General features: G+C 57.8%; 1 protein-coding gene and 1 long non-coding RNA gene across 3 annotated transcripts; one reads left to right on the top strand and one right to left on the bottom strand.

The window, feature by feature from the left end:
* Positions 1 to 80,156: 80,156 nt before the first annotated feature.
* Positions 80,157 to 92,788, bottom strand: INSIG1 (insulin induced gene 1). The gene is made up of 6 exons (XM_060633473.3): positions 92,655 to 92,788; positions 91,838 to 92,266; positions 89,383 to 89,507; positions 87,778 to 87,944; positions 87,351 to 87,450; positions 80,157 to 81,977 (listed from the first exon to the last, which is right to left on the bottom strand). Exons 2-6 carry the CDS (start codon positions 92,238 to 92,240, stop codon positions 81,948 to 81,950), a joined length of 825 nt encoding a protein of 274 aa, XP_060489456.1. The 5' UTR covers positions 92,241 to 92,266; positions 92,655 to 92,788; the 3' UTR covers positions 80,157 to 81,947.
* Positions 92,789 to 98,828: 6,040 nt separating this feature from the next.
* LOC132679709 (uncharacterized) lies at positions 98,829 to 138,250 on the top strand. 2 transcript variants are annotated; one of them, XR_013551948.2, is made up of 3 exons: positions 98,829 to 99,349; positions 100,242 to 100,330; positions 134,712 to 138,250. It is a non-coding gene; the product is annotated as an uncharacterized LOC132679709 (long non-coding RNA). The 2 variants fall into 2 exon arrangements; XR_013551949.2 differs by having other exon boundaries at positions 98,829 to 100,330; positions 134,712 to 134,821; positions 135,002 to 138,250.
* The last annotated feature ends 1,932 nt before the right edge of the window (positions 138,251 to 140,182 follow it).

The following is a 140,182-nucleotide window of genomic DNA, read 5'->3' as shown; positions in this document are numbered from 1 at the left end:
TCCAGCCACTGTCTTCCTTTGGGTCTTTGGAAGGAGAACGAGATCTTCGAAAGGAACCTCCCCAAACACCTGCTTCACCTCGCAGAGCACGAGGTTTCTTTTCCTCTCTTTCTTTTCCCTCAAAGACACAGGTAACCGTGGAGAGGCTACCCACGTGTGCCGACTTTATGCTGTGTTTGGAAGTGTGTTTGAGGAGCTACAGGTCTTCAGAACTTTCGACAAGTTCAGGCTCAAGTCCTTGGACCCAGCCCAGCTCGTGAGACAAACCGCGCCTTCGTCTAGATTTCCTGCACCGTCACTCTCACACGTCCACGACTGAACAGCGCCTCACTGGGGGGGGGGGGGTGGCGCTCAGTAGAGTTATGCCCCTGGTTCAGCTGGGGGAGGGAGGATTTTTCAAAAACCTATGTTCAAGGTGATTTCTTTGTCCCTTTAGCAAATAGAACTGGATATTTGGATATAAAAGGGTGAAACTACCTTGTGGTTTAAATCCAAACATTCCCTGTACTTGGTCGAGTTATGGATCAATTTCAGGGACTTCAACAAAGTCGGTCACCTCTTCAGCATGACGATCTAACTGGAGAAGGTTCTCAAACCAACGGTGTATGGGAGCTGGGTACGTCCCAACCTGGCAAATTCCTGTGCTAAGTACCGAAGGGCACTCGTGGGAAGGGTGGTTGCCCTTGACGGGGACAGAGGCTCCACGCACCAGCCTGGTGAACCTGCAAGGGGGGCTGGGCACCAGGCGGGGGTGCCCAGTGGGTGCCTGCCTTAGCAACTCACTCGGGGAGTGCTCACCGGGGCCCGGCTGCCCTTCCCCGGGCTCTTCAGAAGGCTGTTAGGGCCGGGGACACCCTCAGAACCTCCCTCCACCCTCCTCCTCCCCTCCAGGAAAAAACCCGGGGCTCAATGTTTTAGAGCGAGGCCACACTGCAGAACATTCTTTCTCCTGCGAAACTCTTCCCTCCCCTCAGTTCCTCTAACAAAACTACCCCATCCCTCCGCAGGCAGCCTCTTTGTGTTGCGTTTTACGTTATGGACTTCCAGCGTTTTCTGCGTGTCTCATGTCAGTAATCCCTTAAGACACAACAGCCTCTGCGATGCCGGCAGAGTGCTGGGACTCTATGCCATTTGGAGTATTAGAGCAGGCTCCGAGAGAGAAATGGGATATGAGCGAGGATTTCCCACGTATGTAGCTAATGCCCTTAAATTCCTCGGGATTTACACCTCCCCATGTACCGGGAGCGGGAAACGCGAGCTGTTCTAATTAACCGCCGACGTTAGTTCTCAGTCGGCATCGCCAGGGATGCCTCGGCGGCGCCGCTGCTTCTGGGTTACAGACGTTGGGGGCCCCGGGCACCCGGGGGGGCGAGCGGTCCGAGGCGGCCGGCCGGCCGGGCCTAGAGTTGGTGCCAGCGCCAGGCACACGCGCTCGGAGGGCGAAGCGCGGGTTCCCCCCCCCCCCGCCCCCCAACAGACGACACACTCTGGGTGACAATTAGGTTTCCTGTCTTATTTGCAGACACGAGTTCAGCGGCTCCTCGTGCCAAGCGGCCGCGGAAAGCTCAGCCTTGAAAACAGAAGGCGAGACCAAGTGGGGATCTGCTGGGAACCTCGCTCGGGTGCATTCCCCGCAGTCGAAGCCCGGAATGGGTTTAGGATCGGGAAGGTCCGCAGAGGGAAGCGTCTCCCCGGGTTGGAGACCGGGCCGAACGCAGGCTCGCAAGCCCTCTGCCCCGGGGCGGGAACCTCCCTTCCGCCGTAAGAACAACTCCCGGAAAACAGAAAATCGAGCGAGCAGGAAAGCAGCGAGGCCGGGCTGGGCCGGGGCGCGAGGAGAGCTCCCTCTCCGGGAGCCAGGGCGCCTCGCCCTCGCAGGCCCCGGGGCGGGGTGGGGGCGGGGGGCCGTGCTCGGGGCGGGGTGCCCCCCCCCCCAACCCCGGCAGCCCACGGGCGCCCGCCGCGCTCCCGTCTGCTCCGCCGAGCGGGATCGGGAGTTGCCCGCGCACCCGCAGCGCCCCGGAAGGGCCCGGAGGTGTCTCGGGCGGGCACAGGCCTCTGCGCCCAGGGGCTGCGGTCTCGGCGGCGGCGGCGGCGGCGGGGGTGGGACGCCCCGCGCCGGGTCCTCCCGTCGTGCGCCCGACTGGCGGAGCGGGCACGCGGGGCAGGGGCCGGCCGTGCGCGCGCGGGGGTGGGCGGGGGCGCGGGCCTTTGCTCGCTCGTGTGTGACCCGGGCCCTTCCTTCCAGGGGTGGCTGCCTCGGTCGGGGGCGCGGCTCCTCTACCTCCGCCGGAACTGCCCTCCCCACCTCGCGGCTGCGCGGGGTTGGGTGAGGGGGTCCCTCGCTGAGCTCCGACTGCGAGACCCCCAGGAGGCCCCCGGGCAAGTTTCCTCCGCGGGTGCCCTCCCCCACCCCCACCCCCGAGCATCAGGGTGAGCTGCGAAGCCCGGGCAGGCGGGGTTTTCGGGGCGATTCCTCGTGACTTGCCAGGTGCCCCGCCACGCCCCGAGAGGGAAGGAGGGGGCGCTGTGGCTCCGGCGCCGGCCCTGCCCGGGTGGCAGAGAGGTCTACACTCGCGCCTGAGGCTCAGAGTAGGCCCTTAGGGATGCGCCCCAGCAGGGCTCCTGCCTCCGGGCGAGGAGGGGACCCGGGCCCAGTTGACAGGGTCTCGGCTCGACAGCGGGGGCCGGGGGGGTCGGGGGCCGGATCCCCGGGGCGGACTTCTCAGCCTCGGGCTTTCCCTTCGAGGTGAAGGCCGCCCCTCCCCCGCCCCTCCCCGGTAGGCGGGGAGGCGAGGGCGCGGCAGGAGCAGAGGCGCGGGGCCCCAGGCTCCGGCGCAGCGAGGGCGGCCCCGGGCGCGGATTTGTGAACCAGCCGCCGAGCTCTCCGCAGCTCACAGATCAGAGGGCTGCGATCGCCCCACCGACGTGGTCCAATGAGCCGCTGCAAAGAGCGCTTAGCGACAAAGCAGGCACGGCCCGGACTTGGCGGTTCCGCGCGGCGCGGGGCGGGACCGCGGGGGGCGGGGGGCGCGCGGAGGCCGCGACTTCAAAGCCGCTCGCCCGGCCTCAGTGAAAGGGTGGCGCTCGCAGCGGGGGCGCGGCCTGGAGCTGCGTGTCCCTCCCCCCCACCCCCGACCCTCCCGCTTCCTGCCCGCAGCGACCCTGAGATCGCGGCCGCCTCTGACCCACCCCGCGCGCGCGCCCTTCGCCGACCCCCCGGGGCCTCCGGGCGCGCTCACCTAAACCCTCACCCCGTCCGGTCCGCGCGCGAGCGCGCGGGGCTTCCCCAAGGAGCTGTGTTTTCAAACGCCTCCCCCACTGCTCCTCCCAGCTTGCAATCGAGGCCTGTGGTGGCCTCGCCGGTGTTCCCCGTTGTTGGGGGTGGGGGCGCAGGCACCCCGGGGGCCGGGCCCAGGAGAGCCCCCTCGGGAGGGAGACCCGTCCGCGCGCCCGCCGCCGGGCTCCCCTTCTCCGCAACGCGGGTCTCGCTGAGTCTCCGAGGCGGTCCCGGCCTCCGAAGCGGGCCCCCACCTGCGTTTAAGTGAGGGAGCGGCCGAGAAGCGGGAAGGGAGGCAGGGGGGCGGGGGGGGGGCACTTGCTTGGAGGGAAGGAGAGCGAGGTCAGAGGTTAGAAAGGATTACGGCTCGGCGACCCCTCTCATCCTCAGTGGCCCCGGGAGGGGATCACTGAAGCAGAGGGTCCGGACATGTTTTTAAAAAGCCCAGTTGCGGCGGGGGGGGGGGGGGGGGGTGGGCAGCGTTGGTCCAGGAAAGAGCAGGAGAAGTCTAGAAGTCTTCGTTACTTCCTCTTCTCCAGGAGCCCGGCAGAAGAGGCCAAGGCCGCCGCAAGCTCGCTGTGCCTGCAAACATACCCTGTGTCTCAATGCGGCCGCATCAACCATTTCTGGACACCGATGACGACGGTGCCCATTGCCATCTAAGCCTCTGATGATTCTCTGTCCCTCGGTGACCAGGGCACCCCCGGAGAGGCCCCCGTGGCAGCAGCAGCGGGTGGGAAGATGCATTTTCTCCTTGGCCGCCCTGCAGGAGCAGGGCCTCAGATTCCTGGGCCAGACTCCCAGACTCCCCAAGCCGGGCCTCGGCCTCCCCGCTCCCTCCCATCTGCTGGGAAAGCCCTTCTGGCTTTTTCCCTTCCCCAGATTCCCGAGGATAAATCCCACCCCCCCCCCCCAAGGGGGACCAGCCGCCCCCAGCCACAAGAGGGGCTCTGACATTTTCCGGGAGCTGTGGCTGTCAGGAGTACAAAGAAAACCTGAGTCAGGTACGTCCTCCACCTGGGTCCCCTCTAGCACCCGGCTGCCTGTGATTACCCCCACCCCCCTTTTCCCAGCAGCTCGGAAGAGATGTGCCTTACTCGGCACCTTCGCTGCGTGGTGAACAATCCAGATTTCTCTCCGCCTCTGAGCGCGAGACTCCTGCTTTGACTGCCTCCTGGCCGCCTCCACTCTGAAGTCTGCCTTCCTTGTTCCCCAGTCTGCTCCTTCTAGGTTTCCCCCAAACACCCAGTTTCTCTGTCGAAGCCCCCAGGCCACCCTCGCTAGGCCCTGATTACCCCTCTTCTCTGTCTCCCTCTCCCTCTGCTGCCGTCTCTTGCCCCACCGGGATGGCTGCGGTATCCCTCCGAATAGCTTCCTACCCCTGCAGGTCCCTGCAGTTTGAGTAAGCCTGAGTGAGTGCAGGTCAGACACCCTCAGGTCCTTGTCTACACAGGCGGTTTCCAAGAATGCAGAGAATGAGAGGCAACCCTGTAAGCGTCCTTCAGGACCCTGCATGACACGAGATGCCACTGGCCTCCCTCTGCAGGCCCAGGCACTCCCCCTCTCCATGCAAGCCACCCCCACCTCAGGGGGTTCTGTCCCCGATGTCTGGAACATCCTTCCTGCGGATCCTTGGATACAGACAGCCGGCACGAGGCCATGCTGTCTAAAACCGTGCCTGACCCAGGCGTGCGTTCTTCATGGCACTTTTGGCTTCCTGAGGTTGTGTCAGTGTGGGTGCAGTTGGGCTGTGCTGGGACACGCACGTGGGGCGGGCGGGGCCCTGTCCCTTGTGGCTTCAAGCCCTGTCCTACAAGAGGAGCTAGAACATGGCTACACCCAGCCAGCGCCCTCCAGCTTTGGTCTCCGAGCCCCTTAGTAGTCTTAAAAATTATTGAGGGTCCCAAAGACCTGTCTTCTATTTTATCTTTATTTCTTGTTTTTGAGAGTGGTGGGGCAGAGAGAGAGACAGAGAGAGAGAATCCCAAGCAGGCTCTGTACTCAGTGCAGACCTGGGCTGGGCTGGAATCAAGACTCTGATGTTTAACCAACTGAGCCACCCGGGTGCCCCCCCCCCCCCACCAAAGACCTTTCTTTATTTGGATTATACCTGCTGATATTTAGTTTAGTTTTAGTTTTTAATGTTTATTCATTTTGAGACACAGTGAGGGAGGGAGGGGCAGAGAGAGGGAGACACAGAATCCGAAACAGGCTCCAGGCTCCGAGCTGTCAGCACAGAGCCCGACGCGGGGCTCGAACTCACGAACTGCGAGATCATGACCTGAGCCGAAGCCGGACGCTCAACCGACTGAGCCACCCAGGCGCCCCTGAAGTCGGATGTTTAAAGGACTCAGCCACCAAAGCGCCCTGCTACTGATATTTATTATATTAGAAATTAAGACAAACATTGTAAACGTATTTGTTGATTCACTTACAATGACAATAAAAACCCTCCTCATGTTTTCTTAACTAATATGTTTCAATGAACGTTTACTGTATCCCCTCAAACAAAACAAAATTAGTCAGAAGAGTAGCGTTTTATACATTTACGCTTTATCGTCTGGCTTCAGAGAAGATTGCTGGCTCCGCATCTCTGCTGTGCAAGCCTTTACTTTGGTCCAGGTATATGAAGAAAACCCCACCTTCCACGGGGAGTTGGAAGAGGAAGGAGTGTTTTGTTAGGTTTTTTTTTTGGTCAGATAATTGTGGACCGTCTTCCCCATAATATTACACAAAATTCAACAAGTGGTAGTTACGGGGAAGTGGTAGTTACGGGAAGGTTAGTTGCACCATGGGACCGGAAACCACATCCACGAACATTTCCTACTCTCCCGAACCCCCTTGAATTTGAAAGGACCTTGGAGCCATGAAAGATTTTGCACCACCATTCACGGGTCAGCTCTTCCAGACACGGATGCTTTCGTCACCCAGGACCACACGGTCACATGCATTATTGTCACCGTCGAATTCATCAGAAACGGCTTGAAATACTGGGAGGTGGTCTGGCTCGGGGTATTGGATACAGGGTTTCTAAAATTTTGTTTTTCACTTGGAAACTCCAATTTGATTCTTGGCAACAGCTCTGGTTTTCCTGGACATGCCAGCCTCGGTTCTTTTATTCTTGCGAAAACGTCGGTCAGATACCCAAGTCCGGATAACCGTGGTTTGTCCAGCAGCCGTCGTTTTGTGCAGAATGGAGTCCCAGGAACAGAGGCCCGCTTGGCTCGCAGCTTGGCCGGCAAAAGCCTCCCTGCTGGACGTGGCCACTTCTCCACCTAGGACGGTAAAACGATATGTATGTGCCCAAGAGCCAAGGTTTAATAAAACCGCTTTTTTTTAATGTTTATTTATTTTTGAGAGAGAGAAACAGAACGCGAATGGGGGAGGGGCATAGAGAGGGAGGCACCGAATCCGAAACAGGCTCCAGACCCTGAGCTGTCAGCACAGAGCCCCACGCGGGGCTTGAACTCATGAACCGCGAGATCAAGACCTGAGCCGAAGTCAGACGCTTAACCAACGGACTGAGCCACCCGGGGGCCCCTGAACACATTTCTTAATTCACCCTTCACTCTGGAGTGAGCTGGGTGGACTGAGGGAGAGGATATAATGCCTCTTAAAGAGAAATGATTTCTATGACGATCTCCTTGTCCAGAAGTAAAAGTGACATAGGACAGAAATACTGCTTTGTAGGCATTCAAGTGCACAGGGACCCTTCCTGCTCTTAACTAATCAAGCTAACTTTGAACATGAATACCCCCCCGAGGGTCACACTCACATATATATGGCACCCAGGTGCCCCTATTTGACATTGTTTGGAGGAACTCTCGCACTGTTTTCTGCAGCGGCTGCACCTTGTGCGTCCCCACCCGCATGCGCAGGGTCCCAATGTCTCCACGTCCTCGCCAACGCGCACCATTTTCTGGCGAGAGGGAGAGAGGCGGACCCAGCCTCACGGTTCCTGGAGGCGAGGCCCCAGGAGAGCTGGGTGGCGGGTAGGCTGTGCCTCGGTGCCTCTGCCTCGGTCTAGCTGGCTTTGTTGGGGGAGGGGTGTGGGAGCACGGGGTGGGGACAGCTTGGGGGATGGGTCTAGAATTGCGCTCCACAGCGGCGGAGGCCGCGACCCGGGGCAGGGACGAGCGGACAGAGAGCAAGAGCTCACTGGGGACTTAGTGGAGCTGAGCCCATAGAAGGGCCAGTGGGCAGAAGGGAGGTGGCCCCGGTCCAGGGGAAGGGGGGGCGGCCTAGTGGTCGGACCCTGTCTCTGGGGAGAGAGTACGGGGCGTGTGAGGGAGAGGCCCCAAGGGCAGGGAGCGTGGTGTCCTGTCCCCGGCCCAGAGCAGCCACGGCAGGTCACGTCTATTGAATGATTGTTGTGTCCTGGGCACCCTTCTGGAACCTTCACGTGGAAGGATCCATCCAAAAGCACAGCATCCCCGTGGGCTCTTGCACCAGCCAGGGCTCGCCAGCGGCCAACAGGGGACCGGTTTTACAGAACTGGCTCCCGAGACGGTGGGCGAGCACACCTAAAATCCTCCGGGCAGGCTGGCGGGTGGGCGCTCGGGCAGGAGCTGATGCTCGTCTTGAGAAAGGATTCCTTCCTCCTGCTCTGAACACCTCCGTTTCTGCTCTGAAGGCCTGCAGCTGGTTGGACGAGGCCCACCTCATTGCGGAGGGTGATCTCCTTTCCTTCAAGCCAACTGATTGTAGGTAGTAATCACATCCACAAAATACCTCCAGAGCGGCCCCTGTGTATGTGTGTCCACACTGGGTATTGGGGAAGGGGCTGGAACAGGAGAGGCGGCCTTGACCCGTGGTCTCCAGCGGACGCTTTACGAGATCCGAGATTGCTTCCCAGGGCAGCTCCCCGTCTGGCTGTGGCCTCAGAGGGCTGGGCCGAGGGGACGGGTGGGCTCGGCCCTGGTGCTGGGGTTTCATCTCAGGCTCTTGTCCGCGGGAAAAGCCCTCCTCGTGACGGCCCTCACCGGGAAGCCTCCCGGGGACTGACGAGACGGACGCGTCGGAGCACACGCTTTGCTCAGTCAGTGTTTGTTTTGAGCAGGGTTTTGAGCTCGCGGGGCCTGGCTTCGGACGCAGGGTCACCTCAACTGGCACAGGTGTTTTTCTGTGCACCCGTGAGGGTTGGCTTTCCACGGGCCTACGGGCGGGAGGATGCTGTGGGCTCGTTTGTAACAACCAGAGCTGTTTGTAATCATAGGAGCTGATGAAGACTGACTTTCCGAGACTTCCCCGGGACCTGTCACACCCTGACCCCTAGGGGCTGGCTGCCAGGGACGTGGTGCGGTGTTCTCAGGGACTCCCTGGGTAAGGTGGCTGGCCAACGGGCGGCCTAACACCTCCCCGTCACCTAGGGGTCATTGAGAAACACCACAGTCCTTTTGGTTTCGTTCAATTTTGTTTTTCACAAACAAGCTAGTAACTCCTCCCGACAGACTTGGTGGGCGTATGAAGGAACACACGCACGGACACACACCCCACTGTGGCCTGGAAGGTTCCAGACTGGTTGACACAGTCTGTCTCCTCTCCTGTGGTGCTGGTCGTGAGACTGTGGCTGGCCGTGCCACCCAAGACAAAACGAGAAGGTGTCAACGCTCCTATTTAGGGCCGACAGCCTTGGTGCCTCCCCAGGGCAGTCCCCTGCACGCCCAGAGCCCCTGCCCCCTGGGCTCTGTCCCAGAGACCCCAGGCCCCCCTCTTCTGCCGCCTTCCTTCGTTTCTGGCTAGGAAGTGAATCCAAACTAAGATCAGGGAGCTTGACAAAGTCACCTCCCCACCTTCCCCCATGTTCAGTTTCACAAGGAAAAGTTAACAGCTTGGTGCAGAGGCTGGGCTGGGGTCATCAGGCTGCTTGGTAGGAAGAGGGGGCAGCTGAGGGCTTGTGACTCTGGGGACCTCGGGAGGGTCCTCTAGCTCTGCTCCCCAGCCCACCTCTCCTTGGCTCCCCAGTGCCTGTCATTCAGTCCTAGGAGGACAGAGAGCCCTTGAACTGGGAAAGGTCCCACCCTGGAGGTGGGGGTGGCCACCCATGCCTTCTTCTCCCGGCTTCTCTGCACCGGCCAGGCTTTCCCGAGTTTTCCTTGGGAGGGAGGGGTCTTGAGCGTCCTGAAGCTGCAGGGGCTGGAAGTGAGCCTGCAGTGACCCCTACGGGGAACCGGGGCCTGAGGGCATGGGCGGCTCTCCCGGGGTCCTCAGCTGTGGTTTCCACATGGTAACACGAGTCTTGGGCTCAGCGACCTGAGAATCAGATAAACCTGTGCCAGGGGGTAAATGATGTGCTGTATGCACCTGCCATGGGAATCCTGAGCCCGTGTGCACGTGGAGGTCCATCCCTGTCCGGTGCGGGCACACCTGCGTACGAAGAGCCGGGGACCGGTGTCAGTGACCCCCACACGCAGGCTCGGTCCTGGGGCCTCACCACGGCTTCTTCCTGGCCCCCTCTCTCGGCTTCCTTCCCAGGATCTCAGGGGGTCACCTCGCAGCCTGGAGGTGGGGACAGTGTCCAGCTGCTTGCCGAGGGCAGTGACCTAGCTCAGACACACAGCCAGCCCTCTGGGGAGCACAGGTGGGCGCAGGCACCCGGTGCCGACAGCCCTGCCCCCGAGCAGGCCTCCCGCTGCACCCCTAGCACGCGCCCCCAGCTCGTCCTCGTGGTCTGTTTCCACACTTGGCAAGGAGGTGGCCTTGACCCTGGAGCCGCTGTGTGTTCTGTCCCCAAGGATGGAGCCCACCACAAGATGCTCCAAACGTCCCCTGATTACATTCCGGAATGCGTTTCCACCTGTGATACTGGGGGGGAAGTTCGGTGCCCGCGTGTCGGGATTTACTCACTGGGAGGTGGATGCATTTCCTCCCTCTGCTGTTTAAAACAATCACCACAAGCGTGCGGGGGGCTTAAAACAACCCGCACTTATTACCCTGCCGCTCTGGAGGTCAGAGTTCTGAAGCGGGTCTCAGCGGGTTCAAACCAAGGCGGTGGCCTGGAGGCTGCAGGGGAGGGTGCGTTTCCCGGACAAAGTCCGGCTTCCAGCTACACCTGCAGCCCGGCTGGGGCCCCGCCTCCACGCCCGGACCCAGAACTGTAGCCTTGGCTTCTGACGGGTCCTCTTTCTGCCTCTGGCCGTCCTGCTTTCCTGTGATAAAGACCTTCGTGAGTCCGCTGGACCCACCCAGGGGATCCGGGATAATGTCTCCATCTGCAGATCGTAGTCACGTCTGCAGAGTCCCTTCCTTCTGCCGCGTAAGGTCCGGCCACCACAACAGGCCCCAGAGCGGGCCGCATAAATAACCCGGTGGCTCTGGAGGCTGAAAGTGCGAGAACGAGGTGCAGGCAGCTTTGGCGTCTGGTGGGGACCCGCTCCCCGGTCCGCTGATGGCAGCCTCTCTCTGTGCCCCCAGCGGCTGAAGGGGGGAGGGGGCCCTGTGGGGTCTCATACGGGCACCGAGCCCATCGTGGGGGCTCCACCCTCGTAAGCCAGACACTTCCCGAAGCCCCAGCTCCTGACACCGTCATATTGAAGATGAGCTTCCAACACGTGAATGTGGGGCTCGCAACGTCCCCACCAGGAACACACGCGCAGGCTCCGGGGCCTGGGACGGCGGCATCTCTGCGGGGCCATAATGCTGACGCGGCAGGTCTGCGGGATCAGGCCGGGATGTCCCGAGAGCTGCACACCTCACCCTCTGCTCCCCTGACGTCTGCACCCCGGAGTCCATCCAGGATTCCCCTGTGCGTCTCCGGACGGCGGGCCCAGTTCTCTCTAGCCTGGTGTTTCTCACCTTGCGAGCGAGGCTCACCCGCCAGAATCCTGGCCTCATCGACATCCCCTGAGTCAGAAGCTCCTCCTGGAGTCCAGGGTGTGGCTTGGGAATCCGCGTTTTCAACAAGCCCCTCGGGTCATTGGCACGCACGCTAAGATCTGACCATCTCTTAGACGCAATGAGCCGTTGGTTAACAAACTAGGAACCGGTGAAGCTGGGGCCTCCCCGTGGCCCCCGCGTCTGGCCCCCCCAGGCCTCAGTGAGCACAGCCCATTTTCTTGCCCCTCTGCCTGTGTGTTCTGTTTGTCTCCCCCACCGGACCGGGTTCCAGAACTGGAACCCTGAGGCAGCGCCTGGCGAGGGCTCCGTGAAGGAGCTCCTCGGCTCCCTGGCCGCACCCTGTAATTTTGGGTGGCCGTGGCACCCCCCTCCCCCCAGTGACCCGAAGGGATTCAGGAAACAGAAACTGGTTACGATTTGTATTCAGAGCCTTCCCAAGGTTGGGATTCGAAGTTAAAGACCTGCTCGGTTCTTTTTTTTTTTTTTTTTTCCAGCTGCACTTACAGATTTTAAATGTTCTGCACATAAGCCCTTCGAATCTGCCTCCTGGGGGACAGGGGGTGCAGCGAATCGGGCACTGGGCTGGGGACGGGAGGGGGTGCCGGTTCCGACCATCATTAAGTCGCTGAGCCGCTCGGGGCGAATCTCCACACCTCTGTGGGCTTCCAAGATGAAGGTTTGGGAAGAGTCCCCTCTGCCACTGCGATCTATGTGGGATTTCTCCTTCCACAGGTGGCCAGGCGAGGGGATAGTTTCTAGGCTAATTGAGCATTGCCCCCAATTCCACCCTAAAAAAAAAAAAAAAAAAAAAGAAAGAAAGAAAGAAAGAAAGAGGCTCTTGATTATTCACATACGAGAACACGGCTTTAAATAGCACCTCAATCTGCTTCCTTACCCACCGAGCCAGGGTCTCTGCGGGGAAGCAGTTGCCCACGGGAACCTTCTCCAGTCTCCATCCGAGAGGAGTGTGCCAGGTGGGAGCCGCCTCCCCCACCAGGGAGGGGACCTGCTTTCGTCTCCTCTCCGCGTGCCGGTGATTCTCATGCTACGACAATTAAAAAGATGGAGGAAAACCATTTGCATTTTTCCTGGGTGTTAATGACCTTCCAAGCCAGCGTTCAATTGTCGAGTTTAAAACAGTGGAGAGCAGACTGCATGAATAATTCAGCCGACCCTGAGCTCTCCACGCACAGGGTAAAACCTCATTTGTGACCTACTTCCTAAAGTTGAAGCCGCTCATGTAATCTCTACGCACACACTCGGCTTCCGTTTCTTGAGGTGTGCGTTATTTTACTCAGAGATAGCACATCCTAAGTAAACTTGCCGTCAAGGTGTGAGGACTTAAATCAATGACACAGAGACCTAATTTATTTTACATCACCTGGAGCCGTAAATTTAATTAATTCTCCGTCTTGGGCACGGATGAACCTAGTGGCTCCCCGGGATCTGGCTCCGGTCGGCTTTGTAAACACACAGACCAAAAAGGAGGCACAGAGGGGCGCGGGCGCTCATGGTGGCCTCAGGGAGTCGAGGGCCCTGGGGGTCGTGGGCCGGGGCCGGGGCCCCTGCCGGACTGTGGGCTGTCGGAGCCCAGAGGGTCCTAGGGTGACGGTGCCGAGCAGGTGAGCCCGTGGCTCCCGTCGGGCACTGCACGTTTTCCCCGGAGCCTCCGATCTGCAGACGGAGGCTAATCCTCACCCAGCACGTGGCGGGGACGCTTCTGGTCCATCACACGGGCTCTGCTGGGTCCAAGTCACAGACACGCAGCCCCAACCCCGAGGCCATTAAAGCCGGATTTCAGGGCCGGGGGTTGGGTGTGCTCACTGCAAAGTGCTCCCTGGGTGTCCGTGATCAATATTACTGTCCTACGGCTGCCTTGCAAACCACAAACTTGGGGGCTTCAAACCACGCAAATGCCTCCCAGTTCTGGATGCCAGGGGTCTGAAATCAAGGTCGCGGCAGCGCCCTGCTTCCTCCGAGACCTGTGAGGAAGGGAGAGGGGGGTCCTTCCTCCGTCTTCCGGCTTCTGGCGGATGCACACGGCCCCTGGTGCTCCTGGGCTGGCAGCTGGCTCCAGCCTTTGCCTTCATCCCCGCAGGGCCGCCTCCCTGCGCGTCTGGCTTCACGTGCTGGCTCTCCTTGGCGCCCCGGGCACGTTGGAGTAGTGCCCCCCGCACTCCGGTCTGACCTCATGTTACCTAACTGCATCCCCGGCGACCCTATTTCCCAATAAGGCCGCAGTCACAGATGCGGGGGTCAGCGCGTTCACACGTCTTCTCGAGGCTTCAGTTCAGCGGGTAGCAGAACTGGGAGGGTTAGAGACTGGGAGGGACTCGTCCACTTAGGTCCTAAGCGAGTATGAGCTTGGAGAGTTTTTCTTTCTTTTTTTTCTTTTAATTAATTCATTCATTTTTTAAATGTTTGTTTTTGAGAGAGAGAGAGAGCGCGGGAGGGAGAGAGCGAGCAGGGGAGGGGCAGAGAGAGAGAGGGAGACACAGAATCCGAAGCAGGCTCCAGGCTCCGAGCCATCAGCCCAGAGCCCGACGCGGGGCTCGAACTCACGGACCGCGAGATCGTGACCTGAGCCGAAGTCGGACGCCCAACTGACTGAGCCACCCAGGCGCCCCAGGGTCCTACATTTATTAGCACTGGGTTTCCCACCCTGAAAGACTGATTATCGAGTGCTCCCAGGCTGGAGTGAGCGAGGGACGGGGAGACTGTGATACGTGCCACTGTCATTCACCTGGGCTTTGGGGGGCACATTTGAAAAACGTCTGACCCACCATAGGGTGCTGGTGAGGGAGGGAGGTGTTTTCTTTATTTTTTTTTAAGTTTATTTATTTGTGGGGGGAGGGGCAGAGAGGGAGAGAGAGAGAGAGAGAGAGAGAGAGAGAGAGAGAATCCCAATCAGGTTCCGCACCGTCAGCACCGAACCTGACGTGGGGCTCCGTCCCACAAACCGTGAGATCAGGACCTGAGCCAAAATTGAGAGTCAGACACTCAACCGACTGAGCCCCCCAGGCGCCCACGGAGGTGTTTTCAACGAAGATTCATCTTCCTAAGAAAACCCCGTGTGTAACTTGTTCACGCCTCTACCGAAATACTCGTTAATACTATAAAGAGGCTACCCTGCTGGGGCCCGGACCTACTGAATCCCCAGATACGCGCCTTGTCGTTTCCCAGAAAGACCGGATCTTTCCGACAGCCCCCTGCCCGCTGAGAGCACGGCACCTTAAGCAGTCCCTTAACAACATCTCCAGCCTTTCCCGTTTGAACGGTTTGATCAGCTGGGAGTGCGTTTGCCTGCAAGTAACAGGAAACCTAACTCACGGGGACTGAAACCAGCCCTTTCTTCCCTGCAAAGAGGCAGGCAGATGTGGTATAGCTCTGTGTCCTGTGGCTCTCTCGGCCTTTCTGTCATTTTCTGTGCATGATCTCCCGGGCTGCTGTGACAGAGCACCACAAACATCCGCGGCTCACCCCCTGCCCCCCAGCGGGCCACAGGACGCCCGGAGTCAGCTGGGGCTGGCATGCCTGGCTGCCCTACCGCCATATTGGACATGAATGTCCACAGACCTCTGGAGCCCGGAAGCTTCCACCCAAGGCCACATGCCCCCGGGTCAGGCTCTACCTGGAGCTCGGGCCTCGCCCTCAAGCTCACTGCCCTCCCACACTCCCAGGTCCCAGAGAGGCCAGGTTCTCTCACTCTCCAGAAAGGATATCTCACTGGATCTCCCCACGCACGGCAAGACTCAAACTTTCGTTGGATGTTTCCTGCACCCGATGGAAAAAACACCACTCGAGTCCCGATGTGGCTTCAGGTAAGAGCATCATGAGGTGCTGAGGGTCAGACACAGCGGAGGGTGACGGTGACCATATGTTCCGCTGTCCCCAAGCGTCACTGCTGTCCTCGTAACAGGTTCTGAATGACCCCTGCCTGACATCGTCTGTCAGCCCCACCTCCCTTGACGCAGCTTAAATCCGGGCACAGCCCGAAATGACTCCCGTTTCAGAAAAGGGGAAACCCGCGTGCTGACAGCCCAAGTAACTTGTTCAGGCTCACGCAGTTAGTGAGTGATGCTGAGTTTATCCCAAGTGGCTTCTGATCCCGGGGCCACGAGGCCACACCGCTGATAACGCCACCAGGCGTGCGGTGACCCAGCGGAGAGAGCGCACGGTAGGGGCACTGACGGTCTGCCAGATGGGTAGACGGTTGTCTTCGTTTTGCGTGCAGGGCAGAGAGTTTCCGAAGCAAGTCGCATGTTGAAGAGACTCCCGCATCGTCTCTCCCCACGCGCACCCACGGGGGACGGTGTGGTCAGGTGCCATGGGCAGCTCCTCGCCTGGTGGGCTCAGTCCCTCATCTGGAGCCGGACAGGTGGGAAAGCCCACCATCGGGTCTCGTGACGGGTGGCAAGGCTGTCCAGGCAGCAGACTTGTGACTTCGTAGTTTTTGGCTTAACATCGTTGATGGGATGACATCGTCCCGGACCTGAATGGACCCTGAGGTGGCAGACGGAGCCACGGCCACCGAATGGGACCGTGAGGGTGCGGGAGGTGACTGGATCTGACCTGTGCACTTCACCAACGAGGATACGGGACACAGAGCTGTGACGCGTCTGCTTCTCTCGGACTGTCTCTCGTTCTTCATCTCGTGACCAGAAGATTCCAGGGAAGGTGGGACTAGACCCCAGGAGTTCAGGTCTCTGTCCAAAGGCCCTGCCTCCACCCGGGCTGCACACCCAGCGGGTCAGGCGTGGCCGTCCTGGCGTGGCCGCACACACTGTGGCACCTCCACAAGCTGAGCCACGGCTCGGAAACCCACTTCCCAGGGGGGAGTTTAATGGCGGCTGGCCTGTCCCGCTAGACCTCAACCAAGCCAATGGTCAGGAGGTATCTCAGGGCTTTTCCAGAAGCATGGGCTGAAGAGCGGAGGCCCAGGGCTGTCCCCCTCCTGGGCCACCCAACCCTCGGTCCAGGAGGGATTGACGGCTGTGGCTCCCAAGGGGGTGGGCCGGCATCAGCCTCCAGATGACCACCAGAACCTTGACCAAGGATTGACTGCGTCTCACGATCCACAGCCGCCATCACCACCAGGCAGACCGACGCATAGTTGGGCCACAAGAAAGCTCAGAGATTTACATCGTTTCACCCCACGTACCCCAGCCCGGCTTATCAGGCGCAAATAGACTGAAATGGAAGACGGTGTCCTGGAGGTGAGGGGAGCTTGGGGGTGGGGGGCAGCTGGGGCCGCCCTGCACTGGCTGCCCTGCACCGGCCCGTCCCTCACCAGCCCTCGCCTGTGAGCACGGTCCCCCCGGCAGCCAGCCATGGTGGCGCCCTCCCACCCGTCAGCTGCCTTCCAGCTGCTGAGGGCCCCACCCCCGCCCACGGCCTTCCCTTCCTGACACCCAGCACAGGTACAGCCACTGGCCCGCAGGCACTGGGAGCTGGTCCACCCGCCTGGTAACTGACTCCCCTTCTCTGTATGCAGGAGCCCTTGACCAGTGACGGTCCGGGGCGAATGGCGATCCCCTTTGCCGATCCCTGGGGGAGCTGGGCTGAGGCCCCTGGGAGCTCACCCTGCCTGGGTGCGTGGTGGGGGGGGGTCACCTGGGGGCTGGGGCCCGGGGTTCGAGCCCCGCGGAACAGCTCGGGCAAGGCTGTGGCGGCTCCATACCGAGTCCTGAGGCTCAAAGGGGCCAGGCTGATTCAGGGGCCGCCCCTCTGGGGACCTCAGTGTCCATGTGCCAAGTGGGGGTGAGGACTCGGGTCCCTCCCAGCCCTTAAATCCTAAGAAGCCATTCTGCAAATCTCTGAATCTCCAGGTACGTCCCTTGCCCCGGCGAGGGTCTCCGGGCGGACTCCAAACCAGACGGCAGGCAACGCAGGCCAGCGCTCCTGGGAGGGGCGGTGTCGCTGCACATTCGTTAACGGCTTCGGTCCCGCGTAGGCTCAGCGACGGGAACAACAGAAGGGCTGACGCCGGCCGTACCTGAGCTGGACGACAATGGCATTTATACAAAACATTTAGGCCTCGTAGCCACTACGAGGGTGAAGAAGTTTACGGGTGAAGAAATTGCAAAGCACTCGAACGTGGTTACACAACCAGGAGGTTTCAACGTGTGAATACTGAGGGGGGCACACAGCAGCTGGGGTGTGGGACTGGGGGGCAGTAGGGGCACCCGGGACGCGTGGGTTCCACCCAAGAGGACAGGTTGCCGGGGCCATTCACAGTAGGGCGAGTTCCTGGTGGGAAGAGAAGACGGCGGGGCCGCCGTGGACACCTCTGGTCGAGGCAGGGATGTCGGAGGCCGGGGGACACGTCGTCGCTCACCAGGCCCCCGCACACCTGGGTGTTTTCGCTGCGAAACGCCCTCAGCGATGGTTCGGAGAGGCGCACCCAGGAAAGTGAATGGAGACGTCACCGTGGTCAGTGGGCGTGAGGGGCGTCCGCGTGGCTGTGGGCGCCACTCTGCTCTGCCCACTCGGGCACAGGGCCCCTTGGCGGACCCTTTAGCGGGGGACCCTGGAGCTGGAACGCGCGCTGCCCGCCCCCGAAGCAGGTGTGAGGCCGTGGGCAGGGGGCGTCCACTTCCACATCCACGCGGCCCCTACTCGGTGCAGCCCGGCCCGTGGAAGCGGAGCGCCGGCTTTGCGCGGCTCCCCGTAACTAGACGTGCCTCCCGTTCCAAAGATTTCGGCTCTAAGCCCACGCGTGGCCCATTTCCGGGCGGGGCGGCTCCAGTCTCCACAGCTAATTCTCCCAAACCTCTCCCGTCTCTCCTCCCGGCTTCTCGGCGCTCCCCACGCGCCCGGGAGCCAACGAGAGCGGCTTTGATAAATCTATCAGCTATAACAGCCGGGATTCAGGCCACTTCTCAGATGAGTGGCAAATCTGTCATAAAGTCCTTAGCGCTGAGCCCCGGTGAATTTAAGGGTAAGCCCCGGATACTTATTAAACTGGAGGCCTTACGGAAAAAGGTATCCCTTTTTTTTTTTTTAATGCAGTAAAATTCCTTTAGAAATATCTCCTGCCCCGGTTTGCTGAGTTTCGCGAGACCCCGCTAAGACACCTGGAGACAGGAAGTCCCACGTCTGGCCTGCGGCTTCTCGCCGCTGTGGGGCTTAACTGATGCCAGCATCCCGGGCTCCCGGAAACGTGCCTCGCGCTTTTTGTTGAGTTACTCTGCTCATTTGGAGCTTGGAGGTTTGAGTGTGTGTGCGCGCGTGGTTGCATCGTGCACACACGTGGGCACACGCGTGTGAGCAGAGGGTTGTGCGCGCCGCCGCGGCAGGGGACACGGCTGCCCAGTCTGCGGGCACAGCTCTGCTCTTGCAGGCCCGATGAGCGCTGAAGGTACTGACAGGGGCGCGTCCACGAGGCCACATGGGGACAGAGACACCGCCCCGCTCCACCTGCACACACAGCCCGCTGGCCTCCGGTGGTGGGGGCGGGGCCGGGGCAATGATGCGGGAGGGCTTTACATCTTCGAGCTGGAGCCCTGTCTCAGCTTGGGGTCTGCCTGCGGGGCCCCAGAGCCGGCCGTGGGTGCTGGAGGGGCGGCCACTCATCAGACGGCCCGACGGCCTTGCACGCGACCCTCTTCAGTCCTCCCTCTCCTGCCTCCCCGGCCAGGCGTAAAACGAGAGCCGAGGTGATCCGATCGGTGGGTGACTCAGGGTTCTGGAGGGTGAGGGCTTCCTTCTCTTCCGTGGACAGGGGGGCATACGTGGCTCTCTGGGTGACTAAGTGACACCCCCTTCCCTGTCCACAGGGAAATCCAAACCAAGGTAAGTCAGAGGACTTGGCCGGGCATGCGACTCACCGGCAGAGTTCGGAGAGGAACAAGGGCCCCCCAGCCCCTAGCTGTTTGTCTTTAACACAGTTCACGTTCAACGTAAGGTTCAGAGCAGTTTGCAAACCATGCTGAGGACTAGGAGTCTAGTCCACTTCTGGGAGTGCTGTGGGAGGAGGGGGGTATACGGGCCCCAGGACAGTCCGTTCCGGTGGGCGGAGGGGCCCGGTCACTGTCCATGGTGCCCCAGGCCAGAGGGGACAGAGTCAGCTAAGAACAGAGGATTCACAAAATGGCCTGGTTCCAGCAGAAGACGACAACCCTGGGGACACATGCCCCATCAGTGAGCAGACGCCCGCGGACGAGACCAAGGTGTTGGCCCCGTTGACGGACGGCGTCCACACTGCATTTGCTGGAATGGGGGCGTGATAACAGGTGGTGGTCACGTTCCTAAAAAGCCTTTATCTATTAGAAATGCATACGGTCAGGGCACCTGAGGGGCTCAGTCGGCTAAGCATCCGACTTCAGCTCAGGTCATGATCTCACAGTTTGTGGGTTTGAGCCCACATCAGGCTCTGTGCTGACAGCTCGGAGCCTGGAGCCTGCTTCGGATTCTGTGTCTCCTCTCTCTCTGCCCCTCCCCCTGCTTGCGCTCTCCCTCTCTCTCTCAAAAATAAACATTAAAAAAAATGTTAAGAAAATTAAAAAAAAAACCTGCCTTCCAAAAAAAAAAAAAAAAAACAACCACTTAGTAAGTATAGGAAGTGGACATTTAGGGGAAAAGTCAAACATTCCACCTCTTTTGTTGACGTTTCTTTCAGACACAAAGTGGGTGGATGTGAGTTGTCTGGGACCACGACACTGTGTTATTTATAAGTAGATTTCCCCGCAGAATTACCGTGTTTTGTCTTCCCATAGAGAAGGACATTTTCTCGTAGCTTCACAGAGAATCTCAAGGTCACGGACCTGAGGGTTATGTAGGTCTAGCCCCAGACGCAGGGACAGACGTCCTTCCCCCAAAGCCGCATGTACCAACTGAGCCTACAAGTGTCTGGTTCCCTCTTCTGCTGCAATGAATCCTCACTCCATGTCCCGGCCTCGTCCAGACGCGACCCCAGGCAGAGGAGGGCTGAGGAGTGACTGGGCCCAGAGGCCGACCAGACCCTGCCCTGCCACGTGGTATCGACCGCCCGGCTTCCCTCTTTGTTCACGTGCTGTCGTCGGACACTGATTTTGGTTACAGAATCCCCCCATCCCCCCAGTGCATAGTTTTTTGAAATCATTTTATGAGAATAAAGACCCAGACACAACATAGAGCCACCCCGTGCTAAACAATGAAATCGACATTTTATCCTTCAAAACGTTTCAGTGTCTTTAGAAACACAGACACTCTAGGTGGGGTGTGGTGGGGGGGGGGGAGAGATGCTATATTTTCATTCATTTCTGAGCGTTTATATCGTTTTAGACTCACCTTCACCCATGGTAGGTTGGTGGGTTATTCTCCAAAAGTAATTAGGCAATTAACTCGGTCTCGGAGTTTCCATTTCGAAGTCAGGCATGGATTAATAACCACGGCTGCCACGAAAAAGAGACGCCGAGAGAATGCTGGTTATTCCTCATCGGAAGCAAGGGACTGGAGCTCTGAGGTGGATTTTTGTCCGTCTGGTTCTCGGCTGTGTTCATCGTGCCGAGGATAGAGGCCCCCAGGAACCGTTTGTTGTATGAATGAATGAACAGGCAAACGAGTGTGTGTCAACAAGATGGAGATCTTTAAAAGGTAGATAATGCCGCGTTTGTCCGATCACCCGTTCCGTCAGCGAGGGGAGAAGGTGCATCCCAGCCCCCAGCACGGTGCTGGCCCACAGGGGCCCCACTAGATATCTGCGGAGTGAGCAAACAGCATCACTCCAAGCTGTGATTCTTGGCCTCAACTGGCTCCTAGCCTGGGTGGGCGTCCCCACCATCCCGAACAAGACACCAGGGCCACAGCTGGGGAGCTTTTCTTTTTCTTAAATTGTTTTTGTTCTTCTTTTTTTAATCTTTATTTATTTTTGAGAGAGAGAGAGAGAGAGAGAGAGAGAGAGAGAGAGACGGAGGGTGAGCATGGGAGGAACAGAGAGAGAGGGAGACACAGAATCCGGAGCAGGCTCCAGGCTCTGAGCGGTCAGCACAGAGCCCGACGCGGGGCTCGAACTCACAGACCGCGAGATCATGACCTGAGCCGAAGTCGACGCCCAACTGACTGAGCCACCCAGGCGCCCCAAATTGTTTTTGTTCTTTGATGATTCATTCACTTATCTGTTTTTCATGGGAGCGTAGTTGACCCACGATGTGCCCTGAGTCTCCGGGGTACGACGCAGTGACCGGGCAAGTGTGGACACCGTGCTGTGCTCAACGCAGGTGCAGCCTTGTGCTGTCGCCACACAACGGTACCTCAGCACCGTTGGCGAGATTCCCTGCGCTGTCCCTTTCATCCCCGGGGCCCGTTCGGCCGCAACCGGAAGCCTGTCTCTCCCCCTGCCCCCACCCCCTCTGGCCACCACCAGTGTGCACTGGGGCATCTGTCTCTGCTTTGCCCTTGTTTCTGCATTTGTTGTCGTTGTTTTAGATTTCCCTATACAATTGAGATCACGTGGCATTTGCCTTTCTCTGTCTGACTTCCTTCACTTCGCACAACAACCGTGTGGTTGCAAATGGCGAGATCTCGTTCTTTTTTAGGGCTGAGTAATGTCCCACTGGGCACACACCACACTTTACCCATTCGCTCGGGACACTCGGGCTCCTGCAGGTGCTGGTGTGGTGATGGGGTGGGGGGGGCACCCGGGGCTTCTTTCCTACGATGCAGCCCAGAGCAGGTCAGCTCCCGGGCACCCATGTCCCTCTCTCCCTCTGGGCCCTTGTGTCGGGACCACCCTGTGCCCCAAACGCCCCGTCTCACTTTCTCCAAGTTGACTCAGATGTCCCTCCCCTGGTGGCTTTCTGCACGTGCGGGCCAGTGACGGGGGACAGTGAGGGAGCAGCAGGGGCCCCAGTCCTATGGCACGTTCATGCACAGGGTGGAGCCCACCTCCTCGGAGCCGGCCCTCTCTGCAGACCGGGGATATGTTCCTGGGACAAGGACAACGTAAGGGTGCCAGGAGGACCGAATCCGGCACAGGAGGCCTGGCCGTGTGTTGGCAGCTGCTGGCCCGGGGCACACACTCTGCCCCCCTGTGCCCCAGCCTCCCCCTGGGCCACGTGACGAGCCCTTTCAGGTGCCCACGGAGAGGACGTGCAGAGCGTTCTCAGGCTGTGAGGACCCCAGAGGTGGCAATGCCTCCACGTGCCCTTGTTTGACACCCTATCCTGTGCCAGGGAGCACTCACGTCCGTGCTCTGGCAATGCGGTCACTTGCAGCTTTCCAGAACCTTGTGGGCCCGCTTCTCAGCCGCTCCCGTGGCACGGGCTTGACGGGCGAGGAGGGTCCAGAAGGGACAAGTGACTCGGTCGAGCTCCAGAACTTGTTGCTGGCGGCACTGGGCTCGGACCCAAAGCTCGACCTTCCTCATGTGGGTTCCCTCATGGAACTCGTCTGCAGACGACGGTGACAGGGACGGTGATGATGATGGCGGCTAACCTGTAGGAGCACTTGTATTGCAGCCGTACCCAAGGCCCATCGGGTTTCATTTCTTTCTTTCTTTTTTGTTTTTTAAGTCGGCTCCACCCCCGATGTGGGGCTTGAACCCACAACCCTGAGGTCAAGCCTTGCATGCCGCAAAGACTGAGCCAGCCAGGCGCCCCGCACGGGACTTCGTTTCATCCTGACGGCAGCCTGATGAGGTTGACGCTCTTCGTATCACCCCCGTTTCACAGATAGGCAAACTGAGGCTTAGCGGGATTGAGCATCTCCCCGTCACACCGTCCACATGAGGGAGGGCCAGCCCTGGCTGCTCGGTGGCTGTGACAATGCGGCTTAGGAGGGTGGGGCGACGCTGCGGACCCACAGCTGGGTTTTAGGGCACGTGTTGAATGCCGTCCAATACAGGAAGGAGCCCCAAGTACCCCAGCATCTGCAGCCTGCGGTGGGGCAGCACCCAGGGCTCTCCGCGGCAGTGGGCGGGCCCTGACATCCCCCGAGTTTCTGAGAAAGGAGCTGTGGGGAGGCAGGGCCACTGCAGGGCCCGGATGGGGTCAAGACACAGCAGAGCAGTGGGGGGCCTGAGGCAGCACCGGCGGGGACAGGGTGCAGGTCAGGCCCCCGGACCGGCTTCAAGCTCAGGACTGGAGAGGCAGAGAGCTCCTGAGGGCTCCTGGCCCGAGACGTGTGGGGGGGGGGGGGTGACTGGGGGGCGGGGCCTCTGGGTTCTCTGGGATTGGAGGTGTGCCCCCCAAGATGCCCGCGGTCGGATCCCCAGAACCTGTGGATATGGGACCTTGGGTGTCGGAGGGGACTCTGCAGACGTGATCGGGACCTGGGATAGGGGACTGCCCGGGTCATCCGGGTGGGCCCCGTCTGGTCACGAGGGTCCTTTCCCCGCCACGGCCGGAGGGAGGTGTGAGCTCAGAGAAGGCGGGAGGCGCGCCGTGTCGCTGGCACCCCGGGGGGGAGGAAGGGCCAGTAGCGGAGTGTGGGCACCCCTGGGAGCTGGAAAGGTAAGGACTTGGATCCCCCCCTGCAGCCTCCACAAGGAACCAGCCCTGTGGACACCCGCCTGTAGCCCGCGGCGGCCTTCCGACCCGCAGAATTGTGAGCCAGTGCGTTTGTGTTGTTTCAACGTTTTTTTTTTTTTTGTTTTTTTTGTTTTTTTTTTTTTATTTATTTTTGGGACAGAGAGAGACAGAGCATGAACGGGGGAGGGGCAGAGAAAGAGGGAGACACAGAATCTGAAACAGGCTCCAGGCTCCGAGCCATCAGCCCAGAGCCTGACGCGGGGCTCGAACTCACAGACCGCGAGATCGTGACCTGGCTGAAGTCGGACGCTTAACCGACTGCACCACCCAGGCGCCCCCGTGTTGTTTCAAAGCCACCGCGTCTGGTCACCTGTCACGGCAGGAACGGGAAGCTACTACCGTCTAGAACGGGACCTAAAGCCCAGAACTGGTTCCTGCATCTTCCCCCAGGTTGCCGGAGGTCGGGGAAGGTCCGAGGTTACGGAGGCAGGGAGCCAGGTGAGAGGTAACGTAACTTGGAACGGCGACGAGCCGTCCTCGGGAACAGGGCCGCGCAGGGCGGACACGACCGCTCAGGTCCCCCCGGCCCGTAGTTCCAGGAGCCGGCTCGCCCACAGATGCTAAGGGAGCAACTTCCTCTGCACGCGCCTCTGGGACTCACTGCGGGGGTGGGGGTGGGGGCAGGGGAGCCTCCGTGCTCTGTGACTCCTGGCCAGCTGGGTATTCCGTGCGGACCTCCAGCGTGAGCCCTACCATCCCCGCCTCACGGGGAGGGGGGCCCGAGGGCAGGCCAACTGCAGCCACGGGGTTCCCCGGGGCGTCCGCAGGGCCGGTGAGCGGAGTTTGGATGTCAGAGCCCCGTCTCCGTGTCCAGACGCGGCTGATGAGACACAGGTGAGGGGGGGTCTGAAAGCGTGGCCCAAAGAAGCCCGACGAGCCTCAACCCGTTCCGAGATTCGGAGAGATTGGGGGCGCCGGGGACGGGCAGAGCAGGCCAAGCTCAGTGGCTGCGAGTATCCTTCCAACACCCATGTCGCCCCTGCTTTCTCCAAGAGACCAGCTCCCCGGAGCCCCGGCCTACCGGGCCCCGCTGGAGGTCGGGAAATCCTTGTTGGAGGAGGACTGTTCCAGAGACAGGAAACACCCCCACGCACACGCACACGTGCACACACACACACACACACGCACATGCTCCCCATCCAGGAACCGTCTCAAAACCCTGAGCCACCAGGACATTTGCCCAGGAGCCACGGCCACCTGCACTCTTAGGAGGCAGATTTCGCACTCGGCTCCTGGTGCCCCGGGTTAGGTGGGGACAGACCCCCAGCGTGGGGCCGGACAGACCTCTGCAGGGCGGCCTGTAACCGCCGCACACCAAGACGCGGGTGTTCCCAGCAGCCCGTAGGCTCTGCCCTTTGCGGTCAGCACCGACCCGGAATAACCCGGGCTCTGAGCACAGACCGTTCCTGGGGGCGCCGTCCTCAAACACAGCGGTCCGCCCAGCCCCAGCGGTTTGAGCCTAGGGACCGGGGGAAATCCTCCCACCATCCCAAATAACTTCCTATCGTTGTGCTTCCGGGCCTAGATTTTCACTATTAGATACTCATTCCTTTGGGTGAGGCTTCCTTTACTCCGAGGAGGTTCACCAGGTCGACAGCATCCACACAAGGTGTTAATAGCTATGGGATCCTGAGGGGAGATGGGTGTAGGCAGGGGGACGCTGGAGTCGGGCGGGAAGAGGCAGGAGGACCCCCGAGAGGAGAGGAGAGTGACCCTGTCCATGTCTAGCCTGACCCACCTCCCAGCCCCCCTGCTGGTGTGTCGGGTGCCCACACTGGGAGCTGAGCGGGATCTCTTCGGGAAAGCGGTACCCGGACAATGTGGCCACAGGTTACCATGGAGACAGTTACACTTAGAAAAATTAAAATCTTTTTTAGTGTTTATTTATTTCTTTTGGGAGAGAGAGAGAGCAGGGGAGGAGCAGAGAGAGGAAGACAGAGAGGGTCCCAAGCAAGCTCCATGTCGTCAGCACAGAGCCTGATGGGGGGCTCGATCCCATGAACTGTGAGACCACGACCTGAGCCGAGATAAAAAGTCAGACGAGGGGCGCCTGGGTGGCTCAGTCGGTTGAGCGTCCGACTTCGGCTCAGGTCATGATCTCGCGGTCCGTGAGTTCCAGCCCCGCGTCGGGCTCTGTGCTGATGGCTCAGAGCCTGAAGCCTGTTTCAGATTCTGTGTCTCCCTCTCTCTCTGACCCTCCCCCGTTCATGCTCTGTCTCTCTCTGTCTCAAAAATAAATAAATGTTAAAAAAAGTTTTTTTTAAAAAGTCAGATGCTTAACCGACTGAGCCACCCAGGCGCCCCAGCAAAATTGTTTTAAAAAAATGAAGAATTATCCCTGTAGTAAAGAGTGCTTAACATTATAGGCTCTGGGTCCAGACTGCTTGGATTTTAGTGCGTTTCTTCCACTTGTGAGCTATGTGACCTCGACTGTCTTCGCCTCTCTGTGCCTCACTCTCCTTGTCTTTCCAACGGGCATGATGAAAGATCCCCCCTCTGGTCTTTTCTTCCATTTGTACAGTTGGGAGCGGGGCAGGCATCCCCGCCTAGAGCTCAGGGCCCACTGAGGTCATGGAGACACCGGTGGTGTCTCAGGACCCGTGAACGAGACTTAAGGATGCAGGAAAGGGGGAGGGGACACACGGGGACACAGGGGAAGAGGCCCGCAGAAACGTACAAGCGACTCCTCGCAGGACGCAGCCTGTGAGGGCGCTGTGGGGGGCCGCACGCTCGCACGCTCACACCGACCCAGCTTCAACCAATTCCTGATCGACCGTGACCCCGGCCCCCCGCCCTTCCCCGCTATTCCTTGCTCCCTGCGCTTTAGGACTTGGAGGCCTTGGCTGTGGCTCATCCCCCCCCCCCCCCCCAGATAATTCTGAGCCTGTTTTCCCGGCTGCCCCGTGGAGGAAATCACACTGCCGTCTCAGAGCTTCTCTGGGGCGCCCTGGAGAAGTTGGGGGGTGCGGTGTCTCGGCCCCTCCACCAGGGCCCTCCCCCCCCCCCCCCACCCCGGGAAGGGTGCTCAGAGGAGATACCGCCCCACCTGCCCACGACCCTGCGGGGCCCCTCCCTGCCCCGCCCCTCTCCCTCCCTCCCTGCTGCCCGCAGCCTTGGAGCGGCCTGCCTCCAGCCACAGCCCTGCACCGGGGCTTCTGAAACTGTATGAAGTTATGTGCTTGGGAGGCTGACAGCAGCCTCCGGGCTCGACTTTTGATCCGCCTGAATGCTGACATCTTCAAAACAGAGCGGGTTTGCGATCTCCTGATCCCGCAGCTGTTGGTGGCAGCTCTCCTGCAGGGGTGTGGCGGGGGCGTTTACGCAGGCATGCACGCACAGGAGGAACCAGCACGGGCACTGTCTGTCGGGTCCAGGGCCGCTCTCGGCATGGAGGGGAGGCTTCGGGCGGCCGGCCTCCCCTCCGTCCTCAGCCTCTGCTTCCCTCCGTCTCCCCTGCTCCTGCACCCCACCCCTCCCTCTCTGGGTGCCCCCTCTCCAGGCTTGGGAGGGGGTCGCCTGCCGCAGGGGCTCCTTCAGGACCCGCGTGAACGAGCCTGCAGAGGCGGCCTCCGGGCCGGTGGCGGCTGGAGGGGGCTGTGTCCTTTGAGCCCCCGGCAGGCACTTCAGGGAGGCCGGGGCAGGACTGCTGGGGGAGGCTCTTAGCTGCGGGTGGTGGTGGGAACGAGGCAGAGAGAGGGACGGGGACTGACGGAGGTTGGCAGTCTCACACCAAGGTGTCACAGGGCTGGTTCCTCCTGGGGCCTCTCTCCCCAGCGCGTGGGCGGCCGTCTTCTCCCCAAGTCCTTACACCATCCTCCCCCCACGCGTCTATGCCCTGATCTCCTCTTCTTATAAGGACACCAGTCGAATTGGATCAAGGCCACCCTGGTGACCTCCTTTTACCTCAATCACCTCCTTAAACATCCTGTCTCCAAATGCCGTCACGTTCTGAGGTCCCGGGGTTAGGGTTCAACGTGCGAATCCCGGGAGATACAATTCAGCCCCTAACACATCCTTCTTCGGCACCTTTCCCAACCCGTAACGTCTGTTAGATTCTGTCCACGGCATCAGGCAAGAGGCAGAGAGGACCAACCCACAGCCTTTCTCTTTCAGGCACTTGTACGCGATTGTGCAGTAACGTGTGCGCCCCGAGCGCGGACAGGAAGCACAGGACAGCCGGAACGGTGCCGTCTCTGGTCGCGCCTGTAGACAAGGGGGCAGTTCATTGGACTTCGTGGCCGCGGGAGCAGGAAGTCTGCTCACAAGGAGGGGTGTCTGTCCTGGACCTCGAGGCGAGCAAGTTTTGTGCGGGGGGGGGGGGGGGGGGCGAGGGGGAGAGCGTGTGCGAGCCCGGGTGCGAGGCCTGAAGATCTTCTGGCGTCCAGGGAGCTGTGGGCAAGGGGGCGGGCAGGGCTCCGAAGGCTGTGGGTGCCAGAGCAGGACGGTATTCTCGAGGCCACAGGGCGCACGCAGAGGAATCCGTGACTGAGCTGGCCGCTGTGCCGGGACCCCAGGAGCAGATCTGGAGAGACGGAAGTAAGCCCAGACAGCAGCCCCACCCCCACCCCCCGCCCCAGGTCAGAGAACGTGGCCAGCGTGCAAGCGTCCTGCAGCGACCCCGGCCGGGCCCTGGGGTGCGGGCCGCCGCCCCCACCCAATGGACAGGCCCCGGGCTGAAGCTCCTTTGGCCGGATGGACGGGAGCCTGCGGGCTCGACAAACACAGCCCTCACCATCAGTTTAAAAACCGTTCTGTTTTTTGCAGGAGAGAAGGCAGAATCAAGCACGTGGACTTTATTCCGCAGGCGGTGGGAGTGGACGAAGGTCTGTGCACCGGAGCCACGTGAGCGGGGGTCCGATTCCCCCCGGGGTTTTGGGAGCCAGACCGGATGCACAAAGAGAATCGGGGGCTGAAAGGCCTGGTCGCCGATCTGTGTTGTTTCTCTTGAATTCAGCTGTTTGCGTCTCTTCAGAGAGCTCTCCCCTTTGGTCTGAACGCTGTGCTTGCGTCCCAGGTGGGTACCTCCCCTCGTCAGAGCTGTCCCCAGGCTGGGGCCCTCGGCTCGCGGACGGGGCCCGCTGGCCCGGCCGCTGCCCCTGGCTCGGGCCGCGCGGATCCGGCTCCCGAACGGTGCCGGCCGGGACGTCTCGCCTTCTCCAGCTGCGGGGAAAGCGGGGCCTGCTGGAGACTTCTGCAGTCGTGCAAAGGATTTCTGAACGCGGGAGGCTACTCCAGGCTGGATTAAAAACCCACTTTCATGCCAGCTGGGTTTCTGGCAGAAGCGCCACAAACTGGCCCCCGGCAGCGTTACTGAGCTGGCGAAGTCGGAGGACTTTCATTTTTTGCAGCTCACGCGGTGGAGCCTCTAGCATTTTACAGATGTTCCCATGTGACTTGCACGTTTGCAAGGGGACGGCGTGGGAAGTCACCTCCAGCGTGATTAGGACCGAACGGCGTTGCAGCGAGCCCCTCCAGCCCCTTCTAGAAGTTTCCACGCAAGTCCAACCGAGTCCTGCGCACCGCCGTACCTCGGCGGGCCGTGTCTGTGCTGGTTGTGACGCACGAGGGAGACTCGAGGGAGGCCGGGAGCCGTGGAGGACGCCCAGGGCACAGCAGGAAGGGCAGCAAGACAGGAGGGGGGACCCGCGTGAGGTCTGGGCTGCCGCCGAGGCCCCCGTGGACCGCGTGTCCCTCTGGGTTACAGGGCACACCCCAGACGGACACACTTCGTCGGGCAGACTTCTCTGCTCATGCGCTCACTGATCTCCTTAACGCATGAGGTTACGGTGCACTGGCCGCTGTCCCTCTCGCGGCGACCATTTGAGGCCAGCGCGATCATTAGCCCCCGAGATGAGCCTCTCCCGCCTCAGCCTCTACGGCGGGCCCCCCGGGCTGCTGCTCAGAGGGAAGTGTCAGACGTCCGACAGAAGTCGCAAAGACGACTTCTCCCTGGCGCAAAGACGACTGAACGTAGTCAAAGGGAAAGGAGGAAGGACGATGTTTTTCCCTTCTGGAAAACTCCAGGGTCCTCAGATGCCACGTGCGAGGAGCCAAAGTTCTCGAGGGGTGTGCGGGGGTCCGCGGGCAGGCGGGCGAGGCGGGGGCAGAGGCGGGGCCCGGCAGCAGTGGGGGACTCTTGCGGCCACACGGTGAGCTGTCCCGGGGGGACACCCAGGGCTGGGGACACAGCGACCTCGGGGCGGGCTGGGGAGCCGGGCCACACGCGGGGACTCCGCAGTCCTCCGCTCCGGTCCTGGCCCCTGCTCCGCGACGCTCCAGGCGCCCCCTCCTCCTCTAGCCTCAGTGTCTGCCTCCGGGAACCAAGGGGTCGGGCCATCTGCTCCTGAGGGTCCCTGGGGCATCACACTGTGGTCGTGTCCCCTCGGGCGCCTGTGAACCTGTGAACGCGGCCCCGTCCTGCCCTCTGCGAGCCTCCCGGCGTCTCTGGAGGCCAGAGGCCCAGCATCAAGGTCGGCAGGGTCGCTTCCTCCTGAGGCTGTGAGGGAACCTGTCTCCTGCTCCTCTCCCGGCTCTGCTGTTGCCAGTGACCTGTGGCTTGACCCGCCCCGTCTCCGCCTCGTCCCGTGTGTCTGCGTCCAGACTTCCCTCCTTTTCCCAGGGTGGGGGCCTGTGCGTGACCCACCAGGGTGACCTCGCCTGAGCTCAGTCCCTGTACGATGACCCCAGTTTTACTCACAGGGCACGTTCTGGGGTTCCGGCGGGTAGGACCGTAGCGTAGTTTTGCGGGACGCGGTTCAACTCCTCCCACTCAGCTTTCTCTGGTTTTAAAGTGTGGAAGCCATTATCCGCCTCGTTGGCTTTTGGAGAAAACGAAACGATTCATGCGCATGAGGTCCTTCGCACGGGGGCCTGGCACATGTCAGGTGCTAAATAAACACTACCTGTTAGTGCTGTTGTCTTGTGAGAAGTTTTACGACATCCAGCACCCAACTAACGTGAGGTCAGGGCCAGGCAAGCGGCCGGGATCGGGCCGTGGGGACCAGCACGGCCTGCTTACATCTGGACTCGGGCCGGGCCAGGTGGACCGGCCTTAAACACAGCGAACCCTCAAAGCCCGGGTTCGTTCTCATTTCCGAGGCGGCCGGCGACCCCTCTGGGACGTCCAGGCCCTGAGACCGTTCTCCGCGGGGATGTGTCCGCAGGCTTGCTCGGGGGTGGGGGCAGGGCGCCCGATTGGTACCATTCGCTGGATTTCATGGTAGAAATGCTCCCACCACGGCTGATCTCCAGGCTGGACACCGAAGGCTCTCAACGCGCAGCTTCAGAGAGAGGCTCGCAGGGGCTCTGGCTGCCCGCTGCATCCGTGGGGTGTATTCCCACCCATGTCTTTCCGGACCGTGACTTCAGGACCCCTGTGCCGTGCGCCAGGGGTCTGCCCTCAACGCCCTCCCGTGTCTTCAGCTTGTGTAAGTAGCTTGAGGGCGTCTGGGTAACCAAGCTGCCCAGGTGATCCTGATCCCCCCCCCCTTCGCCCCGTCCCCTCCCCCTCAGGTGAGACCGTTCTCGCGGGTACCGAGCTGCTGCGTGACGGTCCACGGGCACGGAGGATGACACCATCCGCGACGGGTAACACGAGGCCCGGGCGTCTGGAAGTGTGTTCACCAGCCAGACAAGCCAGCTTCCCACTCAGGCAGCACCCCAGCTCTGCTTGGCCGACCGCGGCTAAGCGCTCACACGCGCGTCTCAGGACGCCTGGGTGGCCCCATCGGTTAAGCCCCCGACCCTTGATGTCGGCTCAGGTCACGATCTCAAGGTTCGTGAGTTCCAGCGCCGCGTGGGGCTCCACGCTGAGCGTGGGGTCTGCCCGGGATTCTCTCTTCCCCTCTCTCTCTCTCTGCCCCTCCGTGGCTTGTGTGCGTGCCCTCTCTCCCAAAATAAATAAACAAACTTAAAAAATAAAAAAGCCCGCAGCTCTCAGGCAGCAAAGTGGGAAGAGCCCAGCTGGGCAGGGGAGCAGCCCCCACGGGGCTGGGCGGCTGGGGCAGGATTGCAGGAGGGAATGGAGAGTCAGGAGCAGCTTTTCTCCATTCTTACGATGCTAGACCTTTTTATTTTTTAATTTTTTTTATTAAAAAAATTTTTTTAACGTTTATTTATTTTTGAGACAGGGAGAGACAGAGCATGAGCAGGGGAGGGTCAAAGAGAGGGAGACACAGAATCGGAAGCAGGCTCCAGGCTCCGAGCTGTCAGCACAGAGCCCGACGCGGGGCTCGAACTCATGGGCCGCGAGATCGTGACCTGAGCCGAAGTCACAGGCCTAACCGACTGAGCCACCCAGGCGCCCCGACGCTAGACCTTTAAAACATATCCCCCAAGCCAGTTTCCACTGTGGAAACGGGCCAGCCACCAGGCCGCCTGCACTGTTTCCACAGACACTACTCCCCGTTTGTAGCGGGAAAACCACCGTTACCACACCGGGTTGACATCGCATCAGCCCCAAGTCTTGCGGCCTGCCGGCCAACTGGCCAGTCCTGGCCGAGATCTCGCTCAGCGCCCTTGGCACCCGGAGACAGGGGAAGGTGGTCCCAGAGGGGGTGCGTGGGGATGCATTCCCTGCGTCATCCCTGGGGTCCTGGGAGGCGCACGTCGAGTCTGGGAAGCAGTGCGGAAGCCTTGTGTGGTTTCAGCGGGCGCCAGCGACGTGGGTTGGACGGATGGCTACATTTGTCCCAGCCCCGGGCGCCACGCCTGTAAGGTAGGTAAGCAACAACTGGCCAGCCCCCCACGCCCCACCCCCCCGGGGCTGCTGTGAGGAGAGTCCCCGGGAAGCCCTGCATCACGGGATGTGCCCTCTTGGTCCAAGGCGCCGTCACCTCTGTCCTGCCTGGCCCGCACCTGCCTTCCGTTCTGCGGTCTCCCTGAGACCTCACCCCAGCTCTGCCCCACACTCCTCTGGCTCACCTCCGTAGCCGCTGTCCCCCAGGCTGTCCTCACCTCCTCCCAGGCAAACATTCCTGGCAGAATTGTCCTCCCAAAGCAAAATGCTGACCATGTCACTTCCCTCATCAGACACCCCTGTGGTGTCCTCCTGCTCGCAGGACAGGGTCCCAGCCCACGGCCACACGTCCAGGAGCCCGCCCTGAGCTCACGCCCCACGAGCCCTCCCGGCGGCTCCGGGAACATACCAGGGAGGCCGTGGTTCTGTGTCTCTGTGACCGCTGTGCCTTCTGGCCAAATGCCCTTCCTGGCGTCATCCACCCCTCCAAGCTCCAGCTCGCACCTTCCGACCCCGCCTCGGGCACCGCACCCTCTCCAGCCTCGCGACCTGCTCGTCTTTCCACCTGTGTGATCCGTGAGGCCCTGCGGGGCAGCGCCAGGCACGGTTTGTCTCCGCATTAGCACTGACGCATAATAGGTGCCCAGTAAACAGGCGGCACCGCGAGCCCAAAGCTGAACCTTGACACAACAGCGACCACATGGGGCAACTGGTCCCAGGACACTTGCCGGGCGAACCCGCTATTTCGTGAGTGCCTGAGCCCCGGTTTGCGGTCTGGCAGTCACAGCATCCCGTTACGTTCGCCCGTATTTTACGGAGACGGCGGTGGAGGCTCTGGGAGAGTGAGTTGCCTGACTCGTGGCTTGCAAGTGGCAGGACCGAAACTCACTTTGGTGGACTCCCAAACCCAGACGTGTTCATCTCTCCCGGGCTCATTCGCCTTGACCTCGGCTCTCCTAGAAAATCGTTGCTTCCCTTTATAGAGCAGATTCTCTGGTTCCAAGAAAATGTAAGAATAAAGAAAATAGGAACTCTCACCCGCAGCTCAACGTCCCTGTCCCCGAAGGGTTAGGGGTGGGGGTGCGGTAAGCTGTCGGAGGGTGAGGCCACCGGTCTGTTTCTCCCCCTCATTCCGCACCCGATAATGTCACTGACGCACGGGTGGTGGGAGAAGTGTCACTTATGATGACGTCTGAGGGCCTTTGGGCAGCCGGGTGACCCACAGTCACGGACGAGGCCGAGGAGGCCAGCGGCACCCGCCCCAGCACGCCCCCACGCGTTACGACGTGTATTAAAAGCGTAACGGTGTTAAGACGTATATTAAAAGCATGGCCGAGTGGGAGCGCCTCCCGGGAGGGTTTTCATCAATCACGCCGGGCCCCCGGGGCGGCAGGGACCCTCAGCGGCGGCCCCCAGCCTCTGGCTGGCCGGGGAATCACACGGCGCCCCTCGCCGTTTCGTCACCGCCGGCTCCTCAGTGTGCCGTCGTGAAAACATTCAGGAGCGGGGATCATTATTCTCGTGGAGCTACGATCAAATATTGTAAATTCGGAACGGCAGCCAGGAGAACAAAGGGGTTCACGCACGCGGGCTGCGCGGCGTTTGGGGAGAGAGGGGAGCTGGGGTAAGCGTCCGTGTCCTCGGGCGAGGCTGCGGCCCTGCCGCCCTCCTTGTCCACACCGCGGGGGAGCGCTCCTCCGAGCTGCCTTCCTGAGGCGTCAAGTGCTCACACGCCCCACTTACTGGAACCGAAACGTTGCGGGCAGGAAATAGCACTTGCGGGGGGTGCCGCTGGGACCCGCGGAACCTCCCCTGCAGGGATGCCCTTCCCAGAGTGTGGGTAGGGAGCCGGGCCATTGTCTCCGGAAAGACCACCGTGGGCGCCCCAACGAGGGTGGGTGCTAGGGCGTCCCCCGCGGCCTGCACCCAGGCCAACAGCCTCACCCGCCTTGGGGCTCCTCAGCCCCTCCATGGTCTCCCCGTTTCCTCCCCACGGTCCCTGTGGTCCTCGAGGGGCGGACAGTTGATAACAGAGCAGACTCGGTCTCGAGCGGCTGTGTGTGGTGGGCGGGAGGCCAGTGCACCCCCTGACCGCGGGCCGGCTTCCATCGAGGGACGGGAGAAGCGGGCAGCCCTCCCTCCCGGCGGCCAGGACCTCTGCCCCCTGGAAGAGACCACCAGGGGTCCCTTCAGGGCCGTGATCTCGACATCGCCTGGATGGTGTCCAAAGACCAAACGGTGCCTTTCCAGAAGCAAGTCTGGAAAACGCATTTCAAACCCAGTTTGTACAACAGTCGCATTTCCCTCATTGTTTCAGACACAGTCCCCAAGGTCAGGACCGCGGGAGGCGCCAGCTCTCAGGTCGCAGGTGAAACGGGGGAGGGGCGGCCCCTCGGTCCCTCCTGGGTGACTGCGGGGCTTCTCAGCAAAGCAATTAATTTGGTATCTAAGGAAAGTGTGGTCTGTGCTGCTAGGGCGATGGGCCCAGAATGGAGATTCTCAAGAAAGCGTCATTCGTTTAAAATTAAATTTTAAATGATTTTTTTTCCCCCGGCTTTCAAAGCCCGGGGCCGATTCCTAAAGCAACACAGAGCTGTTTTTTTCATACTTCCTATGGAAAACAAACACATTCATTTCACTCTTACTTCTGAGGGGTGGTGGATGGTTTTTTTTTTCTTTTTTACTTTCTACACTTGTTTATTTTTTGCACATGTTCGTATTGTTACACGTCTTCCCAATGTTGGGAATGGAAATTCTACAGACCGTACAGAATCGCAAAGGGCCCTGGTTCCTGATTTTGAGAGCCCCGTTCAAAGAAGACGAGCCTCTAAACCCAGTGGTCCACAAGCACCCTGACTCTGGGCTGTTCTGCCCCGTCGTCGGGGGATCTCCTGGCCGTCCGCCCCTTCCCTCCCTCCAGAGGAGCCCTGCCCTCCCTCCTGGCCGCAGGGGCCACGGGGGAAGGTCGCAGCCACCAGCCAGGGGAGCGTCTGGGCCGGGGTCCCCAGGGCTCCCTAGAGCTCAGCCTGTGAGCAGACGTGTCGGTCCTACCCCAAAACACCACGCGTCTCCCACCGCATCACTTTGCCGCCGGGCCCGGCGTGGAAATGAAGCCGCAGACAGACTCGGGGTTTGCACACGACTCTACACACCGCACCCCTCCCGCCCGGGGTTGGAAAGCGCGTGACTCCAGGCCGCAGCCTCGCGGGCTTCCCCGGCCTCAGCGGCTGCGTTTTGTCGGCACGACCCGCGACTGTGAAGGAGGATGCTTTATTAAGCCCGCGTCCCAGGCCGTGCATATTGAGAGTGGCTCTCCGACATTTTAAACATTTAAAACGCAGCCTTGGGCCCGGCACTCGGGCGGGGTTCTGAGCGCTGGGTGGGGACCGTGAACTCTCAGCCCAGCCGGCGGTGGTCGGCCCGCTACGCTCCCACGCGACGGGGCGGTGGGGGGGGGGGGGTGTCACACTCATATTTTAATGAAATGGGAAAATACAGGCTTTATACTTTTCATTTTGCAGTATTTTTCAAGAGACACCATACTGTGAGTTTTTATAGTTAACGACTTCCCACTCAAACATACATGACCTGCGATCATCCGCTCACTGTTCTCCAGACCGAAGGTGAATAATGTTAATTTGAATGTCACTGCCATTTAGTCACTTGCCTTGATTAAGACCGCCCCCCACCCCCCCCCCCCCCCGCCCTGCCTTCCCACCGTCCTGGGTGCACGGAGTTGGCGAGAAGTTTGTTGGTGTCCCTGTGTCCCTCGGACTCCGTACCTCGGCGTCTCTTACGAAGCCGGGTAGCGCTGAGGACCGTGTGCGCCCCACACCTGGGCCCTAAGCTTCCAGCCACGGAGTTTCTGGATTTCCCTTTACTTCGCAGCCAGGACGCAATGAAGGGACCCACCGGAGAGCCTGGGTCTCCCTCGCTTCGTTCAGAGAGCGTATCACTCAGCGGCTGACGTGGGAAGGGGGGGACCGCACAGGTGACGGTCCCGGGACACACGTGGTACCTCCTACTCCACGGCACCCACCCCGGCCGCTGACGAAAGCGCGTGGCCTGGGCCGTTTGGGATCTGGTGGGAGGCCCGGCGCGATTCTGGGTCACGCGCCTCCGCAGGCTGGCCCCACGGCACCCCGCACGATGTGCCTGTGACGGGGGCAATGAGGGCAGTGACGTGCCAAACGGGGAGCGTGAGCGGAGCCCTGTGGGTGGACAGAGGCCCCTCGACACGGGCCAGAGCTCCCGCTGGTTGGTTTTCTCTGAATAAATCACCGCAGGGCTGTTTGTGCCGGACCGGGGTGGGGGGTCCCTCCGGGACTCATCTCTATTCATGAACCGGGGACCAAGGAGTGGTAGGCGCGGGGGTTTCCCCGTCACAGAGCAAGGGCCACCTGGTCCTACGGCCTCTGGGCCGGGTCGTCCCCACCTACCTGCCCTTCTCCAGCGGCTCTGCGCCGGGAGGAGCTAACTGGGCACAACCCAGCAGCTGCCTTGGCCTTTGGCTCCAGTTGGGTTTGAGCGGTGGGAGGTCAGCAGGAAATCAGAGGTGCGCGTCCCCTGCTCCTTGTCTGTCCCCTCTCCTCTAGCATCAGGTGACCGCCCCTAAGCCACGGGGTGGGGGCTGCTGCCTGCCATCACCGGCCCAGGCGTCCACACCCGTGTCCCCTTCCACGGGCAACCTCTCTCCCCTTGGGGATGCGACTGACGCTCGTTGCAAGCTGACCGTGAACTTCAAGCCGTTCCCAGACAACCCGCTGTGTTCGAGGTGAGGGTCCAGATCCGTCACCGGCCCTCTTCTTGCTTTTCCAAGCGGCCTTCACTGCCCACCAGTCCCTTAGCCCCAAGCCGGAGGAGGCGTCCTCCAGGTGGCCCCACGGGCCAGCCCTGTCTTCTCCGGCCCGCCCCAGCGCTCTTCTGCTGGACTGCCCCCCGGGCCCCCACAGAGCTCCTTTAAGGGCCCGAGTCTCAGCTCACTGGCGTTCCGGCCAGACCCCCCCACCCCGCCCCCTCCCTGATCTCAGACCAGGCAGGTGCTCGTGGAGTCCGCCAGGCTCACACTGGCCTGAAGTCCACACCCTGGAAGCAAGCCCTTGCATGGTGCACACGGCAGCCGCAGTCTCTTGCTTCTGGAGACCCCTCTGCATCAGGGCTGGCTTGTCTACTAAGGAGAAGGGGTGTCTCAGCGGCGCCCACACCAGGCATTACACCTGCACCAGAAGCTGATGTGGCCTAGGGGTGGAGCGCTGGCAGGCTTTGGCCTCCAGAAGCCAGATTTAAATTCCGGCTCCGTGCCTTACTGGCTGGTGACCTCCAACCCATGATCTGCCCTCCTGGGCCTCAGTTTCCCTGCTGTGAAACGGGACAAGAGCTACCCTACAGTGCTGTGGGGGTACCGGCGGCTCCCACCCAGCCCCCTCAGCCCAGCCAGGAGGCAACGTGGCCTCGGGGTCCGGGATGCAGCTCACTGCCAGCCCCCCGCTCCCCCCGCCCGAGACCTGGCCAGCCCCTTGGTCTCCAGGTCAGCACCGCCCCTCCCACGGGAGCAGCTCTTGCAAAGTGGTAAAGTCAATCTATAGCCGGGAAATGTTGGGGGGCTCTGCATAACAGGGGTGATCTCTCCCACCCTGGCCGCTGACCGTGTTTGGCCTCCTCGAGTCCCCAAGATGAGAGCGGCCAAATGTCGGGTTCGGGGAAACCCCTGGGACACCCGTGCTGGGGACCGTGTGACAGAGGACAGCGCAGGCTGGGAAGGAGGGGCACAGAGAGCCCGCGTGCAGGCTTCCCAGGGACACCCAGCAGGTGCCCGACAGGGCAGGCCTGGCTGTGTGGAGCGGGGGGACCGGCACGCGCACATGGAGACGGTCAAGGCCTGGTGTCCTGCAAACCCTGAGAAGGCCCCGCCTCCCCGGAACTCCCGCTGCACTGGCACCGACCACGAGGACACGGCACAGCTACTCACTGGCCCCCAGCCTTCTGTCACTGTGTCCTGAGTGCTGGTGGCGCTCTCCTAACGAGACTGCCACATTGCGGGCAGGACTCGTTAGCCCAAACGCGTGCGTTGGTGAAATCAGTAAGAGTGGGACAGACAGACTGAGAGCGTAGTCTGGGGTCTCGGGTAACTCACCGGACCACTGAGAACCCCAGTTTCTTCTTTCCGACGCTACGGGGCGGGAGGCGAGCCTGCTTTTTCTCTCCGCGAACAGTGGGGGGCACACCCCCCCCGGTGCCGGGGCACCTGTTGCCCGCTTTGGTGGGAGTGTTGCCCCCCTAGGCCTGGCCGTCCCTTTCTATCTGGTCCTGCCTTACAGAGGCTCCACCCAGCACCTCCTCACCCAGCAGCCCCCCAGCCCCCGGGCCCCCAGCCCCAAGGCCTCTCCAAGACCACGGCCGCACCCCCCGAGGAGAACACACTGCTCTGCAGGTGCAGGGGCCGCGACCGTGAGCAGGGGACTCGGTGGAGAAAGCCGAGGACCCCCTCTCTGAGGGAGGAACAACCTCCTACTCAAATATGAAACATCAAAGGTTTTGAGCAAAGGGGACCTTAAAATAAGCTGAGTCTGTAACACACCCTTTGACGAAGCAGAACACTTAAAAGGCTTTGACAGGCTAAAACCCAAATGGTCTGACTCCTGGCCAGTTCTCTTTTCTCCGCGCTGGGATGAAAGGCTTTGTTCTGGTCTAAGCAGCCAGAACCTTCTGCCCCAGGTTTACTTGTGTTGTGAGGGTGTCCTCGAAGGGGGCTCACTTTCACGACAGCAGACGGCTGCCTTTGTGCACTGCCTGGCACTTTTCAAAGGAGCTTCCATTGTCCCCGTTTGGATGGTCCCTGTGGCCCCACAGAGTTGACTTGCAGTGGCTTCCTTGTACAGATGAGAAAGCAGCCTGTGTAGGAGCTGACATCCAGAGAGATGAGTTGCCCCAAGCCTCCCCTACCTAGATGAGGGGCCAGATGCCGCGGGCCTAGTCCCGGGCTCTTTCTGACACGGCGCCCCAAGTTCTGCACGATGCCCCTGTGCTGATGGGGCCGGATGTGCCTTGATCCGCGCAGGACGCCCTCCAGACGACCTACAGCTCACCATCTCGGGGAGCGGAGGACGCGTAGAGGTGTTCACAGAGGGGCGAGCTGGGTGGTCTGCCCAAGGACGGAGGCTTGGCCCCTCCTCCCCAGTGGCCGAGCAGACGCTGACCCCCCCATGTGTTCCGTCCTGCAGAGAGTGGGGGTGACGAAAGCACCACCCTTGCAGACTCAACGTGAGGACTGGCCGGGTGCGTCCCATGAACAACCGTGCCTGGCACACGGTACCTGCTGCCCGAGGGCCTGAACTCCCGTGGCGCCGACCATTTCTTCAGACACGCATCCACTCAGCATCACGCGGTGCGCAAACCAGCCTCACGATTCCTACAATTAAATTGACGCAAAGGTCAAGGAAACCGGGGGCCTTAAGGTGCTGGTGGGAAAGGCGGGAGCGCCAGCTCCCTGCCGAGGCTGAGGGGGCGGCCAACCCTCTGGGAGGTGCAGATGCCTGGTGTGACACGGGAACACGCCCGCGGCCTGGGGCTCCGGGCGGACCAGCAGGTGCACCGGCCCCAGTGCTGTCTGTTCCACCCACTTCCGGTCTGCAGCACCACCCCTCCCACGGCGGGATACGGGCCCCAGCGATCACACGCGGGAATCCCGAATTCTCTGCTTGGGGGTCTTGTCTGAGTTTTAATCCACACGGCCTCCTTCCCTTTCCCCCTGTAGATGAAGTTTGGGTAGAACGAGGGACGCGTGGATCGTTGCTACAAGTCCTGTCTTCTCGGAACACAACTTGCAGGAAAAGGGGCTTAAGTCAGGGGAGCGCTCCCTTTATCCCCATCCAGGGAGAGGTGGCCAGACACGCATTCACTTGCATTAATGAAGTACCTACTGCACACGGGCCCGTGAAAGTCCCTGTCAGCCAGGGACACAGAAACAAGGCATCGTGTCGGGATTTCACATGTGCAGGCATGGAGCGGGCACGATGGAACCGGTGTGGTGACAGACCTCGGGCCTGGTGTCACAGGATCCAGATGAGGGACACATTTCCTGGCCTGGAATTAGGAGGAGGTGGGGAAACAGCGCAGGGAAGGGCATCCTGGGGGAGGAGGCCAGCTTTAGCTTGTAACGGGTTCCAAGGTCTTAGAGCTGAAAGGGACCAACAAGTTTGCAAGCGCGGTGACTGCCCCTTCCCTGGCCTGAGGTCCCAGCCATGCGTGAGACCCACTCACAGCCCGAGGGCTCGGTGGAGCTGAAGTGTTCCAGGGGCCCCGGAACCCTTCACTCTGGAGGGCGCCACAGAGCCCCAAGTCTTCTGGGGATGCGCTGTTCTGTCACAACCCCTTCGGGGAACGGCCAACGTCAGCCACCACGCTCAGTCCCCGCTCCATCCGGACTCTAGCCCCGAAGGGAAGGGAGGAGGGGATGGGGTGAGGTCAAGAGGGGGAAGGACCCTGAGTGCATCCCGGGGCGACACGGCGATCTGCTGGGAGGAAAGAGCCAGCCAAGATGCCCACCATGCTCCAAGCCCTGGTTCCTCAAGAACAGAGAGGGGACGTGCAAGGCTCCCCGGGCGGTGTTGCTATTCTGTTCCCGCTGTCCCCTGGCGGCCTCTTGGGCTGCTGGGACCCATGGTCGTCTCTCAGGGCCCCCCCCAAGGCCATCTTCAGGCCTCGTAGGAGCAGAGGCCTCTGCGGGCACTGAGGGAAGATGAGGCCAGGAGGCTCGCAGGGAGAAGAGGGCCATGTGACGATGCGGTCTTGGAATGCTGCGTTGCGGAGCTAAGGAGAACCAAGAATTCTCCAGAAGCTGGGGAGGGGCAACGAAGGCCCTGCCCACACCTCGATTTCGGACTTCCAGCCTCCAGAATCGGGAGATAATACATTTGCTGTCTCAAGCCCCCAGCCTGCAGGACCCTGTTATGGCCCCAGGACACTGACAGAGATGGGAGAAGTCACCGTTGGGAGGGCAGGGCTCCAGAGGCGGGGGGACACTGTCCAGTCCACCTTCCCTCACCCCACGGCTAGTGAGGGGCTCCTCGGCCTATCTGGGATGGAAAACAGGCCTCCCAAGCCCCGACCCGGCCGCGCTCCGCCCGCCGCTCTCCTTCCCCAGACGCGCTCTCCTTCCCCAGACGCCGGGGAGGCTGCATTCGACTCCGTGGTTGGAAGACGTCCACCTGCCCACGTTCTGCTGCAGGTGTGTGTGTGGGAGGGCGTTCTGCGCTCACGGCCTCCTTCTCCTTCCAGCCCGCCCCCTGCCCGTGCTGAAACTCAACTCCACGGCGGAGGAGGGAGGAACAAAACCACGTCCCCGAGTGCACCGTCCTCCCTCCGAAGCCTGCCTCGAGGCCCCGCCCGTCGCCTGAGGTTCCTGCCCGCTCCCCGGGCTCTGCCTGCAGGGCTCCCTGGGCGCGCCGGCCCCCCACCTCCCCGCCCCACCCCGCACACGCACGCCGCTGGGCCGCCCTTGACCGTGAACCCGGGGAGCAGCTCTCAGCAGCCTCCAGCTCGCTTCCCCCTCGTCCCGCAGGTGGAGCGGGGCGCCCAGGGGCGGGAGGCCGCGCTCGCTCTGGCTGGGCCAGGGGGTCGGCCGGCAGCGGTCCCCCACCACCCCCGGAGCCGCCATCCCCCCACCCCCCAAGCCCAGGGCCACCGGAGAGAGATGCCCCCCGACACTCACCCGCACGAGTTGGGCGCGCCCGCGTTCTCATCGGTCTTTTCGGAACCGAGCAGGCCTCTTGTCCCTCCTGGAGCCTGGCGCCGGCTCGCCGCCCGCCCCCGGCACACTCACGCGCTCGTGCACACTCACACGCTCGCACAGACTCACACGCGCCCCTGCCGCAGGGCCCCGCGGCCCAAGCCTGGGGAGGTGCGGAGGGAGGGTCTGCAGGTCTGCGCCGGGGGCCTCGGAGAGCAGGGCCCGCCGGACCCGAAGGAAGCGGGGGCGTACCGGGGGGGGGCCCCCCAGCTGCTGCGCCGCGGGGAGGGGGCGAGCGCAGAGGGAGCCCCGGGGGCCTGGGGTGATCCCACCGCGGCGGGGGGCGGGGGGGGGGGGAGACTGCGCTTGGGCTGCGGGGCGGGGCTGGGGTGGCTGGGACCCCCCTCCCCCCAAGGGGGAGCGGGCGGCGCGGCGCTGGACACCCCGGCTGTGCCCAGATGCCCTCCGAGGCGGAGGGTGGAAGTTGGCTTTTGTCTGACCCGGTCAGACAGAGCCGTTTTGTGGGCGAAAAGGCTTAACGCTCGGTGCACACGCAGAAAAAACTCGGCGCTGGCCCTCTGACAATCCCATTGTCTGGGGCCTGAGCCCGCGGTTGGGTCTGAAAGCGCCAAGTTCATGACATTTCAAAGAGAAATGATACTGGGGGGGGGGGGAGGGGGGCGGGTAGGGAAGGGTGTGCAGGAGAAACAGAATCCTAAACCGCCGGGGCTCCTCAGCAACGCTCAGACCAGGCCCCTTTCTCAGGACAGATCCGGACGGGGGAGCCAGGCTGATGTCGGAGTCCCCAGAAGCTGCTGTTTGCAGGGCCAAGGTGCAGGAAGGAGCCCAAATCAGCAGTGTGGAAGCTTCCAGAACCATTAGCGGAGTGCAGCAGCCATTAGCACAAAGCTCCCATTGTCTGCTCCGCCCTGCCTGATAAGAATTTGCCAAAAGGACTGTAGGGGACAAATTGAGTTTATTTTTTAAAAGATAGGCTGCCATTGTTTTCTTTCATTTTTATTACTGTTATTACCATAGCCTTAAAGAAAAAACAACAACGATGTTCTGAGCCAGGGAGGTTCCATTTTTAGTGTTTAATTTGTTTAACGTGCCCCTGCAAAAGCAAATAATTCGGGAGAGAAAGCGGAGGAGTCAGGAAATTGAATGTGTTTTGTCTCCAGCCAAGTTTCCCTTGAGTGATTTCGTTTGCTTTCTGTCTCGCCGAGCAGACTCTGCACTGGGACGTCCAACCTGCTGGGCCAGGCGGGCAGCCCGCCATCTCCCCCTCCCCACCTTCGGTGGCCTGGGTGTGGGGAGGGGGGCGCTCTGCACCCCTTGGCCCACCGGCCAGGTAAACCATCCTCCCGAAGAACAAAACATGGCCTTGCAGAATCCTTCTCCCTCGAGGAGAAAATAGGATTAGGCCAAAGTATCAGCAAGGTAAGTCGGATTATCAGCAATGTTCAATACAGTCTGGCATTCTTGCGTGATTTTTAATTGTGCGAGGGTATACGTTTCCCTTCCCTGGTTTTATTTAAAGAGGATGTTTGTTTGTGCCCAAGAGGTAAATGATGAGCGATAAGGCTCTGTGTGGAATTGGAAACGTATAACCTTGCAAAATGACATTTCGCCCTGGAAAGTGACACGCACGGGCAGATAAAGGCAGCGTGTCTACGCCCGTTCTTTGTTAACGCCTCTTGCCCCCTGGCGTCCCTTTGATGGAAGGACACCCCACGCGCTGCAGACAGGCTCCTTCCCCACAGGCAGCGACAGCAATCGATTCATTTTTTAAATACCCAGACAGATTCGGTGTTTAAAAGCGGAGAAACGCAGACACGGCAGAACTCCATGGCAAAGCCTGTTGTTTCTACTATTGAGAAAAATACGGAGATCTTTATTGCATTTCGCCACATGCAGATTTAGTCTCGATTTGTTAATCGGGCTCCCGTGTGTCATACATTAACACGATTTCTTTGGGGCAAAGCAAGGGAACGTTTCTAATTGTTTCAGTGTGCACAGCACTGAGCCATGAACTTTGGGGGCCCCGGGGTGCGTTTCCCGAGGTAGCCACGGTCAGTTCATGAACCACTGGGAAGTCATTGAATCTGACTTGTCTGTGGCATTTCTGAGAGCGTTTTTCAGAATGAGCTGCAGACAGAAAGCCAGAGGGGACAGAATTAATCCAAAAGGCTTCTGAGGTTCTGGCTGAGAGTAAAGTGTGCATCCGTAGAAGCTAGCTCGGGGGGGGGGCCAAAGGAAAAGAAAAGTTCTGCTTGATCAAAGTTTCCCCCTTGAGGGGAGGGCGGGGAGAGAGGCCGGCCAGGGGGTTCTTTCGGCTTCCCTTGCAGACGGCATGCGGTAAGCCGGGGAGGGCACAGATCTGGAACGTCAGTTTCTATAGGGAGAGACAGGTGTCCCCAGAAGAACCGTGCAGGGCCAGAACGCTGGGTAGATGTCTGCCGCTGTCTGCTCACAGAGGCAGATTGTGTCCTGTCCGGGGGAATGGAAAGAGAAGTTTGCTTCGTCTGAGCCCTGGCCTCGCCTACCTTGTGTAACTGCTATCTGAGAGCTTCCCCGCGGGCAGGCTGGCGAAGTCCTGGATGGCACGTTTTCATAGTTTTCTATAGTTTTCTCGGGCGACGCGTTTAGGTGAATCCCTTTTGATCAATCTGGTGAAAGTGCAGTCACGGATTTGTTTATTTTTAAAATGTTTCCTGTTTCCCATACGTATCGTAGTGTGTGTGTCTGTGCGCGTGTGTGTGTGTGTGCGCGCGCGTGTTAGCAGTAACGAAGCCCTTTTGCAAGGCCGCATCTCACTGATTCCGTGTTTTAATGGCTTGCTTTGCGAATTCATGCACGGGTGCCCCTTTAAAAACTAATCAATAATCTCACTTATTGCTAAGGCTTCAGGACCCCAGGACCCGTTATTTTCTCATAGGTGGGGTAAGACCCACGACCTCGTTGGTCTGAACTCTGTTCTGGTTCCTCTAGTGAACACATTAAGCACATGAGACAGTTGACGGTTCTAAAGGCCCAAAGAATCTGGCCCTTTTTGCCTCTTCTCCCCATCTTTATCACATTTGGGGGTTTTCCTTTACTCAGGTCTGTATCTCTTAGTGAGGTTTTCATTCTCCCAGACGTCTGCCATAGTTACCCGACCCCCCTACCACCATCCCCCCCCACCGTAGGTGCTGCATGAGGGGAGGATGTGGGGCACACCCCTACCCTCCCCTTCTCTGGCTCATTCTGCTGAACCCCAAGCTTAATAAAGTGACACAGAGGCGTCCCCAGACCGGGCCAGGCTAAACAACTGTCAACATGGAGGACAGGGACAGCGGGGGGGGGGGGGGGGGGGTGGTGAGGGGGAGAGTTCCACAGCAGCTGCGTGTTGACCGAAGGTGTAGAAAACATCAGAATGTCCCTTCACTCACACACCTTTGTTTGGGCCTGGGATGTACACCCTCTGCTGATTTTCCCAAGCTTGCGCATAACCAGCAGGTGTATGTGTTTATCTTTACTGTCTTTATCTGGATTAATTATAACATTTGTTGTTTAGCCAGCAATTACAAGTAAGGGTGAACCCTCCTCTCAGGTGAAAGAGGAAAGAGCTCGAGCTCATAGGTGTGGGGGCGGCTCTCCTCTCCAGGGTATCCCTAGGAGGGGGCAGGGCGGCCTTTCCTTTTGCACCTGCAGGGGCCCTGGAGAAACCCAGAGGCCGGCCTCTTCCTTCAGGCCATTTAGTCTGCACCCCTGCCCTCCCCCCCCCCACCGCCTCCCCATCTCCGACCCACAGACACCGCGAATAATAACCACTACAGACATGAGTGGGCTCTCACTGTATTTGTGCCTTTGTCGGCCTTGGGACTGGCAGCCTCCAGCTCGAAGGATGGCGGTCTGCTCCGGTGAACGAACGGAGCTCAAATGATCTGGGGCCCAGGGGCGGGACATGAGCTGGGGTCGCACCGAGACGGGGGAAGGGCGAGCTGCTCCCTGGTTCCAGGAGCGAGGATTACCGGGCCGAGGCCCACGAGGGGCTGCCCCAGCCCCAGCAGAGCCCTGGTCAGGCCGGAGCCCAAGCTCCCGGCTCGAGGGCTCTCATGTTTTTGTGTTGGGAGAGGGGTTTGGAGTGCACTGGCAGAGCACAGAGGAAATATTAGGATGTCTCTGGCCAGAACTCAGCGCTAGAACCACGGAGGCCAGCTAAGCTACATTTTAGGGAGGCCTAGCCAGGTGTGTGCTGGGACCAGAAGGGACATCATGTTAGGGCTTCGGGGCGGCCTCCTTCCTCTGCACACTCGGAGGGGCTCGGAGCACACAAGAGGCCGTCCAGTGAGCCGCGAGGTTCCAGTCCTTGCTCCCCACTGGTGGCCTGTGTAGGGGAAATGAGATAAACCCACGCACAATCACAGCACACTCAGGGGGAGGGGGAGCGTGAGCCCCAAACAGAAAGGGAGCAATGGAGACCGGAGAAGGGCAAGTTCATCCCCAACAGACCGTAAAGTCGGCATGGAAGAGAACAAAGCGGGAACTGTTAATGTTTGTAAGTGTACGTATTTATTCAATATTTGTCTTCTCTAAATATAGCATCTAATAAAAGATGTCTTAAAACCCCTGAATTGGGCAGAGTCCAAAAGCTGTCTCTTGGCCAAGTTCGCACACATCAGCTCCCTCCCCGGGCATCCTCACACGTTTTATTTATCCTTCAGTTTATTCAAACTTATTTTTGAGCCACACGAAGGCCGTTTTATTTGGCTAGTAAAGATTGTGTTTAACTCATTGAGTATGCATTGTAAAAGTTTTGCAGTCAAATGCCAACCCGAATTCCAAATTGGGAAGTTAAATATTTGTTTTTAATTTTCTGGCTTAAAAATGTTAACTAACAGAAATGATTCTTTCTGCTCTGATGTGCTTGCATAAATGGGGTTGTTATTGGAATCTTCCCCTCAAACAACATTTGCTTCCTGTCCTGACACATCGTGTGCGGAAAGTCCACTCTTAGGAGCAATTTTAATATGTATAAATAAAAAGCAAGTGCTTGACCTTACAGTATTTTGGCTCAGAGGCTTAGAGGAGGCCGACGATGAGAGCACAGCATTCATATGATTATTCGAGAAGCTCGATTATAGACGTTTAAGTAAAAGAATGTATTCTGTGGGAATTTGTAAAAGAGCTTGCTTTCCAAAAAATATTGGCACCAAAGGTCCCTTTGTCCTTTTAATAGGATATATGTTTGTCCTTTTAATAGGATAACTGAAGATTGAATAAATAACTTAAGATCCGGAATTTGGTAAAAAAAAAAAAAAATGTCAGATTTAATTGGCCAAAGATTTTAGCCGTGTTGCCTTAGCTTGCGTTTACCTATTCGTACAGGTTACTTCCTTCAATTGAGCAAAGTGCTCTTGCCTTCCCTGGGCACAGGTACCTGATGGGGAGGACAAGGAGGTTTGGAAGTAGCCTCACAGGCAGCTGCACGTGGGGCACGGAGCTGGAGGAGGGAAGTGCGTTTCCAGGTAAATCAAAGTGCAAACAGTTTTAACCCCCCTGCTGCAAAGAGACCCGCAGACGATAGTGGAAACGAACCATCTGACCATAAGCCAAGACGGGATGCATTGTGGACAGTCAGCACTGCCACAGTGCTCACATCTGAGTTTCTTTAAAAGCATGCTTTTCGGGGAATAGATATGTCTGAAGCCTGGGGAGGTGAGAAACGCATTAGCAGCCACGACAAGCAGGTGGCGGCTGCATCTTAACTCGGAGCCATTCACCTCCACTCCGCTCTACCTCCTCACATCCGAAGGGAGCGGAGATGCCTTCTTGTCCCTGCCTTTGGGTCCCCGCCAGCCACCAGCCACAGGGGAGAGAGCAGCGGAAGCTCACTGGGTTTTCTGTGGATCGCTCACCAAGGACCCTCTCTTCCCCTGACCTTGGCCTTGACGCCCATAAGTAAGCACACACTGCACCTCCTACCGCGACTCGAACCCCGAACCCCTTCCATCTCCTTTCAGCCAAGCAGGGTTTGTGCAAAGTCTGCTTTCTATGGCATCCACACGGCTCCCGCGAGAGACACATGTCCTGGGGACGGCCATGTATACCCAGAGTGTCACAGGTTTCAGAGGGTCAGATACAACCATTCCATCTCCCCCCCCAAGTGTGAACCCCATGACCTTCCTCCTCCTCCTCCTCCTCCTCCTCCTCCTCCTCCTCCTCCTCGCCCGGAACCCCAGGAAGACAAAGAAAGAGAGGTGATGTTCTCTGGTTGCTGGGGTGGGCAGGGATGGAGGGGTTTCCAGGAGGCAAATTTTTACTTCCCTTCGCCAAACTCAGGGAATTCGTTCCACCCTGTAATCTGGAGCCAGCCCCGTCTGACATCTCCCCGGGACAAACTTTTGGGTGGCCTTCTGGGTGTCCTTCCCTCCTCTGAGCTCCAGGACCCCTTCCGGGAAGCCCTCAAGGCCACCCAGCTGAGGCAGGCTTTCCTCTCTGGGCATTGCCTCTCCTGGATCATTTTGAAATCTCCTCCCCTGGAAGGAGTGGGCTTTGCCTGCCCCAGCCCTCTCCTGTCCTGGCGGTCCCGCGGGAAGGGACAAGGAGATGGTCCCTTTTTCATTGTACTCAATGCTTCCTCTGAAAAACAGCGGGAGGAGAGACCGCGGTCCCGCCTGTTGGCTTGCCACCCTGTCGCCCTCCCCTTGGCCAGAAGAGCCCCTGTCCTTGCAAAAGAGACCTACAACCCTCTCCGCCCCCGGAAGACACCCGGTTCTCCACCGCCAGGGTGGAGGAGGTCGCGGGGGGAAAACCGGTCGGAGGGGGAGAGGAGAGACTTCTCGGGGGCCTGCCCTTTCCCACCTTCCCTAAGTGACCTTTAGGCCCGTGGCGGCGAGGAAGTGAACACTATTGATTGGGTTCCACGGCGCCGCGCTCCGCTGTGCAAAATGAACCATTAGTGGACGCTATTGACCCGGCGCGCCAGCGGCCTCTCCCCATTCACGTGTCCCCCGCGTAATGAATTCGTCCATTTAGAAACATTACAAGGAATATTGGAGATTGACTGCCAGAGGAAGTGACACTTGACCCTTGCATCCTGCGCCCCGGAGGGCACAGCCGCCGATTTCAAAATAGGAGTCCTGGAAGCAGCGCCGCCGCGCTCCCGGGCTTCTCCGGGGGCCCCTTCCCCGCCCGGGTCCCCTTCCCTCTCGGCGGCCTCGCCCCGCCCGCCCCGCGCGCCGCGCGCCGCGTTCCCTGCTCGACACCTTCTCGCAGCCGCGTTTCAATCAAACGCACTGGGACGGCACCGAGCAGGCGCCAGGGACAAGGAACACGGCGCGGGCGACAACGCGCGAACAAGCCGAGCCGCGCGCTCCAGCGCCCCCACTGACGCGCGCTCCGCCCCGGGGACCCCCATCCGGGCCGCGCCGGGGGCCGGAAGGAGCTGGGGCCCCCGCACGGTGGCTGCCCCTGGGAGGGGGGAGGGGGACGAAGGGACGGCGTTCCCCGACCGCCCCGCTCCCCGCTCCGCTCCCCGCGGGGCCCGGCGCCAAGAGCGGCCGGGGAGGCAGAGAGGAGGCGAGGAGGGCAGGAGGGCCCGGACGCCCGGCGGGGCGGGCGAGGCCGGGTCGGCTCGGGGGCCGCGGGGCGAGGCTCTGGGGTGGGGGGGGGGGAGCTCGCGGCCACAACCGGGGCCTCCAGATTTCGAGGTCGGGGCGGCGTGGCTGGGGCGCGCGGAGCCCGGGCCTCCGCTCGCTTGGCGCCGGCACCGACCCGCCGCGGCCGCTGGGCCTGCGGGTGCGGCTGCGCCCTTTGTTCCGGCCGCCGGTGTCATTTCACGTAAAATGCCCGTTAGAACCACCGCGGCGGCGACACGACTTTCCCCTTGTTTGGCCGCCAACTAACAGGATTAGCCAACAAGAGCGAGATTTCAAACTAACCATAAAAATTACAAATTGCAATTCATGTAGCTGCCCGTTGACGACATTAAAACACATAAATAAATGGAGCTGCGCTTTCGGAGGGTTGAAGCGCCCGCCAGAAGCTGCGCGGCGGGGCTCGGGCCCGGAGACCGGAGCGCCGGGCCTTGGCGCCGGGATTCGCACTGCGCTCCCGGGGACCGAGAGGCGCCGCGCCCCCTAGCAGCTCGCTCAGCGCACTCGGACGAGGACCGAGCCTGCCGGGCCCCGGCGCGTTTGGCGTCCGCGCTGTTCCCTAGGGCTGCGCGGGGGGAGCAGTGGGGCGAGGAGGCGAGAGGGCTGGCCGGAAACCAAGCCTCTCGGGAGGAAAGCCGCGGAAAACCAGCAAAAGTGATTTGAAAAGATCCGGGGTCGGAGCGGTTCTCGTTCGGTGCCTGGAGCCCAAGGAAGGAGACCGGGCGCGTTTGGGCTGCGGGCGGGAGCGGCCGCGGCCAAGTCATTCCCTCGGTCCCTTCCCACCCCGGGCCACTTTTAGGGAGCAGGCCTTCCTCTGGCCTTGCGGGTGCTCGTGGGGAGCCGAGGTGGCCTTTCAAAGCCAGTTGCTGCTTCCGCTGGTGACGTTTTTCATGTTACAGATGCCTAGGATCCTGGATTCTGTCTAAGCGGTAGACCCATTGGGAGACCTGATTTCTGGGGTCGCCCGCGGTCGAGGCGGGTCAGCAAAGGGGGAGGCGGCCCGGGCAGGGGCCTCTCTTCCCCACCTTGGCCATATACCAATCAGAGGGAACGCTGACCAATGCTTACGTCCCGCCAGGCTGGTTTTTCTTTCGTTCTGGAGATTTCGTTCGGAAACCAGATGTCTTTGGCCAGGGACACATGCCTTTCTCCTCTCCGCCTTCTGAAACGGGGCCTCCCCAGGGAGGTGGCATTGCCCCCGCCCCGCGCAATCAGCAGGGGGCGCGCTGAGACGCCCCGTGGCGCCAGCCTCCAGCTCTGGGGGCAGCCGCGGGTGGGGAGCCCCGAGCTTCTCCCCACAGGAAGAAGGGACCCCGCAGGTCTTGGGCTCTGCCGGCTGTTCCCCTACCTCAGGAGCACCTGCCCTCGAGCACTTCCCTGATTGGGGGAGGGCGCGCCAGGGCGGGCGGAGGCAGGGGCCGCCCGGAGGGAGCCACGGGCGGGACCCGGAGGCCGGGTCCGGAGCCGGCGTCTCGCGCGGGACGGGCTCGGCTCCAGGGCTCCGTCCCAGGATCAGAAGGAGTGCGGATTCCGTCTGCTCGCTGCCAAGGCGCGCACCCTTGTTCTTTCAGACCGTCTTCGCCACTCCTGCCCTAAACTCTTGGCCCAGTCCAGAGAAATGTGGTTTCTCCCTTGAACATTCTCGAATAAATGCAGAACATGTAGTCCGAGTCCACCAGTGCATAGGCCTCCACGATGAGGCTGGAGTCAGGTCAGGCGTGGAAGGATGCGAGTGGAGGCAGGGGCTCGGGTCTGCTTAGGAGACCTTTCCTGGTGCCGGCGCCGCTGTCCCACCCGGTATGATCTCTCTCCCCAACTGAACCTGCTCAAGGGGTGGGTGGGGCCCACAGAAAGGGCTCCTCCGGCTCAGAGAGGCCAGGATGCAGGGCCATGGACTTTTCCAGAAGCTCTTGGGAGCTGTGGGACCATGGGCATCACCTCCGACAAGGCTTTGGCGCTTTCGATGGCTCCCAGGATAGGGCGGGCCTGGCCTCCGGGCTGCGCCCCACACGGCAGAGCGGCAGAGCGACGCTCTCCAGGCCCCCAGATCCCGCCCCGCCCCCACCCGCTGCGCCGCGCCCTGGCGGCCTCCACGCCCCAGGGGAGAAGGGCGCACCCAGCCCACGCCCAGCGCTGCTCCAGCAGCTCGTCCTGGAAAAGGGAGCTAGGCGACAGAGCGAGTCAAGAAATTGTTTTCCTGTTCCCCTGGCTGGCTTTATCACTCTCCTGCACGGAGCCAGAAGACACAAAGGGGAGTTTGTTCTTGAACTCTCCGCCAACAACCGCAGCCAGATTATGTTTCCTTTTCCTCCGCTCACGGTGGTCTAGTTCCCGGGTGCAGGGAGCGGGGAGACGCGCCTTTGTTCGGCTGACAAAGACCGGAAATCTAGCCAGGGACTGTCACAGGTTGGATGGGGTCCCCACATTCTTCTGCACGTTTCAGGGCTGCCGGCGGAACCCTGGGGAGAGCTTAGGGGGCAGCTCCTCGGATCCTGACGCTTTTCTCTTGGGGCCCTAGACCCTTCCCTGGAGCCTGCCTGGACGCTTGCAGAATCTTAGCAAAAAATACCCAGCTGCGTGCAAAACAGGACCTTCGGCGAGAGTTGAGGGGCCCGGGAATAATTCCTGTGACCACGGGAGTCGGCCTCACGGGCCCCCAGGCGGAGGGGCGGGCCGTGGCCCGGCGGTGTAGCCAGGGCCTCCTTTGTAACAATAACCACGGGCCGGGCCAGGTGGCTTTCAGCGCTCTTCGTGGATTATTGTGGCTAATCTTTTCCAAGACTCAGTGAGGCAGGTCCATTTATCCCATCCAGTGAGGAAACTGAGGCACAAACAGGGCAACAACTTTTTCAAGGCCACACAGCTAGTAAGTTAGTCAGAATTTGACCAAGATCTGCCTTGAGAACCGACACATTCTGCCCACCCCTTCAGTGTGCCCGTGGGGAGCCCGCTCTGCGCCTGGTTTGGGGAGAGGGGGGTCTCAGATGACTGGCCTGTAAAATGATGATTAGCCGGCCTTACTCCCTTCACCCTGGAGCGAAGAAGCCTAGACTAAAAAGGGATGAGCAAATACTCATTTATACGTTTCTTCAGAAATGCGTAAATATCTGAACGCATGACGTTTGCTCTTAGTGGTGTGGGGCGGGACGTGTTTTGCTTCCTTGTGGCCCAAATGGCCAAGCACGTGTTGGATTCTGCCCCGTGCACTTGCTGTGGCCGTGCCCTTCGGAGCAGGGGGGCCGTTGTCAGATAAGAGGGCGCTTTGCGCTGGGATGATTTTTAACCCGCTGAAGTGATCAGGGACTGTGTTTCAAATTTCCGATGTGAGTGGATGAGTCACGGAGCTGACTAGGAGGAGCTGGGGTCGAGTCCTTTGGGAGAGACGATGCTGGAATCCAAGATCTCTGGACAGCAGTGCTCGGCAAATTTTATCAAGCACCTGCTATGAGCCAAACCAAACTCGGTTTTAAGTGCGCCGAGGGATATGCAGGTGCATGGGCCCTGTAGCCCCCCAGAGCTTGCCCCACTATGTGTGGTTGGCTTTAATGTTTTTATTTTATTTTGAGAGACAGAGACAGAGCACAAGTGGGGGAGGGGCAGAGAGAGAGAGAGAGAGAGGGAGACACAGAATCCAAAGCGGGCTCCAGGCTCTGAGCTCTCAGCACAGAACCTGACGTGGGGCTCGAAACCACGAACCGCAAGATCATGACCTGAGCCAAAGTTGGACGCTTAACCGAGTAAGCCACCCAGGCACCCCGTGTTCTTTTTTTTTTAAGACTATATATTTATTTAGAGAGAGAGAGAGAGAGAGAGAGAGAGAGAGAGAATGTGCATGAGTGGGGGGGGAGAGGCAGAGGAGAGGGAGAGAATCCCAAGTAGCCTCTGTGCTGTCAGTGCAGAGCCCAACTCGGGGCTCGAACCCACGAACCGTGAGATCACGACCTGAGCCGAAGTCGGACGCTCAACGGACTGAGCCACCCAGGCAGCCCACGATCTGTGTGCTTTAACTCAAGGAAGGCGGCCTCCAGCATAGTTTCCTAGTTACTGCTTGGATAAATGGGGCACCGATAGGCCTATCTAGAACCTTCCACAGTATGGCGAAAAAGCTGTTCAACTCCCTCCCCCATTTTTCCTGTCCACTTCCTGTGGACGGCTTCCCTCAGCTTGGATCCGGTGCCCAGCATGTGAAGATGCCTCCTCACCTGTGCTGAGCTGGGCCAGTGAGAGAACGACAGGTGAGGGAGATGTATCTAAACGCACATGCACAGGACAGTCGTGCTCTAGAACATCCCGTGGAAGGCCCTTTTTATACTTGCAAGGGTCTGAGCAGACCGTGCTGCCTCGCGCAAGCCTCTGCCGTCCTCACCACCTCTGCACCTGCTCTCCTGACCCCTTAGGACCACGTCCTCCGGGGGGCAGAGAGGGGCTCCGGCCGGGGAACGAGTCCCACCTCCCACCACTTCCGGTCCAAAGGTGCATCACCTTTGCAAGTAAGAAGCCCCGGGAGGGCAGGTGCGAGGTGGGGGCGGGGTTTCCCCAGGGCCTTGCCAGATGAAATGATCGACCGACCATCGACCATCGAGGTCAGCCACGGGCGGGGAAGAGGGGAGCCCCGGTAGCTGATATCAGGCGTACTTGGGGAGCACTCCCTGAGTAGCGATCACCGTGCCTGCCGCTTCAGGAATGCAGCCTCACAGCGAGCCTGGGGGATAGGCTCCAGCCTCATTCTTCCCATTTTACAGAGGAGAAAGCCGAGGCACCGTGAGGTTTGGTGACCTGCCCAAGTGACGCGCCCCCAGGTAAGCGATGCAGGCTTTGTCTCCAGACGGTCTGGCCCTGCACAGCGTCACCTTCACAAAGAGAGGCCCGTCCTGCCGAGGAGCCCGCCATCCACTGTCGCTAGAGGACAACGGACAGGGAAGGAGGAGGCAATGGAGGTCCGGCCACCCACCTGGCTGCTGGGACCCGGCCTTTCATCCTCGGAGCCTCCTGGTCCCCGCCCTGAGGGTGAGCTGGAGGAAGCCTCCAATGTTCCCAAATCAAAGAGCGCAGCTGGCCCCACATGCCATTTGTCCCATAACCCCTGCCGGGAGAGATTCCCGATGCTGACCCTGGGCCCCCCCCCCCCCACCCCGTCCTTAGCTTTGATCTAATGAGTCTTAATCCCCGCTGGCGACCTGGCCTCCGTCCATCTGCTTCTGTCCACCATCCGGGCAGCAACGCCAGCCTCTTTGGGATTCTTCGGCCTAAACACCTGTTCCCACTGGCGACCCTTGTCCCCCGAACCTCCTGTCTTCCCACAGGGCGGCAGAAACACAGCTGGAGTGAAGCTGTCACCAGCCCCCTTAAGTGAATGTTCCCCAACCCGTCCAGAAACAGCCACGCCTGTTTAATACGCTGCAACGAAAGCTCGGGAAGTATGTTTAGTAACGGACCAGACGATTCCCTCCAAAGTAGGGAAAATAATATTAAAGTGGAGAGGCTTTCTTATTAAGGGTGCCTACCTCACCTGCCTGGCTTGAAACTGTGCCCCTGTTGTCTCTGGAACAAAACCACACTCACGTCGGGGTTCCCGGCTTCCACATTTCAGGGACCGGGGGCACGGACAGCCTGATGGAGTTTGGGGAAATTACTCGCTTCCTGCGAGTTTTCCTTTACCCCAGACCCCATAAACGGATGCTGCAGGTGTTTGTTTGTTTTAACCAGACCATCTGAGACCTGAAGACACACGGGCAGGTCTGGATTTCACTGTCATGAGCCTTTTTTGCAGACTCCTCTGAGGAGGGGCACAGCCGCTCCCGGGTGAAGCAGGGGCTGGGGGTCTCTGAACCCCAAGATGGCGTGGCCCCTGAGTAGCGGCTGTTACTCGCCTGCGGCCCCCCGTGTGGTCTGTGCTCTACAGGAAACGAACACTCGTGAGCGTCTCTCCCAGCCGTCCTGCTTCTGGGGTCACATTCACCCAGCCTCCAACGACCTTGCCTCAAAAACAGCCCTCCTGACATTGGCCTCATCCACAGCTGCTGCAAAATTGAAGTTTAAACGAAAGGGGAAGGACACCTGCAGGGCTGGGGGCCGGGGAGCCTTTGAAGTGTGGGTGCCGAGCGCTTTGCCACCTTTCGGGTGGCAAATGGATTTTCCTTCAGAGAAAATCAAATCCTTTGAGAGGGTGCCTGACCAGAGAAGATGGGGACCGAGGTGTGGGCCGCCGTTCCAGACGGGAACCAGCTCCCCGGGTAGTGACGCTGCCCGCCTCTGCTGACCCCCTCCCCCACGACCGTCCCCACACCGAGTGGGTGGCTTTGCCGCAGAGCTGGCTAAGTGCACCCTCCTTGCAGCGTCCAAATCGGAACGTGGCCTATAGATGCAGTGTTTGCCCAGGTCCCGGAGGCGCCCCACAGGGTCTCCGCGGCACCTGGGGGCTGCGTGTCCAGCAGGCTTTTCCCATACAGCCGGCCCAGTTCCGATGACCCCCGGGAGCGGGGCATCCTGAGGGCGGGGCCCTCCCTCGGTCACGTGTCACGAGTGGCCGGACGAGGGGTAGAGAAACACCCACGGCCGTGGGGTGAGAGCACCCGATCTGTGTTATCACCTGTGCCAGCCACGTGTGGGTCTCTTTTCCCCTGGTGGCCCCTCGGGCGGACCCAGGATGAGCCGGTGTCCCCGCTCCTCCCCGGGAGCACCTGCGGCCTCACCTGCAGACTCTCAGCACCCCCCCACCCCCCCCACCTTGGCGTCCGCACTTCCTGAAGGGCCTGAAGGGCCTGAAGGGCCGCGGGAAGGCTGTGTTCCGCAGTAACCCTGGAGCGTCTGACTTCATCTGACTTTCAGGACTCGTGATGAGCGGTCCCCACCCCTGGGTGGTCTGAGCGGTGTGCCGAGAACCTGGGGTCTGGAGGGGACGCACTCGCTTCAGCGTCTCGCGTCCCAGACCAGGCGCCGAGAAGAGAGCGGGACAGGCCTCCCCGGCTTGTGGTTTGGCTCCCGTGGCCTTGCCCCACGTCACACTTTGGGGTCTCTAACCTGCCCCTCCCTTAGAGGAGGGGAGAGGACTGTGGGGGGGGGGGCTGAACAGGCCACGGTTGAACTGGGGCGACAGTGTCCCGCCCCCTCTCGTCCTTCCCAGACCCTCAGGGGTCTTTGCACCTGTCGTTAGTCATCCTGGAGCAGGGTGGCCCTGTAGACGTTGACTGGAGGAGAGGAGGACATAGAGACATCTAGAGAGGAAGGCCACATAACGATGGAGGTGGAGGCCGGGCCGAGCATCCACAAGCGGGGACCAGGGAGGCCCGCAGGCTCCCCCAGAGGCCCGAAGAGGCAGGGGGCCTCCCCTGCAGGTGCCAGCTTAGCCTGGATCTAAGGCTGGGAGAGAGTCCACTTCTGCCGCTCAAGCCCCCGGCCTGTGGGACCCTGTTTCTAAAGACTCCGCAGGAGGAGGGGGGTGGGGCGTGGCAGGCCGGGCCGCAGCCAGGCGGGGGACACAGGAGCCCTCCTCCCGCTGCGATGCCACGGTGCTGTTCCCGAAGCCCGTGTGTCCTCGTCCGTCTGCCCTGACGAGGGGGCCGGCAGGACCCACGCGGGACCAGGGTGTGCTGGGCTGTGAGGGTGCGGGAAACTCCCTCCGCCCTTTCCTTCCGTCTGGTCCCAGCCCCCACCCAAGAACATCCGCCTGGGCTGCTGCGTGTTCCAGAAGCTTCCGTGTGGGCTGGGGTGTGGCGAAGGCCGAGGGAGGGGATGAGAGCCAGGCCTGGGAAGAAGCCGCTGCCTACACTTCCAGGACCCTGAGGGGTGGCCACGTGCCTCGCGGGGCCACGAGGGACGCAGGGGCGGGGCGGGGCAGGGCAGGTGGGCAGAGGGGAAGGAGGGAGGCAGGGCTTCGGGGTTCCCGAGGGAAAGGCCAGCAGGGCTGGTTCGAAGCATTCCAGTGGGTTCCAAGCTCTGGGGTGACGATGGCAGAAGAGGGTCGCCTCCGGGGGCTCGCAGGCCAGACAGGGGCTTGTGGCTCTGTGGCCGTGGAGTGGCTGGTTTGCGATGGCTGCCCCGGGGCAGAAAGAACACACACTGTATGGAAAACAGCACGGACCCGCTCCCGCAACGCTCGTCTGTCCTTCCTCTTGACAAGTCCCACATCGGAGCAGGGATGACGCGGGACTGCCCGCCAGCCACCTGGGTCACCCAGCCATGCAGGTGCGTCTGCCTCCCCGGGGAGGGAGGGGGTCCGAGGCCCGGAAGAGCTGGCTCCGGGGAGGGGGGGGACCCGAGGTCAGGTGGAGGGATCGCAGGGAAGAGGCCAGGCGTGTGAGCTCTGTCCGTGGCTTGTGCTTTATCTGCAAAGCTCCGCCTGCAGGGGAGCGTCAGAGCTCCATGGGGGCGCTCCGTGCCCACGGTTCAGAGACCACGGGGGTCCTTGCGTGTCACCAGGCGCCCGAGGACAGGACACTGCTACCCATCTGCCGTTGCCTGCTGCCCAGCCCTCCCCCCGCGGTCCGTAGGTGTTTGCTTAGAGCAGGAAGGAGCTGGGGCCCGTGACCTTGAAGGGGGGAACACAGCTTTGCAACGTGCCGGGCTCCCTTCCGGGGGGCCACACGGGGCCCGGCCGCACATCTGCCTGGAAACCCGTGGTGGAAAAGGGCTGCTGTCCGTGCAGTGACAGCACAGCCCTGAGGCCAGGAGGACAGGGCCGTGCACGCCGCGTCCAGCCCCGGTCCCTCCTGGTCCCTCCTGGTCCCTCCGTGGCCCGGCTGCCGCGGGAGGGGTGGGGGGAGGGGGTCCGCTGAGAGCTGCAGAGGGCGCAGAGGGGTGCCACTCCCTGCACCAGCCTCCCTGTCCCCTCCCCATCTTCCTTTTCCTCCCCCTAGACCACTTGTCTGTTCCCCTTTCTCTCTTCCTCTTGGAAGGCAGGAGCTGTGGGCAGAGGTAAGTGAGGCAGAGTGTGGACCTTCTTTAGCTTTTGTGGACCAGGGCCCGGAGCCTCTTTATAAAAACGATGGGGACCGTCACTCAGAGCCAGGCTACGCGTAGGTGTCCCTGTGCCTGATTACCTCCGGAAGTGACATGCCTCCTGGGAGCACCAGGCAGAACTTCCCGCATGGTCCAAACCTCGGGGTCCGTGTTTCCCAAATGGTGTTCCTGGGAATGTCACTCTCTCTAGGTGTCGATATCCTGTGCCATGCAGAACGGACGAGGGGGTTCCGTGAAGAAACAGTCGGGCATACCACCATCTGGAGCCTCCTCCCAGAGGTGAAGATACTCATGTAAGCATAATAAAGGCTCTGACAAGTCCTGAAATGATAAACCTGTGTGGTTTCACTTAACCAGGCATTTCCCCCGGAATCTCTCCCTACGTAGCTCCTACTGATTCCTCGGCGTCTGGTGTTCTGGAACAGTTTGGGAGAGTCCAGTTTTACAGCATCGGGGGGGAAATGGTCTGGGAGCAAGTCAACAGTGCACATGGTTTCCATTTTTGTGACCTAATAACCGAGCGGGCTTTGCCCACTGACAGGTTTGAGAGTGGTTGTCTGGGCCAACTCCTGGGGAAGATGGGACGGTTTGTCTTCAGTGTCCTTGGCCTCCCCTTCTCGTCCGCTTCTTCCCTGTCAGCGTCCCCTCTCCTTGACCTGCTCACATACCCAGTGTTCTGATTTCTGCCTTTCTTTTCTGTCCTTGAAATGTCCTTCCATGACTACAATAGAAAGCTTGTTTATACTAATGTGTAAATGGCTACCCAGCTGATATCACTTACATTCCTTCGGGCAGGAAGCTTTGTGTGCGCTGCCCACGTGCCTGGGGCGTTTGCCTTTTAGCCGAGGACCATCCCCGTATTTGCTTCAAGTTGAAGGTGTCCTCTCTAACTATAGAATTTCAAAGACGGCAGAGTTGCTTAGAGTATCTATTTACGGAAGCCTTCATCCGTTCAACAAGTATTAATAGCACTATTATGAGAAACCCCGTCCTGTTCTAGATGCAGAAACCACCCCGCAGGTTGGCAAGAGGGATAAGACCCCTGGGGCTTAGCTTCCGTCAGGAGAGACAGAGAAGACCAAGGTAAAGAGGTGAAGTGCTTTTAATTTTAAGCCAGTTGCTCTAGGCTAAGTGAGGAGGGATGGAGGCTGTCACTGGGAGCCAATCTACACCGTCAAGGAACCAGCGGCTGCCAGAGCGCGTTCCGCGGAGACAGGAAATTAGAGATGCTTAGATCCAAGTGGGCGAACGCGTTCTACAAAGGGCCTGATAATAAACAGGGTGAATTCGGCTTTGAGGCCACGCAGGGTCTCTGCTCGCGTGCTTTCTTTGTGTTTTGAAAACCCTTCAGAGACGGAGAACCGCAGTCACTCACCCCGGGGCCAACCTGGTCCGGATCCCCGGCTCAGAGATGGCGTTTTGCCCACCGGAGGGCCCTGTTTTTAGAGAAGCGTCCTGGGTTCCTTCAAAACAAAGCAGAGTAAAACTAACGAGCATTGGTGTAAGTCTGGGGGATAGAGGAGGAAGGTGCCTGAGGTTACGGTTGTCAGTGGTCTGTGTCCTCGGGGCCAGCCTCTGGTGCCCCGGCATTGAGTCAGACACCAGCCTGGATGCTGCTGTGACGGTATTTTGTAGCTGTGATTAACATTTAATTGGTAGACTTTGGGGAAGGAAATTACCCGCCAGAACATGGGTGGGCCTTATCCAATCAGTTGAAGGCCTTAAGCGCAAAGACGGCTTTCCTGGCGAAGAGAGAATTCTGCCTCGAGCCTAACATACTCGTCCTGTTTCCAAGCCTGCTGCCTTTCAGAACTTGGCCTCGAGATGGGGACACCAAATCTCACCTGAACTTACAGCCCCTACAGTCAAGTGAGCCCATTTCTTTTCTATTTTCTTTTAATGTTTATTTATTTTTGAGAGAGACAAGAGTGTGAGCGGGGGAGGGGCAGAGAGAGAGGGAGACACAGAATCCGAAGCAGGCTCCAGGGTCCGGGCTGTCAGCACAGAGCCCGACGTGGGGCTCAAACTCACCACCTGCGAGATCGTGACCTGAGCTGAAGTCAGACGTTTAACCGACTGAGCCACCCAGGCACCCCAAACGAGCCCATTTCTTAAGTAAAGGTCCCTCCCTCCGTCCCCCCTCTCCTCCCTCCTTACACACCTTCTTGGTCCTGATTCTCTGGAGAACCCAGATGCAGCAGCTTCGAAAATAGTTGTTAATCCGAGTCACCTCTTGGTAAATCACCCCGGGCCCTTGAACCTTCCCTGGACGGCTGCAAATGGCCTGTGGCATCTCTGGCCCCACCCTTCCCAGGAGGGAAGAAAGAAAAGACTTCTCTGGAAGGGCATGGGGCCAGGCAGCTGCAGCGTCCTGAGCGAGGGGTGCACGGACCTCTGTTGAAAATCAACAGCCGCCGTGAAGACATCCCCCCCGTTCCTCTCTTTCTTGCCCCCTGTCCCTCAGGGCCACCCAAGGTTGTCTGGCCCGGCCCAGGAGCACAGCCACCTGCCTCTCAGGGTCATGTGTCTCAGGTGTCGGGAGGAGGGGCTGGGGGCTGGGCCCCTGCGCCTCCACCTACAAGGTCCCTTCCCTTTCCTGGGCTGTCCTTGAGGTCTGACCCCAATGCTGACCCCATCATTTGGCGTATGGAGGTCCTGAAGGCTTTCCCTTTCCGAGTCCCGGGTTCAAGTGCAGATAGGCCCCAGCTTTTCTTTTCTCAACTGTGTCTCATGGCGTAGGATCAACCACGAAGAAGGGCTACAGAGGTTCTCGCTCGGCGTGGTAGAGACCCTTAACTGTCCCTCCGGACACAGGAAGAGTTCCCAATCTCTGGATTAGGTGAGGTCGGGGAGGGTGGGACGGGGGTAGTAAGTGGAAGGGGTCCTGCCCTCTTTCCATTCCCCTGTGGCTGGTGGTAGGCCACTCGCCCCGGAGGACAAAGTGACCGCTAGGACGCGCAGCGAGGCAGCACGCGGGAGGCGCCTGGGCACCGGGCAGCCTTGGGGAGCAGACCCGCCAGACCTCAGTCTCCACCAGCCCCGACTCCTCCTTGGGAGACGAGTGCATCTTCGCCGGAACCTTCCTCCGTTCTCGAGAACTCTCCTCGGGAACCCTGCCTGAATCAGCATCGGCTCACGTCCTAGGCACCTGTCCACACCTCGGTAGGGACCCTGTCGGCCAGCTGCCGGGGAGTGGCATCTAGAGCAGCGGACGTTTGCAGGGGGAGGGCGAGGGTGTGGGAAGAGCCCCGTCAGGTGACGGTGGGTCGATGGGGGGCCCATCCCGGGGGTCCCATACTCCTATAACCCATCTTCGCCTCTGTGGCCACGGGTGGTCGCTAACGGGGGCATCGGAGGCCCTGCCTACCCAGCAGGAGAGGCGGAGCCGGGGCTGTCCTGGGTCCCCGGACCAGGAGCGGGAGTCCCCAGACCTTGGATTCTTGCCTTTCTGCGCTATTGGTCTCCCCGGAGGCAGCACGGGCTCAGAGGAAGCGCCTGAACTGGGCCTTCCCAAGCCAAAGGGGAGGACCCGTTCAACGCGGCCAGAGGACGGGTCCGTGGAGTGCGCACAGAACAAGTCAGACCTTTCTGAAACCTGTGTTGCCTTGCTGGTGGGTCCAATGGTGTTACCTTCTGTAAACAGAGCTGCGATGGGCGATTGGGATGGGGGTCCTGGGGCCGGAGGGACGGGAGTAATTGGCCACGTGAGAGACACTCTCCTCACGGCAGAGCAGCAGCGAGAGCCCCTCGGAATTATTATATACCGGGAATGAATTTTAAAAATTCATGCTTCCCCGTCTTTTTCTCTTCATCACATGGTTCTTTAAGAATATCATCCTCAAAAGGCAATCTTAAATATTTAACAGGATCGTTCTTGATTAAAATCTAATAAAAGGGGGGGGGCTGCCTTCCACACAAAATGCACGCGCACAACCCAAGGCGGGGGGATGTACGTGCTCCAGGTGGGGTCCCCCTTCTGTTCCAGGTCTCCGAGCGGCTCTTAACGCGGGTCTTGCTTCCGTCCCGCGAATCCAGGACCCCTGCTACTTCCCTGCACTCAGCAGGTCTATACCCAGCTCCAAGGATGGGGATCTGATTCCTGGGTTCTTTTTTTTTTAATTTTTTTTTTTCAACGTTTTTTATTTATTTTTGGGACAGAGAGAGACAGAGCATGAACGGGGGAGGGGCAGAGAGAGAGGGAGACACAGAATCGGAAACAGGCTCCAGGCTCCGAGCCATCAGCCCAGAGCCTGACGCGGGGCTTGAACTCACGGACCGCGAGATCGTGGCCTGGCTGAAGTCGGACGCTTAACCGACTGCGCCACCCAGGCGCCCCTGATTCCTGGGTTCTTATCCCGACTCCCCTGTGAGCAGCTGAGGAGATCACATCTACCCAATGGCTCGCCTAGCACGAGCGATGCGGCCCGTCGTGCCCAGCCCTGGGCTGACCCCGTGCCCAGCCAGCCACGCAGAAACTCAGCAGGGTGTCCTGGGGGGTGGGGGGGGTGGGGAACGAACATGCCGCCGGCTCCTGGTCGTTTCCAAAAGTCGAGGACTCGTTTACGCCTGGGCATCGTCTGTGCGTCTCCGGGCAAGAGGGCTTTTGGTCTGGAGAAAGCCCCCACCGTAGACAGAATCTGCATTTGAGTGTCGAGAAAGCACTATTTAAGTGACACTCCGTGATGCCTTGTCCCGTGAGTGAAATGCGCTCATGCTTCGCTGGTGGCTTGTTTCTGCCCCCCTTCGTGGCTTTCAAATTGTTAAAAGCGTTGGAATGACTGGTAGCTCGGAGGCTTCAAACCCGTTCCCCCCAGGGCCCGGGAGAGTCCTTGCAGCCTAAAAAAGGGGATAGGGACAAATTAAATGATAATTGTGCACCTGCTCTGGTCTGTAATTCAGACTCCTGTCATGAAAAAACAATGGATAGCTTGGCCTTTCTTCTGTGTTGAAAGCTTTCATCACAGTTGTTCAGGTTACAAATCAAAAGCCATAGGCCCCCCACCAGCAGATCGCTTCTTTCTGCCCCCGGGGCTGCTGTGGGTAGACACAGAGTGCGTTTTCCGAGCCGGGAGCCCCTCTTCTCCTCCGGAGGTTGGACGGGCTCCCTGCTCCCCTTGAAAGGCTCCCTCCACGGTGCAGGGTGATGACACTTCATGCCGGTCGGGGTCTGGCCTGCACGGTGAGATCCACCCCCCTGCCCCCGCCCCCGTCACGTCTGTGTCCCTGTGTCCCTGCAGGATGATGTCCTGTAAACAACCTGGCCCAGAAGCTTCTCAAGTCACTGCGCTGGCCCACGTTTGCTCACATGGCTCCGCGTGGCTGCAAGGGAGGCTGGGAAGTGAGGTTTTCCGCAGGGAGTCCTGGTGCAGCCTGGGTGTTCTGGAAGGTTCTGAAAGGAAGAGAGGCTCCTGGGGACAAAGTGTGGTGTCTGCCATGGCCACGGGGAACGGAGCAGGCACAGAGAGGAGCCCCGTGTCCACCTGTGAGGGGACGCCTGTGTCCTATGGTCACTCCTTGGCACTGAGCTTCCCTCCGACCCCAGGGCTGGTGTCGGGATGGACGAGAGAGCTCGTCCCTTCCACTGGAGTGCGAGGGAAAGGCCCCTACCACAGGTTGTCCCCTGGGCCCCCTGGCCACCCCACCTGCATCTCAGGCACTGGGCCTCCCCGCCCGGGATCAAGACGGACTAGCGGATGCCCAGCTGGGGGGTGAGGCCGCCAGATCACAAACCAGGGGCTTAAGCAGCAGAAATGCATCGTCTCTCAGGCCTCCCCGCGGCCCGAGATCCGCTGCAGTTGCCAGAAAACACGTGCTCAAGCCACCGCCCCCCCCACCCGAGTGTGGTGGCCCCTGGTCCCCGGGCTTCTGGCAGAGAACGCCCCCGCCCCCACCCCCCATTCCTGTCGGTGTCCACACTCCCCTTCTTATGAGGACGCCAGTCACACGGGATTAGGGCCACCCTGCTCCCGTGTGACCTCGTCTTAACTTTCCAAGGAAGGTCACATTCGCAGGCACTGGGGGTTAGGAGTCCAACAGATCTTTTTTGGGGGGGGGGGGACACAGTTCAACCCACAGGAAGGGTTCTGTCCAAGTTGAGGGGAGCTGGGGAGAGGCGAGCAGGAGGGGGAATCCACGGGAGGTTAACTGTTGCAAGCTTTTATCTTTTAATAGGGTGGGGACAACAAGTGCCACTTTATCATTCTTTGTATTTTTCACTTGTGGTAGAAAGGAGTAAACCCACAACAATAGAGCAGGGGAGGAAATGACACCAGAGGGCCATGGAGGGGTGTACCAGGGGGGACGGGGTGGGGGAGGAGGAGGGCCGCCCAGGATGGGGGCGGGGTGCCCGGAGGAAAGACAACCAGTGCCGGCTGGGGGTGGGGGGGATTTTATACTCCCCACAGGTACCGCGGGGGCAAACAAGCCCTGTAGACGCTAACTTAGAGGGGAAAGACCGTCATCAACATCAGGGAAAGTAAAACTGTGCACCAGGGGCGCCTCGGAGGCTCAGTCGATTCAGCGTCTGACTCTTGCTTTCCGCTTCCGGTTCTCGAGTTCCAGCCCTGCATCGGGCTCTAGGCTGACAGTGCAGCACCTGCTTGGGATTCTCTCTCTCCGTCTCTCTGCCCCCTCCCCGGCTCGCTCTCTCTGTCTCTCAAAATAAATAAAAGTAAACTTAAAAAAAATTGCAGCAGCAAATAAACATCTTACCGCATAAGGGAGCGAGCTATGAACAATATTAACACAACCATATACTATCGTAAGCATCCGGGATCAGTGTGGGGGGGGGGGGTGTATGACAGGGTTAAACCACGGTTCCCCATAGGAACCAACGAGGTAGCTACTCACAGTATTCATCCACATGAGGAAGGCTCTAGAAACAACAGCCAGAAGAGATATGGATGGCTGTGTCAGCGCAGAAATTCCAAGTGGTGGGGGTGGGGTGGAGGGCTGCTATTGTGTTATAAGCTTCCCAACACGTTACTTTTTTTTTTTTTTTAAGGTTTATTCATTTTTGAGAGCGAGAGAGTGAGAGGACGAGCTGGGGAAGGGCAGAGAGAGAGGGAGACACAGAATCCCAAGCAGGCTTCAGGCTCCGAGCTGTCAGTACAGAGCCCAGCGTGGGGCTCGAACTCACAAACTGCGAGATATGACCTGAGCCAAAGTCGGACGCTCAACCGACTGAGCCACCCAGGCACCGCCCCCCGCCTTTGACATGTTTAAAAAGGTGTACGTTTGGGGCGCCTGGGTGGCGCAGTCGGTTAAGCGTCTGACTTCAGCCAGGTCACGATCTCGCGGTCCGTGAGTTCGAGCCCCGCGTCAGGCTCTGGGCTGATGGCTCGGAGCCTGGAGCCTGTTTCCGATTCTGTGTCTCCCTCTCTCTCTGCCCCTCCCCCGTTCATGCTCTGTCTCTCTCTGTCTGTCCCCAAAAAAAAAAAAAATAAAAAAATAAAAATAAAAAGGTGTACGTGTCAGAACATGGCACCAGTGGGTGAAACTCAGTGTGGGAGCCCCAGGGACACAGGCACGGAGGGCTGGACGGGCTCCTGGCCGCACATGAGGGCCAGTCGGGGGCGAGTCATCCCTTGTGCTGGGGACCGTCAGGCTTTATGGGAGGCTGCCCCTCCAGCTGCCAGCACCTGCGGGGTGGGCGACAGTCGAGAGCAGCTGTCCGGGGCACCTGAGGTCCCCGCAGGCCCTGTGCCCGCGCTCGAGACCCAGGCTGGATGCCTGGCTCAGCTGGCAGTGTGCTCCGGAGGGAGACAGCACCTGGGGAAGAAGGCAGGGCCGCCGGCCTGGTGGGGCCGGAAGGGGACATGTTCGGGCTGGGGAGATGCCCTAAGGCAGCCCCCGGACCACCTCCCCCTCTTCTGCGTCTCAGGTCCGGTCTCCATCCGGCCACAGACTGCTGGGGCTCTGGGCCTCGAGGGGCGGCCCACACAGCCGTGCCTCTGGCCAGAAGCCCACTCTGGACCTTTCGGGATGCACATCTGCAGAGACAGTCTCTCTGGTACCCGGTTATACCTGCAGCAAGGGACGCGGGGGACAGCAGGGCCTGCCTGGGGTGACACGGCTTGCAGGGGCCTCGGGCTGCCCTCTGCGGCCTGGGGGCCTGGGGGCAGCATCGCGGGACCCCCATTCCTTCTCTCAGAGAGCCTTTCCTGTTCTCAGCGGCGTCTGTGGCCCCCAAACGGCTAAGGCCCACCCCCTTCGAGTGGGGCTCGGCCGGGCTCTGTCAGCCTCTCCAGCCCACAGATCTGTCCTCGGCCACAAAGGGCAAAGCTGTGGGGTGACAAGCCAGGCTGGTGCCGGAGGGGCAGAGCGGTGTCATCACGTCCCTCAGGCATCGAAGGACGACAGCTCCTGGACATCGGAGCGTAGAAAGAATTCCCAACCTCTCCTCTGTGCCTTCCCCCCCGATCTGGCTTCCAGCCGTTTATGCCCATGAATGAGGGGGAAAAAGGTATTTTTCTTCAGTAATGTGCCTGCGACCAAAGCGCCTCATTTAAAAATTCATTTCGGCAGAGGCCGTGGCATCTGTTACCGTTTTGCCTGGGCCCCGGGGGTGAAGGCTCTCACCTTGCTGGCTTCAGACGGTCCTGCTCCCGCGTCCCGTTCCGTTGCCAGGTCTCAACAGCAGGCAGGAGCAGCCGGGGGTCACCGGAGGCCCCAGTTCCCCGCCGGGTCAGACAGACGGGTTTGGGAGCCAGAGAGGGGAAGGCAGGTGTGCGCACCCGGCCGGAGCCCTGCTGCCCCTTCCTCCCGTACCCGAGCCCTGACAATGCCCGCCGCACTGATCCGCCGGGGATCCAGACCCATTTTCCTCCCCGAGCACGGGGGGCGGGGGGCGGGGGAGACTGAGTCCCGGAAACCCCTGATGAGGCAGTTTGCAAAGGGGCCGTGAGCCGCCAGTTAAACCACCAGCCGACCGTAAGGTGACTGGGGAGGGGTCCGGGTGGACCCGGTCGGTGGCGGCGTCCACAGCATCAGGGATTCAACCTTCTGGTTGTCGACGTTTTGGCCACGGACGTGGCACCCTTCCCAAACTGTCATTTTCAGCAATCTGGAGAACTGGCCCCAAATCCCAGCCCCCCGTGACCCCAGCGAACAGATTGTCTAAAGCTCTGTCGTGTTTGTCTGTTTAACAAAGAGAACACGGTACCGACAGCAAAACTGCCACCGGATTCGCCTGGCGGGACACACCCCCGGCCCCCTTGGCCGCTGAGGGGGGCGCGCGCCCGGGAGGACGCAGGTGCCGCAGTGGCCACCAGGGGGCGCGGGCGCCACTTGGAGAACGCGACCAGGCGCCACCGGGAACCAAGGCGGGCACACAAAGGGCCTCCCCATCCCAGCCCCAGCGGGGACGGCGCCCCCAAGTGTAGGGAGCATGTGTCTGTGGAAGGTGTGGCCCGGGCCACAGCGGTTCATTCTAGAAGGGGGGGGTGGGGGGTGGGAGTGGCGTGGAACCTGGGGACAGAAGCAGCCCTCGCCACAAGCACAGCCACGTCTGTTCAGGAAAGGCCCCACGTGCAGGACACGCTGGCCACAAGCCCACATCAGGAGGAAACGTCTGGTGACCGTGGGAAGGTCTTTGAACCAAGGTGGGGTGCTTTCCTGACGGGGGTCCCCACGGTAGCGAGAAGTGGTTTCCAGAAGGCTGATCTTTGGTCAAGCAGGCTCCCCTCCGCTTCCCCCGGTGTCTGGGGGGGGCAGGCAGGTGAGGCCCAGGCTCAGGCTATTGTTGGGGTTCGGGCACTGGCTGTGGAGGGGGCTGTGCCAGGCAGGGACGGCGAGTGAGGCCGGCACCCCACGCTTCAGTCCCTGCGACTTTGATGTGGGGACGTGTTTGGAAAGGGGGGGAAGGCGTCACTGGCGTTTAGTGGGGAGGGGCCTCCGTGCCCCGTTTCCTCCTCCGGCTGTGGGAACAACCCCAGTTCATCGGCTGTGGGACAACAGTGGGCTGACACAGGAAGCCTCAATGGGTCAATGGATGACGGCCGTGCTGTGATGCTCACCACCCTTAGGAGGAGGGGACCGGGAGGGCCATCAGATGGTGCCATGCGCTGGTTGATTCCAGGCTCTCGGCTCAGATCGAATTTCTCCCGGGTCTGTTTCCACCATTTCACCTTCAACAAAATACCTAATCCAACAGGAACATCCGATTGCTTGGTTCCCCCACGCATTTGTTCACTGGCTCAGGAAACTTGATTGATTTCTGGGCTAAGTGACAGAATGATGTGTTGTGTTCACACAGCGGAAGGGTCCATCCTGGGGGTTGCTCTAAAAACTGAGAACAGCCTCTTCTGGAGGACATCGGACAGGGCCCGGCCGCTTCAGGCAACTTTCACACAATCTGTTCTGGCCCATCTTTACTATACTTGACCTTTGTAAAAAAAAGACTCAGGAACCCAGAGAGAGCCGGACGTAACCAGGGCTCCACACTGGCTACGACTTGTCACTCCAACCCAGATACTGCAGGGTGAGGAGGGCTATTACTAACATGGGTTGCACAGAAAAGACAGAGACCTAACTTTCCTCACGTACAAAGAGGCCCTAGGAGTGAGAAAACGGTAACAATTAAAAAACAAAAACCTTGGGAGCGCCTGGGGGGCTCAGTCAGTGAAGCGTCCGACTTCAGCTCAGGTCACGATCTCGTGGTCGGTGAGTTCGGGCCCCGCGTCGGGCTCTGTACTGACGGCTCGGAGCCTGGAGCCTGCTTCGGATTGTGTCTCCCTCTCTCTCCCTGCTCCTCCCCCAATCGCGCTCTGTCTCTCTCTGTCTCTCAAAAATAAATAAATGTCGGGGCGTGTGGGTGGCTCGGTTGGTTAAGCATCCAACTCTAGCTTTCAGCTCCCATCATGATCTCACGGTTCATGAGTTCAAGCCCTGCATGGAGCTCTGCACCGACAGTGCCTGTTTGGGCTTCTCTCTCTCTCTCTGTCAGTCTCTCTTCCCCTCCCCAGCTCTCTCTCTCTCTCTCTCTTTCAAAGTAAATAAATAAACTTTAAAAACAATAAACAAGTAAACATTAAATAAACTAAAAACTCCAACCAACCAAACAAAAAACCCCAAAAACCTTGCAGAAAACTCACAAGAGAAAACACAAATGGTTAAAACCGCCCTGAAAGCCGCCCGGTCTCACTGGAGAAACGCAAGATAAAAATGAGAAACCATTTCCACCTGCAGATTGGCCAACCGGTAAAGGCCCGGGCGTGAGACTGTCAGCCGTGAGAATGCGATCAGGCACCACAGCACTGAAGGGACCTCCACAGCCTCTAACAAGCGGCCAGATACGCACACGCCATAAATCCCGATGTTTCGCTTTTGGAACTCTGGCAACAGAAATACTCAGGCAAGGTCACGAGGACGACTGGACAGGCGTGTCTGCCTGACCGCTGGTTATGACGGTGAAAGTTGGAGATGACCTTAGGCTCTCCAGAGGGGGAAACTGAAATAGCTTAAAATCTATTCTTTTGTTTGTTTGTTTCAGATTAAAAAAAAAAAATGTTTATTTTTGAGAGAGAGTGAGAGGGCAAGAGAGAGGCAGAGAGAGAGGACAGAAGGTCTGACATGGGCTCTGTGCGGACAGCAGTGCGCCCAATGTGGGGCTCGAACTCACGAACCGCGAGATCACGACCTGAGGCAAAGGCGGATGCTTAACTGACCAAGCCACCCAGGCGCCCCAGTAGCTTAAAATCTTTTCGATAAAAGGGCGTGTGGCCGTTAAAAAGAGAGAGAGTGCTCTAAGGGGAATGCGGTAAATCGTCTGCATCAGACGGGACTCCGTCAACCTCGCCTTCTCTCAGATCCCTTACCCGGCCTCTGAAATGGCCAGGGGGTCCCCCCACTGCCTGAGGTTGGCCAGCTACGCCTTGAGTCTCCGGTTCCCACTGCCCTTTCTGGGCTCGGATGAAGCACCAAGTTCAAGGACATGGGACCTGGTTCCCGCCGCAGCTGACAAGGTAGCTAAGGGACACAGCCCAGAGACAGGGGGATAGCTGCAAACTTCAGTTAATGGAGGGGGCGGAGAGCAGACAGCTGGGTGTCTCGTGTGTGCTCTCTCCAGTGCCCGTCAGCCAGGCGTGGCTTTTCCATACAACCTGCCCGGAGGTCTCCTCCGTGGCTAAAAACCCAGTGTTCCTCTCCACGGCCTGTGACAAAGCCTCAGCAGCCCCGGGGCGGCTTGGTTAGCTCTCCTGGCGCCCACACCCGCCTCTCCACCCTTCCTGTCCTCACTACTGTTGCCCAGGGGTTACACCTCCAGGAAGGTGCTAACGCTTATGCCTCTCCTTGGCTTTTGTTTTCTGGGGAGCGTGAGCTAAGCCAGCTTCCAAGTGAGGTGTGTGTCTGTTTGTTTGCTTTTAGAGTTTATTTATTTATTTTGAGGGGGGAGGGGCAGAGAGAGGGAGAGAGAGAAGCCCAAGGAGGCTCTGCACCATCAGCACGGAACCTGACACGGGGTCCGATCTCACGAGCTGTGCGATCATGACCTGGATGCTTAACCGACTGAGCCACCCAGGTGCCCCCACGGTGAGGTTTTTATTTCAGACATCCTACTCAAAATTGCAACCTCTCTCACTGGAAGTGAGTGAACCTACCCAGCCTCACTCCTAATCCTCTTTACTTTGGGTTGATTTCTTCCCCATAGCACTTGCCATCTTCTAGCATACTGTATCATTTGTTTGTTTACTAGTTTGGTGCTCAGTGTCTGTTGTCCCCAGCGGGAAAGGACTCTTGAAGGAGGGGGGGCCTTTGTTTTGCTCAAGTGCCTAGAACAGTTCCTGGGACACGAAAGGCACTTACAAAACACTCGATGGATGAATGGATGAATGATTTGTATAACTGATATCAAAATATATTCCTGATATCCCGTTGGGTAAAAAGCATAGTTTTCAACATCCTGTGTTCAGGGATTGGCAGATGTAAGGTGTCAGTACCACCTAGAGTGATCTACAGACTCGACCCAATCTCTGAAAACACAATGGCATTTTTTTTTTGTTTTTTTTTTGCAGAGATTGAAAAAAGTCATCCTAAAATCCAAGTGGAATCTCAAGGGACCCCAGAGAGGAAAAATGATTTGGAAGGAAGGAAGAACAAAGTTGGAGGACCCAGAAAAATGATTCGGAAGGAAGGAAGAACAAAGTTGGAGGACCCACACTTCCTGATGGCAAACGTATTACAAAGCTACGGTAATCAAAACAGTGTGGTGTGGCATGGAGATTGACACACACATCAACGGAACACAATAGAGTCCAGAGATAAACCCCTGTGTATGTGGTCAAATGATCTTCAACATAAGTACCAAACCACTCAAGGGGGAAAGGACAGGCTCTTCAACAAGTGGTGCTGGGAAAACTGGACATCCACATGCGAAAGAATGAAGTTGGACCATTATCTTACGTCACATACAAAAATTAACTTAAAGTGGATGAAAGGCCTAAATGTAAGACCCCAAACTAAAAAACTCCTAGACAAACACAGGGGAAAAGCTTCACGTCATTGGGCTTGGCGGTGGTCTCTCGGATATGACACGAGAAACACAGGCAACAAACACAAAAGTAGACAAATAAGACGACATCAAACTCAAAAACTTTGTATCGGAGAAAACACAACCAACAGAGTGGAAAGGCAGCCTAAAAATGGGAGGAAATATTTACAAATTATATACCTGATACGGGGATAATACTCAGAATAAAGAGAACTTCTACTATTGAACATCAAAAATGAACCCAATTCAAGAATGGGCAAAGGAATTGAGTACACATTTTTCCAAAGATGGTATACAGATGGCCAATGAGCATTAACATCACCGAAGTCAGAGAACTGCAAATCAGAACCACAGTGAAATATTCCTTCACATCTGCTTTGGATGGCTTCTATCGAAGTAACAGAAAATAACAAGTGTTGGCAAGGATGTGAGAAGTTAGAACCCTTCTGCATCGCTCGTAGGATTGTAAAATGGCGGAAAACAGTGTAGAGATGTCTCATAAAATTTTTAAAAAGAACTACCATATGATCCAGCAATCTTGCTTCTGGGTATATACTCAAAAGAATTGAAAGCAGGATCTCGATGTGATCTTTACACAGCACCCTCATAGCAACGTTCTTCTTGATAGCCAAGCATTGGAAGCAACCCAAGCGTCCGTCAGCGGGCGTTTGCCAAATGGATAAACAAAATGCGGTCCATTCAAGCAATGGAACGTTACTCAGCCTTCAAAAGGAAGGACATTGTGACCCCTGCGACAGCATAGATGAACCTTGAGGTAATTATGCTGAGTGAAATAAGCCAGTCATAGAAGGACATGTGATTCCCTTTATATGAGGTACCTAGAGTAATCAGATTTAAGACACCAAATAGGATGGCAGGCGCCAGGGGCTGAGGGTGCAGGATGGGAGTTAGTGTTTAATGGGGACAGAGCTACAGGTACCCCACTATATGTATTATTCTTACTATTTGTGTGTATCAGAAAAGACCTGGAAGTATACACACCACATTTTACTCCTGGAAGTAAAAGTGGGAGGAGAGAATTCTAATTTTTTTTATCCATTTCTATATGGCATTTTCAGAAGGAAAGGATATTACTATTACAGTTTTTTTTAACCAGAAAAATAAGGTTTACTATTTATAAAGTTTAGAGGAATAGGCAGGGAGAGAGATGATAGTTGGTTAGCTAACTAGTTAAAGATAAATGCTTGCGTACGAGTGCTGAAACTCTGTCCAGTTCTCCATCTTAAGAAGGATTATTATTTTTACTTCTCCAGGTAAAATTTGTTATTTCTAGTTTTGTGCATTTATGCTTCAGGATTGTAATTCTAGAAATCAGAAGCAGGGTCCTGTAAAGTAGGCTATCAAATTCTCCTGGTGGGCTTCTCTATAGATGGCCATAGTAGCCAGGCAAAGCAGAGTAGAGTAAACAAAAGGAGTAAAGAGATGATGAAGGTGGTGGTGATGGTGGTGGTGGTGATGATGATGTCATGGCGGTGAGGGTGGTGAGGGTAGTGATGGTGGTAGAGGTGGTGGTGATGGTGGTGGTGGTGATGGTGGTGATGGTGGTGATGGTGATGGTGATGGTGGTGGTGGTAGAGGTGGTGATGATGGTGATGGTGATGATGGTGATGGTGATAGTGGTGATGTGATGGTGGTGATGATGGTGATGGTGGTGATGGTGATGGTGGTGATGGTGGTGATGGTGGCGATGGTGGCAATGATGATGGTGATGATGGCGATGGTGATGGTGGTGATGGTGGTGATGGTGGTGATGGTGGTCATGGTGGTCATGGTGATGATGATGGTGGTGGTGATGATGGTGATGATGGCGATGGTGGTGATGGTGATGGTGGTGATGGTGATGGTGGCGATGATGGTGATGGTGGCGATGGTGCTGATGATGATGGTGATGATGGTGATGATGGCGATGGTGATGATGGTGATGGTGATGATGGTGATGATGGTGATGATGGCGATGGTGGTGATGGTGGTGATGATGATGATGATGTCATGGTGGTGACGGTGGTGAAGGTAGTGATGGTGATAGAGGTGGTGGTGGCGATGGTGATGGTGGTGATGACGGTGATGGTGGTGATGATGGCGATGGTGGCGATGGTGGTGGTGATGATGATGAGGTCACAGTGGTGAAGGTAGTGATGGTGACAGAGGTGGTGGGGATGGTGATGGTGGTGATGGTGATGATGGCGATGGTGCTGATGGTGGTGATGGTGATGATGGTGATGATGGCGATGGTGGTTATGGTGGTGACGGTGGCAATGATGGCGATGGTGATGATGGTGATGGTGGCGATGATGGCGATGGTGGTGATGGTGATGATGGTGATGGTGGTGATGATGGTGATGGTGGTGATGGTGATGATGGTGATGATGTGATGGTGGCGATGGTGGTGATGGTGGCGATGGTGGCGATGATGGCGACGGTGGCGGTGGTGGCGATGGTGGTGATGGTGGTGATGGTGATGATGGTGATGATAGTGATGATGGCGATGGTGGTGATGGTGATGATGGTGATGGTGGCGATGGTGGTGATGGTGGTGACGATGATGGTGGTGGTGATGATGATGATGTCACGGTGGTGAAGGTAGTGATGGTGATAGAGGTGGTGGCGATGGTGGTGATGATGGTGATGATGGTGATCATGGTGATGATGGTGATGGTGGTGATGATGGCGATGGTGGCGATGGTGGTGGTGATGATGATGAGGTCACGGTGGTGAAGGTAGTGATGGTGACAGAGGTGGTGGGGATGGTGATGGTGGTGATGGTGATGATGGTGATGGTGCTGATGGTGGTGATGATGGCGATGCTGACAGTAGTTAACATTTATTTAGCTCATACTCTTGTCAGACTATAACAACTCCATGAGATAGGTACTATTATTGTGCCCATTTTAGAGATAAGGAGAGTGGGACGCTGAAAATTCATCAGCCAAGTGTGTGTAGCTAGGAAGGGGTGCAGCCCTGGACTTGAACCTGGTCTTAGAGCCAATATCCTGGTCTGCCTTTCCTCGTCTCCACTGCAGGAGAGAGCAGAGTGATGTCAGCTGGGCACAGCAGAGCAAAGCCTGTGGGACAGGGTGGCCCTCGGGAAGAGGGAGCAGAACTCACGGGTCTGTGCCACGGGATGGGCTCAAGCTCATAGCACCAGGAAGCTCCAGGAGAAATCCTCAGAGCCAGGAGGGTGGTGAGAAAGGCACGAGCCTCCCCGTAATCATGTTTCTGCCATCAGTAAGGTCAAGGTCAGAGCTTCAGCTCCTGGGGTGGGGAACGTGGCTAGGGAGAGGGGCAGGGCTCTGTTCCAGGAGGGCACAGGCTCCTTGGGGGAAGCCCGGTGATGTGAATTAGGGCACACGGTGCTCACAACGGGAGCCCAACAAGCATAACCCACACCCCACCGCTATTACGACAGAGTGCCCCAGTGCAGGGGAAGGAGGGCGACGGGGAGCCCGGGGGACAGCAGTCCCTGCTTGCTTGGCCACACTGGCGGCTGCTCATAGGAGCAGTGCCCGGCCCAGAGGTCAGCACTGGGATGCACCAGTGGGAGGAAGAGCTGGGGCTGGACAGAGGAGCTGGGAGAGGCCACGCTCGGACACGGCAGGTTCGGTGTCCCCTCGGGCTTCCAGCCCCTCACCTGTGCAGCCGAGGGGCAGATGTGGATGGTTCCTAAGACATTCCCACCTCCAGTGTGACTGCATTCCCAGTAACAGAAGAGAATTCCAGCCAGGTCTTCCCACGGGCCCCGCGTCTTCGGGCCCCTGGGAAGGGCAGGGATCTGGCTGCCGAGCGGAGCTGGGGCTGGGCCTGGGGTGAGGTCCCCGGGGGGGGGCGGGGGAGAGGGGCCTGGGCCTGAGCTTTCACTGTTTTGTTTTCCGGAGTCTGTCGTCCTCAGGGCCAGCTGCAGAGAGGAGACTGACGGATCTCAGCGGGACAATCTGACACTGGCCGTTGACACTCTACCTGGTTGGCGCTAACTTTAATCTGAGCCACTCATGTCCACACAGGCCGGCAAACTCTTCCTTGCTGACCGTGTACAGCCTTTCAGAGTCTGGCTCCCAAGCCCTGGACTGGCTTTGCGGGTTCTCCATCCATTTCTCCACCACTGCCTGGGAAATGAAGCGTCTCCATGTTCCAAATGACAGCAATCGAAAAGTGAATTGTACTGTCATTTCCAACTATCTATAATACAGCGTGAATATCCTACCTTAGGATGGTTCGGATGACTTGGAATAGACTTCAATACACTTGTACTGGAGGAAAAAGGACTTTGGGTCTAGCTTGGGAGACGCCCAGAAGTCTGGATGAAGTGGGCAAGTAAGTATGCAGACCAGCAGGTCTCCTGTGCTTCCGGAAAAGTCAACGTTGTTGTAGGAGACAGGACACGAACAGATTCAGTGTCTCGGGTTCTGGGGTCTGGGCCAACGTGTCACGGGACCGCCGTCCCCCCGAAGGCACGGGGGCAGGACGTGTCCCAGCCTCCATCCTCCCTGGGTGTGGACACATCGCTGCAGAGCCCGGCAGCACGGGGCATCCTCTCCGTGCGTCCCCGACCATCCTCTGTTCGCTGCTCTGCGTCTAGGATTCCCCCCACCTTGGGCAAGGACGCCCGTCCTGCTGGATCAGGGCCCACCCTCGTGACCTTGTCTTCCCTTGCTCACGACCGCAAGGATCCTCTTTCCAAACAAGGTCACATTCTGAAGTGCTGGGAAAAGGGAGGCTTTTTTGCATTAAAGACGGATTCATAATGTCAGGTGCCTGGGTGTTTAACAACCTCCCTCCCTCTTTCGCTCTTAGGAAAACACCTACCGTCATTGTCATTCCTGATGGTTTTAAATGACCAACAGTACACTTGCAAATTCCTGTATGTGCCCCTTAAAAGATGCAACAATTTCATCTATGAGAAGCCCCCAGACGGGGCTGCTCTGTGTGCCCAGATTTTTAAAAGCACTGGAAGCTTGCTGCTGACCCCATAATGGGAAATAACCTGCAGACTCTCCCTCCTTTGGACGCGTGAAACTCTGAGATGATCTTTCCCGTGACTTGTTGGCATGCTGACCTTTTTCCAGACGGCTCGGCCAGCTGGCGGGGCGTCCGAGGGAGACGGATAGGGACGTGTGATGGAGCGGGAGGACGCAAACCCCAGAACCGGCCCGACAGGCCGGACTTGTGGAGGGCTATTGATTCCAGCAGGCTGTCTGAGCAGGGCTCGCACCCCTCCCTCCGCACCCCCCCCACCCCAGGCCGGCTGCAGGAACCAGGAGTCAGGGAGGAAGCCGCTCATTAGGGGCACAGCCGCTCTCCTCACCCAGAGAGCTTTCTCCCAGCTTAGCCCCACACCTGCCCTGCCCTCCTTGGGTCTTTGCAACAAAGGTGACTGACTGACAGGAAACTCGGGGGCTAGTGATGCCAGCTGCTCAGGCTGGCGGGGGGCACCGGGCCCACGTGTGGGAGAACGAGGGCAGGCACGAAAGCAGGCAGATGGCCAGCGAGGCACGACGTGAAGGGCAGCCTCGGGCCTCCCGGGAGCCAAAGCTCACAGCGTGGAGCCCAGGAAAGGCCAGTCGTAAGGGTGTCCGTGTGCACGGGGGACGGGCAGGGGTGCGGTTAGCGGAGGGAAGGGGGGCTCCGGGCTCTAACGACTTTCAGTCAGCAGCCACGGCTGCCCCGCATTCGATCCGGCCAGGGCAGCCGGCTGTGGCTGGCGGAGGCCGGCGGCGTGGACGGCCCAGCGCAGCCCGGCCCGGTGCCGGAAGAATCACCCGCGGTGCCGCCACCCTCGCTGACGTGGGGCGTGCGGCAACACGGCGGCCCAGGGCGGCGAGCCAACGTTTCGTCACGCAGACGTGACCGCTTGCCTCGGAGGAGCCCTCGTGGAAGCGCCACCGAGACCCCAGCGAGTTCAGGATGGCGTGGGCAGGTTGGCGAGGCCACGCGGGAAGGGCCGGGCACGGCGGCGCGTGGGCTGACGGAGGCCCGAGCGGGTGAATGAATTCGTTGACTCGACATTCCTCCGGCCGCGTGTCCGAGGCCAGGCCAGGCGCGGAACAGGACGGCGGGGCAGCCTCCCCCTGGCGGGCTCACGGCTGGCGAGGACAGGGCCCTGTGGCCCCAGGAGCTCCAGGGACGGATGTGCTGCGGGAAGAGGGCGACGCTGGCCGAGGTCTGAAGGATGAAAACGCCAAACCGCACAACCGCACACGGACGGCTTCTCAGAGACACAGCGAGACGACTCCTGGCGTGGACTGAGCGTGTGTCTTCCCCGTGCTCCTGAACTTGAGAACGTGCGTCGGAAGGAACAAGGCACCATGGCGAACTAGGAAAACAGGTGCCAAAACACTTCGCCAAATTCAGTGTCCAGTAAACGGACATGGTAAAGAAATACCACTTGTCGGGGCACCTGGGCGGCTCAGTCGGTTGAGCATCTGACTTGGGCTCAGGTCATGATCTCACGGTCCGTGAATTCAAGCCCCCACGTCGGGCTCTGTGCTGACAGCTCGGAGCCCGGAGCCTGCTTGGGATTCCGTGTCTCCCTCTCTCTCTGTCCCTCCCCCACTCACACACACACACACTCTCTCTCTCTCTCTCAAAAACAAACATTAAAAAAAAAAAGAAATACCCCTTGTCACGTGGGCCATTTAGTCTTCAAAATCAGGAGTCCGGCAGGACCCCGCCCCCGCAGCACTCTGCCCACTTGTTCTTTCCAGCCGACCTCATGCCCAGCACTCGCAGGTGTTTCTAGAAATGCTCAGGTAAATCTCTCCGGCGTGAATCTCATGAAGAAAGTCCACAGAGCACCAGGATTAGGGGTTAGGATTGGATACGTTTCATGTGTCTTTCTCTACATATTTTGGCGGTACTCAGGGATCAACAGGAAATCCCTCCTGTGGCCAATTTATTGCGCATCAACCCACCTCCTTTTCAAGGGCAAGCCTGGTGGTAGTTTCGTGGGGAGTGGGCCAGAGTCTTAGCCCATAATATATATTGGAGCCGAATTGTAATGTCCTTATTAACAGTTCACAATATAAAGACAAAAGCTGAAACTCTCGTACAGCGAGTGTTGTTAGGTCTATCGTAACACACGAAAGAGAAAAGACAGGTTTAGATTTAAGTCGGTCCCCTTCCCTTTTTACCAGCACGGTGGTGGGGGTGCCTGGAATTCAAGGCCAGGGCGGTGCCGGGACACTGGGTGACTTGAGTCGGGTGCCGGTCTTCAATCTCCAGAAACACTCTTTACGTGAGGTTATAGGTGACTCTGAAAACCAGCTGAGTAAACACAGCACCTTCGTGCCCGTCCCGGGTTCCCGCACTCAGCCTTGCTCGGGCCTCCGACAGTGGGGACGAGGAATCTGCGTGACTGGGTGCCTGGCCCGTAATGAAATGGGACGACAGAGTTCCTCCCTTGTTGACCAGATAGATGGTCCAGGAAGCGCCACATTCCCCGGACTTCCCCTCAAACACAGGTATGGACGGGGTCGGTGTGGCCGATCCCATGTTGGAGCCACATGAATTGGGACTCAGGCAGCATTTTGAGTCTCTGTGGGGAGGGACAGGCCTGCCATGCTGGTGGGCACTCAGCACGTTCCCCTTCTTCCCGGGCTCTGTCTGCTGGGAGCCCAGAGGCCCTTGGACACCCATCTGAATGGGGAGAAGGGGCCCTGTCACCCCAAGACCGTGCACAGCGCTCCTGGGAGAGGGCAGAGGAAGGCACAGCAGGTGCCTGGCTTTCCCTGCGTCTGGGAGGAGGGCAAGGGGCGGGGGGGTGGGGTGTGTGTGTGTGTGAACATGGCCACTACCGCCCGTCGCCTTCCACCGTGACAGAAAATACACTCAAGTGGGGTTTTCCCAAGAGGCTGTACAGAAATGCAGTCAAATTTGAAGAGCTATACAACAGTTCTCCATTTCACCTTCTAACATCCTACAGAGAAGCCCCCCTCGCCTTTGAAGAAAAACTCATAAATATGATGGTTGGTTTTGAACCTTTAATAAAAGTAACAAACGAATGGAAAAAGAACACAACGCTGAAAACTTAGTGCGAATGTGAACCTCACTAGATGTCCATATCTCAGATAGTGCAAATTTTGTTCATAGTATTTTACATTTTTACAAACTCAAATCACTTTGGTTCATATACTTGCTATAAAGTATTGGCAAAAAAATTCTTCGGATTCACATTTTTTTGGCTACATTATTTCTAACAGAGATTTACTTCCAGTTTAAGAGAAAAAAATACTTATTGTTTGTACATGATCAAGTATATTTTAAAGATTCAATTACTGCTTTCACCTAATAACTTCCGGTTTTTCAGAAAACGCGTAGGGGTCGTTTCGAGGTGCGGAATGACCCCGTTTTCTTTTAGACAAAATTCCTTGAAAACAAATCAGCTACACAGCCACCTAAAATTTACTCCAAGGCGTTTTTCGCAGAACAAAGGAACCACAAACCCATCGCGCAGATGAGGCCAAGCACACGTGGCCACAGGCGCCAGGGGCGCCGACCCCCGTCCTGCCGACTGCCTGCGTCTAGTCAAAAGGAGTCTCTTCATGAAATCGCTTCACAAAAAATTTAAAACAAAAACATTTAAATTGCAAAATACAAAAAAGGTAAATTTGTCAGTAAAAATTACAAGTCTACTAAACCCACAAAACTGGAGTATTTCAAAGGACCAGGGCTCAGTGGAGGGCACAACAGAGTAACTTCATAACTGAAAGAAATTATTGCTGAATTTTGCCTCCATGCAGCACTGAAATGAATGGAGAATCCCTCTTTAACATCTCATACGTTAAAAAAAAGAAAATAAATATTTAAGAGAATACAAGGCTCAGATTGGTTTTCAGATACATTGCACTTGAAGTGTGAGACCCAACCCTCGCCAAGCGGGTCTACTATGGTCTATGCCATTAAGTGAATACATTGTGCTCACCGAGATCTTTGAGTATTTAGAAACACCAAATGTTCAACGTGGTGATATGTGCACGGTTCTTTTTACAAGGCAATCACAGATTGCAAATTCCATAGGGCTGCGGAAAAATCGTCATCTCTGCTCTGGAGGATTAAAGAAACGACAGACAATTCTGGCTAAGACCGAAACACACGGCAGACGGGCGTTCCCTCTTAGAGGATTGTGGATTTGGGATGAAACTTCGCAAATACGGAGGTGAGAATTCCAGCAGGTCACAGTGGAGAGCCGCGGCCTTCGCTGCCTTCTGCGCTCGGTGAGATTGTCTACACAGGGCTCCGCGGGGGGAACGAGGGCGCGAAGGGTCTCCGCGCCGCGACCGCGGGAGCGGGCCTCCCGGCCGCTTCTCTTTTTACACAACCCTATTTAAAAAAAAAAATCTCTTGGATAAATACGATTCCTATTAGACCACACTTCACCTTTGTTAAAGCACCATCAAGCTATCCCTTGTGGGCACGGATACGAAACCAAGAGCTGGTAATTAGGCTTTAGTTCAAGGCTTTGAAATATGGCAACTTGCTTTTAATAACATAAATGAGATCGAATACTCGGGAAGCCGTGCCTGCCTGAACCCCCGCCCCGTCGGAGCGGACGCAGGCACGGGCGTGTGGTGCAGGTCCGCTTGGAGATCGGCGGTTCCCCTCGCTTGCCGCTCTGGAACAGGGGACTTCTTTTTCCGGGAGTCACGGGGACAGTCACCCAATCTAAACAGATCACGGAGGAGAAAGATCATCTTTGTCACAATCCAAGGTCACAGGTTTTCTTCCCAAATCGTGCTTTTCGTCAGTGGCTTTTGAGACTCAGTCGCTGTGTGGCTTCTCGGGAACACCCTGTGTGGAGAAAGAGTGGCCGCTGGTCAGCACCACGTGCAGGCACACTGCAGGGAGCCCCGCGTGGACCCTGAGAGGCCAAGAGAAACCGCCTTGACGCAGGAGGTGATGGCGACGGAAGTGTGGGAGACAGCGGCCCGGGCCCTCCTCACTGCCCCCGGCCGGGAGCTACCCGTCCCACCTGGCAGATCAGGGACTGTCAGTTGGCACGGGCGTGGACAGCCCTCAGTGAAGCTGCTGTGCGGGTGGAGACCAAACCCACACCCGCAGGGAGGCGGCCGGTGGTGGGACGGGCCCCGGTGGGACGGGGCCCGGGGGCTGTGGCTCCCCGAGGTCTAAGGGAGCATGCTGTTCTGTGCAGGATGGGTCTGCTCCCGTGAGGGGGTCTCTGCCCCCCACCTGCACGGACCCCCGCTTCTCCGCTGCACCTCTCCCCTCCGCCGCCTGGGGAGACAGGGGCCCGAAACAGGTGTTGCTTTAGGATGCAGAGTGACGACTCTGCCTCCCTCGACACAGAAACACTCTACACCCCACTTCCTCACGGGACCCTCACCCATAGGTGCCCACCGCCCCCCAGGCCCTGCCGGGGACTCCTCCCTGGAGGACGGGCGTCCCGCTGATGGACGAGCAGGGCCGATGCCGTTCCTGAGGCCACAAAGCTATCGACGGGCACGGAACACCTGCAGCGAACACTTCTTGCCCTGAGTGTGGGGTGCCCGCCGGCCTCCCCGTCTGGCAACCAGACCGCAGGGCTGACCATTACGAGTCAACTACAAAAGGTTGAGACCTTGCGTGTATCCGGACCCGGGGGAGTGCCGTGGGGGTGTGGAGGCCGCCAGGGGTTCTGGGGTGCTCATTCCTCCCCTAGGGAAGCACGACTTCCGTTCACAACTGGTCACCCGAAAGCATCACGAACTGACAACCACAGACACGAGGACAGTCCCGAACAAACGTCACCCACGGGAACCCGGGGCTGACCCACCATGCGCTGGGAGGAGGCCCATGCTCCTGCCGAGACACGCAGAGAACAGGCCTGGAGTCCACGGCCCACGGGAGACTAAAATTAGGTCTGGCGTTTCTGTACGAACACAAGTGACCGCTGGCGAGAGGGAACGGGTCAGCCTGGGCCGGGCACCGCACTCGCGCGACCCGAGAGCAGCGTGTCCAGGGGCGGGAGGGGCCCCGCCCCACAGAAGAGCCACGGGGAGGGCTGCCGGCAGAGGCGAGCAGCGCGCAAGAAGCAAGAAGGGCGGTGTGGCGCGTACTCCCGCCCAGCCCGCCTCACACCCCTGCGCCCACCGGGCGAGCTGTTAACCTTCCCGAGCCTCCGTTTCCCCATCTTTAAAATGGGCTAACACCAGGTCCTGCTTCAAACTGTTGTCATAAAAGGTGAAATCAGCCGACAACGAAAATGCACACCCGTGCACAGCGAGTGCTAATTCACCCTCGAAGAGAACCCCGGCGTGATCCGTGTTGCAGCTGATCGGGTCAATCACAAACAGGAAAGGCAAGTTCAACGCCCGCGGCCGGGGCAGCCCGGCGGCAAGCAGGCATCTACCGGAAGCCGTTTGAAGCCTTAGCTTTTTAAAAAACCTGAAGCGATAAGTAGGCATTTCTATAAAATTATGCTACACACTCATCATTCCCTTTTCAACGCTGGGCTGACAACAAATACCACGTAGAAAAAGCCATGCGAACCACTGAACCGCAAGCAGAGCCCACCTGTGGCTTGTGGACGTGGCCATCCTAGTGGTAATTACGTTTCCTCAGGGAGGGGGCCGCGGGGAAGGACAGAAGAGGATTCTAGAACCCAGATGGAGTCGGGGCAGGGATGCACAGGGCAGGCGCCCCCGGTGACACTGGGTCAGGTGTGGGCAGCGCTGGCCTGAGCACGGCCCCCGTCTTCATGTTCCTCACTCGAGGCACATCCCTCACGAAAGCCCCACTTGGTGGAGTTCCTTCTTAGATGCCGCCCCTAAAATACCAGGCCGGGTTCATTTTTCACACAAACAGCTCGAGTGCAAAGGCCTGTGGGAAAGAGACAGCTCGACCGAGCTGCGGGCAGGGCCCAAGGACGGGGCCGGTCCGGTCCCACCCCTGACACATCGAGCAGCTTCCTGGGTTTGAAGGGCGGAAACGAGTTTTCGAATTTTGAGCAAAGAGTAGGCCTGTTTTTACAGAAGGCTGTTACTTTTTCATTTCTTTGGAGAGAGAATAATGAAAGTCGTAGGTGCAAGTACCCTCTCTCTTTAAAGCACCTCTTTTAGCTTGTCCTTTTAAAGGTGGTTGTGTCCTCGATGATGAAGCTTCCAGCAAGGGCCCACCCTGTCACAGGGTCACCTTTCAAGACGCCACAAGAGTGGTAAGAGCAAAGCTCCAAGGTTCACCACTCTGGGACCCCAACACACAGACCTGCAGAATGGGGCCGTCTCCCCCAGGCTGTTGGGGTGCGCGGGCCTCAGCGCTGCCCTGGGGGCAGCCGGGGGGCTCACTCGACAGAGCGTGCTGCCCTGGGCGCCACAGAATCGGGGCTGGGCCGCGGGAGACACCTGCAGGCCCTCGATGCCTCCAGCCCATGGGGACCACCTCCTGCCAGTGCCGGGGGGTGGGTGGGGGTCGGGGGGAGAAGCCCCCCGAGAAAGGAGGCCCCGTGAAAACACAGCGAGGCGGGGAAACGTTTATTCGGAGCGCGCACCTCACCCTTTGGTCCTGACGCAGCCTGAGACCATTCGATTTCTGACACCCCCGAAACCAATCCCACAAAGAACACAATTTTGGCCTCACGCGCTTCTCTTGTTGATGCTGTGGCAGCGTGAGCTCGGCAGGCCGTCTGTGTGCCCCCCGAGAGGGCACAGAGGGCAGCGCCCTGGTACAGAGTGGACGGGGCGGGCTGCCGGGCTCAGGGGCGCACGGCACCGGCCGCTGGAGAGCGGAGGCCCTTCCCCGAGCACCAACGTAGACGATGCGCTGCTTTCGGGAGGGGCTGGCACACACACCTCTGGGGGTGGAGGCCAAGAGAATCGGAACGCAGGGACCCGCCGACAGACCCGGGGCGGTGGGGGGAGGACCCTGCCTTCCACGTCCACGGCGGCCTCACGCCACGGTCGTGCCCCGAGTAAGCCGACTGGTCTCCAGGAGCCGCCGCGACCAGGCTTCTCCGCGACCGCACGCACGGCGTGCTCCACAGACCGTGGGACGGGTCCCTGCACACCTCCTCGCCTGGGGCCGACCACGACAGTCACGTTCGCGTCGTAACTTTCACGACCAGAAAAATCGCACTGTAAAGGCCGCGTGCGGTTCTCTCCAGAAGCCGCCACGTCTAACCGATCGCACACCCCGCTCTCCCCATCCCCCAACTCCGGGGGGGGGGTGCTGCCCCCCCAGGGTAGAGGGCCCACGATTCCGGCCCCCTGCTCTCTGAAAACCCACAGGACGAGGACCAGGCTGAGCCCCTGCCCTGGAGCCATATCAGCGGGTGGCAGCCGGGGTGCCACTGGTCCCGGGGAAGGGAGCCCCGCGCTCCCGAGGTCTCGGCTCACCCTCCTTGCGGGCGGGACCCAGCGGGAAGGACTTACGTTCTCACTGGTGGAAAAAACAGCGAGCGAGCGGGGTGGGCGCGGAGATTTGATGACCCGGGAGGGAAGGGATCGTGGCTCTTCCTCGTTTCGCCGTAAGACAGGAACATGTCTTACACTCATCCGGACAACCTGTACTTAATTTCCAAATTTGCACCAAAATGACCGGAGGGGCCCACCCAGGATCGTTTACGGAGACAGTCTCCAAGCGGTAGTATTTTCACAGGTAACGATTTGCGCGACTCCTTTGCAAGAAGTTTCCTCCCACCGTTTCCAGCCGCTTGCAACTCGCGCACGTGTGAAGCCCCCGCCTCTACCGAAGACGCGCTCACGTCCTGAACCTGGTTCAAAAACGTCTTCGTGCACACGGAACACCGTCGGCCCGTCGGCCTCAAATAACGACAATTCGCTGAATGTTATTAAATTTTAATTTTGTGAAGGGTCACCCTGGCTGAGGACGGTTTTGTCCTGGAAGCCCTATTAGGGGTTCTCTACGGAAGCTACCGGACTGAACCGGCACAAGCACAGGTGGACCTGCCCGGGTCTCCTGGGGAGAGCAGCCAGGGGGGCTGGGAGGGGAGGGAGCCAGGGCACAGGTCTGACGTGGGGCTGCGGCCAGTGTTAACAGGACCCAGTCAAGGGGCACCTGGCTGGCCCAGCAGGTGGAGCGCGGGACTCTTGATCTCGGGGTTGTGAGTTCGAGCCCCATGTTGAGTACAGAAATCACTCAAAAATCTAGATGTAAATCTATAGGTACATCTACACACACACACACACACACACACACACACACACACACACACACGTCAAATCCTCTGATCCTCACTGCAGGTGCCAGAAACGGTATTTTAATCGAGTTCTCGTTCTGGGGCGGGATCCACAGAACCTCCAGCGGTAGAGGGCGGGACGATGGACTCAGGAACCAGCGGGACATGCTACACATTCTATCTTTTTGAAATTAGTTCTATTTTTGTGAACCAGCCAAGTAGCCTTTAGACTCAGCTCCCACTGGTGAGTATCAGCACTAATAAATGCCTTGTTTTAAAAATGGCATGTGAGGGACCGAGATAGGTTTTCTGAGCAAGCCCCAGGGTTTATCTCTGAGGGCAATGGCCCTCAGAAGTCTCCATGGTTTCCTTTAGTTCATTCTATTTAAGCCCCAGAGTCTAAGTCAACGCCAAGGAACGCTCACGTGCCCAAAGTTGATTTCCTCTTATTAAAGTGTTCAAATGCAAACTTTTAACTACGGAATAGAACTGCCATAATTATTCCCGACTTCACTTGCCTTTCCGGCTCTCAGGACACGGCTCCGTGCTGGGGGAGTCCATCTACCCGGTGGTGGGGGGGAGGGGGAGGTCTCCGGCGACGCGGGGCACCCCCCACGCCGCCCCGGGGCCACCTGTCCCGGGAAGGGCAGTGTTTGCTGGGCCAGGCCCCGACCCGGGCGCGGGGTCTCCGCGGCGTCAGCGAGGGGCTCATTTCCAACCACTCACGTTACCATCTCAGTAACTTTCCTCTGCCACTTTCCATGGAGAGCTCAGAACTGTCACCGGACAGCCTGTAACAGGACAGGCTGCCCGGGAACCCTGGTTACTTCCTGGCTCATCACGCGTTTACAGATCCCTGAGGCTTCACGTAGCGAGGAACTGTCTCGGGACCGTTAGCTACTTTTGTTTAAGAGTGTGCTGTTCTCAGTAACTGTTGTTCTTGAGTCCCAAGCAGACATTCGTCAACACAAATCACACTGTGTTACATAAAGCGATTGCAGCAGGCGAGCAGAGCTGATTGCTTCACGTACCATAGCCAGCTGGCGTCCTATGTTGCCCACGGTGACGCCTCCTGAGAAAAATATACAGGGCAGCCAGGAGCGGATGTAGAGGAAATCCGGGGACGTGTACCTGCAGAAAGAACAGAGGAGGAGACCTGTCTCCGGGCACTCGGCCTCCCCGAGTCGGGCTCGCCTCCGGGTGGACTGTCTTCACCGGGGAGGCACACGACGCGACGCGATGCGCCACGCCGTGGGAGGGTCACGTCGGGATGCTGTGCTTGCCGTGACTGCTACGTTTCCCCCCAGGTTAGACGGCACGTTTTTAACGCGTGCATCAACAACCAGCGGCATTTTTGAGACTCTCCTGCCTGAATCGACACCATGTGTGTGCGGGTGTTTTTCGTGGGAGTCAGGTGACAGCTCGCGGACAAAGGCGGAGTCGGGAGCCCGTGCTTACTGATAGACGCCGTTATACACCAGCAGCTGAGTGATCAGCGTGGCCAGGAAGGCGATGGTGATCCCAAGCCCGAGGCCGCTTCTCGACCGGTCGAACGTCCACCACAGGCCCAGAGACAGGGCTGCTAACGTCAAGGAGAGCTGCACGTTATTGGCAAAATCCAGTTTCTGGAGGCGCGGGGCTAAGGAAACTTCAGCGACGACGTTTAAGGCCGTCAAATACAAGCCAACAACAACAACCCCCTGCAGATCCCACACGCATCTGCGTTTTCATCATGTAGCATGAGATTCTCCATCCGACAGTCCTGCCCAGGCTGTGTCCAGATCTGCTGGATACAAAAGGACGGACCTTCTCTGATCACTGGGTTAAACCCATAATTCTACCCGGAAACTTTCTGAACGCCGCGGCTGCCGGCATTCTGAGCACAAAACAACGTATTTTGCTGGTAAGCCACCTGGAGGCGCTATTCTGTTTTTCGTTTTTATTAGCAATTTGAACGGAGCAAACACTCTTCCCTCGTGGCGCCTCAAAGACACCTCATCGGTTGGCAGCAGAATCACACTTCCGCCTGATGGAGACACAGCTAGCTGCCTTTCGTCACAACACTGCTGATCAAGTGGTGAAAACACAGATTTGTCAGAGCTAAGCTAGCCTGTAACACCCCTTCCTGAAACTCGTTTCAAGAAAATACAGGTAGAGCAGATTTAAGAATCAGTAACTCTAAAGTACCTTTCTCTGAAATTTCAAGATAGGACCCAGGCTTCCTAAAGAAACCCCAAATTTCTGAGACCTGGTACTCGATGGCCTATCTTCCCGAAAAATGCACTGAACAACAGACACATAACATAAGTCTGTGCAACATACTCCACCCGTGGACTCTGGAAGTTTGGGGACCTTCCGTTAGGGACCCTACTCCGGGGGCACCCGGGGGGCTCGGTCGGTTAAGCGTCCGACTTTGATTTCAGCCAAGTCCTGATCTCACGGTGTGTGAGACTGAGCCTCGTGCGACAGCACAGAGCCTGCCTGGGATTCTCTCTCTGCCCCCACCCCCCACCCCCCGCTTCCACGTGCACACACGCTCTTTCAAAATAAGTAAACTTAAAAAAAAAAAAAAAAAAAGGCTCCTACTCCAGAGAACACCACTTCGGTCCCTGAAACGTCATGGTCACGGCCAGGGAGGGGGCAGAGAAGCAGAGACGGGTTTCCCCCCAACCTCTGGAAGCAGTGGCCCCAAGAAGAGGAACCCCCAGCCACCGGTCACTGGGCCACAGAAACCAGATCTTCACAAGGGAAGATGCGAGGTAGGAACCTACGAGGGAATTTACAAAACCAACCGCGAGGATCCAGAAGATTCTGTCTGACAGAAGGCAGAACAAAGAAGTCCACTCTGCTTCTGGTACTACTTCGACAGTTTCCCCGCACCATTTCGAAAACTCTGAAAACTCTCGCTAAGTATAAACCAAGCAGCACGCTTTAAAATAAAATAGCTGGAAGGAGACCATTCAAGTGACCTATAAAGTAAGATACGCTCGTTGAAAGTCACAAAACGCTGCAACATGGAACCCACGAGAATGCTCTGGACCCGGCACAGCCACCGAAGGATACAGCACTGGCGTGGTTGATGCCGACGAAAACCGCTACGCAGCGCATTACGCTGGCCCACTCTCTCTTGAACTTGTGGGGTTCCCCAAGGTGACTGTCGATGCACGGGTACAGCAAGCCGACAACAGCTGTTAAAACGAAACAAAACAGCATTAGACTGTGCCAGCTTCAAGGTGATAGGATTTCCACGTGGCGCTTGTTAACGTATTATTCAAATCAGCTCTTTCCCTAGAAAACGTATGTGCTACAGAATACAGTATTTTAATTAAGACTAACTTTACATTTTTGTTGTCCTTGAGAACAAAAGGATCACACTGGCTCTGACGGGACCCGGATCCTCATGTTCGTTTTTCCCACGTGTAAAGTGATAAGGGTTACGTAACTACAAGAGCTTACTGTGGCCGGGAGGAGTTAGGGAGTTTTTACAGACACGGAATTTTAAAGCATGGGATCGGATAAAGAGAATTTAGACGGGGGAAGGGTGTGGGGTTCCAGGCCAGAAGCAAACCGGGCTGGTGGGGACCCAGGCCCACGCGAGCCACTGTGGGGCACAAAGTTCAGCTCGTCAAGTCACTGAAACGCTGAGGCTTGGAAGCCAGGGAGCACATCCACCTGGCGTCCTATGAAAGAGGCAAGTATTTCAGGCTCTTGAACCGAGAAACAAGAGGCTCGGTTCCAGAAACTCGGGTTTCAATTTCATTCGACATTTTCTCAAGGTCTAGTTTTGGAAATTTGAAAACTGGAATGCAAATGATTCTGTAACTTATTTCGCTACAATTTAATCTCACCTTTGAAGGTTAAAAGCGAAATAGGTACAAACACACGGTGGGGGGGGGGGGGGTAGTAAGAGAAATTGTGTTTCAGGTAGTCCTGGAATTCCTTGAGGCTGCAACTGCAAAGAAAGCCTAAACTAAACTATTTCACTTTTAGAATCAAATTTTTGATTCAAACAAACTGCTGTACCAAATGTGCATGAAAAATGCAATCTGTATCTAGGTAACTATCTCAAAAAGGATATTTAAGAGTATAGCTGTGGGCGCCTGGGTGGCTCAGTCAGTTAAGCGTCTGACTTAGGCTCAGGTCATGATCTCACGGCTCGTGAGTTCGAGCCCGGCGTCAGGCTCTGTGCTGACAGCTCAGAGCCTGGAGCCTGTTTCAGATTCTGTGTCTCCCTCTCTCTGACCCTCCCCCGTTCATGCTGTCTCTCTCTGTCTCAAAAGTAAATAAACGTTAAAAAAAAAATTAATAGTATAACTGTGCTACTTAAAGGTTTAGAAAGGCAAAGTAGGATCCTAAGTTTCTTTTTTTTTTTTTTTAAACGTTTATTTATTTTTGGGAGAGAGAGTGTGAGCAGGGTAGGGGCAGAGACAGAGGGAGACACAGAATCAGAAGCAGGCTGCAGGCTCCGAGCTGTCAGCGCAGGGCCGGACGCCGGGCTCGAAGTCACCAACCTCGAGATCATAACCTGAGCGCAAGTCGGTCAGACACTTAACCAACTGCGCCCGCAGGTGTCCCAGGACCCTACCTTTCTACGAACAAAGATGAAGACATTCTGCCCGCGGAGTTAAGTGCAGTACCCCCCCAGGGACGTGTCCTCGCTAGAACACAGCTCCCCATTCCCAGTCCTGGGCCCTCCGGCGGTTTTCAGGGAGCGCGAGCTGAGAAGGTGCTGCGTTTCCTCAGTGCGCCGCACACACACCCCGACTGCGGGGAGGCAGTACGCAGAGGTGTGAGCAGTGGCCCTGCTCTGTACTGTAGGCCCTTAGACCCGGTCGCTTAGCCTCTCTGTGACTCAGTTTTCACATCTGTAAAATGGAGCACCGGCAGAGAGCGCTGTTGTCAGGCGCGAAGGAAGCGAAGCGCAGAAGATACAAAGTAATGAGCAGACCGCGAACGCCGGCCGGGCTGCAAAGCAAGCAGCAGGGCGCCCCCGTCGCCGCACCTTTGCTCTGCGCACCGGAGCGGGCCGCGCCGAGGGCAGGGGCGGGTACAGCGGAGGCCGCAGCCCGCACCTGGCGAGTGTCTGCCGGCCAACGGGCGCCGCGTGACTACAGAAGCACCAAGCGGTCTTCTGGGCCCGGATCGGCCGTGTCTTTCCACGCGCGCGGCCGGGGGGAGCGCACCGGGCGCGCGCGCCCGCCCGCAGCTGACAGCGGCCCGGCGCCCCTGCACCTGACCCCCGCCCCGCCCCGCCCCGCCCGCCGGCCCACGTGACGGTTTGTTTTCGGCGGCCCGCGGGTAGCGTGTCGGCGCGCGCGGCCAATGGCAGCCCGGCCGCGCCGCTCACCAGTTCCGCGGCGGCCAATCCCCGGCGGGCGGCGGGCTCCGCGCGCGGCCCCGGGGCCAGGTCGGCGGGAGGCCGGCCCGGCGCCCCCGCGGCCCCCGCCCCTGCGCGCCCACCTCCGCCCCCCCACCCCCCCAACCCCGGACCTCCCCCCTCCCACCCCGCTCCACTCACCGGCCGCCGTCCCACAGCAGGGGGGCACCCACCAGGCCGAAGAGAAGATGGTGGCGATGACCTCCTCGGGGAACAGGGTGACGTTCCGCTGCACCTGCAGCAAGTTGAGCACCAGGGCCAGCACGACCCCCACCGAGAACAGCACCAGGCTTCTCTGCACCAGGTGGTGGTGCCAGCTGCCGGGGGGGCCGCCGCCAGCGCCGCGCCCCCCCGGCCCGGGGCTCCGAGGCCCGCGAGCGGGCGCGGGGTCTGGGTCCGGGCCGCGGCGGGCCGCCAGCGCCGCGGGGCCGAGCATGTCCCCCACTTTGGCCGCCAGCCCTCCGGGCCCGGCTCGCGGGAGGCTCCGGTGCCTGGCGCCCTGAGCACAGGAACAGCTCCAGCAGTGGTCGTCCAGCCTGGGCATCGGTCCCCGGGCGCCGGCCGGCGTTCCTGCAGGGGGGAGGGGGCGGGACCCCGTCAAGTTCACGGCCGCCGGGTGGGGACGCTACCCCCACCCCCCTCAGCCCACCTGGCCGGTGCGCGGACGGGGGAGGGGGGCGGCCAGGTGTCCGGCGCAGCTGCGCCGCTCTGCGCGGAAGCAGGGCACGCACCTCTACTGCCGGCCCGTCCAGTCCGAAAGTTTCCCGGACCCCGCCCGCGAGCTGCGCCAAGTTCCCGGGGCCGGCGGACGGAGGGGGGGCACTGAGCCGGCCCGCAGGGGTCAGGGGTGCAGCCCCGCCCCGGGGCCGGGCCGGGGGCGCCCGGATCCCCGGCTCCCGACCCGAGCTCGGCGCCGGCCCGCATCGACCCCGGGGCACCCCCAGCGCGCCCCACCTACCTGTCCGAGGGGCGCCCGCGCGCGGACTCGCTGTGGAAAGTGGTCACGGCCCGGACCGCTTGGAGTTGGGCCCTGGGCGCGGGGCGCGCGGTGTAGCTTTTAAGGCGAGCGACGGTGGCGGGGCCGCGGGTCACATGACCCTGCCCGGCCCGCCGCTTGGGGGCGTGGCCTCCGCGCGCCCCGCCCCGCCCGCGCGCCCGTCCGCTCGGGGTCTGGTGAGGCGGCCGCGGCCAATCGGGGGCGGGCGGCCCATATGACGTCAGCACACGCCACCGCCGCCTCGCGCCCGGCGCTGGCTCGGGAGCGCGGACGGCGGGCGGATGGGCTGACGGACCGAGGGGCTTCGGGGACTCGCCCGCCGGGCCTGGGTGGGAAGAGCCGGGCTGGCCCGGAGCGGGTGGGCGGCATCCCTCGGTTGAACAACCTGGGCCCTCGATCGTCACGTAGACGTGGCCCACTGATGAGCTTCCCCTGCTGACTTGGCCCCTCCACTGGGCGGGCAACAGGTGATCGCTATGCACCTGCCGAGTCACCTGACGATGCTGCGACCTCTGTCGTGTGGCCGGCTTCCGTGGCGCCGGCTGGTCACCACACCTGCTAGTTTACGGCGAGTGCACTGGTGCGTGCAGTGCCCCGGGGCTCGGAGGCGCGCTGCTCGGTGTGTGTGTGTGCGTGCAGGCGTGCGTGCTGTTAAAGGTGCATCGCCGCTTCCCGCGGCAGAGCGGTCCACAAACCTCTGGCCCACGTGACGTCTGTTACGAAAATGCAAATGGTACAAATCTCATTCGTCTTTCCTTACTCGGCGAAAGCAAGCCACCACCGTTCAAGAAAAAAAGGAAATCTGAACCCTTGACTCTCCTCTTGAAGAGTAGATTCGTTTACCGCGTTGGTGCGCACGTGATTGTGTCCTGCTTGCCAACGTGTGTCACATCAGGGCCCACAAAACCCACATCTTGTTGAGCGAGGTCCTGTTGTTTCGCGGGATCTTCAGCAAACGTAGGGGAAGAGCCGGGTCTGCGGCACTGTCCGCGGAGCCCCAGAGATGGAGAGGAACTCGGACCTTGAGAGCAAGTCTGATGGCCACGACGTGGCACAGGCTCGGGCGGTGTGAGGTTCCACTGTGTGGCATCTCCAGTATCGGGGCTTGTGGCCATCTGCCAGAATCTTAAAAAAAAAACAACAAACAACAACAACAGCAACAAAACAAAAAACCAGAAACAGCCTCCTGAGATACTGATGTTTCTCAAGGTTCCTGGTTTTGGTGGTGGGGGGTGGAGGCAGGATTCGCATGCATTTTTAATGATTAAACAGGAGACTTCCAGGAAAAGCAGTGCTTGCAGTGCTGGGGTCACACTCCCCGACTTTAAGGGGTGTTGCCCTGGGAGAGTTTTGAGGAGCGCTGCGTGAAGACATTTGTCACTCGTTAGCCGGTCACTGTTGCCTCCCCCCACCCCCCCCACCCCCCCGGCCAGTAGTGGGTTTTTGGCCACGGCTCACTTGCAGGCCACACACAGCCTGGTCGTGGTGTAGGTATCCCACACCCAGTCCGACATACCACGCTGCTGTGACCTCTTAACCTAATCTACGTCCGCGAGAGCACACATTTTTAAGAAGTGTCATCATCACGCGTTATGACAAAGTGGCTTTCAAACCGTCGTGCACAATCCGGACGTGGCACTTGTGAGGGATGTGACTTGTTTTCATTTCTTGAGCATGACCCAGACAAAGTGGGGGTGGGAACGGGGTGGGGGGGGTTCCGTGGTCACGTCTTCCCGTGGGAAGGGCAGGAGGCTCTCACCCTCTGTCCGTCTGCCCTGGTCCCCACTATGAACTCGGTTTCCGGAGGTTCCCAGCACTTTTGACCTCATGGCGCGCTGTGATCCGGGTCCCGGCCATTTTCTCCAGCGCGCCTTGTATAAGTGCGTCCTGTCGTAGGAGCCTTGGGACTTTGTCAAAGCGAGAAAAGCAGAGGCTGCCCTGCTGCCCACCAACAGGACGTCAGCTGGATCAGTGGGGGCACACCTATCCAACCGGACGCCGAATAGTCGAGTCCTTCTTCAGTCGGTCCTCAGAAGCCTGCGCGGCTCTCCCCTCCCCGCCCCGCCCCCATCAGCCTCAAGCGCTGGGTAGAAACAGGACAGAAACACATTACACATCACACAGGCACCTTGAGAAGCACCGATACACTCAACGTGTGGACCTCACGGAGGTGTGTCTCTCCCACCGTCTTGACCCTGAAATGTGGGCATGTCACGGACTCCCAATAGGAAACGCCGGTAAACGCACGGAGCTTCTCGCCAGCTTTCAGAAACTGGCTTATTCGGGTCTATAAAGGCCCACGAGGCAGAAGCGACAGCTCTTTGCTCCCCAGTGGAGCTGCTGTATCTGTGGATTCCTTACAGCACAGAACTCAGTGTATCTGTCCTCCAGGGTGTAAGGTGCCCTCGGTTTTCTTTACGTTTTCCCTCTTGCCACTCGGCCTGGCCGTGCAGACCTTCCCAGTGTCATTTTGAGTTGTAATCCTCCTTCCGGACAGGTACAGACCTTATGCAAGCATTTTATGGCTTCCTGTGTGGAAAGGGACTCCCCGTCCCACGAGCTTATTGGTGTGTTGAAGTCTGTTCACTTGGCACCTTCCTGTCCACCTGAGCCGCTGTCAGCACAGCCCAGCCTCTGACTCTGTGTTCCCTCCCATCTCTACTGGGTCCTTGTGAATCGGGGGGCTTCCCAGAGCCACGCAGAGGCCCACAGACCACGTGGGAGGGTGCTTGGGGGCTGCGTTCTGTTGGGTCCCTCCTGAGGGCTGTGGGTGTGGCCTCCATCCCACAAAGGGTTTGTCGCTGCATCCCCAGGGTATGTATCATGGGAGTCTGGTCCCACGAATGAAGTTAGTCTAGGGGAACGGCATTGGAGGAATGTGAATTTGCAGTCCTGAAACCACAACCTTGGTATGGGAAACCATATTCAAGTATTTTGAGAATTTGCAACTCGATCAGCCCCTGCCACGGACGTTGTTATTGTTGTCCTTTCTCTAATAAATGAGGGCTGTATCTCGACCATGACGGGATCTGCTCTCCCTAGCCCCAGTTACTCTGACTTAAGTATTTAGGGAAATGTGTTCAGGAGGGTAACATTTGGTTCTTAACGGCATCCCTGGAGGGTAATCCGTGTAGATGTGCCATCATGTGACGAGAGTTTACTGTCGCTTATGGACTAAAGGTAGCACAGTGCCTTCTTCCCAAATCGCTGACCCAGGACACAAGACCTCTCTAGCTCTTCTGGACACAGAAGACTCATGGGAAGAAAGGGAGGACGTGGTGTCTCAGATCTTTGAGAGGTCATGCAGTGAGCAATCTGCTGCCTTTTTCTTTAAAGAAAAAAACACATTGGTAACCATTTATAATAAATACTCTTAAAAAATAGGGTAGATGACTAAGTATATTATTTTTAATGGAAAAATATCACATGCTCCCTGCAAAACATTCAGAAAGTATGCAAGAATATATTTAAAAACCTCATAATCCCAGTGACTAAACATAATGTAACATTTGGGGGTGTGTATTTCCACATTTTTTTCTCTATGCATAAATTATGTGTGTGTGTGTGTGTTTCAAAAAAAACAAACACGAGTAAGATCATACTTCGCATATAATGGAACCAGAACTTTGGAGATAATGAGTATCTTTCAGAGTCGATCAGTGTAGACTGTGTTATCATTTTTATACAGCTTTATTAAGATATAATTCACGAACCACGCAATGTACCCATGTGAAGTGTACAATTCGAAGGCTTTTAGTATATTCACGGATCTGTGTGACCATCACCACCGTCAATTCTAGAACATTTTCATCGACCCGAAAAGAAACTCAGGCTGTAGCTCACATCTCCGTTACCCCCCTCCTCCCCACCTCCCAGCCTCCTCTCCTCAGCCCTCGGCAACCAGTAATGTACTTTCCGTCTCTATCTATAGCTGGTCCTGTTCTGGAAGTTTATTTGAATGGGGTTATATAACATGTGGTCTTGGGGGACTGGTTTCTTGTACTCAGCATAAGGTTTCAAGGTTCACCCATGTTGTATCATATGTTAGTACTTTACTCCTTTTTATGGCTGAATAATATCCTGTTATGAGGAAATGCCCGTTTTGTTTATCCATTTGCCACTTGATGGATAATTGCGTTGTTTTCACTTTGAGGCTCTGATGAACAATGCCCCTGCGACCATGGGCGTGACCGTCTCTGTGGGGGGCGGGGGGGGCACGCTTCCCTTCTCCCAGGTGAGGCTGCCCGCAGTGCAGGTGCTGTGCCCAGTGGTGGCTCTGTCTTGAATCATTAGCGGAACTGCTAGACTCTTTTCCAAAGCAGCTGCCCAGTTCACATTCCCACCAGAGTATGAGGGTTCTGATTTCTGCACATCCTTTCTATTCATTTTATTTATTTATTAAAAAAAATTTTTTTTTAACATTTTATTTTATTTTTTGAGAGATAGAACGCGAGCAGGGGAGGGGCAGAGAGAAGGGGAGACAGACAATATGAAGCGGGCTCCAGGCTCTGAGCCGTCAACACAGAGCCCGATGCGGGGCTCGAACTCCTAGACTGTGAGATCATGAGCCGAGCCGAAGCCGGACGCTTCACTGCCTGAGCCACCGGGCATCCCATTCTGCACATCCTTATCAACACCTGTCACTACTCGCCTGTTTGAGTCTCATTATCCCAGGGGGTGTGAAGGGGTTCGGTCCCGATTCGGAGAGCAGGACGGTGTTCTTGGATGTCGAGGAACATCTTGGCTTGCGCGCTAAGACTTTATTGGTGAGTGTCACCCCCACAAGAGTGGGGGAAAGAAGCGAGTACACACATCCAGGGGCCACACGGGCGTCCTCTGCTCTGCGGGACCGGTCTTGTGGGGAAGAAGTGTGGCTGTTCGCTCTCTGCTCCTGTCTCCAGCGGGCCCAGGTTTGCTCCAGTGTCGTTCACCCCTCTGCTCTCCTTGTTCTAATACTCCGCGCCCCGGTGCCTCTGCCTGTGCGGAAAGGTCACTCAGACCCTCCTCTGTCCCCCCGCAAGTGGGAAACAAATCTCCCATGTGAAAGGTGCCCTCTCTGTCCCAGGAGGTGAAGAGACACCCTTATGACCAGTGATGGGAGATTGAGGGCCGAGAAGGCTGTATAGACAACCCTTGTCACTTTCTACTAATTTACTCCCCAGCCCAAGTCTGTTTAGAATCCCTCACTACCACCGGAAGCTCCCAAAGTTAAGCTTTTCTGGTCTCGTCAATTCCTCACGGACCCGTTGTCTCTTTGTCTAAAAAGCGGAAAAACTGCCCGCCTCGGTCATTTCTCTGGGTCTCAATTTCATTCGCGGGCCACTGCGAGCACGTAATGAAACGCTGGTCTTCTGTCCTGTCGATCTGTCTCACATAAATTTAATTATTACTCCAGGGGCAAGACCTCGAAGGATAGAGAAGAATGCTTCTGTCCTTCCCAGACCACCTTCTTAGCTGCAGCAGCTTACGGGCGCATCCATCAAAGACCATCCGTAGGGCGGCCGAAGCCATTGGACGAGGGACCAAGGCAGAGTGTGTAGGATGAGAAACCAAATGAGCCTCCGACAGCCCTGGGAAGGGAGAGGAGGAAAAGAGGCGGCAAAGCGTGTGGGGGTGGGAGGTCCAAAGGGGCGGGAGGAAGATATGGGCTCCAGAAGTCCAGGGGCGTGAGCTCCAGGAAGGAGGGCCAGCCGTGGCAAAGAAGGCAGGCCACTCCTGACTGCCCCACGGAAGTGTGCGGCGATGTGGGGCCGCTGGGAACCCCGAGGAGAGCTGGAGCCCAGGAAGGTGACGCAGCAAGTATAGACAAGATGGCGAGAGACTGGGAGCTGCGCGAGAACGTGAGGCGGAGGGGGCTTTCTTCTGTTTCAAAAATGGGGAAGACGGGAGCAAATGTAAATGCTGCTGGAAGGTTCCAGCAGAGACGGATAAAGGGGAAGGACGTGGGGGCGATTCCCAGGAAGAGTCCAGCGGAGGCTGGGTAGGCATTTCCTGTAATTACCCAGAGGCCACCTGTAGGGTAGAAAGGACTGGAGTCCTGGGTGGGCTGTGGGCGTGGGGGGGGGGTGGGCTGCAGGGCGTCGCCCTCAGGCAGTTCCGGTTTTTGCCCGAGGAGGAGGAGTGGTTCAAGGGAGGGAGGGGCTGGTTCGAAGAGACTGCAGTCTGGGTTTCAGTGTGGACGGCCTGGCTGAGGTTTCTGCCGGGATCCCGCAGGGGCCTCGGGGCCGTGTGACTATTGTGAGCCACACCCTGGGCCGGCGGGGAAGAGAAGGCCCGCCCTCTGAGGCATCTAGAACTGGCCTCTTCTGGGACAAAGTGGCAAGGAAGTCCGGGACCTTGACTAGTGGTTGAAGGGGGCCCTGGGGCCCAAGCAGGGCGGAAGGAAGTAGGGCTGGGGCGGGGGTGGGGGGGGGGGGAGTGCAGCAGGGAAGGTGGGGGGCCGCCTCTCCTGGAGGTCGGCTCCACCCCGGCGGGGTCATCGTTCCGCCCACTGATGGAAACCAAGCAGTCACAAATTTGTTACTGGAGGTGGCACCTGGTGTGGAAGAGGCCACGGGAAGCTTTATGAATGCGTGGTTTCAGAGGGAGACAGCAGCTGCAGACGATGACAACGTCTGTGCCGTGGCCCCAGGATTGGGTGGCTGCAGCAGTGTGGAGTGAGTCACTGGGGCCGGCGAGGCCGGGCGCAGAGAGGCCGGGGTTTGGATGGGTCATGTTTGTGGAGGACGAAGTTGCTTAAGCCAGTGGCACACCTGCCATGTGAAGGTGGGCCGTGTGGCTGGGGCCTGAGGTCCTGGGGAGCGAAGGCAGTTGCCCAGGAGGGCGGGACACGGCCGTGGCACACCCGTGGCACACTGGCGTGCCGGGCTGGCTAGCGTCCCCCTCGCATCCTGTCCTTTCTGGGACCACAGAATACACCCTTGTTTGGAAATTTGGTCCTTGTGCAGGTGACTGGTCAAGATGAGCTCATCTTGGACCTACTGGAGTAGGTTTGGCTCTTAATCCAAGAGGCCCGATGTCCTTAGAAGGAGAGGGGAGCCACAGAGGAGACACGGGAGAAGACCACGAAGCCGCAGAGGCGGAGGTCACAGGGATGCGGCTCCCAGCCCCGGGGAGGCCGAGGGCTGCCAGGAGCAGGAGGGGCAAGGACAGTCCTGTCCCCAGAGGCTGCGGAGGCTCGAGCGTGCCCACACCTTGACCGTGGGCTCCGGGCTGGCCGGCAGGCCTGGGAGGGGTTGGAGGTCTCTGCTGAGTCCCCTCCCTCCGTGCGGGGCTTTCCCAGCTGCAGGGGGCTGGCAGGAGGGGAGGCACCCCCACCAGGGGTGGGGGGTGGCTACAGGCAGGGGTCCCGGGAGAGCGGGCTGGCGCGGGTGGGATTCCCGCGGGGGACAGTCCGGAGGAGGAAGCACAGCCGGGTGGCAGGGACGGAGGCGTGTGCGGGGCGTGTGCGAGCTCGTGAGCTCATCCATCGTGCCTCACGGCCCTGTTTTCTGTTTTCCTTGGTTACCGTCCAAAATGCAAACGCCCGATATTACCTCTGTTGTTTAGTCCTCGCACACACCTGCCAGACGGTCATCGGGGACGTCAAGTGAAGCAACGGGGTCCCGAATGAAACTTGCTCAGACCTACCGCGCACTGTGAGTGGCAGAGCGGCGTTCAAATCCAGGTCCTTCCGAGTCGCGAGTGGCTGCTCCCCCGACCCCTCGACCTGCCCCTCCACCTCCAGCCCCCTCTCCTCCCCCCCCCCCCCCGCTGTCATTCACAACCCCTCTCGGGGCCTCTGCTGTATATGCCGTGCTGGGCACACTGGGGGCTCAGCCCCTGCACGTGACCTGGAGGAACCCACAGGAGAGAACGGCATTGTGTGAGTTTCCCAGGGGCCGCGGTGGCAGGTTGTCCCCAACTCAGTGGCTTCAAATAACAGAGATGTGTTATCTTAGCGTTCTGGAGGTCGGACGCGGGAAATGGGTGTCGGTGAGTGGAAATCAAGGTGTCCCCGCGTGCGGCTCCTTCCAGAGTCTCCACGGGAGAATCCATTTCCCTGCCTTTCCCACTTCTGGAGACCACCTACTGTTCTTGGCTCTCCGCCCCTTCCGAGTGTCAGTCCAGCCTCTGCCTCCTGCCTTACGTCTCCTTGTCTGACTCTGCTCCCCCAGCCTCAGTCACATCTCGGGACCCTCGCACCCACATAGAACCCACCGGACGATCGCCCGGTCTCGAGACCTCCAAGATCCTTAATGACATGTGCAAAGGCCCGTTGCCGTAGAAGGTGACACAGGCTCTGGGGTTGGAATGTGAACAGAAGGGTAGAGGCTGTTGCTCCCCGTGCCCGAGGGGAGGACAGAGTGTCCAGGCACCGCGGCAGGCTTTCTCACGGAGTTTCACGCAGAATGCTAGGGAACAGAGGTGCGACGATGAGAAAAAGCTCCTCAGGAGGTGGGATGTTTGCACTGGGTCTGGAAGGACGAGTCTGTGCTGAGGAGAAGCGGAAACACGGCAGGAGGCAGAGGGAATAATGCACAGTGGTGCGACGTGCCAGAACTTTCCGGGCAGGGCTGAGCGTGCTGGGAGCGTGCCTGGAGAATTTGGGAGAGATGAGCTGGGCCATGTCCTGCGGGAGGGACAGGCTGAGAAGCTCGGCCTTTATCCTGTGGGTTCGTGTCTCCAAACCTTGTTCGGTCGTGTGTTCCTTTTGGCTGAGCCGATCTTAGCTTGCACCCCCAAGTATATTGGTGTGTTTATGAATTACACGGGCATCGCTGTGCTGATATCTTGTGTACGTCGTAACACGCGTAAGGCAGAGAAACCTAACAGAGCGCCTGAACCTTGGCTGGCTGCCTGGCCACCAGGTAGAGACCGCAGTTCTCAGGCTCCCTTCCAGCAAGGTGTGGTCCCATGCCTGAACTTGGGCTGATAGGATGTGCACGGACGTGCCACAGGCAACTCCCGGCCCGTGTCTCTAAACACAAACCGGTTTCCTGGATTCTCTTTGTTCCTGCAGCTGGGAACGTAGAGAAGTGAGCCAGCTTCTACTATGCAGGCAAGATGATACAGGGCCGTAGGGCCCTGGGGTGACCCGGGAAGTCAACCCACTCACCTCCAGGTGGCTGGGGGAGACAGGGCTCAGCTCCCATCTGAGTCACCTTGTTTTTGGACTCCTGTTATAGCGGTCTGTTTACCCCTAATACACATGAGGGGTTCACGTTTAAGCTCAAGCTGTTTTCTTTTCTCTTATTTTATTTTATTTTATTTTATTTTATTTTATTTTATTTTATTTTAAGAGAGAGAGAAGGGCAAAGAGAAAGAGAGAGGAAGAGAGAGAGAGAATATCCGAAGCAGGCTCTGTGCTCAGCACGGAGCCCAGCGTGGGACCCCAGCCCATGACCCTGGGATCTAGACCTGAGCTGAAATTAAGAATCAGACGTTCAACCAACTGAGGCACCCGGGTGCCCTAGTTTTTTTGTTTTGTTTTGTTTCATACTTCTCCCTGATAGACAACAAGGCTGTGCATGCAAGAAAATATTTTCATGGTCACTTCCCCTTCCTCATAGAGAATTATAAAGATTTTGTTAGAATTACATAGAGCGTAAGCCGTATCTCTGTTAAGACGGCCTCTAGGCCAGCTCTGGGCTTCGGCGGGGAAGCGGGCCACAGAGTGACGGTGGCTTGAGTTGGTAGGATGGGAGGGGGCTTTGATCTGGGGGCTGTGGGGTGGAGAGTGGTGGCTGGCCGTGCCTTCTGTCCCCTCAGTCCCCGGGATGAAGGGTGCCTTGCTGGCACGGGCTGAGCCCCGTTGGGATGGGCCCTGTGGCCTGGAGAGTCTGACCGAGCACAGAGCCCACGTCCCCCCTGCGTGGCCCTTCAGGCCCGGGACCTGTCGGGGAGAAACAGCTTATCAAGCAGCTCATCGTGTCTTGTACTTGGCTGAGCCCAGGAGACAGGGGTGGGGACAGAGAAGCCAGTTCTCAGAACAGAACAAGGGCATGCCCTTGTTCAAGATTGACAGGAGACAGGGAGGGAGAGGAAACCACTGCTGTTTGGCAACCAGGCTTGGGGTGGTGTGGAGGGACCCGGGGACAGGACCCTAAGGGACAAAGTGCGTGATGGCAGCAGAGAGAGGGCAGAGGGCTGGGATCCCAGACCCGGCAGTTGCCTGAGGGCACAGGTGCCCGGAGCCCCTCAGAGACGGCTGACGGGCAAAGAGATTGTGGCGTGTGCACGCAGAGGGGTATCGCTCGGCCGCAAACGAGAACGAGACGCGTCCACTGGGACAGCGTGGGTGGACTTCGAGGGCACTGTGCACGACAGAAGCCAGTCTCAGAGAGACTAGCACTGTGCACATCACTCCGTCACAGGTCCCTAGAGGCGCCGAGTTCACAGGGACGGAAAGCAGAAGGGTGGGCACTGGGGGTGGGGGGAGGGGGACGGGGACGGGGGTTAGTGTTGAACGGGGACAGAGTTACAATCCGGGATGACGGAAAGTTCTGGAGATGGGCGGCGGCGGTGGTTACACAGCAAGTGAGTGTACAGATAACCGCACAATGGTGTCCCTAAAATGGTTACGGTGGTAAATTGCATGTTTTGTGGATTTTGCCCCAACTAAAAACTGTGAGAGAGGGGTGCCTGGGTGGCTCAGTCGGTTGGGCGTCCGACTTCGGCTCAGGTCATGACCTCGCGGCTCGCGAGTTCGAGCCCCGCGTCGGGCTCTGTGCTGACAGCTCGGAGCCTGGAGCTGCTTCGGATTCTGTGTCTCCCTCTCTCTCTCTGCCCCTCCCCTGCTCATGCTCTGTCACTCTCTCTCTCTCTCTCAAATAAATAAACACTAAAAAAAAAAAAATTAAAAAACAAACAAACAAAAAAACTGTGAGAGGAAAGACGGAAAGAGGTAGAAATGACCGTGGCCTGGTTCTCCCGTGTGCGCGTGGTCACGTCGGGCCTGTGTTCCGCGGCCTCGGGCTGGCGAGCCAAAGCAGAGAAGAGAGAGACCCGGGAGGAAGAGGGGCCTGTCGCCTGGTGCCATGCGGTCCGTGTCCTCCGCAGCCGGGGACCGCAGCAGCGTCAGAGATGACAGAAGGCCTTTGTCAGGCTTCTTTCTCTCTTTCAAGTGTCCTTTCTGAATATTCACTGTCCTTTCCCCCACGCGCTCCCCACACTTGACTTCTAGTGTCACTTATCTCTGCACACTGAATAGTCACAGTTGCTAAAAGGCGCGAGCTGCGTGACAAGAACGTTCTTGGATGACCTGGGGTTTCCGCGGCTCCCTCGGGTCGTCCGCTAGGTTGGGCTCTTTCAGGAAGATACCTCTGGGGTCGTCGTCATCCTCTGCCCCCTGGACCCGTCTCTGCCCTGCCCGGCCACCGCCTGGCCGCTGCGTGTCCTGTGCCCGCTGTGGGAGACTGCTTTGGGGAGGAGGGCTTGCCCTCCGGAGGCCCCTCCAGCCCCCCTCCCAGCTGCATCGACCCCACGGTGGGCATGACCTTCCCCTTGGTTCGTCTGTAGACACCCGGCTGTGCCTGGTTTCTTCCCTTCCCCCTGGCCTCCTCCCTAGGTAGTCCTCACCAAGTCTTTCCTTAACAATCCGGGGGAGTTTGATCTCCCACTCGGGCCTGGTGGAATCACTGTTACCTCCTCTTGTGCTTCTCCCAGCAAGAAGCTTCCAGAAATTTCTGAGGACAGCAAGCCCGGTGGCCATTCACGAGGTTATCGGAAAGACACCGAAGGTTCTGAAAATGTCCCCAGGGCCTAGTGGCGTTGCCGCTGCCATGGGAGTGCGGGCTTCCCTGGAGAGCGGGGCGACGCGGCCACTGCATTCAGCATCGCTAGGGGCCGTCACCGTGAGTGAGGGGCTTAGGACGCACTGAATCTGAGCCATCCACGGATACTGGGAAAACTCTGGGCCCGATAAAAGCCGCATTTGTCTTGTTACTGCGCTGGTATTGGTAGGTACGATGGGATTGTGGAGAGCAGAACTGATAGAAATCAAGATACCAGTGGGGCCACACTAGCTCCAAAGACTTTCAGTGGAGAATCCGTCCTTGCCTGTCTGGGTTCTGGCCAGCCCCCTCCGGCAGCCCCCTCCCTCCAGTCTCTGTCCCGGTTGTCACATGCCCATCTCCCGTCTGGTGTGTTCTTTCCATGTTTCTTCCCTCTTCTCATAACACACGGGTCCCACTCCAGCAGGACCTCATATTTATTTTATTTCTTTTTAGGTTATTTATTTATTTATTTATTTATTTTAGGTTTTTTTTTTTTTTTTTTAATGTTTATTTTTGAGACAGAGAGAGACAGAGCATGGACGGGGGAGGGGCAGAGAGAGAGGGAGACACAGAATCTGAAACAGGCTCCAGGCTCTGAGCCATCAGCACAGAGCCTGATGCGGAGCTTGAACTCACGAACCACGAGATCATGACCTGAGCCGAAGTCGGAAGCTCAACCGACTGAGCCACCCCACTATTCATTTCTTTTAAGGGAGAGAGAGCACGTGAGCAGGGGAGGGCAGAGAGAGAGGGAGGGAGAGAAAGAGAGAATCCCAACAGGCTTTGTGCTGTCAGCGCAGAGCCCGACCTGGGGCTGGAACTCACGAACCATGAGATCGCGACCTGAGCCGTTATCAAGAGTCGGACATTCAACCGACGGACCCACCCGCGTGCCCCAGGACCTCATCTTTATTAATTCCATCTGCAACAACCCTATTTCCAGAGAAGGTCGCGTTCACAGGTCCCGGGGGTTAGGACTTGAACACATCCTCTGGGAGACAAATTCAACCCTTCAGAGTACCGCTTGGTTGAAAGCAGGGATCTCAGGTAGACCCAACTGTAACCAGAAGGTCACGTAGGCAAGTCAGAAGAAGCAAAAACAAGAAAATAAAAATGACCTATGGTTCCCAGACTCGGAGGTGATCATGGTATGTACACACGACCAGATCTTTTACCCGTGTAATTACACTTGTCAACCTGTGGACAGGTATCATTAGGATTGTACTGTACCTAATATTTTGTTGCCTTGTCAGTTTACTCTTGCCCCCGACAGTTCGATAATCCAGGGTTAAACATCAACCTGGGGTAAGAAACATTTGGCCACCGCAATGTTTACTGGCTACATGGGGTGTGTGTGTGTGTGTGTGTGTGTGTGTGTGTGCGTGTGACAAATTTCTTAGCCTATCCTATCAGTGGACACTCACAGATAGCCTCCTATTTTTCATCATCAGAAACAAAGCTTCAACAAATATCTTCATAGCTAAATACGTACGCACATCTTTCTTCTTTCGCCTTAGCATAAACTTCGGCACTGTCTTTTGAAGTTCATTTTCTGTGCCTCATGGGTCACGTGGCTCCTGTTCTGCTTTTCATTCACAATCATTTCCTGTTTCTCTTTTTTTTTTTTTTGTTTTAAATCAGAGCTGAGCTTAAATCTGTGGTTGAACAAGAAACCCTTAAATTGCTTATAATCTGAAATATTTACTGGCACTTTGAAAACAGAACAGTGTATAAAGTTCATTAATGAACGGGATAGCTGTGTTTCATCAGTGCAAGATTTAGCTTCTGTTGCTCTGTATGCAATTTTGCGGTATGACAAACAATTGTATCCAGCTAATGGAATTCTTTTCCCTTTTTGCAATAAGTAGAATTTCATGAATTGTAATTTATTAATTATTATTAAGTATTGGACTAATTTCCTTCTTGCTGCAAGGTATTGGGATGCAAAATTTCTACATATTAAGAGTTGAGAAAAGAGATAAGCCTCCCCCTTCCCCACACTCAGGGCCACAGCCACTGAAAACAGAGCCACTAGGTATTTGGGTGTGTGGGTGCCCTGTGACCTCACCGCAGATGACCCCGACCTCTAAAGGAGACAGGACTGCCTTCAGAGTGACCTGGGCTATGCCTGGGCTCGGTGTCAGTTTACTCACGTGACCCACTCAGCAGCAAAAAACAATAAAATGTTTTGCAACCAAATGTGCATGGCTAAGATCCCTGCAAGGTTTTGCATCTGGTGAGAACAGAGTGAGATGGAAAGCTTCCTCTGATTTTCTAAGTTTGCCTGATCTGCTCAGGATCTCTGGTTTTTCTCCTGATTTGGGGCGATTAAGTACAGGATGTGTGCAGGGGCTGTGTGTTTGCACGCCAACTGCAGGGTGTGTGGTGTGAGTCGAGAAAAGTGTCTTCTGTCCTGAGCCCTGCCGTGTGTATTTTGAAGCTCTGTTATTAGGTGCATATGCCTTTATGATTGTTACAGCTTGATGATAAATAGACTCTTATTATTATGAAATGCTCCCCTTTTTCTGGTGATTCTCTGCTCCCTCCGCATCTTTGAGATGATGTCAGTACAGGGACTGTAGCCTTACCCATCGTGTCTGGGCCTTCTCCGCCTTTTTTTTCCAGCCTATCTGTGTGTTCACATTTAAAACACATCTTTTGTACCCAGCATGTCATTGGGTCTCCCTTTTTAAAATCCACTCTGCACATCTCTGCCTTTTCTTTGGGGAGTTTAATCCTCTATATTTATTGTAATTATTGATATGACTTGTGATCTATCATTTTGCTATTTGCCGTGTGTTTGTTTTTCTTCATTTTTTTTTTTAGCTGGTATTGTTCCTCTTTTCTTCCTTTCTTGTCTTTAGAGTTGCTTGATTTTTAGCATTCCATTTTATTTTTAATTTTTTAATTCTTTATTTTTTTTAAGTTTATTTATTTATTTTGAGAGAGAGAGAAAGAGTACAAGCAGGGGAGGAGCAGAGAGAGAGGGAAGAGAGAGAATCCCAAGTAGCCTCCATGCTCAACACAGAGCCCAAAATGGGGCCCGATAGCACAGATTGTGAGGTCATGACCTGAGCTGAAATCAAGCGTTGGATGCTTAACCGACTGAGCCACCCAGGCACCCCTATACCACATCTTCTTAATCCATTCATGAGTCAGTGGACACTCGGGCTGTTTCTATAGTTTCGCTCTTGTAAACAATGCTGCTATAAACATTGGGGTGCATGTACCCCTTTGAATTAGTGTTTTTGTATTTTTGGATAATAATTTTTGTACTCCTCCATGGTGGATTTATTACTATTAACAAAAAAATCCCAGGGAAATTTATTAATTTTAATATTATAAGAACTTGAAAATAATGGAAAAGAGGTTTTTTACTGATTTTTTAAAATGAACACCCTTTTTAAAAAAAATTTTTTTTTAATGTTTATTTATTTTTGAGAGAGACAGAGAGAGAGAGTGAGCAGGGAGGGGCAGAGAAGGAGACACAGAATCCGAAGCAGGCTCCAGGCTCTGAGCTGTCAGCACAGAACCTGACACGGGGCTCGAACCCACGAACGGCAAGATCATGACCTGAGCCCGAAGTCGGATGCTTGACCGACTGAGCCACCCAGGCGCCCCAAATGAACACTCACAAGTGCACGAGAGGGTTGATGGTCTGATGCATTAAAGGTATTCAGGCAAACAAAATTGGAGGGCAGCGATCGCACTTTTGAGAATTACTTTTGACCTCGATAATTTTTCTTTCCACTGTGAACATGCAGGTTTGTAAACAAACACAGGTAACAAATTTTGTTCTGAAGCCAGGCATACACACGCTTTTGATGCATTAGCAAGGTGTAAGGATACGGCTCCCATTGTAGAAGTTACGCCGAACACAAAACCCAGCAAGTACCAGGCGATGGCATCAGAATAGAGGCATCAGAGGCATGAGAACAATAGGCCAGCTTCTAGGAAAGCTGTTCATGATGCAGCAGAGGGAGAGGACAGTTGTCTCGAGAAGAAATATGGTAGATGGGCTTCCCGTGAGAGGGCACAACCCCTCCAGGCAGAGAAGGCAGGACTGGTTTGAGTCCTTGCAACGCGGAGCAGATTTGAATCTTCCGGAAGCACGTCTCTGTCAAGGGTCTTCTCCAGACTCCTGCTCTCAGGGCAGCTCAGCCCCCACTGTGGGGAGGGGGGGTTGAGGGGGGCGGGGGATTCCCACTGCGCCCACCTGTCCCGCCCCCGCCTCTGCCGAATTAACCACAGTAGTTGACTTTACTTGCCTCTGTTTTCCTACTTCCCCACTCAGCGTTTCTCCGCACTTGAGAGCTGGGGTGGGGGCTGTGGAAACTCTCTCTCTCCTTGAGACACCTCGTTCCTCCAGTACCCTCTTTTTCACATGTACCTTCAAAATCTCCCTTTCTGCTGGCTCCTCCGTTTCAAATCCCCTTTCATAGAAAGAAATTTGGTGAAGGCTTCTTCCAGAAACTTTTCACGATTTCCTTCCCAGGCGCGAACATGCGGCCAGTTATGTTAATTTCAATCAGTCTACATAGGAGGGATAAAATGAGGCCCTCTCAAAAAAAAAAAAACAAACCTACTCCGATGCCATGCATACAGAAAGCATTTAATAATTGCTTCATATTGCCGTTGTGGATAATATACCTCTTTTGCCAGCAGTTGCTTTCTTGTGGCATTGAAAAGGCAAAAGAGCAGGAAATACAGGATTTTCACCAAATATCTATCAAGTCCCATCTAATGCCTTCCCTGTCAAGCTTTAACGTGAATGCAGATTCCCAGGGGATCCCGCTACAGTGCAGATTCTGATGCCTGGGTCTGGGGTGGGGCCCAAGACTGTGCATTCCTTGCATGACCCCAGCGATGTTGGCCACAGACCCGGCAGTACCTTGCAGTAACCTGGAAACGGACATCCAGTTACTGGCACATTCAACCACTCGCCCTCTACTTGGGAATACTGAGAAGTTCCCAGGTGCTTTTTTATGGTGCCAGCCCAAATTTCAACTCTTGGTATGGAGTGACGCAACGTTTCGTGACTGTGTTTGTCACGTGCTTGCCTGGTGTTCAGTACGTAAGACCGACGATAAGAAATCATGTTCATAGAACATTATTACAGCTTGATTTTGTTGCTAACGATCCCCGCCCTCGCCTGGCCAGTTGGGGGTCTGTGCGGGGGCCACTGTCTTAGACGGTTTCAGGAGTGTCGCGCCCTGGGACACGGCATAACTGGGCTCCAGATGCTATTTTGGAGAGTGAAAGTCATATGACGGCTTATGCAGTGTGCTTGTTTATTTAAAATATTCCTACTTGCATAGATTTCTCTACCCGTCCCCCCATCTCTCTAGAGAGAGAGATGGGTGGGGGAGAGAATCTCAGTTTCCACACTCAGCGTGGAGCCCGACACAGGGCATGATCCCACAACCCTTGATCACAAACTGAGCTGAAATCAGGAGTCGGATGCTCAACGGACTGAGCCACCCGGGTGCCTAGATGTGAGATTCTTATAGAGGAAATGGGGTGATATATACAATTTACAGTTCTCCTCACTTTCCCCATTTAACAGAGCAAGACAGAGGAAGAGCAAGACTTACCTGTATTCAGTTGCTCTACTGGACACATCCAAGAGTCATCGTTCGTGCGTTACTCTTAGCTCCTAGAACATTCTACGTGTCCGTGACTAAGGGGGTGCATGTATGTGTGTGCATGTGCATTTAATCGTATTATTTATTCATTTTTTTAAGTGTATTTATTTTGAGAGACAGAGAGAGCAGAGGAGGGTCAGAGAGAGAGAGGGGGAGAGAGAGAATCCCAGGCAGGCTCCGTGCCGTCAGTGCAGAGCCCGAGGCGGGGCTCCAACTCACGAACCGCGAGATCGTGAGCTGAGCTGAAACAGAGAGTCGGACGCTTAACCGACTGAGCCACCCAGGCGCCCCGGCGCGTGTTTAATTTTACAAGCAATGTGGTGTCAGGGCAGTCCGGCCTCTGACTCAGAGGTTCTGAGTTCCGGTTCTGACTCAGCCACTCATCACATGAGCTGGAAGAAGTCATGATCTTCCCGGAACTTCGGCTTCCTCAAACATCTGGAGATGATCAAGAAATCCCAAGGTGACACCAAGGCGACTCCCAGCTCCAGGAGTCTGCTTCCCTCTCTCCTCCCATTCCTAGCGTGGGATGTTGGAAGCATTTCTGCATCAACACCAGGAGAACAGAAGGTAGAAATGGCTTCGAGGAACGAGACGTGTGACTTTAGACGACACTAACATATTGAAAAATTCTAAATAGGGTGAGAATTACTTTTTCGTCTTGTGCTTGAGCAGTAAACACTGCCTTGTTCGTGTCCGGAGGTCGACGCCCGTGGAGGTGGGTCTCTGCTGCATCACCCACTACCCTCTCCTCTCACGGGCTGTGTGAAGCGTGTTAAGCAGACGCGGGTCCCTGGAGGGGCCCCGCGCTCATGGGTGAGCCTCTTTGGGGAGGCGAGTACGTCTGGCCCCCGGCTTTCATGACAGCCCGTCTCCGTCTGGCCCTGTGCCTGGGGAAGGTGCGAATGGTCCCCCCAGGGTAGGGTGGGGGGTCTGGGGCAGGCTCCCCGCTCCCCAGCCCCCCACGGCGCCTCCCTGCCCACCTGCTGCAGCCCCACCGTCCACACGGCCTTCTCTCCAAAGAGAATGTAGCTGCGGAAGTCACAGCTCCTCTAACACAGCGAAGCAGATTGACTCCGTCCGGTGTGGCCGCTTCGTAGGCGCTGGATGGTTCCAGTCGGGACTGGAGGACGGGCGTCTGGTGTGTGTCCCACAGGTGTTACCTCTCCTGCCCGCTCTGGTCCTGACCTGAATCTACTGCATCATCGGCTCAGCATTATTGATTGGTCCTGTGCTGTCCTTTCCAAGCTGGGAGACCATCCAATTGGAGACAGGACAGCTTCCAGGAGTTTGGTCCCAGAGGTGCTTTTCTTGGGGACGCCAGTGGGCAGCAGAAAGGGGGTCTGCATTGTCACCCTTTTGCGTGATGGCCGGGGTGCTACATTTGGGGGTGGATGCGTACCCACAGCTTCTGTTCTCTCTCTCTCTCTCTCTCTCTCTCTCTCTCTCTCTCTCTCTCTTTCCCCCTCTGCCTCTCTCTTCTGCTCGTGCATGCTCTCTCTTTATAATAATAATAAAAAAGATAAGGTAACAAGTCTGTAAGTTGAAGTCCTTTAAAACGGGGCTGTTTAAACCTCGGTGTTCCTTCCCGTCACTGGGGGACCTCGTCGACCTGCAGGGGTTCATCGGACAGGGCTGGGTGGGCTTGGGTTCTGCATTCTAGCAAGTTCCCAGGGAAAGCTGGTGTTGCTGGTCTGGGGACCACACTTCGAGTAGCAACCTTTTAGGAGAAACCTCATCATAATCCTTCGCATTTTCTTTTCCATCGTCTTCTGCCGTGTGAACTCGAGCGCTATTTTGGTAAGCATAAACTCTTGAATCAAAATGCGCGTCCAGAAATACACATTGTGCTGTCTGCTCTCAGCTTTGTCTTTTTCCTGAATCTCTTTTCCCTTAGATGTGGGTAAACCAAGTTGGGAGAGGATAAAAAAACCCTTGCCTGTAATTTATTTCCTTGTGAAGTGGGAAGTCAGGACAGCTCATGACTCACATAGCATATGCTTATATACTGAAGGTAATCAAATGTTTGGGGCACCTCCTCTAGGCCAGACTCTGCGTCAGGCATCCAGGGGTGCAGACATACCCCAGCTCTTAATGAGCCCCCTTAGCGGAATTGTGTTAAGAATTAAAGAAATGATCACAAGCTATTAAATACGATAGGGGTATGTCCAGTTTGCTACGTGCTATAATAGATTACTAGCCAAAAATTAAGATTTGATTTGTGTTGATGAAAGGCATGTGCTTCTAGAACCAAGGCTGGGAGAATTGCCCTGCTGTCCAAGGCTCGGCTCAGCGGTCCTACTGTGATGCTCTCAGAAGGAGACGGTTTGTGGCTCTCCTGATGCCCCAGCACCCATCCTGGCTCTCGTGCACGTGCTATCCAACGCCAGTGGTAGTGGGCATTTCCCTATTACACTGGAAACCCTCTGCAAGCTGGGTTTGCGTCTTCACCATCAGGGGTTCCCCACAGTACGTAACACAGGCGAGTTAGGCTCAAAGCGTCCCAGTGCCTCATGGCCACCACGCCCTGAGCTCGGACTTGGGTTTCCCTCCGCCGTGTTGGGTGGGACCAGCTGGACCACAATATGGGGGACAGAGTTTCTGTCCTTCCCCTTCCAGCAGCCTTCAGGCCCAGGGTACGAGACCCAGTGATGTATTAGTGAACAGACACCTCAAAATTCAGTGCCACCTGCTTGCAGGGCGCTTGGATTCAGGCTGATGTGTTGCAGGCAGGGGGGGACTGGCGGTCTCAGGAGGGGCGGGTGGGGACTGCCCGGGGGGGTGCTGGAGGCCAGCGACTCAGCTGCAACACCCATGCTTTATTATTTTATTTTATTTTATATTTGATTTTATTTTATTCCTTCATAGATTCTCACTCTTTGTTTTATTTTATTTCATTAAAAAAATATATATATAATTCATTGTCAAGTTGGCTAACATACAGTGTATACAGGGTGCTCTTGGTTTTGGGGGTAGATTCCCGTGGCTCATCGCTTACATATAACACCCAGTGCTCATCCCAACAGGTGCCCTCCTCAAAGCCCATCACCCATTTTCCCCTCCCCCCCCCCCACCTCCTCATCCACCCTCGGTTTGTTCTCTGTGTTTAAGAGTCTCCTGTGATTTGCCTCCCTCCCTCTCTGTTTGAGACTATGTTTCCCCTTCCCCTCCCCCATGGTCTTCTGTTAAGTTTCTCAGGATCCACACATGAGTGAAAACATATCACATCTTTCTCTGACTGACTTATTTCACTTTGCATAATACCCTCCAGTTCCATCCACGTTGCTGCAAATGGCCATATTTCATTCTTTCTCATCGCCAAGTAGTATTCCGTTGTATATAGAAACCACATCTTCTTTATCCATTCATCAGTTGATGGACATTTAGGCTCTTACCATGATTTGGCTATTGTTGAAATTGCTGCCATAAACATTGGGGTACAAGTACCCTATGCATCAGCACTCCTGTATCCCCTGGGTAAATTCCTAGCAGTGCTATTGCTGGGTCATAGGGTAGATCTATTTTTAATTTTTTGAGGAACCTCCACAGTTTTCCGGAGCAGCTGCACCAGTCTGCATCCCCACCAACAGTGCAAGAGGGTTCCCGTTTCTTCACATCCTCGCCAACAGCTGCTGTTGCCTGAGATGTGAATGTCAGCCATTCTGACGGGTGTGAGGTGGTATCTCATTGTGGTTATGATTTGTTCTTCCCTGAGGATGAGTGATATTGAGCATTTTTTCATGTGTCTGTTGGCCATCTGGATGTCTTCTTTGGAGAAGTGTCTATTCATGTCTTTTGCCCATTTCTTCACTGGATTACTTGTTTTTCAGGTGTTGAGTGGGGTAAGTTCTTTATAGATTTTGGATACTGACTCTTTATCTGAAATGTCATTTGCAAATATCTTCTCCCATTTGGTCAGTTGCCTTTTAGTCTGCTTGATTGTTTCTTTCACTGGGCAGAAACTGTTTATCTTGATGAGGTCCCAGTAGTTCATTTTTGCTTTCAATTCCCTTGCCTTCAGAGACATGTCAAGTAAAAAGTTGCTGTGGCCAAGGTCAAAGAGGTTGTTGCCTATTTTCTCCTCTAGGATTTTGACGGGTTCCTGTCTCACATTTAGGTCTTTCATCCATTTTGAGTTTTTTGGCAACACCCATGTTTTTAAGATGCACACTGTCTTCTTGATTGAGGAAAAGAAAATATTGATTGATTTCCAAAAACTGGCTGTTCCAGAACATGTTTGTTGGCACAGGATAAACTTCTGTAATTTCATTTCTAACTGATGTCCACAGATTTACATTTTTTTTTCTTTTAGGGAGAGTGAGAGCATGAGCAGAGGAGGGGCAGAGGGAGAGAGTCCCAAGGAGGCTCCACGCTCAGTGCAAAGCCCAACACGGGGCTTGAACCCACACCTCTGGGATCATGATCTGAGCCGAAATCAAGAGTCGGAGGCTCAACCGACTGAGCCACCCACGCTCCCCAGGTGTTCACGGATTTAAAGCCCATTCTGGCTTTGAGAAGAGGAAAGAAAACTAGTGGAAAACACTGTTAAACTTGAAACGGTCAGTCTGGGTGGGAAAGACAACAAAGTTTCTCAAACTTCCTGGTGACGCTTCATAGGTTTCAATCCATTAGTTTCCTTTAAGAAACATTCCCAGCCACGGGGTGCCCGGGTGGTTCAGTCCATTAAGCGTCTGACTTCGGCTCTGGTCATAACCTCATGGTTTGTGAGTTCGAGCCCCACGTCGGGCTCTGCGCTGACAGCTCAGAGCCTGCTTGGATCCTCTGTCTGTCTCTCTCTCTCTCTCAAAAAGAAATAAACATCAAAAAAAAAATCTTAGCCAAGGACTTATGCTTTTTAAGGTAAATTTAGGAAAACTTTCTTCAATGAGATATCGCAGCAAAGCCTATTGCCTAAATAACCCAAACATCCAGCCTCTTCCACCTGTTGCCGCCAGTTTCTTCACCTGGCAAATACCATGGGAGACCTGGCAAGAAGGCAGCAGGTGCAGGCTTTTCGCAAGGGAGATGCACCTGTCCTAGGAGCCCTCCCGGCTGGGGCTTGTCCTCCTTGGCTCTCGATCGCCCTCTAATAGAACTGTTACAGCAGATAGCTTCATTTCTTGTCGGCATACCTCCCTCCCTCCACGCCCCGAGGGGCTGCCCCTGTGGGGACGAGAATTCCATTGTATTAATCTGTGGGTGGCTCAGTAGGGATGGAGCTCACTGGCGGGTGTGAGCTAACTGCACTCTAGTGATAGAATCGATGCCGTGTATTTATTTATCACCGGATAGGAGGTCCACGGGGAGGTGGTCTGGGACTGGTCCTGATGGGGGGCAGGGGGCCGCAGCCCTTTCCTTCCCAGCCGCTCTCGGGGCGCCGGCAGGAAAGGGACGGCACGCTCAAGTGGGTGACGGAGGGGAATTAAATGGAGGGGGGAGTTACTACGAAGAAGGGGTGAGGCCCACCCCGCCTGGTGGGGTAATCAGCGGAATGTGCAGAAGGCTGTAACAGGCCTGCAGCTTTCAGAGGGCCCCCGGAGAGAGGCTGTGGCCTTCAGAAGGGGAACAGCAGCTGCTGCCAACACGGATGGGGAAGCACGAGAGAGGGACCTCATGTCCTCCCCCCTCCACTCTCTGCCGATGACTCCTACCCTCCTCTTTGAATGGACCCAACTGGAGGCCAGAAGAAAAGGAAGCCCAGTGATTCAGTCCGTAGCGGCCAATGTCTTGGGGCACAGAGTTGAGTGGAGCTAAGTGGATGATCTAGAATGGCAGGGGAGAACATCCAACCCTCTGCTGTCCTTAGACCGTGCGCTTTCCCCTGGATACTTGTCAGTCACCTCATGGTGCCAACGGGGCTGCAGAACTCTGGGCATCACACCTGTGTTCAAGCCAGTGATAACTGGGGAAAGCAAGGAGTCAAAGGCCTATGTGAACTGTATTGGGCCCTTTGTATCAGGACGGCTAAAGATTTCCTGGAAATGCCACCAGCAGATTTCCGATTTTATCTCATGGGCTAGAAATGGGTCCATAGTTTTTCCTCTAAAAGGAAAAGTGTGGGAGCCTATCAACTCCCAGACAAGTCCCCATGTTAGGCCATCCATTGGGGGGTCTAAGAATTGGAAAATCTATCAAAGCCTGCTTGAAGGAAGTGGGTAAAAAGTAACTATACGTCGATGAATAAACTGGAGAAGTAGCGTTTGTGTTTATGGTTACTGTATCAGATACTGAGAAGTTTTGCAAAATGAAAAACAATTTATGATCTCAGACTAACAAGCGAAACTGGGTGTACAAAGACGACGCTGTAATAGATCATCTTTATTATCCTGTATAGTCTGGTGGGGAGACCACTGCACTCAGGATCTATCCAAAGGACAATTTTTTAAAAATGTGTATTTATTTTTGGGAGAGAGGCAGAGCGCGAGCAGGGGAGGGGCAGAGAGAGCGGGAGACACAGAATCCCGAGCGGGCTCCAGGCTCCGAGCCGTCAGCACAGAGCCCGACGCGGGGCTCGAACCCGCGAACCGCGAGATCATGACCTGAGTCGAAGTCGGACGCTCAACCAACTGAGCCCCCCAGGCGCCCCCACAAAAACTTTTTGAAAAGTGTGTAGCAAGCGCTCAAATCCCTCACAACACCATCACATTACTTTTGTACCCAGAAAAAAACAGCGTGAAGAAAAGCTTAGGATGAAATGCTCGTGCCGTCGCGGTGGACGTTTTCCAGCGCGAACTGTCCGAATTCTGCGGTCGGCCGGGTCTACCGCGGAGGGCGGGCCGGTCTGACCCAGCGACCCGAAGGAGCCCGAGGAGCCTACGTATGTTGAAACCGATTCAGCAGGTGAAGGGATCACGGGCGCCCTCGTGACGCGTGGCAGCGTGGAGTGGCTGTGCTGCGCCTCTGAAGCCGCTATAACACCGCATGGTAACTATGCGGAGTTAGGATAATGCAAATACACAGAGTAAGTTTCCACTCAGAGCCGTTAGGTGCCCGTGACTCGCCGCGTCGAGGGCCATCTTTTGGATCGAGGCACCGTGTCTGTAAGAGATCCCTACTGTCTACCAGGAAGGATGGCTCCCCAGGAGGCCCACGGCGGGGGTGGGGACTGGACCCCGGTGGGGGTGATGATGATGTCAGAGCAGGGGTGCGTGCCGGTGAAGAGGGGTGCGTGGAGGGCGCGAGGACCGGCCTGGGGACGGCAGAGAAGCGCACGATGGTCACAGTCCTCGGGCAGGGAGAGGACACTTTTCCCAGAGCACCCAGAGGGAGGTGGTGAGGGCATCGGCCGGGCTCCCCGCCACCCACACCCAGATGGCCCGGCCCGCGGCCACCAAGGGAGCGCTGGAGCGGGACCCGCTGAGCCCGCCGAGCCCGGCCGTGCTAGGAACGCGTGGGGAAGGCGGCCTTGCTCTCCCGGGACGGCTGGAGTCCCTGTGACCCCGCGGTGGCCCCACCCGGTCCTGTGCCAGACGACGGCCTCTTGGCTGGTCCCCTGCTCGCTTCACATGTGCCTGCTGTTCTGGTCCTCGTCCTAGTCTGCTGAGTCCCCAGGGGACCTGCTGCACAATTCCCGATATTCTTCCTCCTCTGAACTTGCAGCGTGTGTGCCGTGCTCAGATCGGCCGACGCGTGCTTCCTCGGCAGTGTCGCTTAGGGCTTCACGTCTTGTCGGGGCTTTGAGGGCGAGCCTGGGTGTGCCGGATTTCACTCTGCCGTGGTTCCCTGGGGCGCGGGTTCACGCTCTCCGTCCCCCGTGCCAACCAAAACACACGACTCCATACCGGATATCCCGGATCGCGCTCGCCGTAATCCCCGGGTCCTGGGTTTTCACACCAGAACTGTTCCTGGTGCCTTGACCTTGCCAGGCATTTCTAATTATTCTGGTTAATCATCTTCCCATATTTTTATGCATCTAGAAACACGGGAGTCCCTTGGTGTGAGTCAGCCTGGCCTGTGAGAGCCACCGGTGTGACGGCCGTTGATGGTAATTTGGAGCACGTGTTTTCTAAATTCTCCAGGTTTCCCTGTCATACTTTTAAAATCCTGACCTTGAGGAAGTGTGGGACTTTTCTGTCACGTAGGCCAAAACAGCAATTAATTTTCTTGATGGTTCCAGGACCTTTGCATCTTTATTTTTTTTTTTTTCTTTCGTTACTTTACGTTTTATTCGTGGGGAAACATAGCATCTGAAGAATTAGTACGTGGCCCGGGGTGCGTGGCCTGAAACGGCGGTACCGGTAGAGTCCCATGAGACGCACCCGCAGACGCGGGAATGCGCTCGTGTGCCTGGGACACAAGCCTCGTTGGGGCTGGGAAGTCCTCCCAAAGGCAACAACCAACCTCCTAGGCTGCCAGCAGCGGGGAAGAGACACAGTGGATTCCTCCTGCCTGGTCCCTGAATACTTCCGCTTCCGTCTGGACTCCCTGGACCCGTTCCCATCTCTGTTTCTCACGCCTCCCTCGCGGATCTCTGGTCACTTCTCACCCAACTGTCGCGGCTCGCACAGTAAACCAGGCCGTGACGGAGAGTTATCAGACTATCTCCCCACTGAACCGTGAGCCTCCAGCATTCAGACCCCGGAAGTGTCATTCTCTGCCCGAGACACCCCCGTGCGGGGGCTCCCCCGGCGCGTCCCGAGGCCCCAGGACGAGCCGCACAGACCTCCAGGGTCTGCAGCCTCCCGCTCCGTGTGCTGGCCGCCCTTGGCCCAGCCCCCGAGGCAGAGCTCCGTGCCGCCCTCCATCTGGGGACCGTCGTCCTGCAGAACGCGTGCCTCGGTCAGCTGGGGCTGGCCCGACAGAACGGTGCAGCTTCTCTCAGCCGTGGAGGCCGCGAGCCTGAGACCGGTGCCAGCGTGCTGGGGTTCCGGCTCCAGCTCTGTCCTGGCTTCCAGAAGGCCCTTCTCGCTGTGCCCTCACACGGCAGGGGGAGAGAGAGAGAGAGGGAGAGAGGTCGACGCTGAGTGCTCTCTGGTGTCTCATTGTAAGGGCACTGACGCCGTCGTGGGGGCCCCACCCTCAGGACCTCACCTAAACCTACCTGCCCCCCAACACCGACACATCAGAGTTAGGGCTTCCACACACAAACTTTGGGTGAGGGCACAGAGGATGCAACTTGCAGTCCATTAACAGCCAGTCAGGCGGACTATTGGAGCCTGGGGCCGGGGGACGGGATCGGGGACCACACTTGTCCCCCGGCAGCCAGTATCACTGCCCCCAGAATTGGAGCACGCGCGGGCGATTCCAGGACCCCTCCCTCCACATGCGTCTCGTCTTCTCTCTCCTCCTCCCCCTCCTGCTCCCGTCCCCTCCCCATATCTCTTCCCCCTCCGCCTCTTCCTCCTCTCCCCTCCCCATTCCTCTTGACCCCTCCCCTGCTCCTCCCCTCCCCCTTCTCCCCTCCCCCTTCTCCCCTTCCCCTCTCTCCCCCTCTGGCTCCTCCCCTGTTCCTCGTCCTCCCCCCCTGCTCCTCTCCGTCCTCCCCCTGCTTCTCCCCTCCTCCTTCTCCCCTTCCCCTCTCTCCTCCTCTGGCTCCTCCCCTCTTCCCTGTCCTCCCCCTGCTCCTCCCCTCCCCCTTCTCCCCTCCCCCTTCTCCCCTTCTCTTCCCCTCTGGCTCCTCCCCTGTTCCTCATCCTCCCCCCTGCTCCTCTCTGTCCTCCCCCTGCTCCTCCCTTCCTCCTTCTCCCTCCCCCTTCTCCCCTTCCCCTCTCTCCCCCTCTGGCTCTTCCTCTCCTCATCATCCTCCCCTGCTCCTCCCTTCCTCCTTCTCCCCTCCCCCTTCTCCCCCTCTGGCTCCTCCCCTCTTCCCTGTCCTCTCCCTGCTCCTCCCCTCCCCCTTCTCCCCTCCCCCTTCTCCCCATCCCCTCTCTCCCCCTCTGGCTCCTCCCCTCCCCTTCTCCCCTCCCCCTTCTCCCCATCCCCTCTCTCCCCCTCTGGCTCCTCCCCTCCCCCTTCTCCCCTTCCCCTCTCTCCCCCTCTGGCTCCTCCCCTCCTCATCATCCTCCCCCTGCTCTTCACCTCCCCCTTCTCCCCTTCCCCTCTCTCCCCCTCTGGCTCCTCCCCTCCTCCCCCTCTTCCTTCTCTCCTCCCCTCCCCCTCCTCCCTCTTCTCTCCTCCCTTCTCTCCTTCCTCCCCCTCCTCCTCCTTGTCCTCTTTCTTCAATGAGAAGGATGACAAAAGCAAAGAGAGGTGATTAGACACAGATAATCCAGAGAAGAGATAGTGGGGAAAGCATTCTTGAAATTTTATTCCGCCACAAGCCCGGTTCCAGTTCACTAAATGAGCCCGAGATGAAAACCATCTGCGAAACGCTTCTTGAGGGTTACCCGCCCCCGTGATCAGCAACAGTTTTCCATCATCCTCTGTGAGCTGCTGGAGGGCGGAGAAACGGACGCCGTCTGGGGGTGAAACGGAGGCCCCCACGGGCTGAGGACCTGCTGAGCCCCGGCCCCCGCTGGGAGCTCCCGCCCGGCTTGGATTCGGCTCCCATCCAACCGGAGGGGGGGTGGGCATTGCTCGTCCGGACCCGCGGGACCCAGACTTGGAGAAGCCTGGCAGCTTCCCGGGGCCGTGCCTCTGCTGGGGTGCGGGGGGAGGACGGGACCCCACACCTCACCTGCCCCTGCTGCCTGTGGTCACGCACGCACAGGAGCTCTAGCGTGTCATTTGCTGCCACCACGATGTGGCAACGTCGATGCACGGAAACAGCACCGGGGATCAACAAGCCAGGGCTACGTACGGGCCACCGCCAGCGGCTGGTCAGAGGAGGCCGCGGGGCTCGGAGTCAAGGTGGGTCTCCCGCCAGGACTGGGTGAGGTGACGAACACGAGGGGGCCCCTGGGGAGGAGGGTTTGGTAAGCAGCGGAGACCCCTCGAAGGCTTTGGGTGATGCTAAAATGTGAACAGAGCAGCGTGTTCAGATATTTGAGGGAGGAAGCAGGCCGACCCCAGGGATCAGCTCGTCCAATCCCCTTGCGCTGCAGACGAACAAGTCCAGGGGTGGGGGGGGGGGTGGGGATGTGTCTCTCAGGGCCACAGCCAGGAAAGGGCTGTGGGGCCCGTGCTGCCCTCGTTGCCGGTGCAGGAGCAGCCTTCCAGACCCTGCTGGGTACAGAGCAACCGGCCACGTGTGGCCGTTCAGATCTGCGTTAACGGAAATGGAATGTGCCGGGCAACCCAGTCCAGGATTGTCGAGGATCCTGACTCGCCCCGGACACTTCTCGGGTGCTCGGTCCGCATGTGGCTGCCACCCTGGACGTTGTAGATCTAGAACATTCCCATCGTTGCGGGAAGTTCTGTTGCACGGGCTGCCCGCCACTATGGCTGCTCTGCCTTCCAGGATTTCAGGCCATCGTCTGCACACCCAGGACCCATGTGTGAACACCGCCCCACCTCCCCGGCTCCTGGCTCTGTGTCCGGCACTGGGCCGGTGTCCACAAAGGGTCTTGCCAATGCATCTGGGGCCACTTCGGGTCTTTTCAGTTTCCCTTTCCCTTCTGTTCCCTGCAGCCACTCGAGCCCTTGGCAACAGCCCTGTTCCCTAGTTCCGGGCCCAAATCACCGAGGCGTGCGGCTGGTCAGAGACGTGGCACCACTGTGGCCTGGAATGTTCTGCCCCGTGGCCTGGGCCTGGCACAGGAAGCAGGGCGAGGTGAGGAAGGAGCCCAGCGAGCTGGCGCGAGTCAGCCTTGTCCTGTGGCGACCTGTCAGAGCCGTGAATGCCCTGGAGCTCGTCCTTCCACGGAAACGTCTGGAATGATTGTCTCTGTGTTCCTCAACCAGTTCTCCCAATAATGGTGACACTTGAGGCGTTTCGAACATTGTTTTTGGGGAAATACAGTGTCTCCTGCTCACTTGGCTCTGTTAAGTCATTTACTTATGCTGTTTGCTCAGCAGGTGGCATTTTTGTTCAGTGATTTCATTCGTCGCTGCCTGTGTTTATCGACCATGACATATTAATCATGCAAATTAGGACATTATTAATGAAGGAAAAATTAATTCCGCCGCTGCTCCTGGGTTTGCTGTGACAGCTCTGTTAATGCCCGTTCACCGCTAACACCGGCAGCGACTTCTCCGCGGCTGCCGCGAGTTGACACGTTACATTCAGGGTAGAGGTTGGGGACCGAAGCACAGAGGCGACTTTCCTCTGCAGGGTTGGTGTTAAAAGCACGGATGTATCTGAGAGTGCACGTTTTGGGGACACTTTTGCGAAATCCCCTTTTCCTCCCTCTGCGGGGATCTGCTCCGTCTCCCGGGGTCTCCTGGTGAGGCCCGCGGCGCACAAATGCGAGCCCGCCGGACCCGTGCGCGTGGGCCTCGGTGATTTCTAAGTCCCAGGCTTCTTGTTTTCCAAACGCTCCTTGCAGAACCGACCCCGTGAATCATTCTTTCTCAAAGGGCCCCTTCGCCTGGTGACGCTCGGGAGCCAGGCGGTGGGTGTAGCGGGCTCCAGGGCTGTGGGTTTGTCCTGCTGCGAGCAGACCCCTGCAGGGAGCTCAGACACGCGCCCGCTGCCCCTTTCCCCGCGCTGCCCTCGCATTCGCCCCGATTTGCACACAGCGGCCCCTGTGCTCGGAGAGGCCGGCTTGTTCTTATCTGCTCTCGGTTGTGCAACGCTTCCCCACTCTGGCGAGCCAAGTGTGGGAACGGTGTTTTGGGAAATGCGGCGGTCACCCGGTCACCCGGGAATTGCACACGGCGGTGCAAATGCAAAGCGGGAACACCCCCTCCGGAAGGTGGTGCCACTCTGGAAAGCTCGCTAAGTCATGCCAGCTTTTGTCATGAGACTTGGCTGACCCCGAGGGAAGGAACCGTCAGCCCGGCCCTCCCTACCCCTGCAATTCAACAGTGAGTGCAGAACTCCAAGTGCGGGGGCGGGGGGAGGGCAGGGAGGGCGTCAGGCTGCTGCGGGGGACCTTCTGGCAACTGTTGGCTGTGAACTCGAAGGACTCGCCTTGGCTGTGCCTCAGGGCCACGGGAGGGAGGGGAGTGAGACAGGTGCAGCGGTGGTCAGCCACCTGGACCCCCTCACTTTGGCCTCTCTGCTATTTTCCCCACTTCTCCTGTCCTTCCCCTAAGGTGTCCAAAGCCCGGCCCTCGGTTTGTGACATACTCGTGGCCCTTCCTTTCCTGCGAGCATCCCACCTAGTCCTTCCTCGAAACTACCTGTCCTCGCGACTTCCCTCCAGGTGCCCAGTGCGGTGGTGGGGAGAGATTTTCCCCAGCCTCTCAGATGAAGCCTTGAGCCAGACCCCGGACCCCGGACCCCGGACCCCGGACCCTGGACCCGGAGGCAGGTGTGGGAGTTGCACATCTGCTGCCTCAACAAACTGCCGCTGACGGAGAGGTGTGGCACCGTGAACTGTTGTCTCCCGGTTCTGGGGGCTAGGGGTCCGCGAGTGTGGGTTGAAGCGCCCCCTTCCCCCCGCACCGGCTCCTGGCGTTCCTCCGCTCCTAGGTGGCATTTTCCTATGTCGTCCCGAGCCTTCCCTCTGTGTGTCTTCACATGACGTTCTTTTCGTAAGCAGCCAGTCAGAGCGGGTTAGGCAGGACCCCATCGTAACTGACCACGTCTTCAATGGCCCCGTTCCCAAATAAGCTCACACTCTGAGGTTCTGGGAGTTCGGACTCTGATGTATGAATTTCTGGGGGGTGGGGAGGGGACACAATCTAACCATAACAGGAGCGAAGACCATACTCAGGGAGAGAACCTGGTACCGGGAGCCCCAGAGTCTTTAATCGTGACGGCCCGCAACCCAGCCCAGCGGGTAGCCTGTGATGTGGGCTGTGCACCCAGGTCCTGTGTCCCTGAAGGCAACAGTCCCCTTGCTGGGGGGACTATGAGTTTGGGGAAAAGCAACCCCAGGAAAGGTAGGGGACAGGTGCCCTCAGGGACCCCGGGGATAAGGTTCTAGAGCTGCAGGCTGTCTCCCCACCTGGGTCGTTGCCTTCGTTATGCCTCTCCCTGAGCGTGGCCTGGCTCTCACGGACGCCTTTCCTACGAGGCCGGAAACCAGGCCGCTGGCTGCCCACCCCCACCGTCCCTCCCCTCTCCCTGCCTTGCCGCGAGGGAGGGGTCTCACCTCTCTCCCCCTGGGGGAGGGCTCTGATTGGTCCAACCCTGGGCCGGTGACCTATTCCCAGGGGACCAGGAGCTACAGCTGGCAGCTGGGACAGACTCCAGCTCTGGCCAGCCGGCTGTGACCAGAGGTGGAGTGCAAGGTCCTTGAGCCAAGCAGTCTTGAATCATTTCCCAGACGAAGAGGCGTGTGCTTCAGGAGAGAAGCGAGAATGGCATTTCTGTTTTTCCCAGAGTGTGAGACCAACACTCCAGTGACACGGTGACCATCCAGAAGGGAAGGGGTCGTTCCCGGGTTTCCTCGTATTTTCCTCTACCTTGCGAGGCGCGGATCACTCGGGACTCACAGAGCATTTTGTGAAGCAGATTTAGGATTCTGCCAGAACGTGGGCCTTGGCTGCTCTGGGGTCAGAGGAAAGAGGTGTCTCTGGGAGTCCTGGCTTGGCCACCACCGGCCGCGGAAATCTGGGCAAGACGCACCCCCGTAGAGCACTGGGGAGTCAGGCTCTGCAGGGCTTCTGGGCAGCCCAGAAAATGCCCATTAAATTGAAATGCCCATTAAAATGATGTAATACTTGCTATGGGCCAAAATGTGTCCCTCTAAAATGAACATAGTGAAGTCCTAATTGCCAGGACCCCAGGACGTGACTGTGTTTGGGAGGGACCTTTAAAGAGCCGATTCAGGTAACATGAGGTCAGGAGGGCGGCCCTGCTCCAGTGTGACCGGTGTCCTTATGAGGAGAGGTCAGGACACAGACACACAGAGGGACGATCGTGTGAGGACACGGGGAGAAGACGGCGTCCACACGCCAAGGAGAGAGGCCCCGGGGGGACCCAGCCCTGCCCAGGCCGTGATCTCGGACTCCCGGCCCCCAGGGCTGGGAGAAGATACGTTTCTGTAGTCTAGCCCCCTGGGGTGTGGCACTTTGTGATGGCGCCCCGGCAAGCTGAAGGGGTCGTGGAAGGCGTCAGCCTAGTGCCCACCACCCTACAGGCACTGATGGGTGTTCATTAATGCGTCAGGCACAGTCTCAGAGAGCTTGTGTCCTGCCTTGGTCCCCGTGCGTGAACATCTCGTAGAGTCTGGGCCGAACTCTGCGGAGATTCAAAGAAAGACAAAACTTCGTAAGGCCCCTCAGAGTGGGAGCTCAGCTGGCTTAAACGGTCAGGAATTGGGGGTCTACAGAACTGGGGGTTCAGACAGAGTGGGTCCAGGGTTGGCTCGTCCAGCAGCTAAGCCATGTCTTATCACCGAGGACCCAGCCTGTCTGCTTTTTGCTGGCTGCTGGCTGACCTTGTCAGTGTCTCCTGAAGGCTGGGTCCCTCTCATTGGAGGACAGATGTCAGGGCCCCCCAGTGACCGTCCGTCCCTAGGGACCTTGGCGAGTGTCTCGTGCACTCAGCCTGGATCTCTGCTGGACGGTGCAGTCCCCCACCAATCAGGAGTGGAAAAGAAGGGACTCAGCCCTAGACATAGGTCAGTCCCCGGAACGTCATTGCTGGTGACAGAGGGGAGGGAAGTCGTATGGGCAGTGAGGTTCCCATCACGGTGTCCCCTTGCGTCATGGCTGGGCCACTGGGACTGCCCCCCTCAGCCTCTCCGAGGGCCTGATGCTACTTGCCATTCAGACCATGACAGCCCAGATACAACATTTGGAGGGGACGCTTTGCAGATGGGGAGACGGGCTGGATGGCAGAAGTGGCCTTTGATGCACAGGGACAGAAGCCAGGCCTTCCTCCTCACCACCTGCCTGGGCTTGTCCCTCCGGTTGCTACGCAGGGTGGGGGTGGGCTTTGTTGGGGGGAGGTGCTCCAAGCAGGGGTGGGGATGGGGGGGGGTGGGGGGAGACCTGCCCAGGGGAGCTGCTCTCAGGCCGCCCACCCCGGGACAGACGCAGAGTCCCTGGAACAAATTCACCATTTTCCATCTTGAGTGGCAAGAGGGAGAGAGGCCGAGAGAGGCCGGAGCTCGGAAGCCAGTGGGCCGCACGGGACTCTGGAACCTTCTGCTTCCCTTAGCCGTGTCCGGGGCGATTAAATCCCTGGTTGGGTGGGGGCGGGGGCTGTGTGCGCAAAAGGGTGAGCACTGGACTTCGCGGAGCCCCTGCGGCCCCGGAGACTCCCCACCTGCCTCCCGTTACAACTGCCGATAGAAGTTGAATTGGCACATCACGACGCTTTCACGCCAGCAGTGGCCTGCTCCTTGCACACCCTCCCGGGCCGGGAACCGTGCTGTCTGGATGGCGGCACCGGAGTGAGTCGGGCGGGTGGGCGATAGAAACACCGCGGACCGAGAGCCAGCTGCCCGCGACTGGGGGGAGTGTTAATTCTCTCTTCAGCCCGCTGCTCTTGTTCTGCCGGGACCAGGGCAGCTCTCGGGGATCCAAGTCCAAGGAGGGGAAGGCAAGGGTTTGCCAGTCTTGGGGGTGCGTGCGTGCGAGGCCCCAGCTGGAAGCTGACGGGACCGGGGCTCCCCTGCTCTGCTCACGAGGGGGGCCCTGGACTCACGTGGGGGGCGGGGGGCACGCACGGGGACACGGCCTGTCTTCGGGAAGGGGGCAGACCCTTGGCTCCACTTTCTTTCAGGATCTTAACGTCACACCCATCAAAGGGGACAAAAGGCAGAATATAGATCACGGGTTAGCAAACGGTGATCCCACAGCTTGTAATAATCGCTAAGACAAGTTCAATGCTGCGTTCCAGGCACCGTGTGCCATACTTTTCGTGGACTCTTTCATTTAATCTTGGGTCTGGGCGTAGGTCTCCGTGACCCTGTCTGCAGAAGGGACTCTGAAGCACGGTGTGCGTGACAAACAGGGCCAATGTCCCGTGGCAGCTCCAGGACCAGAACCGGGGGCCTCGGAGCCCAGAGCCCGGGCGTGGCAGGCACCCCCGTGGGAACAGCAGGAGCGAACCTCTTCAGGGGGCAGGTCATGAGTTTACACGTGCAGGAGCTTGTGGGGTGTGCGTGTGTGCGTGTGTGTGTGTGTGCACGCGTGTCCATGTCCCTGAGTGTGCCCGTGTGCACGCGTGGCCATCTCAAATTCTTCAAGAATCAAACACAGGACTAGAGATCTTTTTCTTTTTGATGTTCATGTATTTTTCAGAGACAGAGACAGAGACAGAGCGCGAACAGGGGCAGAGAGAGAGGGAGACACGGAATCTGAAGCAGGCTCCAGGCTCCAAGCTGTCAGCACACAGCCCGACGCGGGCCTCGAACCCATGAACCGTGAGATGTGACCCGAGCTGAAGTCGGACGCTTAGCCGACGGAGCCACCCAGGGGCCCCCACGGCAGTTCTATTTTAACCACACCTCTGGAGGGAGACAGGCAGAATGGGTGTTAGAGACTGTTGCCAACAGGGGAGACTGGAAGCGTCGCACCTTGCAGTGAGGAAAGATGACCAAAGTCTGTGGTGGCTTCGAATTCTTCTCGGAAACAGTGATAATGGAAAGGACGGTGATAGATCCTGATGCTTCAAAGCATAAGCCCATCAGGGGCGCCTGGGTGGCTCAGTCGGTTGAGTGTCCATCTTCGGCTCGGGTCATGATCTCGCAATCTGTGAGTTCCAGCCCCGCATCGGGCTCTGTGCTGATGGCTCAGAGCCTGGAGCCCGCTTCGGATTCTGTGTCTCCCTCTCTCTCTCTGCCCCTCCCCTGCTCATGCTCTGTCTCTCTCTGTCTCAAAAACAAATAAAAGTTTAAAAAAAATCAAAATAATAAGCCCATCAGAAGAGCCAGCTCATGCCCTGGACGATAATTCCGACGCACGGGAAAGAGGACAGTGCTCTGATGTCTCGTCTTTGAGTTTTAACCCTCTGCCGGCCATAAACCTTCTCGTGACGCTGACGACAGGTGTGAGTCAGAATGCTGGGGGTCAGCCCACGCGGTTCCTCCCATGACGCTCTCGGGTGTTCCTGCTGGTGTGGGGTCTGCTGCTTTCAGCCTGTGCATCTTGGTCCCCGCTGTAAGCTGGTTTCCGGCTTAATCATTAGTCATGTCCCTTTGCTCCCCCAATTGTCCTGGTGTGAGTGACGACCCCCCAATTGTCCTGGTGTGCGTGGTGACCCCTGCATCAGAGGTGACTGGGAGTCTCGCTGAAAACGTAGGTTTCTGGGCTCCATGTCACATGGCCATCAGAACCTCGGGCGTCGGGTCCGGGATGTTGCGTTTTTTTTTTTAAGTTTATTTTATTTATTTTGAGAGAGAGAGAACCCCAAGCAGGCTCTGCATTGTCAGCGCAGAGCCTCACGCGGGGCTCCAACTCACCGACCGTGAGATCATGACCTGAGCCAAAACCAAGAGTCAGACACTTAATTCACTGAGCCCCCCTGCCCCGGGCGCCCAGAATTCCATTGCACGGCCACGTCTCTGCAGGGGGACGCATCACAAGAGATCGTACATGTATTTTATGGCAGGAAGTGTGGCTAAAGGGCAGAACTGCTGTTTCCTGTCCCTTAGTCCAGTGTTTTCTCCTTACAGCGATGTTGCCGGAAAGATCTAGGGCTGAGTCCAGGCTCATTGCCACCCAGGGCCCTCAGACGGAGCTGAAGCCCCTCCACTGAGACCTCGTGGGGTCGTTGTAGGAATCCCAGGGGGATGCGCTTGATAAATTAGAGTCCAGCCAGGGGAGGCTCGTTTTCCACGATTATCGTGTCTCGGTGTGGGGGCGCCAGCCGCGTGTGCACAGAAGTGCAGGTTTCTTTCTGAGGCGTTCTGGTGGGTGGGTCGTGGCTGCTTTTCAGTTTTATATGCAGTGCTCTGATGAGTGAGACTTTGAGCAGCTGGTGCAGGTGCAGGCCTATGACTCCAGGCTAAATGACAGGCCAAAAGGTCGTGGAGGCTGGGAGACCAGTCCGCGACGGCAGGCCTCCCTGGCCTCGTGACGGGTTGGCCGTTTCCTCTAATTACCCTGACCGCACACGACCCTGATCCTTCTCCGACCGTGAGAGCCCATCTGGACGCACAAGCCCACATCCCAGAGGCCCAAGCAGGGCTTGCGTTCCGTGGACGTGGCCCGGGGCTCTGTCTGCCGGCCAGAAACCTGCCTGCTGGCCCGCCGCGTGGAGCCCCTGCTGACCCCTCCTAGTCCCTTGGTCACGGAAAGAGCACGGAAGGAGTACTATTGGTGAGTCAGTCACCGACTATATGTAGCAGTGACATTCTTGAGACAGTTTGAGCCGCAGAAGCCAAGGAACGTGGGTCTGTCCGGTGTCAGGTTAGAGCCGCTTAGAGAAAACTTTCTTGTGTCTCCGTTCGGTAACATGTCAGGAAAACATTTGGTGGACTGGCTAAAGAGTTCCAGAAGGGAAGAATGTGTCAGAGAGCAACAAAGCACTTCTTACCAGAGCATCCTAGGGGCGCCTGGGGGGCTCAGTCGGTCGAGCGTCCGACTTCAGCTCAGGTCATGATCTCACAGCTCGTGGGTTCGAGCCCCGCGTCGGGCTCTGTGCCGACAGCTCAGAGCCTGGAGCTGCTTTAGATTCTGTGTCTCCGTCTCTCTCTGCCCCTCCCCTGCTCTCTCCCTCTCTCTCTCTCTCAAAAATAAATGGCCATAAAAAAAGAATCCTAGACATGCCTTCTGGGTTACACGTCTGGAATTATTCTTACGAGGCCAGTGATTTTACGCTGGGCTAATTTCAGAGCTTGCGATAATCCAGACAGCAATGGATCTGACGTTGACTTTATCACTTTTGAAGACGTAAAATTTGCCAAGCAACTCTCTAACTTATCTGGCAGGTGGTGTGTGTTCAAGTCCTTCTGAAGGCGATTTTTAAGTGTCAGAAACGAGATGCTAATTGTTAAAGGTGAGGAAGCCGGGGTTTGCGCCCAGGACCTGCTTCTCGCAGCTTCCCTGGGGCTGTTGACTCACCTGACGGTTGGAAGGGCAGTTACTACAAAGGCTTCTCAGGACCGGACTGCAAAAAGGCCGCAGTAAATGTTCAGGGACGCCGCCTCTGGGCCAGCTCCGCCTCCCAGATTTCTGCTTGTCTGCTCCGGGCAAGCATGGAGGGGACATCACTAATTCCGGCCACCAGCGATGTGAATGGTATGATGGCGCTGAGTTGATATAAAACTGGCAAGAAATGAGTCGTCTCTGAGGACGCTTGTCCCTGCTCGAGCTCGCCGGGGTGCCAACCGTGTCGTGAATGCCCTCTTCCCGCGTCGCCTAAGACAGCCACGGGTTCTGGGATCAGGACCAGGATGCCCTTGGGGGCTCTTACTGTGCTGACCCCACAGAGCAACCTTTGGGGACGCCGTTTGGGTTTCTGCTGGTGGGACAGAAGCGGCACGTGGCTTTGCCGAAGCAGCCTCCGTGGCCAGCCAGAAACGATGCTTTGGGGGTCTCTCTGGGCACGCATTTAATTCCTCGCTCTGGAGAGAACCCCAGTGATTTGCCTGTGGGAACCCCGTGCCCTGCGCTGGATGAGGCCGGCTTCTCCTTGCTGAGGCCCTCGTCCGAGCCCTGGACTCCGGTCTCACCGATGGACACCCAAGGCCAGGCTGTCGCTCCCCCAAGGACTGGCTTTAGGGGCGGCGATGCACGCGAGGGAGTGGCATCCTGATGGTGAGGGGAGTCACCCCATCAAGTCCTCCAGTGGCGTCTCGGGGTGTGCATGCTAGGCCGCTAGCGTCCGAATCCCGGCGGGGCGGGGAGCGTGGTCAGTAGGCAGAATCGTCGCGTCCAGTTGCTGGGGCTGGGGAACTTGTGTTGTTTTTATAACCGTCTTCCCGTGTGACTTCTGTGCACAAATGGAGCTTCAGAGCCCCAGCTCACGGGCAGCGGCCTTGTTGCGGGGGGCGGATGAGTCTCGGAAGCCGTGCTGGCCCGTCTCCCTCAACGGCCGCTCTGGACACCCCATCGTCTCCTCTCCTCCTGGCACAACATGGTCCCAGGATGAAGGCGGAGCCTCCCAGGTTTCCTCAACTCCGGACCGCGGCTGATACGGACCCAATCTGGGAAACGATGCTGTGTCGTGAACGACGCGCCCTCGCTGCGGTTTTTACAACGAGCTTGTCGGCTGGAATTAGCTGTTGTTGGAGCCGGTAGGGGGTCGGCCACATTCAGGGAGTCCCTCCTCCCACCCGAGTACCCTTGCCGCGTCCACACGTCTCCTTTCTGATTCGTAACGCCTGCGCGGCATACCGTCGTCGGACCGGGCCACACTGGACCCGAGCACCTCCCTTGTGCGGGGTCTTCAGGCTGAACCGCCCCTTCTTTGCGAGCGAGCCTTTGTGGCGACCGGACGTGGAGGTGACGGTGCGTAGTGGCTGTGCCGAGTCATCCAACGTGCGCCGTATTTCGTCTCGCCCACGAGGGAACATTCTAGACTGACGTCGTTTCGGATGTGTGTCACGGAGGTTCTGGCGCCGGGACCACCGGAATGTAACTGTTTTTATGAAGATCCACGATGCTGACCTTGACAAAGCATTCCTCCGCGAGTCGGGGATAAGACGGCGTGTGGGTGGACCGCAATGCCGTGTCCAAGCACCGGGAGACTTACTCAGGGGAGGAGGTGGATGAAAGAGCCCTCTGGACAGACTGACTCCTAGGGAGGTGATGCTGTGGACCGAGAGCCGTGGTTCAGCTGGTTTGGGGTGGGGGGACGGGCACACTCTGGCCACGGGCCAGGCGAGGCTTTTCTTCCTTCCTTCCTTCCTTTCTCTTTCTTTCTTTCTTCCTTTCTCTTCTTTCTTCCTTTCTCTTTCTTTCTTCCTCTTCTTTCTTTCTTTCCTTCTTTCTTCCTCTTCTTTCTTTCTTTCCTTCTTTCTTTCTTTCTTCCTCTTCTTTCTTTCTTTCCTTCTTTCTTTCTTTTATTTTCAAAAATGTTTATTTTTGAGAGAGAGAGAGAGAGTGAGAGTGGGGAAGGGACAGAGAAAGAGAGGGAGACACAGAATCCGAAGCAGGCTCCAGGCTCCGAGCTGTCAGCACAGAGTCCGATGCGGGGCTCGAACCCGCAAACCGCAAGATCATGACCTGAGCCAAAATTGGACACTTAACCGACTGAGCCCCCCCAGGCCCCCTAAGGCTCTTCTTAATTTCTTGTCCATAGGGGATGAGAGCCTCGGGGCCTCCGGGTGCCTGGTGTGGTTTGGCCCAGCCTCGCCCCCCTCCCCTGGGAGAAATCAGCAGTCCACACCAGGGGGCGAGCCTCACTGCTCTCTCTCAGTAGTAGTCGTAGCGCTTTACGTTTAATTGTTTAAATTGAGATACAGTCGACATCTCGCGCTGTATTGGCTTTACACGTACAGCAAAACGATCTGGTACACGTAGATTTTGGAAAATGATCACCAGGGTATAAGTTTAGTTGGCCTCCATCACCGCACATAGTTACAAATTTTATTATACTTTTCTGATGAGAACTTTTAGGATCTCTTCTCCGAGCAACTTTCAGGTGTGCAGGACAGTGTCATCGGCTAGAGTCCCCGTGCTGTGCCGACATTCCCGGGACCTATTTATCCTGTAACTGGGGGTCGCTGCCTTTTGACCCCTGCACTCGTCCCCCTCCCGCCACCCTCGGTGTTCCCTCTGTGCTCGGTCGCTGGCTGGGAGCCGCGTGGGACGCTTGGCCGGCTGAGGGGGCGGTGCGTGGCTGCAGAAAGCTCTGGGCCCTGTGATTATGCGGCTGGAGGTGTGTCACGGCCGGTTTTACGGCCACCGCGATGGATCTTCGGAGCTAACCCCACACCCCTGTCCCGAGTGCCCAGGCTTCCCAGCACACGGGGGTGCCCCGGTGGCCCCCACCCCGACTCCGCGTCACTGCTCAGTCTCCTTGGTTATAACTTCAGGTTTAAGCTAGGTGCCTTTGGTTTAAAAGAACTGTCGCTCTCCCAGGAGCCTCAGCAGACAGAATCTAGCAGAAGGAGGGCGTTCCCTAGGAACCCAGGGCAGGAAGCGGGTCCTTGTGCTGGGCTGGGCCCAGGGCCTGGGGCTGGGGGGGGGCGGCACCCCCTCCTTTCCCCAATCCTCCCCTTCTCTGACCCTCTCTTTCTCCCTGTGTCACTGTCTCCATCTGCCTGTCTCTCTCTGCCACTTTCTGTCCGAATCTCTCTGACTCTCTCTGTCTCTCTGGGTCTCTTTCTCCGTCTGCCTCTCTCTGTGTCTGTCTCTGCTCTCCTCCGTGTCTCTGTGACCCCCTTCGAGCTCTGCAGACCGGCTCCCCCTGCTTGGCTGTGACCTGCGCCCATGGTGGCTTCCCAGGCGGGGGCTTCAGAGCCGAGCCCCCCACCCTCTTCCATGATCTCCCCAGCACTGCCCAGCATGTGGTGGGTGTCTCCACTGAGCCCGGCAGGCGATCTGCCCGGAACAGATGTGACTCCGTCGCCACCCTCAAGGGCAGTCTGAGCCTCTCCCCACAAAACGTTCCATGAGAAATAACCTGCTTCTGGACCCCCAGCCCCTTCTTCCTCCCGCTCTGCCTTAGCCACACGCAGGGCACTTGTGTGCTAGCAAGCGTGGAGCCTCCGTCCTGGCCACCATCCAGGCAGTGACACCCGAGGCAGGACGTGCCCTCTCTACCCTCCTGGAAGTACCCCGCCGCAGGAAGCAGCAGTCACTTCTGGAACCCCATACGCACGACGCCCGGATTAAGTTAGTCTGGTTTCTGTTGTAGCCAGAAGTATTAGCTGGTCCTTCTGTTTCAGAAGCTCTTAAAAAAAAAAGGCAACACATAACACTTTTTTATTAAAAAAAACAAAAGGGCCACAACAACATACAAGATGGGCCCTGGGCGCCCCTCTGCCTGCACCTTCAGCGTGTTGTCACAGAAAAGCAGAATCAGCATCTCGCACGGAATCAAGGCAGGAGCACAAGGTGTTTCACTAGACATTAAGGAACGTGTCTCCCTGTGGTGGTACGTGCATGGGGACGTTATGGGAAGGAGCACAGAGAACGGGGAGAAATGAAGACCCCTTCCCTCCTCCTAGCCAGCCGGTCCCCTCCCTGCGGCCGCTTCTGTCCCTGATTTCCGGAACATTCTTCCAGAGGTGGAGTGAGGTCTTCCCACCGTTCTCAGGTGATGTTTATTCATGGCCACGCTTGATTCCTTCTAGGCTCATTTCTGTAAACCCTTCCAGGGTTGTTAAAAAGTGTCTGAGAGGCGATGTGGCCTTGGGCTTCCATCTGACTGCCTAACTGCCTTCACTAATCACGCTGAGATCAAGCGGATAAAAAGACCCTCCAAGGTCGGAGGGTGAGTGAGTCCCCCCATGCCGGTTGGAGGCGGCAGGGCTGAGGTCTCACGGACTCTGGCTGGCAGGCTGAAATCATCGCTCTAATTAAATAAACCAGCCTTAAATGCTACACAAACATCGTGACAGAGGTCTTGGGCTATTTACTTAGGGAGAAGTGGAAAGAAAGGAAGAAGGCATTTCCTGGATAAAAATCCCACATTGTTTCCTGAGTGCTCTGTTCCCAAGCAAAATGAGAAGGTTCTCTCTGTCTCTGTCTCTCTGTCTCTGTCTCCTTCCCTCCCCTTCTCCCTCCTCTCCCCTCTCTCAGTGTTTCCTCTGAAAACTGAATAAAAGTCTTCTGTTTTTCAGTGTTGGCTAGTACTTCTCATTTTGGAATATTCTGGTCAGCAATCCATAAAACCTGGCTTGAGACTCTCCTCCTGCAGGAAGGCCTCCTGGATTCCTGCCCTAACCTTCAGGTGAGTTAATCTTTTCTGTCAGCGCTTATGCAGTCAGGCTGGTTGTCGTTTTGCGCGCATAGAGAACTCCTTTTGTAACTCGTTTTGGAGGCTTCATTGGTGTATATTTCAGCTTTGCAAACAGACTGTGTTGTATCAGGTCTGAACTGATGCCTTTTGTTTCTTTCCCATTTCCCCAAGCTGAGCTCATGTTGCCCGTCAAATAGGCGCCTTCTCCAGTAACCTCAGGATCCAGACAAGTGGTGTCACCATCTCCCAGCCTCCCAGGCTAGAAGCCCTCCAGTCCTGGAAAGCATCCTAGCCCCTGGGCATGCTGACATTTATTGCTGTAACAGGATTTCACACTCTCGAAATCTGCACGGCAGGATCTGTTCCTGGAAGTTTCAGAGAAATTAAGGGAGGCTGTGAGCTCAGGGTCTGACCTTTGGGCAGAGGACAGGGCTGGGGAGCACTGGTCTTCAAAGCTGGCTTTGATCTCCCGGGACTAGGTGTCCTGGGATGCAAGCCAGCTGTGCCACTGGTGGCCTGGGAACCCCTGGGCAGGGCACCCGACTCAGCCACTGTGACCCCTCCATCCCCGCCCCCGCCCAGGTTCCGCTAAAAGCACCAGCCCCCTTACCTTAGGTCACGAGCAGGTAATGGTGGGGGACGGGCTTGGCAAAATACACAAGCCCTATAGACTCTTAGGGTCCCCTCCAGGTTCAAGGTTGGTAGCTCTGAGTGAAATACATGCGAATTAGGAAAGGAAACCAGACTGAATTCAGTCATTCTGCTTCACCCCTGCTGGGGCTGTCCCGAGACCCGTCCAGCCGCCCACACCCTCACGTGGGAGAACGGGCTCTGGGCCCAGGCGTGTGCTGACAGGCCTGTGAGCCCGGGGTGGGCGGCCCCCGGTTCTCCACGGCCCCTGCAGACGGACAGCAGCCGGCCAACTGGACGACCAAGGAGCAGAGCAGTGGGCGTGAGGGCGGTGAGGGCGGCGGGCATCCTCTGGGCCCTCGGGCCTTTTGTCCCCGAACCGAGGCTCTGAGCCTTTCAACCGAGTGGCGGAGCCACGCTGTCCCCCAGGATAAGAACGGGGCATCTGTGCGGGGCCTCTGGACACCGGGTCCCACCCTCCCGGGAGAGAGCGCGAGCAGCGTGCTTGGTGACGGGGGTCTTTGTCGGGTCAGTGAGGACCTCGCCGGGTTCGTTCCCGGGCTGCCATGCGAGGCCCTGTGAACCGGTGGCTCCAAGCCACAGAGAACTACTCCCAGACCCTGTGCGGGAGACTCCGGGGGCCCCGGGCGGCGCGTCCGTCCTTGGCGCTCCGTGGCGTGGGCTCCACAGCCTGGTGTCTGCCTGCTTCGCTCTCCGTGTCCCAGTCCCCCTCCTTTCTCTGGTAAGGACCCCAGCCCTTGGACCCGGGGCCCGCCCTGAATCCAGACCCTTCGTCTGATTACATCTGCAAACACCCCATTTTCGAGTAAGCTCACATTCGCAGGCAGGGGGGACTCGGACGTAGCTTTCGGGCGCCAGGACCCCATCCGCCAGCCTGGTCCTCGGGCTCTCAGTCTTGAACGTCAGTCCCTTGGTGGATATAGATGGGGCTGAAGCGACTCTTGGATTCGCGCTGCCTGGGGACTCAGAGGTGGAAAGACCCCGTCCCGCCCTCAGATGGCCTGTGGTCTTTCTGCCCGGTCTCCTCTCGTGAACCCGAGCGTCGCGGGAGGGGATGTCCTGCGTGCCCTGAGAGAGGAGGGAAAGCGTCCAGGTGCCCGCATCTGTGCTGGGTCCTCACAACCAGAAACAAATGCCAAGTGGACTTTGGGTTGACGGACCCCTGTCCTCACGGCCTACCATGTGTACGGATTTAGGGGCTTGGCGGACCCTGGTGAACCACGTCTGGTCAAGGAAGGTGCGTGTGAACAAAATTCACTTGGAGAAGTGCCACGAGGCGCCCTCGTGCCGTGTTCGGTGGGGGCCGGCTTCTGGGTGGACTGAGGTTGCCTCTGGAATGGAAGAGCTAAAACGGGTGGTCATAGGTTAAACTTTTGCAGATTAAAGCTCATTTTACCATTTCAACAACAGGAGGAATCCTCGTACCAGAGAGTTTTTGACCGGCCGCTCAGTCGGGAGAGTCCTCAAGCAAGGAATGGTGTTTTTTAAAGGTCTAGAAATGTCTGCATTTCACACAGAAACGTGTACGCTTTTCACCTTTATCTTTGTTAGCGCAGGGTCGTGACCTTTGCTTGGAGAACCGGTCTGCTGCTGGGAACTGTCTGCCCTTCCTGGTACAAACCACACAGGCGGTTATGGTGTGGGATTTCCCAAAAGCAGGATGTGTGTGTAGCATTGGTAACTAAATCCCGCGGAGGGATGGGACATACTCACGGATAAAGGCACTGGGGAGCTGTCTGGGGTTCCGGAATGTTCTCCCTCCTAAACACATGGTAGTTATACAAGCTGTACGATTAAGATTAGTTTTATCAGGGCGCCTGGGTGGCTGAATCAGTTAAGCGTCCGACTCTTGACTTCGGCTCCCGTCACGATCTCAGGGTCGTGGGACAGAGCCCCACGTCGGGCTGCATCCTGGGCACGGGGCCTGCTTGAGATTCTCTCTCTCTCACTCCCCCTCTCTCTCTTCCTCTGCAGCCCCCTCAGAAGAAAGATTAGCTTTATGGATTTTATACCTCAGTAAGAAAATTTTAAAAATAAGGGGGAGTGAGAACTAAAGACATAATATACTCCTAGCGCGGAGTTCTACGTTTTTTAAAAAAAAATTTATGTTTATTTTTGAGAGAGAGAGAGAGAGAGAGAGCACGTGCAAACAGGGGAGGGGCAGAGAGAGAGGGAGACACAGAATCGGAAGCAGGCTCCAGGCTCTGAACTGTCAGCACAGAGCCCGACGCGGGGCTTGAACTCATGAACCGCGAGATCATGGCCTGAGCCAAGGCCAACGCTCAACTCATCGCTTCTGTAAATCTGCACATTATTCCGTCTTGATTTTGTGGAAGGCGGAGCGTCCCTGTGCGAACACCCTGTGTGTGGACCGAGAGCACACAGGCTGCCCCCCCAGTCGGCCGTCCCCATGCGGCTGTGATCTGGCCTCTGCCCGGGTGCTCCATTTTGCCTCAGTTTACCCCCTGGTAAGTGGGAATACGAGCGTGGCCTTACCACAAACACCCTTAGGGACTACTTGGTGAAACCCAGACGTCACCCAGGGCTGCCCTGGAGAAACCGTGTGGACGTCAGGGAGGTGACCCCCCCTCCGTGGGCAGAGCCCGGGGTCAATGCGGAAACAGTTCTCACGTCACCCCACTGCTGCCACGCCGGCCTTGGTAAGTGGCCTCTTCCAGGACCGAGCTTCAAGTCCCCGCTGTGGCAGGCAGGGGGGAGAAGAGCGGGAAGGGGGAGGGAAGCAGGGAGCAAACCCAGGGGCGACCTGGGCCCGGGCCCTGAGTGGGGCTCGCTCCCCTTCGAAGGCTTGTCCACCAGCAGGAATGACGTTCAGAAGCACGGCTGCGATCTAAGGTATTGTTAGGGACCGTGCTACGCCCCCCACGTGGGCGAGCGGACACCCCCCACCCCTGGGACCTCGAAGGTGACCTTCTGTGGAAAGAGGGGCCTCGCGGGCCACTCGTTCGGATGCGGCGGACCGGGGTGACCGCAAGCAGTGTCTGGGCTTGGACGCGGGTGCCCGCGCGGGGAGGTCCCCCATGGGAAGACGAAGACAGACGGACGTCCCCACGACAAGGACGGAGCCTCGGGAGGAAGCTGCGGGCTGGTCTCGGGCCTGCGGACTCCGGGCCGTGTATTTGCCCGAGCAAACCAGTGCCCACCCACCACACGCTTGTCAGCCACGGGCGGTGGCACCCTCCGTGACTGCAAACCACAGAGCCGGCCGTCAGAGACGGCTCTTAAAGTGTTAAAAGTGTCGTCTGAGAGGACGCGGGCCAGTAAGCGTCAGTGACTAACACTCTGGCGTCTGACGCAGCACGGCCTGCCCGCCGGGGCCGATCCCGGCTCTGCCCCTTCCCAGCTGTGGGACCCAGGGCTGGTGCCTTCACGTCTCTGTGCTCCGTGTGTAAACGGGAGGCGAAAAACAAAGCTTACCCCGTGGCGCGGCCTGGGGATCAAGTTCGTTCATATTTGCCAAGGGCTTAACGCAGCGCCTGGGAAATGGAGGGCACGCGGGTGTTTGCTGTTCTCTCCCTCACCTGAGAGGCCCGGTGACAGGCGACAAGGGTCGCAAGGCGGCGGCTTGTTGCGGGCGGGCAGAGCCATGGTCCTGAGTATGGGGCTCACCCACTCAGCCCCAGGAACTCTTCACACGGTTGGGAGTTAGGGGGACCCAAGGAGCGTCGGTTCGTGTGAATTATACCTAAGTATGTCGGCCTCGTTAGAGGTTACCAATGACAAGTTTTCTACATTAGAAAATAAAGCCAAGAACATTTAACAAAGTTTATTAATTCATTTAAAAATCACAGCCATTAACCCTTTGTATGTTTTTTTAAAATTTACTTTTGAGACAGAGAGAACGTGTGCAGGGGAGGGGCAGAGAGAGGGGAGACGCAGACTCTGAAGCGGGCTCCAGGCTCCGAGCTGTCAGCCCAGAGTCCGTCGCGGGGCTCGAACCCATAGACTGCGAGATCGTGACGTGAGCCGAAGTCGGACGCTTAACCGACTGAGCCGCCCAGGTGCCCCAAGCCTTTACATTTTAACGTAAATAGTTCATGGCAAACAGCTGTGTTTACCTCTCTGTAAATGTCTTTACTGCCCGGCATGATGGAAGACTCCGGGAGTTCCCGCCTGCCTCTGCGATCCGTCTGTCGCCGTGTTGGTGGAAGGTGGAGACGCTCTTGCACACACGCCTGTGTCTGGGCAGGAAGGGCCTCGCGGGTCCCCTGGAAGGTCTCAGGGCCGCATGGAGGTGGAGGGTCCGAGGCGCTCGGCGCCCAGCAACTCAGCCTGCCGCCTTTCGCCCCCACTCCCACCTGACTGCGAACCTGCACGCCCGGCCAGGTCCCTCCAGTGCCCGGGCGGTGGCAGTGACGGCCTCCTGTGCTTGACCCACCAGTGCCTACGGCCCCTGGGCCCATCTGCTTCCTGCAGCTTCGAGTCCTACGCGTCACGGACGGTGCTCGTGGCCAAGGCCAAACGCTATGAGGGTTTGTCAGACCCCTGCGTGCAGTCCAGCGACCTGAGAACCCCGAGGCTCGCCCCGATCAGACCTTGGGTGGCCAGGAGGTGTCACCGTGGCATCTCTGCCGATGCAGGGTCAGAGGCCGTGGGAGCCACGATGGCAGCACCGCTCGCCCGGGGCCGGCCGTGCTGCCTGGGCATCGGCCGGGCTGCTCCAAGAAACAGAACCCACAGGGG

The sequence above is a fragment of the Panthera onca genome, chromosome A2 (genome assembly GCF_046562875.1).
Source record: "Panthera onca isolate mPanOnc1 chromosome A2, mPanOnc1 haplotype 2, whole genome shotgun sequence".
Taxonomy (NCBI): Eukaryota; Metazoa; Chordata; class Mammalia; order Carnivora; family Felidae; genus Panthera; species Panthera onca.
The sequence above is the reverse complement of the archived record's forward strand: the minus strand, read 5'-3'. Positions and strand labels throughout refer to the sequence as shown.

Coding starts and splice junctions, on each gene's coding strand:
- INSIG1 (XM_060633473.3), bottom strand. CDS start 92,240: ATGCCCAGGCTGGACGACCACTGCTGGAGCTGTTCCTGTGCTCAGGGC. Junction 89,508..91,837: donor CTGCTGTGGGACGGCGGCCG/GTGAGTGGAGCG, acceptor TCGTTTTAACAG/CTGTTGTCGGCTTGCTGTAC. Junction 87,945..89,382: donor GCATCAACCACGCCAGTGCT/GTATCCTTCGGT, acceptor CCGCGCCTCCAG/AAACTGGATTTTGCCAATAA.